Here is a 144,179-nt window from a genome sequence, read left to right as displayed (position 1 = left end):
AGCCAGACCTTAATGGAACTCAGGTCAAATGGATTTTGGGCTATTGGTGGGAGTAAACTAGTCGCCAGGTTAATACATAGATGTGTGAAATGTCGGAAGCTCAGACGACCAGTTGAGGAGCAACGAATGTCTGAACTCCCCAGAGAACGCTGTGAAGTCTCAGCTCCCTTCTTGTTCTGCGGTATGGATTGCTTCGGCCCATTTATCACCAAGCGAGGTCGCAAAGAGTGCAAAAGATATGGACTCATCTTCACTTGCCTGTCCTCTCGAGCAGTCCATCTTGAAATGCTTGAGGACATGTCCACGGACGCCTTCATTAACGCTTTAAGGTGTTTTATTAGCCTTAGAGGAGCTGTTTGCCAACTCCGCTGTGACCAGGGCACAAACTTTGTGGGGGCGAAGAATGAGTTCAAGGAAGCCCTCAAGCAATGTGACACAGAGGCACTGGAAGCCTTTCTGTCGGATAAACAGTGTGAGTTCATTCTCAATGCTCCTTCAGCGAGTCACACAGGCGGTGTGTGGGAGCGACAAATTCGGACCATCCGCAATGTGCTGAATGTTACGATCGCTCAGTGTCCTGGTAGACTAGATGATGCCTCCCTTAGAACGCTGTTCTATGAAGCTATGGCCATTGTAAACAGTCGCCCATTAAATGTTGAAGGAATCAATGATCCTATGGCACCAGAGCCCTTGACTCCAAACCACCTGATCCTGATGAAAGCTAAAGTCGCCTTGCCACCTCCCGGAAAGTTCGTAAAGGAAGATATGTACGCCGCAAAAAGATGGCGCAGAGTACAATATTTAACTGAACAGTTCTGGAGCCGGTGGAAGAAGGAATACCTCCTGAATATATCCATTAGGCAAAAGTGGCATGTACGGCGACGCAACTTGAAAGTGGACGACATAGTCATCATAAAGGAAGATACACTCCCCAGGAATCAGTGGCAACTAGGGCGAGTGGTTGAAACTACAGAAGGGTCAGATGGCTTAGTTCGTCGGGTAAAGGTACAAATTGGGGAGCGGAAAGTAACACAGAAACAGAACCCCCGATGTAAGCCCTCAATCATTGAAAGGCCCATCCAAAAGCTGGTGCTCCTCCTTGAAAACAATTAACGGTCTGTAGTACACTCAAGTACACTTACATCAGACATGTTGGTTTATTGATTTTATTCAAGGTGTCCCTATTTTGTTCTGTAGCTCCATGCTTAGGCAGTTATAGAACTCTAGAAATCATGTATGAGTAACGGTTTTGTTTTCCATGCTGAGTTCATTTATCATAACATGATTTGGTGGGAGTGTAAGTGGCCACTGGAGGCCGCTAGAGGTAGTATATTCTTAGTGAGGTAATTCATGTGACTGGGTTGGAGGCTGTGCACCCAGGAACCTGTATAACTAATAATTCGATTTGCACTTGCCTGACTTCTCTCATCTCCGAAGATCAGGGACATTTCAGAGACCTTCAAGCTAGCGGCTAATTCCGAAAAGCAGCAAATCTAAAATTTGCACCCTTGGTGAGCGGAGTAAGTTTTCACGGTGCTCACGCTGATTTGGACGAATAAAAATTACTGCACCCGTTTGAGACTCTCTGCCATTTATTAAGGAGCCAAGGGCTGCAACAGCCTGCGTCTTTAAATACGTTAAATTAAACATTATCTTTGCAATTTAAGCATTGTCATCATATAGACATCTTTGTTTTAGGGTTTTTGTTCTTTTCTTCACAGATGCATTTGCTTTGCTTAGAGGTAGTAGACATGTAGTTGAAAAGTTATAATTATTTTATTACTTATGATTACTACTCAGTTTGTATCATTATTAGAATGTCTGGACTATCGAAATAAAGTGTAATCAGGGATTTTTCTTTAAGCTGCAACATATTATGAAAAGCTTTAAAAAACTAAATTGGTTTGTCTCAAATGCATATAGTGGCATATATATTTACTGAGATATTAATAGAGCATCACTAGCCCTATTCTAGATCTCATGTCTCTAATTATATGACATTAAGGAAAAAGCTCCTCATGCTTAATATGGAGTTATGATGCATTTAACAGTGCCAGTTCATCCCTCCCTGCTGAGTTTAATTAAATGACCATTACAATAAATGAAGACAAATATGAGTCGACAGCCATGTCATTCTATCGAGGTGAGATTCCTGGGCTCCACAGGGATAACAGGAGAGCAAAAGGAGGCATGTGCCTGGAGAAAGGAAATAATGGCCTTCATTTATTCTGGTAAAACAGTGTTCTCAACCCTTAAAATAATATCTTGAAGTTTCCAAGAAAGGTCAGCCATTACGGTGAACAGAGGAGAACTGAAATCGCATTTTCAATGGGTTTGGGTCATAATTGGAAGGCATTCTTACTTTTTCAGTCAAAGTGAGTGCATGTCGTTACCATTTCCACTTTCTAGCCTTTTATACGTGCAGAAAATAAATTCAGAGGACCTATTACCACTTAAAGGTACTGTATAAAAGGGTTTTTTTTGTACAAAAGGATAAAAAATACCATGTTTGCATATATTTAGAAAGTTCACATACATTTCTCCAAAAAAACAATGCTAAAGCCAGATGTTTTACTTTTTAAATGTGTGTTCCGTGTCGGGTTGTCTGTTTTTGTCAACGCTATCTCATGACCAATTCGTACGAGTGAGTAAAAGGTAGCTAATTCATACGATTCGTCTAAACCCTGATATGTAGGTTTAGGGGCGGGGTCAGTTGTAGGTCATTCGCACTAATTCATACTGTACGAATTGGGCAACTCGTAAAAAGATTTAGCAAAATAAAATAGAAGCTAACGTTAACGGTTTCTAATGTTAGGCTAACGTTACGTTAGATATTTTAAAGATAACTTTCAAACATGTTGTGGACTTAACTTAGAACAGATGTAGATATCCTTGTTTAATTTATACGCGTTTAGTTGGTGTTGTGGTCTACCCCATCATTTAATCAAGAGCAGACACTTATCTCGGTTGAGATATGGCTTGGGAAAGGGTAAAAAAAAATACACCGTCGCCCAACCTCTCGGGAACCTAGAGTCGGAGTTGCATGTACACCGTTTGACCATTTTAAACTTAAAATGACAAGAAAAAATGAATGAAAACTGACTAACTGCAAAGCATTTCAATGGACGTGGAAGCGGAGAATGTCTGAGTGTATTGGGTTACCTGCGCACTGTGATTGGCTCATCACGTTTGAGGGCGTGGCTTAGCCATAGGTCAGTTGTGCTCACCCCTGTTGTGTGAGGAGGAAGGGACGGGGGAAACGACCAAGAGTGGATATCCATCAGCCGGAAACTGAAGTCTCCCCCCGGGGGCCGCCACTGGCTAGCAGACGTTCACCTGCTGTTAGCATCCCATTGACTCCCGTTCATTTAGTCGTCACTTTGACAGCGAATAACTTTACATCTGACTCCATTTGTCCATTATTTATTTCTAAAGAAACACGACAATGTATAAAAGGCTTCATTAGCTTGTATCTTACGTTATGGCCCCGCAGAAGCAGTTTTTGTAAAAATAGGCTAATAACACGCGACTGTCACACAGTAGAGAAATTACCGTATAGACAGGAGGAGAAGCTCATGACAATCAGGGGGACGTGGAGGCATTAAGTCAAGGGAGAAGCCCATAGAGAGTCATAAAGTGTCTCCTGCTGCTCATGGACAGCTCTACTCACGCTCTCCGGCTCTGTGAGATTCGGAAGGGAATGATTCAGATTCCTCTCGGCACAGCGACTAGAAGACTCCGCCGTCAAGCTCTGTTTGAGCCGGCACAGTCGTTCGGCCAGGAAGAGAGTGCTTCTTCTAGTTGACTTTTCTCTGTTGAAGTCTATAGGGTCACTGTGTCCATTTCTTTTACTGTCTATGGAAACAACCCCAACTGATAGCTGTCAATCCACCTTTAAATATGTGTTTGGCTGCAAGTTAAAAATAAGGAGATATGGAGAGAAAGAGTTGACATTAAGTGTTATTTTATAGGGTTTTTTTTTTTTTAGTAAACAATTATTAGTGTTTAATGCTGTTGTGTTTAACATTTATACAAGTTTTTGTTAAGTGTTTGTGGTTACCATTGTGCTGAGGAATGATCTTGAGGTTAATTTGTGAGTGTTATGAGTGCGTACATGTCAGTGTTAACTTATAAGCAGAGCTGAACTGTTGGCACAAGCCCAGCTCATCGCACAAGAGCCCTCAACCCTCTTTCAAGCACTGTGCTGATAGCAACATGCTGCAGACACATTTCTGGGGGACGTCATGTTATGGTATTTAAGATTTCTATTTTTAATTGATCTCGATTACAAGATGCCTACACGTTAACCTTTAAACTGTGGTTGTGCAATGCATAAAGTTTCAGGGAGAAACAGTTTCATTTGGAGGTGCATTCATACACAAACTCTACTGTACATTTATTCTTTAAAGGGTCACTCCCCCAGATGAATGTGTATTTAAAATAGGTCATTTATGTAGAAGAAATGTGAAATTATTTTTGAATTTGGAGCTTTCTAGTCTGAGAAAAGGCAGAAAAAATGTATTTTTGGCTTATGTGGATGAAACACAACAACTCCCAGAATGCACTTGCTTCACTGCCCTAGGAGGCCACGCCCACCGGTAACAGAGCGCAGTAGTTAAACAACAAGTCTAGGCTACTAGTGAGTCTCTGTGATTAGTCTGCCTGAAAATGTGTTTCAAGATCGCCCAAAATGTCCGGGATTGGGCTTTTGCGTTCTACAGTCCCCGTTCATCATGTTTACTGTGGCGAGCGGGACGAGTGAGGGCCGCGGGAGAACGGCGCGAGTCATGTTTACTGTGGTGAGCGGGACGAGTGAGGGCCGCGGGAGAACGGCGCAAGGCTGGTGGCGTGATTACCGATGAGCGACACCTGTGAGACGCACCGGTCTCGTATCTCTCACTGAGGAGCAGGAATTTTCTTTGCAATGTTAAAACGCACATCAACCGATCACTTGTTTAGCGTTCATGTAAACACTACATTCAGATTCACCAATCGAAATTGATTAAGTTAGATTAAAACAAAAGCTGTGCATGTAAACAATGAATGGCGACTGCAGCAAACAAAAGCTGAATCCCGGACATTGACGGCCTGACATGTCCAGGAAACGGTAGGGTAAAGGCCATTGCACACTGAGTACGAAATTTTCGTATGCGTATTTTCGTGTTCATCAGCCTAAAAATTCGTCACGCATAGAAACCTTGCACACCGAGTCCGTTGCGTATTTATTAAACGTTTGCGGGAAAAAACGCAAAAATACCAAATGGATTCGTCAAGCAGTGAGGGTGATTTTTGCCCTCTCTCTTATTGAAAAGAGAAGAAAGAGAAAATATTACGTCCATCCAATCCTGAAATTGCGCCGAGACAGAAGAGTTCCACCTTATCAAGGAGTTGCGAATTTATCCCGAGCGATTCAAAATTTACCTCAGAATGTCAGCGGGACAGTTTGATGCTTTGCTAGCGATTCTGGAGCCACATATTAAAAACAAGACCACCAATTTCCGTGAACCAATCGATTCTGAGCGGAGACTGGCAGTGTGTCTGGTATGGACCAGGTATGGACACACACACACAAACACACACCCGCGCGCGGCCCGGTGGAAGCGCTGGCACCGGTCTGGGATGACAGAACAGCTAGGCTGTTATTGTGTATATATTGTGCCCAAATAATACATTAGTTATCGAATAGGCTGCTCAATCACACCTTATTCGATCCTAAATTTCAATCTGATTGAAAGGGGAGACTTATTAATTTCATAATCCAATATAGAGAAGAGAACATAAACACTTGATCGAATTGAAAACCGAAACTGAAAGCACGGCGCATATGTGCAATGATGTGAGGACGAGCTCCCCCCGGCCCTGAATTGTCAAAAGACCTTTCAAATTGCTGGCTCTGGATGCGAAAAACGCAGAAAATAGAACCCGATCCGATTAATTTTATGACGGACGAAAGTTTCGGAGGCGGTGTGCAAGCGTGACTGACATTACGTGAGGTCGAATTTTTTTTTTAACGTGCGAAAATTTCGGATGCGAATTTCGGACTCAGTGTGCAATGGCCTTAACCCCTAAAGTTACTAATCAGTTTTCTCCACAGAACAAGAGCCTGCTAGCTTAGCTTCCAAAAAAGATGTCTGACACTATATGTAATCCCAATCCTCCATAATGCATCCGTCTGCGTATTCAGTTCCTTCATCCATATTTTCAAAAAGTTTCTGCGGTGAAATCAGACGCACTGGCACTGATCTGTGATTGGTCTGTTAGCGCATTAGGCCCAACCCTCTATGGGCGGGTTTGAAAGGGTGGAATCTAGAGCTTGTAGTCTTTACAGAAATCCCTCCTCTTACACTTCCTCTACAAAGACATAAAATTACGATTTTTGCATCATTGTAGGAGGAAAACGAGAGTGTTGCATGACCATTCAATAGCATAACTAGGCATTCTAACAATGGAAAGCTTAATGCAATGTGTGGACTGTCCCTTTAAGTATTGTAACGTCTTTATAAAGTCACCTTTGAAGGATTTAATACATGTTGGCCCCTCGTTAATGCAAAACATTTATCAGTATGGATGTGACAATGGCTACGATCAAATCTCACGTCAGCTTCCAGCCAATATTACATACTACTCTACGAATGTTTCATGAATCACACGTGAACCGTTAGATCATCGTTAGATGATTTCTGTGTTCGAATCTTGCTTTGTTTTTCTATGTTAGTTTGATAAATGAGGCCCACTGTGCATCATCCCTATCCTTTTGAGCAAACTCTAGTTTCAATAATGTGAATATGTGCTGGATGAAGCTTTATTACCCCCCCCCCCCAAAAAAATAAATAAATAAACAGACTGATGTGATTTCAGATAGACTAAAATGTTTACAGCTCAGCATTGAACTTGGATGACTGGTGGAAATATAGTGCATGAGTCATATGACTAATTAAAGTAAATATGGTCTCTTAGTTTGACAATAAATTAGCATCCACTGTCTTGCTTTGAAAATAACATCATTTGCTATTGGAATAACATGAGGCAGAGTAAATATTAGTTTTGGGGAAACTGTCCTTTTAATGAGTAAATGGGAAGTGAATACACAGCATATCTTTACAGCCAGGGGGTGTCTTTCGTAAGATTGACATGGATCAGATAGTGTGACTAAGCATGGGTTTGTTCTCTGGTAAATACAGCCCTATTTGGACTGGACTAGTTTTCCGTGAGAAGGATAGATGACCAACTGTTTTTATTTCTTTTACATCTCTGAGAAATCATCTCCGGATAAGTGTCACATATGCTCTCCATCTGCCCATCTTTAACAGTCCAGTTGTCTCGCCAGAAACTGCATTTCCCAGAATCCTCCCTGTCCTCACTGTTATATTTCCCTGGTAAAAAGGCAAACTTTTTGGCAAACTTTGCAAAGAATCCGCTATTAGAGAACAGATGTAGACTACAAAATAACATAAAATAATGGTTTAGTTTTGCTTTTATAAATTGAGCATGCATGATATTACAGATCATTTTCCTAAGTTGATTTGTGTTAATCCCATTCGTAATATGATTCAGCAGATTTTTTTGTTTGTTATCAATTTGTTTTGTGTTGTATAGTATGTGTCAAGTTTACAGATGCAGAAAAGTTCCTAGATATTATAAGTGTTTTATGTCATCACTGCTCATCATCGCCCTACACTACAAGATTATTTGTCAAATAAATGAACTTGAAATTTTAATTCACTTGTAGAGTGATACATTACCTCAGTACTTGGTTAAAGTTTCCTTCGCCAACTTTCTGGGGAAAATAACAGTCAGGGTTCAAATCTTGCTGGAATCCCATCTGACATTAACGGAAAATTAAATCAAGGAGAGTCTGATCCTGTAAATCACTTTATCATCATACAATAGCTCCACATTTTTCATTTTCTTTCTTGCTAACATTGTATTATTCAATATGTTAAAGTTGCCATGAAACAGAAGTTATGGTAGTCTTTTCTTCCCTATTGTGACGTATATCTGAGTCCAACTGCTTCCCGAACCAGAAATAATGAAGGGCAGGGGTCATGGGCCTTGATTTTGAGAAAGAAATACATGGACATCTTGGGTGACATGGAGGTGTCCGTAGAAATGTTGCATCCTCAAAGTCTAGTGTGGCTCGGCATTAGATGATATATAACCTTAAAGGATTCTCTCAGGTGCTTCATATATGTAGAACCTTAGGGGTTTTCCATCATGGGATCATTTTATTCATTTATCTTGAATTCATATCTTATTTTAATTACATTTTAGTCTTCATTACACACAGAAGACCATATTCATCCGCCCAGGCGAGCAACCACCAAGAAAAGTTGTTAACACCAATTCTCGCCCAGGACAACTGGAAGCCAGTGTTGTAGTCGAGACCACCTCACTCGAGTCCGAGTCGACACCGAGACCAGTCCGAGTCAAGACCGAGTCCATAGAGAGTCGAGTCCGAGACCAGAGACGGTCGAGTCCGAGTCGAGACCGAGACCAGTAAGGGGTGGATTACCTAATTTACTTTTATTTACTTCGAGAAATCCTTTTTTTTTATTTATTTTACTGAATTTACTTAGAGTTTAAAAAATATGATCAGTTTAGGGTAAAAAGGCCACATAGTAGGTGGTGTTAAAAGTAATTTTATTACAATTTGTCATGCGCAGTTGTGCACTGGAAAATCACCAATCACTGGGCGTGTCAATCAATTTAAAGAAATATTTTATTAACATACATTAATAATCATGAAAAATATTTTTAATTGAACTCGAGTGGACTCGGGAATAATTCCGAGTCCTAAAAAAAAAATGTTCGAGTACGAGTCAATTCCGAGTCCAATTGGACACGAGTCCATGACAAGACCAAGACCATTAAAATATGGTCTCGAGACCGAGTCCGAGACGAGTCCGAGTCTCGAGTACTACAACACTGCTGGAAGCTGCTTGGGATTTGACGCGCTATTCACGTCCGGTGTGAACGCGCAAAAGCAGAGTACAAATCAGCATGAAGTTTTAACATCTACTCTCGTGAAATGGAAATCATTTTAGGAATTAAATTTTATCCATAGAAAAAAAAAAACCTGTTAAACATAAGATTTATGCAGACATTTCGCCTTATATAGAGCCTTTTTGCCATAAAGCGTTTAATATTGAGTCGGGAACCCTTGGGGTTCTGTATTGAACCTTTGCTGTCCCCTTCAAATGCCTCATCATAACTGAAATGAAACTCCATTTCGAACACTGCAGTGGGTCATGCTAATAGCACTCCTCATGGGAAGTGTACTCGACTTGATTGATTTCAAGAGCATATTGCTAAGCTAATGATGCAGCATAAAAATACAGAAATGTTGCTGTTTTAATTAGTTACATTCTGGTATTGCCTTCTACGTAATCTTGGTGCTTGTTTACCCTTACTAAAAAGAAGTTTATTCAAGTGTGCCATTAGTGTACTTCTTTTAAACTAAAAATAAGAAAGTATACTTTCAGTTTATTTTTCCTGTACTTCTCAGAAATATACTTCAAATTACACTTAAGTGTACTTGACTTATACTGAGAGAAAAGCAAATATATTTGTCCTGTTCTTGTACTCAATCTTTTGATCCAGAAATACTTAAAAGTATAATTAAGTATTCAAAGTATACTTGTATAAGTATTACAGTAAAAAAAGTAAACTACTAGTATACCCATAAATTCACTTGCAGTACACATGAGATACATAATTATGAACTAGTTGTGCACTTACTGTTACACTTAAAGTGGGCCAATTTAGTCCCAAGCGGTATTAACATAGTTTATTTACAAGTTTACTACTAGTACATAGTGACATTAGTATACTTACTACATAAAGTATACTTAAAAATATACTTGAACATTACTTAAGCATACTACATAAAATGAACTTGAAATATACTTCTTTTTCGTAAGGGTATCATTTAACTTGTTACAGAAAGTTCTGCTATTGTTTTTTTTTTTAGTTTTTTTTTTTATATATATATTTTTTTTATTAGAATTCTACAGGTTTTAGTACTGGCCTAAAATATTTGACAGTGTAGACTATAATTCTTTGCTGTTGTTTTTGTTCAAGCTGCTATTCCTTTAGGAACATGTTGGCAGGGGACAGGTCAAGGGGAAAAGAAAGTCTATTTCATGCCTCATTATCCTACAGCATAAACGGCTGATGAACACTGAATATTGCTTTTACCATAAACGTGGAAATAATCGTACTGAGGAACAACTCTGTGTGACAGCCCTAAACCGACATCCACCACCAACAACCAACAACCAACTCAAACACACACACTGGGTTTTCATGTAAACTGGGGGCATAGACATAAAGGATTTTTATACTGTATAATGTATTATATCCCCTATATTCTAACACAACCCTCACACAAAACTTTCTGCATTTTTAGTTTTTAAAAAACAAACAAAACATAATTCTTTTTGATTTATAAGCTGTTTTCCTCATTGGGACAACATGAAGAAACTCAAAAAATGTCCTCAAGGATTTTAGATATGTAGATATTGCCATCTTTGTGGGGACATTTCCCCCGTAATGTAGACGAGTAGACCTGAATCAGACTGTTGACAGCAACAGAGAGACAAATTAGTCCTGCAAATATGTGTACATTCCAATGATGTATAATGCTTTCCATTAAAAATATGTTTATATACAATATGGTTAATGGCATTTGCCTCCCTCAGAAGGTTGGCACCTTTGCTCATGGGCATGGCATTAAGTAAATCTGAAAAGTAGGACGTGAATAAAGTAAATGCCAAATGGCATTAAGTAAATGCCATGCAGTCGCTTTGGATCCACAGCTAAATGACGTCCTGACATGCTAACAAAAGATTGTGTACATAAGAATGAGTAGTGTTTTCCCCTTAGGTCCACTTTTAATCTTAGTCAAACACCTCATAAATAATGTAGCTTTCTATGACCATATTCCAACCTCTCTTTGAATTAAAGTCAGCATGAAATCAAAAACGACCCTGTTTATTTTGCTAACGCATGTTAGTACTACCATTTAAATAAACGTAGCCATGTTAAAAATTAAACTAGTTTGTCTAGTAGTTATTCAGCTAGTAGTTATTCACGTCCTAATTTTCGGATTCATATTAGACCAAGCTATTTTATTTTTATTTATTTTTTTACCAACTTTTAAAAACTATAACCCTACGGAAGCCCTGAACCGCAATGTAAAAAAAAAGTAATAAATAAAAAATATCTAGCATTTCGAGATTAATCTAGACGACTTTAATCTCGAAACGTTTCGACTTTCATCTCGAAATGCTAGATTTTTTTTTTTACAATTTTTTTTAAGTCGAAACGTTTCGAGAGTACGAGAATGTCTTCGGTAGAAGTTTGCGTGTGTTCGCCATTGTTTCACTCTGAGCCAGTGTACAAGCACTGTTATGAATACACACACTTCTATGGAAGACTGTATTATCGTAATGTTTTGACTTTAATCTCGAAACGTTCTCGAAAATAAAAAAAATTTGGAAAAAAATCTAGCGATTAAAGTCGAAACGTTTATTTTTTTTTTTAAAAACAACAACAAAAAAAAACACGTGACAAGCCTAAGCAGTTTATGCAACCGACCACAGCTGTTGGTCTCATGAATAATTAATCTACTGTATGCATTTATCTGGTTTTATATCATTTCTTTTGTTTTTCTTTGAAATCTTAAAATGGATGAAATTAATTAACTTCTTGTCCTGTTTGTATCTCTTTCATTAGCTGTTTTTCTCAGAAGTCAGTCAGGATATGGTAGTAAAGTCGGTTGCAAAATCCATTTCAAGCCGATATTTTGCATTTTTGCATTTAACAGACGCCATGACGGGTTTTGCCTGTTTGAAAAATATAATCGATCCATCATCAAGTGTGTAAGAGAGCACCAATGACCAGCAGCCAATCAGTGCAAGAGGAAAGGTTTTGGGAAGTGGGAACAACAACAACAAAAAGAAAACATCTAACTGCTGCACATTTCATCTCCCCAAGCACACCCTTTTTTTCTCATGTTTTTCTATTCTGTGCAAAAAAACATCCGCAAGCCTTTCTTTCCTGTTGTCTGTTGGCGTGTTGTCAACTCTCAAGCTGCTGTTTGTGTGAGAATGTATTCGGAAACAGTCAGCGAGAGGAATGATTATAATTGACTATAACTGAATGCACCAAGTCTGTGATTAGCTGTGTACTATGATTAGCTGTGATTAGCTGTTACACCAACATGACTGATAACGAGAGATTGAGAGTCTGTATGTTTACATTGTCACGGTTCAGGGTGTATCAGCGGCTTCCCCTGTTGTCTGTGTGTATGTGTGTGTGTGGCAGCCCTTGGCTCTTGAAATCAACATTGCCTTAAAGGATTAGTTCACTTTTGAAAAAACTTTTGCTGATAAATTACTCACCCCCATGTCATCCAAGATGTCCATGTCTTTCTTTCCTCAGTCGAAAAGAAATTAAGGTTTTTGATGAAAACATTCCAGGATTTTTTTCCTTATAATGGACTTCAATGGGAACCAGGTCCAACCGAGGTCCAAACGACAGTTAATAACAGTTACAGATGCAGCTTCAAATGTCTTTGAACGACACCAGACGATGAATAAGGGTCTTATCATGCGAAACGATCGGTTATTTCAAAGCTTATTCCAAAAATGTAACTTTTCTAAGGACAAATGCTAGCCTTGTAATATATTGTGAGGCGCGTTTGCAACGTCACGTAATACGTAATTACGTTCAAAAGGTCACGGGCGACATAGCCGGAAGTACAGAATCAAAATCGTCCGACATAGTTGTTTTTCCTTTTAATTCCTTTTTTGTAAACGGCGTTTGAGTTAGTTTTCACGTTCAACCTATGCGTTCAACTTGTAAACACTCTGACTCTGTACTTCTGGCTACGTCGCCCGTGACCTTTTGAACGTAATTACGTAATACGTGACGTTGCAAACGCGCCTCACAGAATGGAGAAAGGCTAGCATTTGTCCTTAGAAAAGTTACATTTTTGGCGTCTAGGTGACACGGATAAATGTACGCATCAAAATGTGCTGGGAGATCTGTAGTTGCACTGGATGTGGAAGCGCGAAAAAGTTCCAGAAATGTACAAAAGTGCCCTGGCCTTGAATGACAAAGTAAGGAAAATAAGCCTAAACCAAAATTAAATAACCAAGACTTGGTTGGTATTTTTCTGTTTTGAGCATTTTACTTCAGACACCGGATTATCAAACTGCCAAAAGAACTGCTAGCTGGCTACTCAAAATAAACTAGCAATCTATTCAGTCAGCATATTTGCGTTTGATCTGTGTGGAAAAACTTGAAATATAATTGCTAGACCTACTTAGCTACCAACCCAGACAGCAAACTGACATTGAATCAACGTGGAAACGACGTCTCTCATGACATTGAAACAACGTTGATTTGCTCATCGAATTAACGTTGAACCAACGTCAGACGCGGCATTCTTCAAAGCTAAATGAAATCGAAAATTGGTTTGCTTTCATAACGTTGAAACAACGCGTTGATTTCAGGTTGATTTTCCGTTAGTTTTGAAAGAATGACGCATCTGACGTTGGTTCAACGTTAATTCGATGAGCAAAACAATGTCAGATCAACGTTGTTTCGATGTCATATTTCCACGTTGATTCAATGTCAGTTTGCTATCTGGGAAGCAACCTTTCCACAAGGGATATATTGATTTTATTTTTAGTATTTTATATTTAATGGAAATCAAATCAACCATTTATTTGAGTTAATCAGTACATGATTGATTAACAGTAATGTAAATTGCTAAATGCCCTAATACATGTTGATACTACAACAATGCAAATATGCTCTTAACCTTGCAGTTTTTCACATATCACGTAAGTCTCAATTTTTTCCATTTCTTGGCACAAAACTCTCCAGAAAGTGTCATTTAATGGTTTATTTTTCAAAGACTTTTAAATTTTGCCTTTAAAACAAGCCATTTATTAGAACGCAAGAAATGTTACTGACCCAGTCGTTTACTGTATTTGCTAGGCAAGTGTTAATTTTGGCCCTGCTTATAATCAGTAACTACTGAGTGTATAGAACAAATGTTCTGCAATTGAGAAATGAGTGGTGGTTCAATTCATAAAGAAAAGAAGGGCTCTGGAGCGTCACGACACACATTATTAAGCTTCTGGTAATGAGATGTGCATCAGTGGTGCATGCGAGACAGAATAATGATTGCAGGCGGCCACAGACTCTTATATTTCAAGATATGTATCTTCTTCTTATTAAAATACTCAGTGGAGCTTAAAGTGGCAGCGTGACCGAGCTTCCCCAAGATGTGAACAGTGTGTCTCTGTTGTCTCCTCCTGCCCCAGACACACACACACACACACAAACACACACAGGTTTACGCACCCTGATTCTGTCAACAGGGAGATAAAGCAGTGTACTTTGGGATGCACAATACGTGGGAGATACTAAACGAGCCGCTTTTAATTACTTAAATGTACCGCTTGCGGTCTGTTCTCAGGAGAAATGAACAAACAAGTTCCACTGTGACTCTTTAAAGTAAAGCTTGTACACACCAGTACATGTCTATACTATAGTGATAGTATACAATTACATGAATTGATCAGGGGGGGTTTTCCAAAAGCATTGTTAGCCAACTGTGTATACTGCAACATACTGTCACATGATTAAAAAATTACCGACTTTCTGTCGTTTTTGCAAATAAACTATAATAATGTTAAATACTTCAGTATAAATTATTACTCCAGCACATAGATTTTGTCACACGTGTGCTGTTCTCTGTTTTGTTTAGCTTCTGTGTTCCTGTTTTCCTTAGTTCCTTGTTAATCTCATTGGTTGTTAATTAGTTAACACTTGTTCTGTTTCAGGCAATTATCCTCCTTATCCTCTGTATTTAAGCTCTCAGTTAGTTTCATTGTCTGGTATCGTGTAGTTTTTTAGTTACTGTCAAAGCGTTAGTAAATGGGGCGGTCCTAACCAACGGAGTACTGTTGTCGCCTAGCAACCGTGACAGCTGCCGTTGATGAGTGACAGCAACGTTTGTACTGGACTTTTTTGAAAGTAATTTTAAACTGTCTGAAAACAAAAAAGGGTTCACAACCTGTCTAAAATGTCCATTTCTATATATTGTTCACCATTTCTGAATATTGTAAAGAGTATAAACTCTATATAATCGCATCTTAGTAAGATTTAAGTCAACATTTGAATGGCAAATTTTTCCATTTGTATCATTAGATATTTCAGTAAGTTGGAACCCAATACTTGTGTTAAAAAGTGTAATTCGTAATTTCTCTCTCAAAAAAACTCCTGTCGTCACTGGTGCGCAATGAACTCTGGGATAGGCAAGGCTGCGAAGGATCCATCTGTTGTATCCTTCATTTCACGGTAAACGAAGGAAGCATTTGGTGGAGCCTATACGAATTGGGACAGCCTTTGTCGTGCCGCAGTGAAATGTTGAAATAACACGTTTCAAACAACAGATTTTCAAGTAGGATATTCGGTCATTTGCTGGTTTAGTTTCTTAGTTTCTAGACTTGTAGTTTGCTTCTCATTACTTCCTGTTGTCTTTGTTCATGTTTCCCGCCATCATTAGAAATTAAAAAAAAAAAAGTATAATTTATGGTCACTACGAAATGTCATTTTTTTAACAGAGATGTTTGAAGAATCCAAATTCGAGGTTTAGTTGAACAAGTCCTTTAAAATGTTTTCCCAAATTCTTATGTCACTTGATCTAAGAGCCGATTAAAACAATGGGTTTCAAAATGGTTTGCAATATAATCTTGTTAGAATGCTTTTAAGCAGGACCCACGCTGATACTGATGCATGGTACTGTACGCCTTAGCTGTGGCATTACGACTAATGACTTCTCTCAGAATAAATCATGAGCTGGACTCATTCATTACTTTGCACTTGTTCAAGATTACTGTACTGAGAAAATGGATTCCGCTCTCTCAAATCATTGGGTCTCATTCACTAAACAGTGTAAGCATGCGTTTGTGTGTGATATTTGCGTATGGATGTTTTCACAATCTCCAATAACTTAAATAAAAATTGGTGTAGGATTTACTTCAAAACCATTTTAACTCCCAAATGGCTAGAGAGTTTCACATATGATTACAAATAAACTGCAAGTAACACAATGTCAGAAGACTAAAATTGTATTTTCTTCTGAAACCTAAAGTTTGAAGAATATTTTTACAGTGTACAGAGAATTTTCAAGAATTTTTGAAAAAAAAAAAACACAACGATCCCATACTAAAACAATACATTTTAAGATTTTTTACATATGTATTTCATCGTAATCTTAATTAATATTAAGTATTACAATTAATTAATATTACAATATTATTAGCTTAACAGAGTTATATTTTCAGTTTTCATATTTAGTTTGAATTATTTGTAATTTTTATTAAATTTAGTTTTTTATTAAATATTTCTATTCCAATTAATAATTGTTGTGCTTCAACCTATTTCAGTTTATTGCCAAGGCAAACATTCTAATTCGATTAGTTTAGGTTTTTATCTAATGGTTATATTTTATTCTGTTTCAGCTTCCTTTAAATTAACTGAAATGGGTTTTTTTTTATAGTTTTTTCTTAGTTAACGATAATAACCCAGTTAAAAACAACTTTTGAAATAAATGAGTCTCTGTTGTATATCAGTCCTTGGATGTTTTCTGTGTACACAGCAAGGCAGCTCACAATAGGTTAGAAAATACATATAGAAATATACATATACATATAAATACACTATAGAAAAACAGCTCCTGTCTTTTAAAAATAAAAACCTTGACATATAATCTCTTCAGACAATAGTTCCCGGTCCTGTTTGCACAGTTTGCTTTGAAGTGTTCTTGGCCTGTAAGTCTCACAAATGTTTGACATGCATGTGAGTGAGCAGGTGAGCCACGCCAGACTACTGCTCCATGCAATTTGAGCATGTTTTGATATATTATCAGCCATCATCTGGTTACAATCACACTCTCCTGCTGTAGTGTCACATGTGGTGAATGTTTCTTTTCAACAAGTGTCTTATAATTTACCTCCATCTGTGTGGCACACAAGTTCAAAATCAGAACTAAAAACTTCCCGTAAGTACATTGAAATTGCTCACTCTGTAGTTCTGCTGCTTTCCAGTGTTAGAAAAGCAAATTCATTGACATTTAGTTTTTTATGTTGTGAACAATGGCCATTCTGTTCTCTGAAACTTGGCCCGATCAGTCATGGCGAGAAGGAGGATATTAAAAGAGGAATACACCGCTGGCAAGATGGGTTTTTTATAAAACTTGAATGCAGTAGAAATAAAATTGGTGCTAGTGGTCTGGTCACTAGTCATGAAAAAGGAAAAAGGGCTATGTTCTCTTTTGCCAAAAACCTCAATGCACATAATTCACTTTTGATTTTGCCACTGTTACTCTGTTCATCCAACTGTGCATGTGTGGAAGAACAAACATTTGGATCTGTAGTTTAAAAAAAAGTTCAGGAGCTGTCAAAAGTCTGCCAGATGACACAAAATAACTTTTGCTAACAAATAAATGGGGATATCTGGGTTCAGGTAGCATGGAGAAAGAGTACACATTGTTCATTTACATATACTACCGACTCTGTAACAATACAAAACTGGTTAAAAATCAACAAACTTATCCTTTAATAAACCCTAGAAGAACCAACAAGTAAGAACCAACAAGAAGAACCAACCATCAGTATGTACGCTACCTCTGTAATGGTGCTGACATGGGGCAAATGAAGACTATGAACTTGACCATAAATAATGGCCTGGAACATGGGAACAGCTTAACGTTCTTCAATACATGACAAAGTTACATGGCAAACATAAGGGCTTAAATACAAGACTATGGGGATCACATGATAAAAACAACCAATGAACCGACAGTACTAATGAAACAAAGGTTGCAGTGAAAACAAGACACATACAAAGGAGCGAATTAGAACATCACATATTAAACAAGGGACCACATGACAAGATCACACAAGGGGATCAGGGAATCACATGACATGAAACAGGAAACATGACTATGACTAAATTTAAACAATAATTGGGGGTGGCAAAGGGTGGCCCAGATGTCCTAACAGAACACAAAAATTCCAGGAGGGAAGAGGAGTGGAAGCGGTCTAGGGGGAATGATGGAAGGCCAGGCCCATAAAGGGAAACTCGACCTGGATCATAACATGGTGAAGAACATGGGCCGTGAGTCAGAGACAGACTCAGAGACCAAGGCAGAGCTGGCAGTTTAGAGAGCAAGCAGGAATCATGGAAGCAGGAATCCATGGAAGAGTTGGCACAGCAGGTGCTCAGGCCGGAGCGGACAGAGCGGATGGCCACTATAGCATAGCAGGCAAAGCTGGAGACCAATACAGCTAAGCAGGCAGAGCAGAAGACCACCATGGCTGATCAGGAGACCACCATGGCTGAGCAGGCAGACCTGGAACAGAGAGCATAAAGAGTTTATTGATGGCCTTAAAGAGTAACTAAACACTTAACCAACTTTTTTTAGTTAATGATCTGTAAGAATGGATCTTTATTAATACCAGTCATTGATTCGAGTAACTTTTATGGCATTTGTTTATAAAGTGTTCTATTTCTACAATATATGGTGTAAAAACGTCTTAGTGCTGCCCTCTTCAGGTTGAACGGTGGCTACTGCAGTTGAATTTTCCTATTGGATGTTTGCGGTTGGACGTGACACAGCGGTTGTTGGTGACATAGGCAAGTTCAAGAGATGCGTTTCAGGTGCACGCCCCCCTCCGCTGGGTTCTGCCCACTTTTCCAGCATTTTTCAAATATTGCCAGTGGGTGGAGTCAGGCTCTGACCAGGGGTTTAGTTACCCTTTAATGACTGACAGGGAGCTTAGAGAGTCCAAAAGTGGCCTCCATGGGCATAACAGAGAGCACATAATCTTTACAGACAGCCTCCTTGGCTCGGATAGATCAGGCAAAAAGTTCCTAGATTACCTCCTTGGCTGGGATAGGGCAGACAGAGAGTTACTAGATGGCCTCCTTGGCTAGGATAGGGCAGGAAAAGAGTAACTAGATGGCCTCCTTGGCTAGGATAGGGCAGGAAAAGAGTAACTAGATGGCCTCCTTGGCTAGGATAGGGCAGGAAAAGAGTTCCCACATGGCCTCCTTGGCTGGGATAGGGCCGGCAGAGTGTAACTAGATGGCCTCCTTGGCTAGGATAGGGCAGGAAAAGAGTAACTAGATGGCCTCCTTGGCTAGGATAGGGCAGGAAAAGAGTTCCCACATGGCCTCCTTGGCTAGGATAGGGCAGGCAAAGAGTTCCGACATGACCTCCTTGTCTGGGATAGGGCAGACAGAGAGTTACTAGATTATTTCCTTGGCTGGAATAGGGCAAACAAAGAGTTACTAGGTGACCTCCTTGGCTGGGATTGGGCTGGCAAAGAATTCACAGATGACCTCCTTGCCTGGGATAGGGCAGACAGAGAGTTACTAGATTATCTCCTCGGCTGGAATAGGGCAAACAAAGAGTTACTAGGTGACCTCCTTGGCTGGGAAAGGGCAGACAAAGAGTTTCTAGGTGACCTCCTTGGCTGGGATAGGGCTGGCAAAGAGTTCCCAGATGACCTCTTTGGCTTGGATATGGCAGGTTGGAATTCCTAAATGGCCTCCCTGGCTGGGATAGGCAAGGCAAATAGTTCATAGATGGCCTCCTTGTAGGGCTGCACAATATATCAAATCAATATCGTTATCCCGATATCATGTTGCTCGATATACATATCAAAAGTCTTGCGATATTTATGCAATATTTTGTTGATGATGCGTCCGTCACCGTTGCATTTCCCCCGATTCATTTCCTGATTCTCCTTCTCCATAAACAACATGAAATCAAGGAGAGGTTTAACTTTTCATGCTACAGATTTCCCACAGTGGTCAGAAAGAACAGGGGAGACACTTTGTTTTTTCTCAAGAGTCGCTATTCGCTTCAAAGCTAATCGGCGTCACTCTCTCACTTCTCACTTGCTCTACTACCACACAGTCCCCCCACACACACACTTGCCGGCTGGCTCGACGCGCACAAGCATAAACATCAGGCCACCTGGCAACTTCATGCGTTTTCACTGATCGGATATCTGATTTATCAAAATACAATCTTCAATTCCCGCGCTATATGCAGATTTGCATATATATGCAGATATGCACTCAATGGAGCGCACGTACGTCATTGAAAGCAACAGTTATGGGCTGCATACGATCATCAGGTAAAATAAGATCGTTCTTTTACTTTTAATAAAATTACTTTTAAATTTTTTTTTTAACCCATTCTAAGTTTGTCAGCATTACGAAGGTCAAACAAATGAGTTGTGGAAATCACAGTGCCTCTTTGGCATAGCAGCAGATCATCCAGACCTCGTCTGCTTTTACGTGTATCCCGTGGTCAGAGATTATTTAAATGAGGAACATTATGACGTTCGTTGAACAGTAGTTTTTGAAAAGTGAACTTTGTTAAATAAAAAATCTCCCTTTGGAGAGGACTTTGAGCATTGTAACCTTACGGATCTTGTTAATGCTCAAACAGCAACATTACACTAAAGTTAAAAAGTGAAAAGCATAATAGGACCCCTTTAAGCGTTTTTAATGCATGATTAGCAGGCACAGAACCACTCAATGGGAAATATCTTTTGAGAGACGGTGGAAATAGTCGTACAAGTCTTAATTATGACTGGCATAAAAACTTTAGGGAGAAAAAATTCAATGAGAAATACCAACCCGATCTCACGACCAAGTCGTACGAATTCGACGAATGATTAAAAAGTGGCTAATTCGTAACAATTCATACGACCTCACTCGTACGAATTAATACGATTTTGCTAAATCGTACATATTTTACAAATTGGCCAATTCGTATGAATTCGTACGAATGACCTACCCCTTACCCCGCCCCTAAACCTAACCATCACGTGGGTTTAGACAAATCGTACGAATTAGTACGAGCGAGGTCGTACGAATTAGTACGAATTAGCCACTTTTTAATCATGCGTCGAATTCGTACGAATTGGTCGTGAGATAGTGTTGGAAATACAGACTTACCGTATATGACTCCATTAAACTTTATTCATGGCCAATGTAATTTGTGATAACAGATACAGGCCCATCCGAAGCTTGTTATAATTAAACAGTACATGTTGGCATGTAACAGGAAATGCAATATTGCTAAAGTGCTGTGAAACCTGAGTATAGATAGCAGATGTGTGGCGCTCAACTGTAACACTTACCTTCATCACGCCACTGATAGAGCCAATTACTTGTTCTCTTGTTACTCCTGCTTTCTGCCTGGGGGGCATTTCTGATAAGAGCCTATTGATATGTTTACTTATAGAGAGTGACTTGACTCAAAATTCAAATATACATGAGTTCATTTTTTGGTCAAAAAAAGGACACGAAAACCCAATAAAAGCATAAAAGTAGTCCATACAAATCTTGCAGCATTTCCAAATATTCCAAATCAAGTCATAAGCGAAGAACAGACCTAAATTTAAGTAGTTCACTGATAGTCTTCCCCTCTCAAAGGTCAGATAATGCAATGAAAAATGCAAAATTGTGCTACAGAATTTTTGGCCTGACTGTTATACAAATAAATTATGAACAGATGCATAAACAATGGAATATTAAATAATAACTGATCATGTTATAGTCCAATTTTTTTCTTGAGCTTTGTGTTGTTTTCTATCCTTTATTTATTTTATTTTATTTTATTTTTTGCATGTAAAATAAAACCTCCAGGTAAATTTGTCCAATAAATACTTTAACGAAGTTAAGTGTTTTGTTCTTCCCTTATTTTTAATATATATATAAAGTAAAACATTCCCCTCTTTATGGTTTAATCACTTTTTGGCCACCTCTAAATAGACTGAAAATTCTTTTTGTGTAAACTAACCTTTTTAAATTAATATTTAAAATTATTTTTGAAATTATGCATCATTTAGAAATGAACTAAATGAATCATGGAATTGTTAAAGAACTGGACACTTACAATTGAAATATCTTTAGATGTGAATGGAAAAAAAAACTTGGCTGTGTTTCCCAAAAAGTTTTGTGAGCCCAAGTTTGATGGGCTGTGATCAACTTACAGTAGCTCACAATACTTTTGAGAAACGCAGCCTTAATTGTTTTAAATGTGGCCTGTCATCCCTGTTCATTCATCTCCACTACTCTCCATTGTGTGGATTTGCTCTACCTTCAGCAGTTCACCGAGTTAAATGGATACAGACCATTTTACACAAAGACGAGAAAAAACAAAACCTTCCGTTGGTAAATGTGGCAGGTGAATGGTCTAATTAGGCAATGCGGCAGAAAGGAAGAGGGGGGAAAGTGAGAGTTACAGAAGCAGCCATAAATTACTGAAGAACAGAGAGTGGAGAAAGCCACATCTATGTGTTAAATGAGATTACATGTTGATTGAACAACATTCAACAACTGAATGCACTCCTGACAATTTCAGGTTGCGACAAGGGTTTATAATAGTTAACTAAAACATTAAATTTTAAATAAAAAAAATGTCAAATAAAAACATTAAAAAAATGTTAAATTATTCAACCCGATCTCACGACCAAGTCGTACGAATTCGACGAATGATTAAAAAGTGGCTAATTCGCAACAATTCATACGACCTCACTCGTACGAATTAATACGATTTTGCTAAATCGTACATATTTTACGAATTGGCCAATTCGTATGAATTCGTACGAATGACCTACCCCTTACCCCGCCCCTAAACCTAACCATCACGTGGGTTTAGACAAATCGTACGAATTAGTACGAGTGAGGTCGTACGAATTAGTACGAATTAGCCACTTTTTAATCATGCGTCGAATTCGTACGAATTGGTCGTGAGATAGTGTTGAATTATTTTATTTCAATAAACATTTTTAACTATGAAATAAAATAACTAGAACTAAAAGAAAACTTGACTAATTGACAAAAACACAACAAAATTACTAAAACTTTAACTAAAATGAATGGAAACCAAAAATGAAAAATATGAATAAACTCAATAGTATCTCAATAATACTAAAATAACACTGGATGTGGCATTAAATCAGTTATTAATGCAGTGATGTAAGAGTATATGTAACACTAATAATTATAAACAACTAATCATTTATTGAAAGGTATGAAACGGAAGTTGCAATAGCTTTTTCTTCTCTATCGTGACGTATATTAGAGGAAAACGGCTCTTGAATGAGAAAAAATGTAGGACGGGACTAGATTTTGTCCTCGGGATTTGATTGGATTGTAGGAAGTTGGGCGTCGCTAACTAAATAAAGGCAGATCTGAATGGTATTTTGCATTGAGTTGTGGAGGATGTTTGAGACACACGTCGTGAAGAGAACATGTCGTCTGAGGGGAGGATCACGTGTTTGATTAAAGATTACCAGTGCTTATGAATTAGCCAAAAATAATGATGCACTGATAAATCATTTATAATAAATAAAGAATTTTATGGTGAAAGAAATATTTCATGTGTTTCTTCATTTTTTTTTCTCTGATAAAAAAAGAAAAGTTCAAAATACACTGTCTGAGAAAAGTATAATCTCTCAGTAAAAGTGAAGCCAAAGAGAAGCAAAGACAACACTTTCAGTGTTTATTCATTCATGTCTTTAAATTTGTTGGCCACAGAACCCACGTACAGGCACAAATGCATAAACATTGTGAGAATAAGACCCCACTGCCACATCCGCTCCATCTTATTTGATTTCATGCGGAGCTCTCATGAAATAATCAAATGAGTGAGATATTGCTGCTGTGTCCTCAGGCTGTGTGTTCGACACACAACACTCATTTATTTCTATAAAAAGAGGGAGGGACAATAGAGATAATTCAGTGGTGAACTATGAGGACGTGCTCATTTTTCTGAAGATATTAAATCACACACAGTCGCTCACAGAAAGCATTCAGGCCCATTTACTGAATTACAGATCTGCAAGTGAAACGCCATGTTCTTCTCTGCGATGTTCCTGTTTCAAAGCAATAAAAAAAGCTCCAAAATTATTTTTATTTTTTATTTTCGGCTAGAGAAAAAAAATGTAATAACCAACAACTGAAAGACATTGTTGTCATGAGTGCCATTCATTTAATGTTTTGTAGCATCAAACTGCGGAAATTAAAATGTCTGCATTGGCTGGCTTTCCAAGCTGTTCGAGTCTGATTGCTCAAGGCTGTTTAAATGGACCGTTGAGATATAGCTAATGTGTTTGAGAGTCTTAAGAGATGGTGTTTGATTGTGTTATTACTCTCATTTCTTGTCTGCGGTGGTCTTGGAATGGGCAGAAAGCCATGAGGCAGGTGGTTTGACTGCTTTAAATTGGGCTATTTATCTTGGCTGCGTGGTGGCAAACGGATCGGCTCCTGCCTTACTGTTCATCTATCATCACGACTTCCCCCGGTGGAGGTCAAAACTGGAATTCTATTGACCCTTTGAGTTTTAAAGAGAGCAGGATTTTTTTTGGAAGTTAAGATGCACTATAGCATAGCGTATGTACATGCTTCCTGTCTTATGGAAAAGATTACATGAGAGTACATTTCAAGAAAGTTATTTATGTCAATTAAACACATTAAAGTGGTCATGGCATATGTTCATCGAGGTAAAACATTACTAAAGTTTTTTGCACACGTATATATATATGTGTGTGTTTGTGCAAAAGATTCAACCCTCATTCTGAGCCTCAGAAATGATCAGTTTTTTAAGGTGGGGCTCCTTTAAGGTAGCCTGGTTCAACCTAGTCTCGCGTAGCCAGACCTTCAGACTGACGGCTGAAGGTCTGGAATTCATAGCAGCTTTCTTTGGTCAAGGCCCGCCCATAAGGCCGTTAGACCGACATGTCAAACAACCAATTACAGTTCGTTTCGTTCAGCGTCATGTTTCGGGGCGTGGAAATGTACCCACAACAACAGACCGGTGTGCAACAAGTCAGTCAGCAGTCACCGGAGGCGCTAACAACGCTCCGTGTTATTAAATTCACCCACGAACTCGCTCATGTCCATCTTATGTCCGCTTTGTCACACGAATGTAAGTTACGTCCCCGCCCCAGTGCGCTCACGCCTACTAAATAAACGCCTCACCTCCGGCGCCGCGCACTCGCTACATTCCCTTTAGCCTTTAGCACATCTAGTGGATGCATAACGCAAACCCAGTCAAACGTTTGACTCTGCAGTATCTTATGTGCCTTATAATCCAGTGTGCGCGACCTATATATGAATACTGAATCGGCCAGCTGCGATGTCAGCGTCTGTTTCATGTTTGTCCACAAACGCAGCTGATATACCCTTCGCAATTAAGTACTTCACTTGATCTTCCATAATAGATTGGAGGGGACATACAACTACGTTTAGCTGATCTTGAGAAATGCTCATTGTCACTCACATAGGCCACTCATATAAACACAACAGTTTTTCTTCCGCAATCACACATCTGCGCTTTGTTTCCCGGCGGACCGAAAATAAACGCGACACTGACGCCCCCCCGGAAATCCGATAAAATTCAACCAATCAGATGACGACTTCGACATTCCTGAAGTGTTTCCAGTTAAGTGTACCATATGCATCAGACGTTTAGCCAACGTTCCGTGGGCGTGACGTCTGAGGCTGAGACTAGGTTCAACCAGACTCTAGTTCATTTCATTTCCACACAGAGTCTGGAACCGCTCCATTGAAAAACGTTTCCTTCCTTGTAGGCGGGTTCACTATTAAAGTTCAAATCTATTAGATCTGCCTAAAGTCACTCACGATCTGCCATAGCCAATCGCTAACGGGGTGTCGTGAGTGACGTATGTCACGCGCCGAAATGGCTGGAAACAACAAGTCCGAATGATCAGAGGATTATGTTTACAATAGGATTTCAGTCAAAGAGCGCCGCAGGTTTTGTTAATCTAGGAGCAATTATTAATTCGAAATGTATATTTGACACGAAGGACAGTGATATATTCATTCAACGGTGGAAGCTGTGTCTAATCATTACAAATACGCCGCTGTGGTCGTTTCTGATCTGCCGCAAATGCTGTAACGTTAGCTGCTACAGTGAATGATCAGTCTTGTCTATCTGCAGATGTGTAATAAACAACAATTTTTCATATTACGTCTTATTGTTTCTTAATTACCTTAATTATGGTCTTCAAAGTATGTGTTTGTACATTTTTATGTGGCATTTAGTTTTTTTTAGTAAGACAAATCAACCATTGACATCTAAAACTGAAAATCAAATATCTTCAAAGTATGGTTTTTCACATTTTTATTTATGACAATTATTTTTTTTTTAAATCACAACCAATTTGTATGATTTACAACATGTAAAACTGACACACCAACCTCCTGCACGAGTGCACAAAGGGGCTCAAAATGTGCTATTCATCACAAGAATCAGTAAATTTACAGTTGGGAATATGAGCGACTGACATGACTCCTGAGCGGATCTTCAACAATAGTTTAGCAGCCAGGACTCGGGGCTTCCGAACACCGCGAACACCAGGCTAAACCGTCCGTCCAAAATGTCACGGTCATCGTGCACGAACTGCCCAGCACAAACTTCCAACCTTTCTGCCTCCTTCACTTGGTCCTCCGTTGTGCAACAAGAGGTGAGACGATAACAATCCGGCTTTAAATTCTGTATATTCGGCAGTTTCTTTTCCAACAACGGACCGAATAGCTTTTCTCACGTCTTTCTCCGCTGCCATTACTGAATTGAAACTGACGCGCTTACATCAACGTCATCTTTCTCAGCCACTCCCTCTATTCGCTGATTGGTCCTACAAAAAAATTGGTTTCTGGAAACCTAAGGATATGGAGCGATCCCAGACGTAGTACTGAAGTAAAATGAAATTGAGCGGAAGTGCGTAGGAGGGCGCAGCCAGGCTACCTTAAGGCTAGTCAGTAAACTGACACTGTTATGATTGGCTTATGTTAAACAGTATCAACGCTCACTCGCTATTGGATGCGAGTGAGTGTTTTGAAAACATTATCCATATAAAACCATCATTTACAAACAAAGCATTATGAAATCATTTACTTGTGATGCAGCTGCTGTCAGTTTCAATAAAGTTGCTGCTTCATCTTCCAACCAAATTTTGTTGTTGTTGCAAACTCTCCATCACTGTGCCTCATTTACAAAACAATCTGTAGTCAAATGCTTCAAAAAAACATTTAATCCTCTGAAGCGATCCAGGACGCCGTTAAAATCAAACCATCCACTTGTTCCTGACACTGGGGTTCTTCTGAAATCTGTACTGAGACGAGCTGTTTAAACAGGACATGTCAAAGAAAACGTTCCTTTACGCTCCTATTTCCATATCTAGTCTTCCATTCGTCCTCTTGCTGGCAGACTCGAGTGTGTAGAGTAAAATAAACGGGCATGTGTATACTGTATCCAGTGTAGACAGCATCAGTGATTATAATGGGTTGTGTTTGCTTTGACAGACGACACGACGCTCAAATCCGCTGTAGGCACATGTCAGCAGTTAAACGACTGAACACAGTGGGCGGGGCCTATACTGCGACGATGTATATGACTATATATTGTAAAATGTAATCTATTCCTGTGAGCAAAGCTGAATTTTCAACATCATTACTCCAGTCTTCAGTGTCACATGATCCTTCAGAAATCACTCTAATATGATGATTTAATGTTCAAGAATTTTTTTCTTGTTATGATAAATTTTGGAAAACAGTTGTGCTGCTTCATTTCTGTGGAAACCGTGCTAATTTTTTTCCAGATTCTTTAATGAATAGAAAGTTCAAACGAGCAGCATTGATCTTAAATTTAAATATTTTGTAACATTATAAATGTCTTTACTGTCACTTTTGATTTAGTATTTGTTGAATAAATGTATTCATTTCTTTCTTTTTTTATATCTTACTGACCCCAAATCTTTGAATGACAGTGTATTTTGAAAAGTGGTAGAAATTTATTTTGAGTCATTAAAGTCACTTAGCCCTTCACTCTGATTCCCCAAATGTAAATTGCAGAATTCATCGAATGTAAATGATGCTGGAAATCACTAAAAATGACTAAAATTTTGGTCAGATTAATTTGATTGCAAAATGAACTATAGGCCTGTGACTGTTTTCAGTGAACATTAAGACTGTACATAAGATTTATAGTCATTTAAATGCAATGGATATGTATGTAACGCAGTTAGATGTTGTGGGAACAAGGAGGCGGGAACCGGCGAACATTTCAAGACTTTAATGGTGTAAAATAAATCAACAACAAAATGAAAGTAAAGACAGCAGCCCCTCACGGACGACTGCTGTCACATATAACAAAACAAAACATAAAATAAAATAGTCCTGGCCTGGTCCTGTCTTGATCTTCACTGTCGTCGCTCCTCCTTTTATGCTTCCTCTCCTCCGTGAGAGATACATAATCACTCGGTCATGCCACAATGTATATCCAATGCATTAAATTATTTGCCTTCAGTCTCTATCTAAAACGGTATGCTTTTTTAAAATGTATGTGATTAATTCAATATAATCATTTTAATTAATTAATCTGAATATTATGTAATTAATTTTCAAATAATTTTAATCCTGAGTTATTTAAAAGCTCAGCTCTTAAAGGATTTTAAAGCCCTCTCTTGCTCTCATATTCTTTTTCAAGAATTCTTCTTTTTTGATCAAGTTTATTTGTTTTCTGTTTTTGTGAGTCTGCATTTGAATTAAGGACACTATTGGACAGGAATGTTTTATTTGCTATACAACAATCTTAACAGCTATAAACATGAATTTTTCTGCCACATTATTAAGGTTGCACTTCAATGCAAAATAAACACTTCATATGAGACGGTGATGTGCTGCTCACTGCTCTGTCCTTCAGAGGTAGGGTGAAGAAATGATCACTTTCAAATGGAGTTTGCTTTCAGTATAAAATAACCTGTAATGTAATAACGTTCTGCAGGACTTTTACACTACTTCAGGGCTAAACCTTTGATGCTTCTATTTGACAGCCCTTTCCTTTTCTATGTTAGCTGTTTTCTCTGGATGCATCGCAGACACCCGAAAGGCCTTTTAGAGACAGTTCGTGAAAAATATGAAGCACCGAACCAAAAAGTTCTGCAAAGCTGATTCGTATTTATTGGCAGAAGTAAGAAAGTGTAAACTATGTGCTTCTGCGGCTCCCCCGATGGCGACACACTGCTTGCGCTGCAGGTTTGTTTCATTATGACATCTGTTAAAGAAAAAAATCCCTCAAACCGCTGCTCAACCAGGTTGAATTTGCCGGCAGACTTTGCCCGCAGGCTTGGCCTTTCTGTAGGTTCAGCGCTGGCAGTCCTAATGAGACACGAGGGACTCGACGCTTAGAACCAGGAACTTCTCCATCATGAGAGAGAAGGGCTGGAGACTTTCATACAGGATCTGATTGATGAACAGGACTAGATGACAATGCAGATGGAAAGTGCAATGTAAGAAGTCTAAATATGAACTCTAGTCAATCATCAATCAATTAAATGACTTAGACTTTTTTCTTAAAATCACTTTTACGCTTCACTTTTAAACCTTTTTTAGGGAAATCAGATGTTATTATAAAATGCGGTCATAGCCGTGTTTTATCATGAACCAATCAGAATCAAGGATTGGAACTAGCCGTTTTATAAATGAATATATAAACTGAGTAACAAAGTTAAGCTTCTAGAAGGCTGTGCTGGATTATGCATATGAAGAACCAATCATATTGTAGAAAAAGGGTTAATATGTAATGCCATGCTCCTATTCTATAAAAACTGTTTTGTTCTTTTTGCTGGTGGGATTCTCTCTGAAATTGGTCTGAGATCCTCCGGCTGGGATGAAAGCATTGGAAGGCATTGTCTGGAGTCTGTGTAGAGGAACATTAGACCTTATTCCCTAGTGAGAGTGTTCAAAAAGGAAGGAGACATGGTTTGACTCAGTGTTGTGAGACTCACAGGTGAGGTTAGATCCGGTCAGGTAACTATAATTCTTAGACATATATGCGGGCAGAGTATCTACACTTCAGAGATCAGAGAAGTCACCTGAGTATAATATTGCAGCTAAACTTAAGTCATTGATTGCAGGCAAACTTAAGTCATTGCAGGTAAACTTAAGTCATACAGGTAAATTTAAGTCATTGCAGGTAAACTTAAGTAATTGTAAGTAAACTTAAGTCATACAGGTAAACTTAAGTATTGCAGGTAAACTTAAGTCATTGCAGGTAAACTTAAGTCATTGCAGGGAAAATTAAGTCATTGCAGGGAAAATTAAGTCATTGCAGGTAAACTTAAGTAATTGTAAGTAAACTTAAGTCATACAGGTAAACTTAAGTAATTGCAGGTAAACTTAAGTCATTGCAGGTAAATTAAGTCATTGCAGGCAAACTTAAGTCATTGCAAGTAAAATTAAGTAATTGCAGGTAAACTTAAGTCATACAGGTAAACTTAAGTCATTGCAGGGAAAATTAAGTCATTGCAGGTAAACTTAAGTCATTGCAGGGAAAATTAAGTCATTGCAGGGAAAATTAAGTCATTGCAGGTAAACTTAAGTCATTGCAGGTAAACTTAAGTCATTGCAGGGAAAATTAAGTCATTGCAGGTAAACTTAAGTCATTGCAGGGAAAATTAAGTCATTGCAGGGAAAATTAAGTCATTGCAGGTAAATTTAAGTCATTGCAGGTAAACTTAAGTAATTGTAAGTAAACTTAAGTCATACAGGTAAACTTAAGTAATTGCAGGTAAACTTAAGTCATTGCAGGTAAATTAAGTCATTGCAGGCAAACTTAAGTCATTGTAGGTAAACTTAAGTCATTGCAAGTAAAATTAAGTCATTGCAGGTAAACTTGAGTCATACAGTTAAACTAAAGTCATTGCAGGTGAACTTAAGTCATACAGGTAAACTTAATTCATTGCAGGGAAAATTAAGTCATTGCAGGTAAACTTAAGTCATTGCAGGGAAAATTAAGTCATTGCAGGTAAAATTAAGTCATACAGGTAAACTTAAGTCATTGCAGGTAAACTTAAGTCATACAGGTAAATTTAATTCATACAGGTAATCTCCTCAGACATAGAACATATTCACACCAAATGATGGCTATTGTTTAGACATGCAGACAATATTCATACTAAATAATAACCAGTAGTACAAGTGAGTCAAAAGATTTTTCTGGTATTGTAAAAAAAAAAAGTAGCACATATTGCAAACTAGTTCCCAAAGCATTTTGCAGGCGTCTGTTGGAAGCACTATCTTTGTCTCTGGGCTGTTATTTGTCAAAAACACAAGTGCTGTCAGAGAAACTGTGCAGTGAGTTTGCTGCTAACTCTATTCCTTAGCGGATCTGAACACCCCTGTGACTGATGGAGTTCAGCCTGCTGGCAAATTCGGTTTCCTCTAAATTAGGCTCTGAGTGAAGCGGGTGCAGGACATTATAAAAGGCAGGGAAAAGGCAGAGGTGGCACTGGTCAACCAAAAATAATGCAAACAGGACTAGAAATCATAAGTTTGAGCATCTTCAATTAAAAAGAAACCCTCACACATTAGAGTGGAAGTCCTTTAGACATGTTTGAACGATGTACAACACCTGGAATAGGGTACTTGTGTAAGGTTATATTTTTGAGTAAGCTTCATGCTGATTTCGTTATTTTTGGAGCCTGATGTAAATATATGTGTGTGTAGTCATTTGCTGGGAAAAAAGAAGCAGTTCAGACGTTCTGGAAACATCGTGTTGAATATAGAAGAAACTGCAAACTGTTCAAAGGGCTTTAAACAATTCCAGACGATGAATATGGGTCTTATCAAGCGAAACGATCGCTCATTTAAAAAATAAATAAAAACGTAAAAAGTTTTATAAGCTCAAATGGTCACCTTGCTCTGTTCCGTGATGCACGTTTGTGACTCTCCTGTTCGAACTCGTTCATCAAAATGAACAAATCTTTTTTCGTGTCATTTTGTTCATTCAACGAACGAAATGAACAAGTTGACTCGGGAAAAGATTCGTTCATTTTGATGAACAAGTTCGAACAGGAGAGTCACAAACGTGCATTACGGAACAGAGCAAGGCGAGAATTTGAGCTTATAAAGCTAATTTCTATGAACTGCAAAAAAATGCTTTGTTTCCAGTTCAAATATCTAAACATTCTTAAATCAAGATGCAAAATTACATAAGATATTGTTTTTGCTTAAAACAAGCAAAATTATCTGTCATTTGGTTAGAAAAATATTTACCACATTGGCAGATTATTATTTTTTTTTAACTTAAATGCATCTTGATTAAAACATTTGTACATATTTAGTATTAGATATTTATTCAGCATCAGTACTCCAGTCTTCAGTGTCACATGATCCTTCAGAAATCATTCTAATATGTTGATTTGATGCTCGATTAATGTTGAAAACAGCTGTATTGCTTCATATTTTTGTGGATACATTGATACATCAAACAAAAGTCTTTTTTGATAAGTTGAGAAGAACAGCATTTGAAATAGTACAAAGTTGTAATAATAATAATAATAATAATAAAAAAATAATAATTAATATAATGTGTTCTTCCTAAATATGAAGTATTAATTTCAAAATAGTAGCATTCATTTATTTAATGAATGAAAAAATGAAACCCCAAACTTAAGTGCGCATCAAACTCATCACAGTTCTTCAGGCGGTTCTCGTGTAGTGTGCTTTATGCCGAGTTCAGACTGCATGATTTTAGCCACGATTTTGGCTCGCCGACAGGTTTTGAGAAATCGCCGACAAATGCCCGAAATCACAGGCAAATCGGCGCTCGTTCACGCGAGTGACAATCACGCAGTGTGAATGAACAAAGACGCGAACTGAGAGAATCACCGACGAGTCGCCGACGCCCGTGAGATATTTGGCATGCTAAATATCTGGACCTGTCGGCGATTCAAAATCCTGCTGTGTGAAAAGTGTTTTGACTGAAAACTACATCGGCGATCACCGGCAGCCAGTGAGAGAGCAAGATACAGAGCAGCAGGGAGTTCGGGGAGGAGTTATAGATCACATATCAACATGATATGGCATTGTTTCAACAAAAAAAGCTTCTTCTGGGTCTATTTGGACACAATAAATGGAAGAAAAATTAGTAGAAATTTGGCAGGAGCACTCGTGTCTGTTTCACCAGCTGTACCACAACCGGGTCGAAAAAAAAGTCTCACGTGAGAACTCCGGTCTTGCACGTGTGGTGTCGCGCGTTGTTTCCTTTTCATATCTCACGCGTGTTTGTTGTGAAATGTAGTTTGCGTGCAGCGTGCTAGACAGAGTCTGTCGGCGATTTTTCTAAAGTCATGCAGTGTGAAACCTTCTGTCGCCGATCCATCGTCCAGTGTGAACACAGCAGCGACTGAATGCTGGCCAAGATAGTCATGCAGTGTGAAAAGAGCAGCGACCTGACTACTTTGAAAATCGTGCAGTCTGAAAGAGCCATTACTCTTCACAGTCACCTTCAAACTATTGTAAGTCAAAGTTTATCCAGTTCAACGTTCCTTTTATAGATCAAATTACACAATTTACGTAATCCTCACATTTATATGCAACTGCTTTTATACAGGAAGATTGTGGTCAGATTAACCTTGTCCGCATATATTATGGTTGTTTTTATTGCATGTCGCAAAACCTTTTTTTTTGATTATTAACATCCATATATTCTATTTGTAGCTCTTAGTGAGAGCAACATGAAGGTTTGTAAATTTCAGAGCGTGAGCATTTAGATCAGGGCCTGAAGGTCTTCAAACTGCTTTAAAAATCGTCAATAAATAACATTTTCTGCAGAAAAATGTGAGTGCTGTTTGCCAGTACAAAACTCACAGCCACAGTGCTAGGGTGTTGCTATGGCATTCTGAGTGGTTTCTAGGGTGTTGCTATGGGGTTGTTAAGGTATTCTGAGTGGTTTCTAGGGTGTTGCTAAGGCATTCTGAGTGATTTCTAGGGTGTTGCTATGGGGTTTCTAAGGCTTTCTGAGTGGTTTCTAAGGTGTTGCTATGGGGTTGTTAAGGTATTCTGAGTGGTTTCTAGGGTGTTGCTAAGGCATTCTAAGTGGTTTCTAGGGTGTTGCTATGCAGATGCCAGATAAAGGTATGTCATGTTCATTCCACACAAAGCAAAACACCCTGATGACATGCAAAAGTATGTTCCCCCTGTCATTAGACATTGGCATCATGATGCGTTATTAAGCACCGTGAACTCAAAGTTTATTCAGGACGCTCTATAAATACATTTACTCGGCCACGTCTGGGAATGCAGTGTTTCCAGTCACTCGCTGGAACTCAGACACACCATTCCTAACATAGACAGTGAGGCAAATAACCGGTAACATGCTTTAAGAGTGCATGGAGTGATGTTCAAACTCCTTGTAATGAAGCATGATGGGTATTACACCGGTACAGCTGGCAAGATATGACGTCAACAAAATCCCAATTAAAAAGATACACAGGCCACTTTCTTCTCATATGCATTAGACTGTAGAACAAAACACTTTTATTTAAAACAAAAACGTTGTAATGTTTAGCATTTGCAGGCTATAAGAGCATGACCTGCTGATAAATTGGTCCGCTGGGTTCTGGGAAGTGCAGTACATCACATCCGCAAGTAGGCCACCTGATGAGAGAGGAGGAATAGACGAGGTTTAGCACCATACCATATAATACAGCATGCAAAAAGCATAGTACTACAGACTAAAATGTGCATTATAAATGACATACTGTATCTCTCAATGCAATGCACTCATCTAACCTTACAAGAGAAATGGAGCAAATATTAGCCATGTTTTTTTTTTATCCCTTTCTTAATTCATTATCTGAAACAACTGCACTAAATTTGATTAAAAATGTAAAATAGTTCCACTCACTGAAGTTTGCAATGCAATGCACACAAACATACAAAAGTCTGATGACAGTACAATTTTGTAATGTTTTTGAAATAAGGCTGTTTTGAACGGTAGTGTTTAAAGGAGTAGTTCACTTTAAAAAAACCTTTGCTGATAATTTACTCACCCCCATGTCATCCAAGATGTCCATGTCTTTCTTTCTTCAGTCGAAAAGAAATTAAGGTTTTTGATTGAAAACATTCCAGGATTTTCTCCATATAATGGACTTCAATGGGAACCAAACGGTTCAAGGTCCAAAAGACACTTTCAGTGCAAACTGTTCAAAGTGCTTTAAACGATTCCAGGCGATGAATAAGAGTCTTATCAAGCAAATCGATCACTCATTTAAAAAAAAAATTAACAAAGTTTAAGTTTTATAAGCTCAAATGCTCGCCTTGCTCTGTTCTGTGATGCACGTTCGTGACTCTCCTCTTCGAACTTGTTCATCAAAATGAACGAATCTTTTCCCAAGTCAACTTGTTCATTTCGTACGTTGAATGAACCAAATGACACGAAAAAAGATTTGTTCATTTTGATGAACGAGTTCGAACAGGAGAGTCACGAACATGCATCACAGAACAGAGCAAGGCGAGCATTTGTGCTTATAAAACATAAACTTTATTTATTTTTTTAAAATGAGCGAACGTTTCGCTTGATAAGACCCTTATTCATCGTCTGGAGTCGTTTAAAGCCCTTTGAACAGTTTGCAGTTTGCACTGAAACTCTCATTTGGACCTTGAACCGTTTGGTTCCCACTGAAGTCCATTATATGGAAAAAAATCCTGGAATGTTTTCATCAAAAACCTTAATTTCTTTTCGTCTGAAGAAAGAAAGACATGGACATCTTAGATGACATGGGGGTGAGTAAATTATCAGCAAAGGTTTTTTTTTTAAAGTGAACTACTCCTTTAAGCCAAAAAGTCCTCTATGACTTCTATGATTCATAAGCAGTGTGCATTAGACTGCAGATTTAATCACTTCAGAAACGACATGACAAAACCTGGGATCATTCATTTACATTAAAAATACGAAAACTAAATATTTGTCAAACAGAGAAGAGCAGCTTCAAGCCGGCCTTGAGTTCTGTGACGGACGATGTTGAACTCGTCCCTCGTGGCCATCAGTGCTTTACACCGCACATCATAAAACAGATAACAGACAACGGATCGACCACAATCACACACATTCGCAGTCAGTACAGAGTAACGACATTCATAATGCTACAAAACATTTATATTTCTAATAAATTCTGTTCTTTCTATTAAAAAAATAATCCTGAAAAATTTTTTTATTTAGTTTTCACAAAAATATGAAGCAGCACAACTGCACTGAGAATAATGAGAAATGTTTCTCGAGCAGCAAATCATCATATTAGAGTGATTTCTGAAGACTGGAGTAATGATGCTTTGTAGAAATTACATTTTAAATCGAAAACAGTTATTTTAAATGGTTTATAGCTTATAATATTTCACAATATTACTGTTTTTACTCAAATAAATGATACAAAAAAAACATTTACTAACCCCAAACTTATAGTTGGTTTAGTTTGAAATGAAATGACAAATTAATTTAAATTAAATGCAAATTATAACATAACTCTCTGGAGCTGAGATTCTGTCCGACATGGATTAACACTGGAAAACATCTCTTCATGCAAACTGGTTCCACTCAAAGAGCTTTTTTATCTATATAGGTCAGGTGTTTGTGTGTGAGTTGAAGGCGTTGAATGAACTGTACACAGCATTCCCAGCGGCACATATGCTTGACGATATCTGCCTGCCACTATCATCACAGCGCTACAAAAATTGGCAAGATGAGAGATAGTTTTCCACTTGATGGAGAAAGTTCAATGTCTCCAACAGCTACAGTAGAGAAAACATGAGGCTAGCCAGACAAACAAGTTGATTATCTGAATCCAGACTAAACCATGCCTACAAAAGTAATCCCACAAAGCAGCTTGTTTAATGTAACGCTAAGCTTTAAATCACTGGCTGACACTGAGTTTTGTATGTAGAGTCTTCCAAATTTCCACTTATTAGGTACCATTTCAGTTTGCTGCCTATACAGTCAACCCATTCTCACTCCCAACGTGTCAAAAATACCGTACAAAACCGATCATCGTCTCATTGCAAACATTCAGATATTGCCGTAGATGAAGCATTACGTCAGCTTGGATTGGCGTGTCTCATGAATGATTGTGCTAAAGTTTGGATTTATCTTCTGAATGAGATACAGTGGGGCCAAAAAGTATTTAGTCAGCCACTGATTGTGCAAGTTCTCCTACTTAGAATAATGAGAGAGATCTGTAATTTTCATCATAGGTACACTTCAACTATTAAAGACAAAATGAGAAGAAAAAAAATCCAGGAAATCACATTGTAGGATTTTTAAAGAATTTATTTGTAAATTATGGTGGAAAATAAGTATTTGGTCACCCACAAACCAGCAAGATTTCTGGCTCTCACAGGCCTTGTAACTTCTCCTTTAAGAAGCTCTTCTGTCCTCCACTCGTTACCTGTATTATTGGCACCTGTTTGAACCCGTTATCTGTATAAAAGACACCTGTCCACAGCCTCAAACAGTCACACTCCTAACTCAACCACGGCCAAGACCAAAGAGCTGTCGAAGGACACAGGGAAGAAAATTGTAGACCTGCACCAGGCTGGGAAGAGTGAATCTATAATAGGCAAGGAGCTTGGTGTGAAAAAAAATCAACTGTGGGAGCAATTGTAAAGAAAATGGAAGACATACAAGACCACAGTTAATCTCCCTCGATCTGGGGCTCCACGCAAGATCTCATCCCGTGGGCTCAAAATGATCATGAGAACGGTGAGCAAAAATCCCAGAACGACACGGAGGGACCTGATGAATGACCTGCAGAGAGCTGGGAGCAAAGTAACAAAGGCTACCATAAGTAACACACTACACCGAGAGGGACTCTAATATTGCAGTGTCCCCCTGCTTAAGCCAGTACATGTCCAGGCCCGTCTGAAGTCTGCCAGAGAGTATATGGATGATCCAGAAGAGGATTGGGAGAATTTCATGTGGTCAGATGAAACCAAAATAGAACTTTTTGGTAAAAACTCAACACGTCGTGTTTGGAGGAAGAATAATACAGAGTTGCATCCCAAGAACACCATACCTACTGTGAAGCATGGGGGAGGAAACATCATGCTTTGGGGCTGTTTTTCTGCAAAGGGGACAGGAAAACTGATCCGTGTTGAGGGAAGAGTGAACGGGGCCATAAATCGTGAGATTTTAAGCCAAAACCTCCTTCTATCAGTGAGAGCCTTGAAGATGAAACCTAGCTGGATCTTCCAGAATGACAATGATCCCAAACACACCGCCCGGGCAACGAAGGAGTGGCTCCGTAAAATGCATTTCAAGGTCAAGCAATTTTTTTGTCAATGGATATAGACACTTAAGGGTATCAAAGCGTCTTAATGGTGACGCTAAAGGTGCTTGAGCATGCTTCAGCTTTAGACGCTGTGAGTAGGTTTAGCCAAAAAGAAAACAAAAAAAAAACCACAATGTCCAAAACTTCACATGCCCCACATTATTACTCATTAAAAATTGTTAGCAGACCGTTCCCTCACACCTCAAGTGTTACAGATCCTTCAAAAACACCCCATTTCCCAGGAATTCCTGAACACTGATTGTAAAATTCTCTTTATCTTCTTTTGAAGTCTCTTTTGCTGAGGATAAAGATCTGCCTCAGCACCAGCACAATTAAAACTCTTCAAAGTGAGTTGGGGGGGAAAGACTGCCGAGACACGTTTTGTCTCCTTACTTTGGAGGAAATATGCTGAGGAAACAACAGTAACTAAGACAAGCCTTTCAGCCAGGATATATATCTGCTTAATTCCACTGCACGCCTGCCTCAAAGAGATGCCATATTTTGTTTTTATTCATTAGTATTCTTCTTTTCCACTGAAAAAAGGCATTTCAGCTTAAGCAATGCGGTTGGAGGTACTAATGTCAGCTTAGCCGAAGGTGGCCAATTAAAAATGACATCAACTGAGGTAATGGGTAAATAAACTTTAACTTATTAGCTGCAAAGAGTAAAGAAAAAAATATATGAACAGTCACATGTAGAAGGTAGTAAGGAGCCGTGCCATTGTCACTGAAACTAATTATTCTTCTGGATCTCCACTGTAAATCATCAGGTGCTCATGTCTACAAAGTTATTGTCTGAATGACGGGCACCCCAGGGAAATATAATCAAAGATGGCAGTAAAAATCAATCCGCATATCCTTTTGATCTTTCATTTAAAGAATTTGCAAAAATCTAACCTTTCTTTGAAGTAAAAGAATCAAAGTGTGTGTGTGGGGTGGGGATCACATTCTTGGTGGTTTTCCACTGCATGGTACGGCTCGGCTTGCTTTTCCACCGCAGTTTAGTATCGCTTCAAAATGGGATTATAGACTGATCGTTAAAGTTTCGCCGCCTCTACTGCCGTGACATCATTGTAAACGTGACACAAACAAACGCACAGCATAGGAGCAATGGAGCATATCGATGGAATAATGTTCATGATTGTCGATGTTTTTCCACTGCAAGACGAAGAAGTTTGTTTGTTCGGGTTTGGTGTCTCATGTCGCAAATCCAATGACGCTGGTAGTGACGATTCTCTCTGACCATTCAGTGATCGCTTTCACAGGAGTACAAATTCCCTTAATAATCCATCACAATGAGTGAAACCAAAGAATATAGTTCTAATGTGAATCAAAAGATTGTTGAGCTTCACAAAATAGAAAGTGGCTGTAAAGAGAAATAGCTAATGCATTGAGGATTCCCATTTCCACCATCACGGCAATTATTAAAAAGCACCAATCAACTAAAGATGTTATGAATCTGTTATGACGTGTGCCTATAGAGTGCCGAAGTTATGACGTCACTTTATAGGACAACTCGGAAGTTAGCGGCGCATGGGTTCCCTCGATCGACAAGCTATGCATTTTCCACATAGACTTTTGGAATGCCGCAAAAAATAAGATCTGTGTTCAACAAAAACTTTTGTCTATCAAGATAATCTTTACAAGTTAATCCAAAATGTATACATTTTGAAGTCTATATAAAGTTTAAAAATCCACAAGCAGACACAAAAAGTTTAAAAAAAACCAAAAGCAGGTTATAACTGTGTTTGTCATTGATCAAAACGTGAAAATATTTTGAGGCTTTGTTCACCACAGACCTTATTTCAGGCGATTTAGTAAAAACCCATTCAAAAATCCCATAGGCTTTAGAGCGAAGGAACCGGAAGTGCTAAAATGCTAAATCACTTCAGCGTTTGGCCAACAATGTGATATCATAACTTCGGCACTCTATATTGTCTTTGAGTCAAAGTTTGAGTGGCCAAAGATCACAGATGGAGAATTGCTGTGATTAGTTGGGTCTTGAGATCAGAAAGCCTAAAAAAAATTTCTAACAACCCCTACATCACGTTTGGGAGGGTTTGAAGAGAAATCCTTCTCGCTCATCCAAAAAGAAACTCCAGCATATTCAGTTGTGTCAGACATGACTGGAACTTCAAAAGGGACTGGAACCTATGGTCAGATGGAACTAAAAAAGGGCTTTTTGGCAGCAAACACACCAACTGTGTTTGGAGAAAACAAGGATGAAACGTACCCATGCCCACAGTTAAATATACAGCTGGATCTTTAATGTCATGGGCCTATTTTTTATATTTTATCTTGTTCAGACTAGATTCTAGCACGTATCAGCAGATATAAAATCAAAATCTGAATGATTTTAATGGGTCATCAATGATTCAAAAACAAAAATGTGTCACTGAGAAAGTGTAGCTTCTGCAATGACCGTCCCAGTCCCCTGTCCTGATGAGTGTGCTGAACTGGAGAGAAGGATCTGGAGAGGTTCAGTATGGAGGAATGATCTCTGATCTCTGGTCAGGTGTTGTCCAAACTCATCAGGCATTATAGGAGAAAACTCAGAGCTGCCATCTTGGCAAAAAGAGGTTCCAAAAAAGTATTTAAGAAAAGAGTGCCAATAATTATGGCCAATGCGTTTAGGAGAAAATCATTTATTTCATAATGTGATTTACCCCCACTTTTAGTTCTTTAACTTCAATAAAAGGTTAGATTTTTGCATGATAAACCATGCAGATTTATTTTTACAGCCATCTTTGATCATATGTACCAGGGATGCCAATAATTCTGTCCTGCTCTATTGTTAACACCCCAACCAAACGCTTAACTCGTGTACAGCTCACGTTCACCAGTAAAATGATGTTCGCTCCTATTCAAGCTGTTCATCTCGGTCCGAGATGCTAAGATTTCTTTACGTATAAACTGATTAGGTTGTTGGTGAATTTGGGGGACACACATGGAATATTTTTTGGTTTTGTACAATTCACCAAACTCACACTACAAAAGAATCTTGAAGAATATATTTTGTTCTAATGTCAGTAATCTATTATCTATATTTTGTTCTAATGTTAATGATCTATATGGAAATGAGAACATATGTATAACTAAATAAAACTTAAATACTTTCTAATTTCATTAAAGCAAAGAATGAAAAAGTGCTGTGACCGAGTATATCTTACTTCACTTCCTTTCAATATCTTTTCCTTTTGCTCTTTACTTTAATGTTTACAGTGCATTTACTATATGTATAAGGTTCACAAAGGTCATCTGGGTTGAGCGAGCGGGATCTGTAGAAGGTCGTTCTCTGCTCCTGAGGAAATATTACTGCTCTTCTCCGCTCACATTCTCTGCCTCAGACTAGTTTAGTAGGAAGAAGTGTGGAAGTCACATAAATTAACCACTGGAGTACCTCAGGGTTCGGTGTTTGGCCCTTTCCTTTTCTTGATATGCACTACATCAATGCAGTTTAACAATTAAACCAGAATTGCTTTACCCAAATCATTTAACAACAAATACACAACATCACTAAACTCTCTTTATAGAGTGCTGCTGGGATGATGTATTTTTGTAGGCCAAAACCCAGAAACAAGTTATTATAAGCACTTCCAGGTCCATCATCCTAAAATCAATGTTGTTGTTTTTTTTGTTTTTTTTTTAATGGGTGTTTGGTTAAATACCTGAAATAAGGTATGTGGTTAACACAAGTTCAAGATATTTTGCCTTCTTGTGATTTTTACTTGTCTTGAAAAAGGAAGCTGCTAACAAGCTGATAAATAGGACTACAGAGGTTGATGGACAAAAAAAAAAAAAAAATCACGCCGGACAGGACAGGTAAACTATATATATATATATATATATATATATATATATATATATATATATATGCAATAAAGAGCTGAAAGAGACTAAAGCTTTTCTCTCCAGAGAACCAGGGTTATGCAAACTCATAGCCTACAAAATACATAATCACCACAGAGCCCACAGTACATTGCTACGCTAGTCTGTACTTTTCTAGGCAATTTTGAGACTTTGTATTGTGTTTCTCATTACTGTCTGGATGAAAAGCTTTTTTGAGAGTCCTCTATTTGACGTCGCTTTGGATAAAAGCATCTGCTAAATGTAATGTAAAGAAGGAGTCAGAGATAATGAACTATAATGACTAAGCAGTCCAGTATGACTAAGTATGTGACCTGATATGAGTTCATGCAGCGCAGGAATGTTGGCAGCCTGGAGGTGCTGGACATCAGAAGCTTCTGGAGCTCCTCACATGTGCTCTGAGGGAGGGGGAGAGGGTGCACGCTAATGTCCTTCTCCCAGACATCCACAACACTACAACAAGAGAAAGAAAAACAGAAGATATGAGAGAGAGAGAGAGAATAATGCCACATGTCTCGTATCGCTTCTGCCAGAAAAAAAAGGCAAATGTGCGAGAACATTGGTTGAATCTGTGCTAAATGAAGCAAGAGTCCATTTACATGTACATTATTTTTTGGTAAATAAGTATACATTGGATTTCACTGGGAACCACAATTGAAAATGCTTTTATTTTGCATTCTTTTCTAGTTTAATACTTTAGTACTTATTATATTATCACCGGCAAAATCAGAGTAAAAATATCAATATTACTAATTTGCATACTAGTTTACATTTACTTAATTTAGTGCAGTGTTTATCAACCAATGCGTAGTGGCACAAAAGTTTGAGTGGGTCATGGAGTGTGTCAAAAATAATCAACACCAAACAATGTAATTGTAAATGTTATATTTTAATGCAGCTAAATTTTAATGCAACGACGTGCGTGAAAGCTGTTGACTCTTCTGTCAGACGCAGTTTAAGTAAAAAGTTCCTGAGAAAAACACGTTGTCTGACTTAGTATCTGCTGTCAGATGAGATGTTGTTTCCATTATAAATTTGCTTAAAACTTTTGCGATTTTTTTCTAAATATTGATAAAAAACTATTGCAAAATGACGGTGTTTCCATTAAGCGATGTTATGCGACTAAAACGTAATTATTTCCTCTCGCGATAATTGTTTTCATTGTTGTTTTGCAAAATATTCCTTTTTCGAATTGCCTGAAAAAACACCCTCATGCGAGCGTTTCCATTGTGCATATTTTCAATTCACAATTTCAATTTGCGCAATTTGATGGGGAAATGCGGCTAGTGTCATTATTCAAACGTTATTTTCATAATGAAATAAAGTTCTCACCTCAGAAAAACGTTCCTGTCCTGACGTTAAACTGTGCTCTGTGTATCACTTTCACTATATACAAATATATTTTTCTTTTCATGCATTTTATTATTTGATATATTTTTGATGACTGTAGTGGCTTAAACCAATAACCATAATACCAAAAACTAGTTTGGGACAACTATTTAATAGCCTTCCTTTATAATGTTATTCATCTGCGTTAGTGATATTCTTACAATTTATGTGTACTTAAAGAGGGACAGTACTTGTGTGTGTGTGTGTGTCAACTAATTTTAGCTTGGTTCAAATTCCTAAAAATGTTTTGAGAATCCTTGGTTTAGTGATCTAGAACAGTGATTCCTACTAGGGGTGCTATGTAAAAATCCTTCAAACGTTTTAAAAATGCTAAAATGTGTCCCTGTAAAGTCAAAATTAAGTATGTGTTCTGAGTTTGTCACACCACAGAAAATGTGTTATTAGCCACCTAATTTGAATGATAAAAAAAGTTGGCAAGTACATAAAATAAGCTATCAAAATCTTGAAAAAATGAGCAGTATTCTCTGCTCTCAAATGCTGGGGGCGTGTCCGCTGGCTGTGCTGAAACCACGCCCACTCGCGGGACAGCTGCTGACAGTGATATTAGGTGAAACTGCTTTCGGGATGGGAGGATGAAGGCTGAAGCAGGAGATCGTCGGTTCAGCCTGTTAGGCCCCGTCATCAAGTAGGGGCGTGTCCAGGAGCTCAGTGGCCTCAGTGCGTCATCAAGTAGGGGCGTGTCCAGGAGCTCAGTGGCCTCAGTGCTTCATCAAGTAGGGGCGTGTCCAGGAGCTCAGTGGCCTCAGTGCTTCATCAAGTAGGGGCGTGTCCAGGAGCTCTGGGGCTCCAGTGCGTCATCAAGTAGGGGCGTGTCCAGGAGCTCAGTGGCCTCAGTGCGTCATCAAGTAGGGGCGTGTCCAGGAGCTCAGTGGCCTCAGTGCGTCATCAAGTAGGGGCGTGTCCAGGAGCTCAGTGGCCTCAGTGCGTCATCAAGAAGGGACGTGTCCAGGAGCTCAGTGGCCTCAGTGCGTCATCAAGTAGGGGTGTGTCCAGGAGCTCTGGGGCTCCAGTGCGTCATCAAGTAGGGGTGTGTCCAGGAGCTCTGGGGCTCCAGTGCATCATCAAGTAGGGGCGTGTCCAGGAGCTCAGTGGCCTCAGTAAGTCATCAAGTAGGGACGTGTCCAAGAGCTCATGTGCTCCAGTGCGTCATCATGTAGGGGCGTGTCCAGGAGCTCAGTGGCCTCAGTGCGTCATCAAGTAGGGGCATGTCCAGGAGCTCATGTGCTCCAGTGCGTCATCAAGTAGGGGCGTGTCCAGGAGCTCAGTGGCCTCAGTGCGTCATCAAGTAGGGGCGTGTCCAGGAGCTCAGTGGCCTGAGTGCGTCATCAATTGGGGGCGTGTCCAGGAGCTCAGGGGCTCCAGTGCATCATCAAGTAGGGGCGACATTTCTAAGATTTATAATGGGTTTAGAATTTTTTTTTAGAATTGCCTTTACAGGGACTTTAACAATCGTCAATCTGTGCTGCTCTTGGTAGATTGCACTGGTCTTAATGGAAATGAGCTCTTTAATTTGCACATTGTCAGTAGATCACCAATATAACTTTTTAAAGGGATTGCAGCCCCGTTTAGTAAAACAGGCTCTTAGTTTTTAATTTTTCTTTGTCAAATGGCTCACAGCATGGGTCTGGTCCATTGAATCAGGCTGATGAAGACCGACCAATAAAAATAGGTTTTGCTCAGCTAGAAAGAAAATGAGAAGGAACATTAACTGAAGGCGAGAACAGAAACCGTTTCAACCTCAGCGCCCGCAGACACAGCTGGACTATAAATTATATTAATCAGACAGTTTGAATTTTTAATCATCTCACAGCAATCTGTCAATACGCAGCACTGAAGACAGCAGAGAAGCGGAGAGACTTATGTCCTGACACACATTATGGTGATGATCTATTCAGGACATTTCATTGACATTTACCCATCTGTGCTGTAGTTCCACAGAAAGCGCACACGCAGCTCTTAAAGTGGAACTGCTGGAGAAGCCCAGAGAGAGACGTGTCATGCAAAACTTCAACCAGGGAACCAAACATGCTTTTTGGTGGAAGTTGCTTAATTACACAACTGCGTTAATTGCATTTCATGTTACAAGAGGGTATTTAAGTATTTTTTGATATCTGATCATTTTGAATTAAAGACAGTGTACTGTGCAATGGGAAGTCTGAGCTAGGACTGTGCTTCAAAGTCAATAGGCGGCTTCGATTACAGATTTGCGCAAAACTTTTGCGATTTTTTCTAAAGATAGATAAAAAACTATTGCGAAATGACGGCGTTTCCATTAAACGATGACTAAAACGTAATTATTTCCTCTCGCGATAAGTCATTCCAAAAAATCATGGCAACGGACGTTGGTAGGTTTATATATATATCAGAGCCACCGCAATAGACATTATTATTAATGGAAGGAGACGTGTGTGTGTTATTCAAGCATTAATGGCAAGGAAAGACCCTTATACTGTGAACAGCACACATGAGGTGTTTCTCTGTGTTTCGCCCTCATTTCTGCTCCGAGGTCTTGATTGTGGCATTTCTTTGAGGTTTAAAATCCAGTATTCCTGTGATTATTTTTTCTTTTATGAATTTAATAAAGAACTTGTATCGTATTCTGTCCAAACACACCGTGCCTTCAAAGTCAGGCGAACTGTAAATGCGCAAAAACTGTTTCCATTGTCGTTTTGCGAAATATTCCTTTTTCGAATTGCCTGAAAAACCAACTCATGCGAGTGGAAAAACTTTTTTGCAATAAATGGGAGTTTTTGTGAAGTTTCTATTGTGCACATTTTCAAGTCACAATTTTAATTTGCACAATTTGAAGGGTAATGGCAACATGACATCATGACTTTACGTAAACACACATGGCACTTTCAAGTCAAGTGGCGTGTTATCTATACGCATTTTGAGCTATTCGCTTGTATGCGTGTATGTCTACGCTATTAAATGTTCGAGTGATTCCGCGTGTATGTACACGCCATTAAATGTCCGAGTGGAATGAAGCAAAACGCAGGTCTTCATTTTGCTAGGATGGTTTTCCTAGGATGATGGGGGAAGACTCATAAATGCTATTAACCGCAGTGACGGGTAGGTTTAGGGATGGGGTTGGGGTAGGTCATATATTTATATATACAGTAATGTAACGTTAAGTCGACGGCGTTCATAAACACATTGAAAAGCGATTATGCGTGTTGATAGCACGCCAAAAATGGAAATACAAATTGACGTGTCATACATACGCCATTTCATGAGATCAGTCTGGTAATGGAAACATGGCTAATGTTTCTTTCCTACTCTTGAACAGATATTGTTTTAATTTCTTCATGGCCTTGATGATTTCAGTCGTCTCATAAAATACCTGAAGGCAAGCAAACCTAAGTTTTCCCCTAGACAGCAGAATAGCATTTACACAAACCAACAGCTTGGATCATAATTCGTAGAGGTTTCAGGTCTTTCAAGGTTAGTTATAATAAATAAAAATAAAACGTTCCAAATGCGTTTAGCCTACTATAACTAAAACTGCAACATTTTCAACAGAAAAAAGTAGACCTGATTCCCTAACCAGATCATTAATATTTCTGTCAAAATGCCAGTTGATGTTTCTGATGGCACAATGTTTTCTCCTCTTTTCTTCATCAGTGCCATTTCAAATGTCAAGGCTGTCTTGTTGTTTGACATTTAACATCCTATAGAGAGCTTTAAATTTTCAGTTGGAATCGAACACAGACCAGCTAACAGACTTTCTGATGCACATACTTTCTTCCGTATTGTTATGAACAGATGAATGAAATGGATTTTCGAAAAAGATTATTAAATGGAGGCAGATCGTAATGCGAGTTTGCCTAAACGATCAGGGAAGTTCTGCATGCGACACCCGAGATAAGTGTGTAGTTTCACTGAAAGATCCAGTAATGAAATTGATTAAAAAGATCATAAAAAAGAAAGAAAGAAACTTCCTCATGACTTCACAATAAACATGCACTTAGAAAATATATGAATTTTCATTTCATGCCACTTTACGTTCCCAGGCTGATACAGCAAACAAACGAGCAACTAGTCACTGAATTTGCCAAAGTTTGCAAGTTTCATAGCATTGAATCTTTGACGAAAATTCAAGAGTTTAAAAAACTTAAAAGGTAAATGAAATATTTCACCAGTGTTTGTCAACCAGTAGAAATTCTGCTGTCCTGTTTATGCTTGCATCTATACATCTAACACAATTTTAAAAATCTTACACCATTTAGAAAACTTACTCTACAAACTGCCACAGACAATGAGTGGAGACGGCTCTTGATTAAAACGGGAGTCATTAGTGTTGTTGTGTATGTTTGAGTAGAGACTATGTGACTGAAGTTTGTGGTTGCTGTCCAATGTTTCAACTTGCTTCTCAAATTTATAATTCATCTGATGTCCTGCCACACGTATGTAATATATTAAAGGAGTCGTATGCAAGATTGTGGCCAAAACTGTTATCTATTACTGTAGAGCGGTGTACCCCCCACCTTCCCCTTTGACTCAAGTTTGCCAGATATGCTGCAGGATCCAGCAGGAATGTAGATTCCTACAAGAAGCTTCCAATGGCAAGTGACGAGTCCTACACAGTGAGTTTTTTTTCCGCTTAATTATTTATTTCGGACTTTGTCACGGCTTCATATCAAGTTTTTTTTGGTTTCGCTATGTTAGACTTTTTTTAATCCAATTCCGACACGTTTGTATCTGCAGCTGTGGTAACTAGAGAATAGCTGGCAACCCGAATGCCACAACACTACTGACTCCGTGATTGGTAGATCGGTGGAGGGTGGAGCATCAGAACAAAACATAACATGACAACATTAACATCAGTCGAGGGCTGCAACTTAACTTTGTAAATGACAATATCCAGGCCGGACTACTGTTGTCAGTGATATAAGTATTTGAAATGAACATGATTTCTAAATGTCTAGTGACATATCAGGGAAAATTTATGATTAATTGAAATTCATTTCTTGCATACAGCTCCTTTAATGAAACCAACTCTAAATAAGACAATCATATTAAATAAAGTACCATTCACTTGTAAAATATTTAATTTACTGAATTACCAAAAACACTGAAATATGGCATTATATACTGGAAAAAATCCATTGAAGTAAGCATTTGTGCATTTACTTATAGTGTGATCTGCCGCCGAAGCCAGCGAATTTGAATGCATGCAATATAAAAAACAAAGAGATGGATGTGAGAAAAAAGGGCAGATTTTAATAAACAATCATGTTACGAGCCCTTTTCCTTGTATCTGATCTGTCACTGTAATACTTCTGAGGTGTGACACATCACTATTTTTAATGACAACCCTTTGCAACTCTTGAGAACTTGTATGTAAAATATTTGAAAAACATATTGAAATTGTAATTGAAAAACATATTTTCAATTACATTGAAAAACATATTTTCAATTACATTGAAAAACATCTGACCTGTTCGGATTCAGTTCCACACACGCAAGTGACACACATCGGACTTGAAAAGATCAGATTCCATGTGGTTTGTGCCGGATTTGGGCCACATTTACCTGCTGTCTGAATGTACCGAAGTGAGCAGTTGAAATATGGACCAGACATTATGTGGACAGTCAAAAGTCTGCTTCCTAAGAGTTTCCTCTGATTAGCATAACGGCTCAGGGCCTGTATACGAGCTCCATGAATCATGTTTGATCCCAACACCTCTACACACTCAAACGCATCTGTAAGCGCCGGGTAGGAAAAGAGGCAGAGTTAATGTACACTAGGGAAAAAAAGGAGAGCGAGACGAGGTAAGGGTGTAAAGAGTCGTGACGACCTTCAGGTGTCAGAGAGACAATATAGTGCAGGACGCCCACCCACAATCCCTCTGTGATTCACTCGCTGACTCCAGCACATCTTTGGCTCCTCAAGCTCTTACAAAGGGAACATTTAACGTTTTGAAGAAGGATGAGAGCGTTTCTCTGCACTTGCGGATTTACAGTATATTTATGGCTACTGGCGGTCATATTTTCACATATTTTCAATTTTTACAGTGGCATTTCCTTCAATTTATTACTAATTGTTTTTAAATGATCAATTGGCTACTTTTACTGATATTTGAAATCACAATTAATAATGTTGGCAAAGGCAAAATGCAGCTTGTGTCTTTTTGCAGTGAAATATTTACTGATTTTTTTCATAACATATAATCCATCAGGCTCTCAATCATATTTATATTGTTTTATATGCTTTAAAATTACAGAGCTTCGATCATAAAACTAAGCATCTTACTAAGACAAATTATTGGGTGATAGAGTGACAGCTGATATTTATATGATTTTTATGCAATGTTGTAAGTACATGCTGTACTGCCACACAGATCTTATTGATTTACATTACGAGCATCATTTTATCTGTTTGGTTGTATAAATATCTGCATATTTTTGCTTAGTTGAATAAAACATGAATAAAATTGATGCGTTTTTTTCCTCAAGTACGAGCTCCATAAAGCCTCATGTATCAAATATGATACAAAAAAAATACATGAAAGAAACAAAACGTTTTGTCTAAAGTTTACATTTCATATCATTAGATTTTTCTCACATTTCAAGCTTTACAGGTTTAATCAGTATTTTGGATTCCCAATAAAAATATTTCTAAACATTTTCAATTGTGTATGATTCACAGACTGAATATATCAAGTCTATTTTCCTTAGCATTTAGCAGATGTACTTGTTTTAAGCATTATAAGTAACTAGTGATGTTTATATTGATGTCATGCTAATGCTGTTTACCAGGGTTTAAAAGTGCCCTTAACATTGGGTCTAAAAAAGATGCATTTTAATACAAGATCCTCCCAGACTTAACAGGGTGCATCTTTTTAAATTACTCAACAAAACACCATATGTCATTTGATCTACATCAGAGATGAGGAGGACTCTGATTAGATTTCCACATTAATATGAGGAGAAATGAACAGATGTCAGGGTGAACTGATGGCTTACTCTTTGAGTTTGCTGTCAGAGCAGAGGACGTAGAGCACTTTGACTGCTTGAACAGCCTGGCATGACTGATGTTCCCTGGGATGAACGTCACCTGTGGAGATGAAGCTTTCGCCAGGAAATGAGGCGACCAAAGTGTCCGTGTTCAGAAGCCACAGCTGATAATTAAAACAGAAAGTAATTACCTGAAGGTCGGATTTAAAGGGGACATATCATGTCAAAGCGTACTATGCAGACATACTGTGTTATGATGAGACATGTTGGGTACTGTATGTGTTTCTCTCTCTCTCTCTCTCTTACTCTGTCACTCCCGCAGGTTGCACCGGCCTGATTGAACGCGTCGGTAACGTGCCCTATGGTTGGTCAGGATGGAACTGCGCGTTCTTTAAAAAAGCAAGGAACGTGGAAGTCCAGGTGTACGACTTTATTTATGTTGTTTTCTCGGACCCTAGACCTGGGACATAACATAAATTGGGGGCTCGTCCGGGAACTGAACCCGGGACCTCTCGCACCCGAAGCGAGAATCATAGCCATAGACAATCTATCTCTCCAGATCCACGACTTTATTTAAGTTGTTTTCTCGGACCCTAGACCTGGTACCTAACATAAATTGGGGGCTCGTCCGGGATCTGAATCCGGGACCTCTCGCACCCGAAGCGAGAATCATTCCCCTAGACAATCTATCTCTCCAGATCCACGACTTTATTTATGTTGTTTTCTCGGACCCTAGACCTGGGACCTAACATAAATTGGGGGCTCGTCCGGGATCTGAATCCGGGACCTCTCGCACCCGAAGCGAGAATCATTCCCCTAGACAATCTATCTCTCCAGATCCACGACTTTATTTAAGTTGTTTTCTCGGACCCTAGACATGGGACCTAACATAAATTGGGGGCTCGTCCGGGATCTGAATCCGAGACCTCTTGCACCCGAAGCGAGAATCATTCCCCTAGACAATCTATCTCTTCAGATCCACGACTTTATTTAAGTTGTTTTCTCGGACCCTAGACCTGGGACCTAACATAAATTGGGGGCTCGTCCGGGATCTGAATCCGGGACCTCTCGCACCCGAAGCGAGAATCATTCCCCTAGACAATCTATCTCTTCAGATCCACGACTTTATTTAAGTTGTTTTCTCGGACCCTAGACCTGGGACCTAACATAAATTGGGGGCTCGTCCGGGATCTGAATCCGGGACCTCTCGCACCCGAAGCGAGAATCATTCCCCTAGACAATCTATCTCTCCAGATCCACGACTCTATTTAAGTTGTTTTCTCGGACCCTAGACATGGGACCTAACATAAATTGGGGGCTCGTCCGGGATCTGAATCCGGGACCTCTCGCACCTGAAGCGAGAAACATACCTCTAGGCAATCTATCTCTCCAGATCCAGATTCCTTCCTTTTTTTAAAGGATGCACAGTTCCATCCCGACCAACCATAGGGCACGTTACCGACACTTTCATTTAGGCCGGTGCAACCAGCGGGAGTGACAGAGTAAGAGAGAGATTGGAATGTTGTTTATTGCATGTCTTTGAAACTGTTGTTGTGGGAAAGAGAATTAAGTCCTTGTTGACTTTTATTTCATTGTGCTATCATTGACACTGTGGTTATTGTGGCAAAGAGCATTAAGTCCGTGTTGACTTTTATTTCATTGCGCTATCATTGAAATTGTTGTTATTGGTGGAAAGAGAGTTACCTTCGTGTAGTGACTTTTATAAATACTGTGTTATTTATTTTTCTCCCTTTATTCCCCTTGATTTTTTTCCATTCATTTTGTAAAGTTTTCTGTTTTTGTTGCAAGAAACCCTTAATACCATTGTAAGTTGACTTTAGAGAGAAATATTTACACATGGACGAAATTGAACACTTTGTACATAGTGTGTTAACTTCCATACCAAAATCACAGCCGTGCTATCTGGCGTTTGGATGGAAAAGCGAAATATACTCTGTGCAGATGACAGCTCGACCAGCCTTGACGCTAAGGTTTGCTCCAAGAATCGCTGCCTGTAAACAAAATAAAAAAAAAAAAAACTAAATAAACATGATCTACACGGCAAAAAAATTAATAAATCCAATAAACTCACTAACCTTAATGAATCTGACTTGGGCTCTAAACTTAGCCGTGTTATATCACACCCTCCATCTTCACCTGGCTTTACTAATATTTCAGTTATGTAAAACTTCAGCACCTCTGAAACACAAAGAACAGTGAAATATATCAAACACAGAATATTACACATTATCAGCAGCTAAAGACGTAAGATTAGAAGAGGTTACCTCTCATAGAACATCTGCACCTTCAAAATTACATAGCGACAACTAGAGTTTTCTTGCCATTAAGAACAAAGTTAAAGTATAATCCTGAGCTATTGTTTTCCAGGCCAAATGTACACTCACCTAAAGGATTATTAGGAACAACATACTAATACTGTGTATTCTAGAGATTTGTGGGATGCACATCCAGGGCACGAAGCTTCCGTTCCACCACATCCCAAAGATGCTCTATGGGCTCTATGCACGGCGTTATTTCCGGTGAAGGATTAAGGATGCTCGATAACTTCCGCCGATCATAGAGTCCAATGCAATACCGAGAATTTATATTGAATTTTATACTCCATGGTTATACTAATGAAACGTTAGTCACAAAAACAGATAAAACAGACACCCCTCGTTGTGTTTATGCTTCTTTTTAAAATTATATTAAATAAACATAACTATATATAAAATTACATCTAAACGTATGTACGTTTCGTTTCAAAGACGGGAGGACAGTAAATATTGAAGACTCTGCCATAATCCCGTTTTCCTCGGTTTTCCTCCGCTTTAATCTCCACAACCGGAAATGGACGAGCATCCTTACGTCAAATGCGGAACTTATGCATGCATATAGCCCATTGGGTTGAGATCTGGTGACTGTGGGGGCCATTTTAGTACAGTCAACTCATTGTCATGTTCAAGAAACCAATTTGAAATGATTCGAGCTTTGTGACATGGTGCATTATCCTGCTGGAAGTAGCCATCAGAGGATGGGGATATGGTGGCCACAAAGGGATGGAATTAAACGATGCCCAATTGGCACTAAGGGGCCTAAAGTGTGCCAAGAAAACATCCCCCACACCATTACACCACCACCACCAGCCTGCACAGTGGTAACAAGGCATGATGGATCCATGTTCTCATTCTGTTTACGCCAAATTCTGACTCTACCATCTGAATGTCTCAACAGAAATCGAGACTCATCAGACCAGGCAACATTTTTCCAGTCTTCAACTGTCCAATTTTGGTGAGCTCTTGCAAAATGTAGCCTCTTTTTCCTATTTGTAGTGGAGATGAGTGGTACCCGGTGGGGTCTTCTGCTGTTGTAGCCCACCCACCTCAAGGTTGTGTGTGTTGTGGCTTCACAAATACTTTGCTGCATACCTCGGTTGTAACAAGTGGTTATTTAACTTTTTGAATCGTCAAAATTTCAGAGATCATAAAAATAATCCATTTGAATTGAGCGGTTTAGTCCATGTATTATGTTATGGTCCTGTTTTATGTAAAAATCTGAGCTATCCCCCTTTTTTTCTGGGGGGGGGGGGGTTTCGAGTTCATTGAACTATCCTCTTAAAATAGTAGCAATAAAACCAATCAACAAAAAACAAAAAAACATACAATCACTAAAAATAGACCTTTACAATCTGACTATTTTTGCTTCAAAAGCACAGCACTTTTATAAATAACCAAGAGTCTGAAGACATTTCAAAGAATCTTAGAGTGTCTCAGACTGGTGTTGCTAACAGAAGAAATGAATGGCCCATATACATCAGGGGTTAGATATGACATCATGTGGTTATAAATATAAAAAAACACTGGTTTTATTCATTTGCAGTCATGCAAAATGCACAAATGGTGTGTTAGCACTGCTTTGCGTTGCATATACCTGCAGAGAGTTCCTCGCCCAGGACTGCAGAGCAGCTCGTGCAGGACAGCATCACACGCTTACTGACACGTTTCTGCTGCCGGACACACACACACACACACACACACACACACACACACACACACACACACACACACACACACACACACACACACACACACACACACACACGTGTTAGGGTTATGTTCATAAACTGTATTATATGGCACTGATTATATGGTAGGGCTGTCATGATTAATCGCATCCAAAATAAAAGTTTGTGTTTACATAATATATGTGTGTGCACTGTGTATAATTATTTTGAATATATATACTGTATATATATATATATATATATGTAAATAAATATAAATATACACACATGCATGTATATTTAAGAAAAAAAATATTTATATAAAGAATATTTATATTTATATATAATATAAATGATATATAAATCTATAAACAGTATATACATGAAAATATTTCTTAAATATATACAAGCATGTGTGTATTTATATATATAAAATAATTATACACAGTGCACACACATATATTATGCAAACACAAACTTTTATTTTAGATACGACTTATCGTGATTAATCGTTTGACAGCCCTATTATATGGTTATACATATTGCAGGTTCAGTCAGTTCACTCAGCGGCCATATTCATATTCATATTCATAACACCCCGAGCTGTAAACAGCAGCAATTTCCAACCAAGCAACTGTAAGTGCTCTGTACATAAAACCTTTCAATTTCCAGCTTCAGGATTATGAAAGGTCTGTCAAAATGTGTAATATATATATATATATAAAAGTTCTGATGGTGTTTACTGGATTCGTCATTTTCAATCATTTAACTATTATTAAAGTTATAGTTAAAAATGATCAAATCAATATTTGTCCTTAATTGACAGAAAATATAAACTACTGTTCAAACTGGGGATAGGTAAAGAAATAATTTAAACAAAATTATAAATTTTCCTCAGCAGGGATACGTTATATTCAAAAGTCACAGTAAAGATATTCATAGTGTTATAAAAGATTTCTATTCCACATTTTTTAAAATGTTCTATTCATGAATTAATCCTGAAAATAAATATCACCGTTTTCAACAGAAAAATGAAGCAGCACCACCGTTTTCAACATTGATAATAGTTTTTGAGCCGCAAATCGGCATATTAGAGTGATTTCTGAAGGATCATGTGACACTGAAGACTGGAGTAATGATGGTGAAAATTCAACTTTGATCACAGGAATAAATTACATTTTATAATATATCACAATAGAAAATATTACAATATTACAATTTTTATTGTATTTTTAATCAAATAAAAGCAGCCTTGGTGAGAAACAGCTTATCATATCAGTATCGGCCGATATACGTTCGTTTTTTAATGTTATTGGTCCGATAAGAGGATTTGGCTGATCTCTTAAAACCAAAAAATAATGGATTATTTCAGCTGAGACAGTTTGATGCGCACTGTTTGCTATGATGCTTTTGAATTGCTTGAAATATGATGCAATTTATGGTTGGAAAGCAAAATTAATTTTAACACGTACACTGGTTCAAACTAGGCTACTGGACTTTGTTGGATTCATGTTGAAGTGTTTGGGACGAGGCTTTTAATGGTGAGGCTTTAGTTTTTGTAATCAAAGTCTCAAAAATTTAACTCAACTGTAGTGCAAGTTTATCAATAACTTCAAACCAACATTTTTTGGTAATAAAATAACTAGCCTCACTTGTTTTAGGCTAAATCTGCAACTTTGGTATCAGGGCTAGAGAATTGCAGAAAATAAAAGAGCTCATGAAATATTTGTTTTGACCTTTTCAATAAGCATTTGTTTAAAATGTGTTTCATACCCCTATTTACACAAATTACATGACAACTGCCAGAAATTCTTCAGCTTGTTTCTAAACTTTGTGCCTCAACTGTATACTGAAAATATCTATTAAAAACAAAAAGCGGAACAAAACCCATTATTATATGAGAAAACAATAAGAAAACAGACTGTGTTCTGAAGTCATTTAGGATTGAAAAAGTGTGCCTGTAACTCCTCGGCATGGCCACGGGCTACACACAGATTGAGGCTGGGGAAGAGAATCAATCCCTCGTAAAGACATGATGGGCTCTTCTCCACAGCCCGGTCGACCCTAATGTTCCTGAGAGTGGATTTCCTCTCCGCCTCTTCAGCCTTTATTGTGATGAAAGAAAACCATCTGCCTCCCCTGTCAACCCTGAGGCTGTGAGAACCGAGTTACAACCGAGCACTACTTACGGTCTTTGAGTGAGCTCAGCTTTTAGAAGAAAGCTTCACCATTTCAGCTCGGAGAAATCACACTTTTAGCACCGTGTTGTGTTAGTAAGAGTGCTAAAGAAGTTCATTTTTAATGCCCTATTATGTTATTTTAAAGGTTCTCCTAATTATGGTTTGGAGGTCTCCTACAATGGGTTTACATACATCCAAGGTCAAAAAACATATTTACATATATCATTTACTCCTAATAATCATTGCAGCATCATCTAAATTTTATCTCTGGATCTTCCTCAGCACTTGATATACAGTGATACGAACCGTACAATGGCGTTGGTTTTCCCGTATCCATAGAAGCACGATTCCTCATCCTTTGAAAGTGCATCAAAGTGGATTTACTTTTGCAGCGCAGAAAACATATTCTCGATATATCAACAACACAAACCAAACTCTTCCTGTCTCAACTACAACTACCATGTTTGAGGGCGGGGCAATGTAGATGCTGTTCACCGACAGCCAATGAAGAACATGCTGGCATTATGCAAATTTGTAACAAACCTATGTATGTTTGGGCAGGAAGAAAGACTGGAATTACTGACGACTTGTTTTTCAGTAATTCAGTCATTTGATTTCAGAATCATTTTTACTTTTGGGAAACAACAACTCCAATTGATATTAAGAACATATCAGAATGTAAGGCATAATAGGGGCACATTAATCATAAGTACCTTTACCTCTGCAGAGGCTTTCTGAGATGAGTTTCCTTCCCGTGTGAGGGTCTGTTCACAGCTGGTGTCCTGTGCCAACAGAATAAACGTGTCACCAAGCAGACAGTCTCCATCTCGTGGGAGCAGCTTTCTGTTTGCGAAGGGATCGGGGTGGCAGCACCAGTCGTCCACTAATGCATTCCAGTTTCCATTGGGCAAGGGAAGAACTCGCCCAAAAGCCCTTTCAGAATAAGAAGATAGTCTTACTTTCAACACTTTGAAATAATGTGTCTGGTTGAACTTCGAGTAAATCAATCAAGTAACACCAGAGGCAATAAAAAAGAAACACTCCTAACCGGTCTTGAAGCACTGTGGACCCACAAGACTGGCACTGGAAGGAATACGTCACTTTGACCCGCAGTCGTCCAATTACACTTTGAGGAGCTTCTGGAGTAAGAAACACAAAATAATTGTCACAAATAAAAGTCACAATTGTGACTTTATAACACGCAATTGAGACTTTATATTAATCAATTCTGACATTATATCTTGCAATTCTGACTTTTTATCTCGCAATTCTGACTTTATATCTCACAATTCTGACTTTATAACACGCATTTGCGACTTTATATCACACAATTCTGACTTTATATCTCGCAATTCTGAGAAATAAAGTCAGAAATGCAAGATGTAATAAAAAAAGTCAAAATTGTGAGATAAAACGTCGCAATTACCTTTTTTATTTCTCATTCTGTGGTGGAAATGTGGTCTGTGGTATTGACTTCCATATTATGGAGAGGAAAAAAATACTTTAGAAGTCAATGGGGTCCATCAACTGTTTGGTTACAAACATTCTTCAAAATATCTTTTTTTGTGTGTTCAGCGGAAGAAAGAAATTCATACAGGTTTGAAACAACTTGAGGGTGAGTAAATGATGACAGAATTTCTCTTTTTGGGTGAGCTATCCCTTTAAATTGATTTTAAACTTATAATTAATGACTGCTCAAAAACAGTCCGTTTATAGTGAGCTTAAACTCAAATAGGATACAACATTTGAACACACATTTTGTTAGTCATGAAACATTTTTAAGTTAGCTTCCCATACTAAACCAGTTTTTTAGACTTGTTCAGAAATCCCTTTTAGGTCAAAACTCCTGAATGTTTGAGGGGTAAATTGGGTTGTTCTGAGTCAGCTGACTCCAAGTAGTTCTGACATCAAGTTGAGCAGGTCACATCACTGGAGTTTCCTTTGTTCTTGCCTAACCTCGGTTAATCTGCTGTGTGTGTGTGTGTGTGTGTGTGTGCAGCTCACACGCTTCTTACTCAAATTCCTCAAGGAAATCCAATCAAAATCAATCAGAGAATCAAATGAGACTCGCTCTTTAAAGACTCCCTGACCTCTAGATGCTGGCCAGGGTTTGGTGAGAAAGTGCTCATGGGTAATAATCTGAAAGAGCCACGACATTGACCAATAATCGCTTTTACCAAAATCTTTACCGCTATTAAAGCATTTTACCATAAACCATTATCATCAACCGATAATGATCTTCACGATAATCAGAATGATAATTAGGATGATTCTTACATGCTTTATTCATTACCTGATCAAAGATTTACTTAAAAAACACCTTAGTGACAGTGCACTAAACATTTTATTTTTTACACGCTTTCAGACACTCTTTCATTTATTGATTTAGAGGGTGTTTTGTATATAAGGAGGGAGTGAAATTTCAGAAATGACAGTAATTAAAGTCCCCTTGTGGTGAAAATCCAGCTTTTAATGTTATTTAAGTGTCTATGTGGTGTTTTTAATATTCTTTAAGTCAAACCATGTGCAAATTCATAAGTCGACAGCAATGCTGAGTATTTTCTGCTTAAAACTGCAGTGAACTAAAGACGGTCTCAAAAACACGATTTGAAATCGCTAGTGTTTCTGACGTCACAAACGACCTTGTAACCAATCAGATCAACGTGTGATCGTCAACCAGTGGATCTCTGAGCTGAGTGAGTGAGTGGAGGCGGGGCTCATTAGCATATTCATAGAACCGAGTATACTAAATGAGGCAAGTGTGTCGAGTTACAATCAAGACATTTTAAGGCATAGAAAAAAAATATTAAATATGTCATTTTGGTGATCAAAGATGAGTTTTAAGTGAAAATTATTGACTACAGGGGGACTTTAGTTTGTTCAGTGCTGTAATAATTGTCAAAAACAGAAATGAAACAAATAAATGTCAGTTTGTTTATTGGGCACATTAACATGTATCGGTTATAAAAACCCTCAGTATCATTGGGTCTCTAGAAGGAGCTGATGGTGTACCTGACTCCTGCTCCACCCGTAGACGCAGTCTGAAGTGAGATCCACGTTCACAGGATCCTGGGCTTCTCTGGAGTGACGTCTCCACTAGACTCACTCCAGGTGTTAGCTTCACCTGATAGGACCCGTCCGCTGTCTGGATGTTCAGGAGGGAATCATGTCGGGACTCGACTTTCACATCTGCACCCTCCCTGGCAATGTCACCGCTGTGAGGGCAAAGACAAGACAGTGGTGAAACATTTGCGACAATAACAACTAGATTTCAACTGCGTTTTCCTGTGTAGTTGCTAATTTAAGTTTGACACAAAAAGTAGTAATATAACATTGTTACAACTTCTTTGTCAAGAATACCTCAACAAAGTTGCATTCACTTATTTCCATTGTGGTCTCTATTTTTTTAATGAAACATTTTAATGACATGCACAAAAATAACTATCACAAAAAAAAAAAAACGTATATTCAAATGTCCCAGTTGAAAGAGTTGAAAAGTTTCTTTCATATTCTGATCTCTAGATATGGTGGTGTCAGGTTAAGCCGATAGATTTTATTGTTGCCTGTTTTATAGTCCGCCATTAGCCAGCAGCACCTCTCGACAACAGGACACACAATTCAGGTGTATTCACGTCTGGAGGAAACTGTAGTGGGACTGAGGACGAGTTACTGGCTGAATCTAACACAAATAACATTTCTGGAGGTTTTTATCATGCGTCTTTCATTTCTGGAATGATAGCGAGTCACATTTCCTCCAAACCGACTCATGTAATTATATCAGATTCAGATTCTTACATTATTCTTACTAGGGATGCACCGATATGAAAATTTTGGCCGATACCGATAATTCTTTATATTTGAAAGCCGATAACCGATATATCGGCCGATAAACTTAAATCCAAATTTTTATCTAGTTTTGAGAGCCTGATTACAAAAACAAAAGTCTCACAATTAAATCCATGTCCCAAGCGCACAATTATAATGATGTTCTCATTATAGTGTTGTACAGCCGATATGACTCTGGTTGTCCCGAACCAGATTTTCATTTTTTGAAGAGATTTCAATCATATTTCAAGAAATTCAAAAACATAAACAGTTCTCAACAAGTGTCTCAGCTGAAGGGAATAATACATTATTTATCAGCTTTAATATATCGGCCACATTTTCTTACCAGGCTGATAACGATAACATTAAAAATGAACATTTATCGGCCGATACCGATATGCTGGCCGATATATCGTGCATCCCTAATTCTTACATCATCTTGACACTATAGAGCTGGAAAGTGGAGACTGTAAGTCAAAGAGAATTTCCAAATCTAAAATAACGATTTCCTCTCAATGCTTGAGTCAAGCTCTACAAGAATTCACCGGTTTTACAGTTTAACTGTAAAAAAAAAGTAAAAAGAAAATAAGAACTAAACCATTTTTTCCTAGGCCGTCTGATGATATTCTGGTGATTGACCAAACTTTCCACAGATCATCTGAAAACGAAAACCCTCATGGCAAAAATGTACGTGTCACCCATCTTGACTAATTGACCAGCAACATCTGTTACATACAAAACATGTCGTTCTGATGATGCACGGCATTGTTGCATCAAAATCTCCTCATGCAACTAGAAAGCTGACAGTTTTTCTATGGTCATAACAGTTAGATAAAAAAAAAAATACATTTAGTTACATTTAGTGCGTTTGTGTGTGTGTGCTCTTATCCCCGCCTTTCAAATCATCGGTTGTATTGTCAAATTGAATACGTTTTAAAGGTGTTAAATATATTCAAAATACTTGTCAAAGAAAATGACACAGAATAGTGAATTAGTGATTAAACTTATTTTAACAAAATAAAAGGGTTGAGTTTGTTATCTTTTCTGGTCTGTTAGGGAGATGGTCCTCACTGCGGAACATGAAATCCATGGGGAGGAGTCGGATCCAGATCCAACTCCTCCCACCGTACATAAACCTAAACCAACCAACTCCGCCCCCTAATCCCTAAACCCAACCCTAATCCTACCCATCTCCACCCCTTGGATCGTGATCCGACTCCTCCCAGTGGATCTCATGCTCTGCATTGAGGTGCTACTGCTGTTAGGAGCATCACACACACACACACACACAGTTACTGTGACCAATACTGCCATCTAGTGTTAAATAACTGTACTACAGAGAGTTTGACAGTAGTGTCACTAGGCCTGTCAGAAATAATGCACTGTACAGCATTTCTTATTACATGAATAGTATTCTCTTGTATTTTAACGTGGTCCACCATAACTTGCATTCTAAAAATATACAAACTAAAGAGAAAATATTCAAACTGCTGAATAACAGGTGTTCTGACAATATGCTGCCCATCAGGTTTTGTTACCATTACCAGCCGTATATTCGCATGGTTTAGGGTTTGCATCAGACGAACGGAACTGGAAACACATTCCGATGACAACCTGATATTTTATTTCTTTAAGTTATGCTACATTTTTAAATCTCTTCCTTCTTTATTCTTTATTAAGTGAATTTAAGTAAGTAAGAGGTCTCTGCTTAAACTGTATTTGTCTCTCTCTCTCTCTCTCTCTCTCTCTCTCTCTCTCACTCACTCACTCACTCACTCACACACACACACACACACACACACACACACACACACACACACACACACCAGCTTGTTTTGTGCCCCACGAAGCATGTCACCTATGTCAAGTACTGTTTTGACTTCTTCTTGCTCCTTCACTCAGATCCAGTGATGAATCACTGACTAGTTCAGTACACGAGCATCCGTACAGAAAAATAGAAGCACACTTTACCTAATGAACAAAGTGCCACTTTGCAGCTTTCGTCTGAGCTCAAGAAAGACGAGGTCTTGTTTTGCAGTCTCTTCCATTTATATTCTTTAACAGAAACGATGAATCCCACGCGGTACACAAAAACAACGTGACAACATATCTCCGCGACACACCCGTGACGTCAGGAAATAAATAACTTCAAATTAAAAGTGCCTGGTAAGCGGTTTTCCTACAGACTCTTTAAAAAAAGACTTTACGCTAAAAAAAAAATCTACGTAAATAAAATGTTGTTATGAACAATATAAGATTTATATTAAAATAAAAAATGACTTAGGACCGCCCGCTGACCTGTATGTGATATAATATGTTAGTACCGGTATTTAAAATGCCCCTTTGGTATTTATTAGAAGGGCAGATAACTGATTGTGCCCAAACACACTAGAACGAGAGTGAATACGATTGTAAACGTATTAAGTTAGTTAAAGTCGTTCAGTCAACTTAGCTCACACAATTAAAACGGTAAACAGATCAACTTATATTTAAAATACATGCTTAAATTATTTAAAATAAAGAGAGTGATTAGAATTTCAGAATACAAAAAAGTATATCTCTTCTCTAAAAAAAAAAACTAAAAAAAAAAACATCTGGAATATTTTGATCTGGCAGTAGGACTTTTGTGGCAGTGCAAACATGCGGAATGCGCATGCGCACTGTCAGCGCGCGGACTTAGAGACGTGACGTCAAACAGTGTGCGATCAGTGGTGGCGGGAGATTTTCCAGTGTTTTTCTGTCGCTCTAGTTCGTATTCGGAAGAAAAACATTAGCAAGTAAAATGTGGAACCAAGGTATGTGGCGAATTAATGATTTGTTTGGGACAATACCCAGCTTGATTACCCGCTAATCCGAGGTCCGAAAGCTCAGTTAAACAGTGAAAGTGTGATGTGACTTAGTCATGTTGTCGTCAGGGACTTCATGTCTGTTGGTCGAAATACTGTGAGGATGCTGTCTTCACCCATGCACCAGTCTTGATGGAATATATAAGATATATAATGATATATACGTTTATTTCTGCAGGTAAATATGGTGAGGCCAGTATGGTGGGAGGATACACACAGTCTCCAGGAGGATTTGGATCCCCAGCTGCTTCTCAGGGAGGAGACAAGAAAGGGGTTAGTCTGACTCAACCAGCCAATAATGTGTGTGGGATGTGCAAATATAACTTGTATACAGCATTTTTATCTTATATATATATATATATATATATATATATATATATATATATATATATATATATATATATATATATATACAATACATATATACACTTTACAACAATGTTCCATTTGTTAACTTCAGCTCACAACATTAGTTAACAAGAAATAACAAGAAAAGGTACTTCTAAATCATTTATTAATCTTAGATAAAGCTCATTTCTGCATTTTCCAGTATTAAAATCAGAAGTTTATATGTTCAATCATAATATTTGATGGACCTGGGATAACAATAGCTGTTGAATTTTCATCATTTAACGTTATCAAAGATTAATAAACACTGTAACACTCATATATATATATATATATATATGATAAAAATTATATGAAAATATATACATTCATATTCAATTCAACTCAAAAATTTCTTTATTGGCATGATTGTAGATAATACAATATTGCCCAACCTTGGAATGTAGAATAATTATAAAGACATCAAAATAATTATTAAATATTATAACATAACTTTAATTTAAATGTACAAATTAAATAAATTGTACAAATTTACAGTGTAACAAATTAAAATATGCGTGAACATTTGATACCACAATGTTTAACATATTTACACACACACATTACTGAGGGTCACTGTGGTGGACCTTAGAGAAACACACTGGCACACACACACACACACACAGACACACGCACACACGCGTGTATCTGGCGGCCAGTGCTGCGGTCTGTTACTCTCCTAATATGATCTTTATCTATTCTACTTCAGCCATTATTAAGTATATGATATTTAAAAATAAGAAATTAAATGTTGTCTAAAAAAACCTATGTAGGAATAAAGTCATTAACTTTATGACGTTAAAATCCCCAGTTTCATTACTGAAATGTGAATTTTGTTTTTAATAAAAATCATTTTTAAGGGAAAACTATTTATTGCATTGTGTCATTCGATTTACTTCAAAATTAAAGGCTTTCAGACTCATCAAAACTATCTTTTATCAGATGTATTATTTCCAGTCTTGTCTCTTGAGAAAATAGACCAAATATAATTGAAGACGCCATCTCTTTCTCAGAAGCGTCTACCAGTTTTGGTCACTGGAATGAGAAAGTTAATGATTGAAATGAAATGTGTGTTGTGCAGAGATCCCGAGCGCAGCAGATCGTTCCCTGCACGGTGTCTCAGCTGATGTCTGCAGTGCAGGCGGAGGACGTCTTTAAAGTGGGAGGGGTGGAGATCGCACAGGTGAGTCTGATGCCTCTAACACCAGCTCAAAAAATCTGTAAAGGTAGGGACACACCAAACCGACGCCAAAGAACTAGTGTTGGGGAAAATCTGTGCTTGAACACAACAAAATGACTACAACTGACTGTCTGCACCTGCTTGTGATGAAACTTTATCTGTGAGCGCGCACATAAAACGTGAGTTGTCTCGCTCTTGGATGGTTTAAAGGGGAACTTGGCAACTCTAGCCATTTCTTTGCTGATTTTCATGTTTTCTCATCCTACAGCCGCTGGGTGTATATTTCACAACACAAAAAAACTCACTTGCGGCGGGTTGTACTTGCACTGTATTAAGTTGAAATAGTTGCCAAGTTCCCAATTAAAGTCATATTGAAATGCTCAGGGATCAATAAGAGGAATTTTGAAATGTAATTTTCGATTTCGATTCCCAACCCTACTTATTTCACCCAAAAAATATGGACATAAATTAAGCTTAAATTATTTTAAAGGTTTTTCTGTGTACTATTGTATAGAGCATCACAGTCCCGCCCACAGCCGGTGCCGGATGTAAAAATTCAATACAATTTCTCCATTGACAGTTGGGATATAAGCCATTAAAACGTAACCATACGTGGTAGACTTAAAACCAGCTACGGCTGTACTAAGTGATTGTATATGCTTATATAAATGCCAAAAGTTGATGGGGCACTAACCTTGTTTTAAGATGAATGCCTTTTATTTGTGATGTATTGGATAAGTACTTCATTACCCACAATCCTGAACAATCCCACAGTGATGCATCTGATTGGTGGAAGTCGTGTCACGTGTCTGAAACCCCGCGAAGGCACGTGAAGACATAAGATCGTGTAATGACGTAGGGCTAAGTTCATTGGTCGCACCTCAGAGATGGCCCCGCGCCATTGGATGTTCAGTTGCCACAGCTTAGCTAATGAGCGAGCCAGATGCTCAATGTTTTAGCATGTGCATAAGCTTCAGTAAATCGAGGAAAAGGAGTTTCCCTGCACGTTCACTATATAAAATTCACTGGAGGAAAAAGTTCACATGGCAATCATCAGATTTGGAAGTCACTCAAAGGCTCTTTCACGGTGGCTTCAGTCGACTTCACTGAGGCGTGGTGGTTTATGGGAGGAGTAGTTCCTTTGCTCGGAAATGAAAATATGTACACAGGCTTGTACCCTGGAGTTTTTTTTTTTGATTTTCTCTTCGTTTTTTCACTCGAAATGATATGTTGTATGCTTATGAGTTCAGCTGTAGCTGGTTATACTCAGACATGCTCTAATACTCTTTAGATATGGATTTTACAAAATGTCAATGGGAGAAATGAATGGGAAATTTACTTCTCGGGCTGTGGGCGGGACTGTGATGCTCTATAGCTTCTGTTTAGAAAAATAGTTCAATTTAAATTCAATGTACAGTCGACATAGAAACAAGGTTATTAATAAATCTTATAGTAATAAAGTAGTCCTCTAAGGTCATTTTCACTACATTCAGTGGCGCCTGTTACGGAATTACGGACTCGGGCTGCAAAATTATTCAACATTAAACCGCAATTTGACAAAGGCTGCAATTTTTTTTATTATTATGTCAGTGCTTCACTTGTCAGTGAAGCACTGCTCTGTGATCACTAGTAAATGCTGCTCCATCTGAAAGCCAGGGCCAAATTACCCCGATACCATCAAATATAAAAAAAAAAATCTTGTCATTCTGTACCAAATTTCGATACCTAAGGGGTTAATCTCATTAATGTCAGTGAGCCAATCAGTATCAAGGAAAAACAGTAGTTTACGCCCATAAAACATCTTTCAAAAGTGTAAATGTACTGTATGTGATTGTTCTTTGTACCTCCTGAGGGCGATCTACATACTGATGTATGAGAGAACCACTCCTCTAAACAACTACCCTTAAATACCACAATGCTGCGGTGTGTGTGTGTGTGTGTGTGTGTGTGTGTGAGAGAGAGAAAAAAGAAAGAGACCAGTTGCTTTTAACAGAACAGAAAAGATAAGAACAAACACACCTCTTTTATTTAATTAAATTCATTTTTAATCTGTATAATTTTCATTGACAAGTTGTTGTTTTTTTGCAAAAATGTTTAAAAGAAATAGACCGCCAACATGAGATGATTTTTAACACATTTAAAATGTATTCAGTTTGACATTACAATGTTTTATTCTGTGATTTTTAAGGGCAGAAAAAAGAGCACACACACACAAATCCATCTTAAAGGTAGATTTATTTCTAAAACAGGTATGATGTTCAGTGCTATAAATGAGGAGCCAGCACTGCACTGCTGCAGGCTAGGGGCATACAAAGAGTTTATTATCAGGAACTAAAACCACTACATTTGGCAATGAGTAAATACACTAACTTAGAGTGTTAAAATAAAGTTATAAATGTGGTAAATCATGTTAATCCCAAAAACAAGATTGAATATCTCTCTGTGTGTAAGTGTGTTGAACATTATCATGGCTACAACAACATGCAACATGGCTAATACACTCATTCATCCATCAATACGTTTTGTCTGACACTTTCTAGGTAACTATTGTTGGTGTTATCAGAAGCACTGATAAATCCACGATCAACATCCAGTATAAGGTGGACGACATGACTGCGGCTCCCATGGACGTCAAGCAGTGGATCGACACAGAGGTACCCGTTCAGATGCCTTCGAGCGCTGTAACCTTATTGAAATGTGATTTCCAGGCCACAGAAATTAGTAAATAAAGTCTGGAAGTTTATATAGCATGTCACACTGTTATACGAGTTACAAATTGTCCGTCTCTATCCACAAGTATCCTACGCCCCATGAGGCCTTGCGTCAAAAGTGGGCGCGACTTCCGGTTGGAAGTAAACAAAGCGCGATTTGACATGCTTGACACTCGTTCATTCAACAGTTGACATCGTTCAAGTTATAGCGATCCAAACTAGCTAACGATGCGGGAACACAACCTCAACGAAATTAAAAAAGGGTGAAATAACAGTACCTTTACCCTCCGCAGTAGTTGATTGGGAGTATTATAATAACATTATTAATAATCAATACTCATCAAGGCATGGTGACAGACAGTTGTGTGAGCTGACAAACAATTAAAATAAAAAATACACACTTAGTCATTGTGCTTTGGAGTTTATTCAAAATTATAAATGAATGTGCAACTTGAATACATTAACTGGCACATTTGGTATTCTGTCAACTCAGGCTTTGATAGGGCCCTTTAATTTCCGCGATCACGGAATCGCAGAATTGGCCAATTAACGCGGAATCTAGTATTTTCGCTGAATTTTACATATTTGGAATGAAATTCGTTTTTTGTGTGGGAGAAGAACGTATGTCTGGGGAAAATGCAGAGAGCTCTGCTTTCGTCGGCGGAGAAGTTAAGAAACTCGTCGCGCACACACAAAGTCCCTTCCGTGCACGTCTGTCTGAGGTGCCAGACCGAGTGTGTGTGTCCGAGTCGAGAGCGCACAAGAGAGACGAGACAGCACGCTCAACAGTATGCGCGAGAGAGACCGAGTGTGTCCGAGAGAGACTGTGTCCGAAAGAGCGCGCGAGAGAGACTGAGTGTGTCCGAGAGAGCGCTCGACAGTGCGAGAGACAGAAGCTGCATCCCAATGTGCATACTATGCCCGAAATAGTATTGACAGTTACTAATGTCACGTAAGCTACTATTTAGGATGGATATATGCACATTACGACGCAGCTAGAGTGTGACTTTTATTTTATAAACTAATATAATTTATTTTACAGGACAGTTTAAAGCTCATAACCATATTTTGTTGTTACTTGAAGTACTTAGAGTGCAGTGTTATGTTGCATCATGCAGTATTTGTCATTTTAAGAGTAAATGCCTATTTTATTTGTGTACATTTTAATCATTAACATTAAAAGCAACTAAAAAAAGCAATTAAAAGCTCTTTTTACAACTAAAATAACAGTAAAGGGTAAAAAAAAAAAAAAAAACTGAATTCCCAAAAATGAAAACGGAAAAAACGGAATTTGGGGAAAAATAAAACGGATTTTATAGGGCCCTACTTTGATCCTGAGTTTAGGTGTAACATCAGTAGCGAACAGCCAATCACATGCTGATAGAGTTTATAGAATATTAAGAATTTAAACAAATGTACACAGGAAGATTCGTCGTCTTTTGGGAGGTGATTGAAACTACAGTCGTTGGCAGGATCACTCTGATTTCGTTTTCAGCTTATGTTCAAAACAATCACGTTTAAGCCACTGAATTAGTTTAGTCCGGTTATAGACGAATCCGACGAGCGTTCTGTGTAGGCTGCCATCTTGTGGCGACGCCATTACTGAGCTGTTACACAGGCATATAGACATGCACCGGTATGTAAACAAACCTCGGTGATAACGTGAACTCACCCTCGATGACAGCTACAGCCAGGCAGAATGACTTGTTGGTTTGATCTGTGACTGCAGTGGCCTCAAGTCACAGATGAAGGTACAAACGATCTTACAGATTAACGTTATTTATGAAAATAGCTTGGCAAGCTAGCTAGGCTAACGTTTGCTAACGAGGAAACTATAAAAAGATCTGTCCATTTGGCAACAATAAATAAATAAATGAATGAAATCAAATAAACAAATTCATGTTTTTCATTTGTGTCCATTATTTATCTCATTTTCACATTGCAACAGGCAAGGGTAAGGTAACGTTACAGCTAGAAAGTATACATAATATCGACCAATTAGTGTTTTTAAACCATGGGAAGAGGTCAATATAACAGCAGGAAAACAATTATGTCACATAACGTTACATTTAGCTCAGGAAAGCCATTTAATGACCATAGCATGTTAATTGAATAGAACAAATAGCAAGAGAGGAGATTTTGCTCATCACTATATCACATATTTATTATATTTTTTTTACTTATGTCATTAAATAATTGTTATTATACGCGAATGTCTGCGTCTTGTACTCGCCCAGGAAATCTGTAAACCGTACGGCACCAGACAGGGGCAGTCGACCCGGGGTATTCACAATGTTTTCTCTTCAAAATTTAAATTTTACTGCCACCATTGAAACAATTTATACCGGAAACCGTTTACCCACTCGACATTATACAAGGGGTAACGTTGTAACATTAGTGACAGTCGTAAATCGCGGGCTGTTTATTCCAGTGGACGCAAGTTGCAACTAAAACAATAGGAGGCAATGGCGCAACGCTACCCAGCAACAGCTCAGTAATGGCGCCCCGCTTACTTCCGGTAGTTTCGCCGGATTCGTCTATACATACAACCGCGAACAGCACATGTTGTCCCTGAGCTCCGTAACGACATCTCTCATAAAGATTTGCGTCTTTAAATAGTAAAATAATTCTCTGAAAAACAGCTAGCCTCTTTGCTAACTAACACACAAAATACCATTGGAATGCTACTTCCGCCGCCTCACCGGAAGTTTCACCCACTTTATTTTTTACAAGAGCGCCCCTCAGAAACTTGTGGATAGAAATATTTTTAAAGTGTGAAATGAAACCCCCTGTTTTAGCTCTGGTTGTTCATACCTCAGATTTGATAAAGACTCGAGAAGACATGATGAGGTATGCATCCATACATGGTGCTGGTTCATGTGTAAAGCACAAGATATGAAATATGTCCTTAATAACTTGACACATGTGAACTATGATCTGTGCTGTGAGTTTTGTTAAACATCGCAGTTTTCTTTGCATGAACCGCTCTCTTGACTTGTTAAATATTAAATATCGATAGTCATATTTTCTATGTTGGTAATTTGGTAGTCAAATCCAGCTCTGACCGCATCATAGGTGAAATGCAAATATATAAAGCTTTATTGCAGACACAGATCCATATAACACATCATACAATACTAAAGTGAAATACATAAATTAAAATTCCATATTAGCCTATAGGATATACAAGCTATTGCAATTGCAAAAACACTCTTCTGTTATTATACTGATGAAACATACTCTTACAACACATACGCCTGAAGGAAAACACCACAAAGCTGAACAGATAATCTCTTTCATAATACAGCACAGTGATTGAATTAAGAGAGTTCATCCTGACAAATAATGCAGAGAAAAGCTCAGAAACCACTCTAAATGAACTCTTATACCTATAATTGTGTGACTTTCGTGGTTTAACGTCCCTTTTTAAACCTGAAGAATGAAATGGTTGGGGAAAAAATAAATAAAATAACCTCTTCCCCCTTAATAATAAGCATAATGAGTGCTATCATCATGTTCAGTGACGTACAACCTGTACATATGTGTTAACGTCTTTTTTTTTAAAGTGTTTCATGACCCTTTAAAAGTTAAAGTAATCACAAATGGGTGGAAAAGTCAAAAAGTGAACTTGCTACATGTATTTGTTCCTCAATCTCTCTAGGACATGGGTGTGGATAACTCTGTGATTCCTCCAAACACTTATGTCAAAGTCTCCGGCAACCTCCGCTCTTTTCAGGTCAGAACTGAATGTACATGTGCATTATAGTGCTTTTACATATGAAAGTGTGGACGGAGTTGTCAACAAGTGTCAAACTGAATCTTCTGGGTGTCGTTACAGAATAACAGGTCTTTGGTTGCGTTCAGCGTGCGAGTGCTGGAGGACATGAATGAAGTGACTTCACATATGCTGGAGGTGGTGAACGCTCATATGATGCTGAGCAAACCACAGAACATGGTGAGACTAACAAGTCCGAGCTCACCCTACACTTCTGCTTTTCACTCGCACACTATGACTATGTTTAACATGCAACCAAATTATACGTTAGTTATCAAATTGACGGCTCAATCAGACGGAAAAGCCTTTATGTCCCAATTGACCCAAATCAAATTTTGATGGGATTTTAAAGGGGGGGTTGACTGCCTTTTCACTTTTTTCATTTTAAATAGTGTGTAATGTTGCTGTTGGTGCATGAACAGTATCTGCAAAGTTGCAGCGCTGAAAGTTCAGTGTAAGCAGAGAGGTGTGTATAACTGCTTAGTCAACATTAACAGTAGCTGCTGTACGGTTTTCATACTGTTGCTCTCCTTCTGGTCACTTCTGAACTTGACACAACTGATTCTGAACGTCTCTTGTGACGGGTTGCCAGATATCACAAAAAGAGCAGAACAAGCCCCTTAAAAACGAAGTATAATAAGCAGAAATGGCAAAAAAAATGTACCGAGGAACACATTTAAACATAATAGTATTGCTAATATTATCCTACCAAATTAAAAGGAAGTTACTAAATTATTATGAATAGAATAGTTCAAAATAAAACATTTTAGATATTATAAACTGATTGATAAGGTAAAGCAATAACATGAGGTAAAGCAATAACATGAGATTGAAAAATTATTCAGCAACACTTTATTTAAAGTTTAATTGCACTTATGAGTTGTATTTAATATCAGTCAGTTGGGGGAAGTTCTTCTAAAAGTTGATGTGTTTTTTTCACTATCAAAATAGTTTGCCAAATAAATTATTTGCCAAATAAAAGCCAAACAAGAAGAACTTTTCATTTCTGAAGTATTGTGGTTTATTTAGTATACAAAGCCCTTTCTGATGATTTTTGGTAGATTTTATAGCTTTTTGATGATTTTATAGCGGTCGCGACCATAGACTATAAAATAGATTGCGACACAGTCAGTGATGAAACGCCAGAAACAACACCAGGTGACTTATGTCATCATGGATGAAAAGTAAGAAAGGAGATGTGAGTTTGTTGATTCAGGAAATTAGCTAAATATTAAATGTAGAACATTCTGTGTATCTTACAAAAAAAAAAAAAAAACATTCTGTGGAGGGCTACCATGAAAATAAGTCCACTTGACAAGTGCTGTCAACGTCAACACATGCGATTTATTATTATTATTTTTTTTTTGGTCTGGCTTTAATGTTTTAAAACATGGCAATTAACGCAGCGTCCATACGTTCTTTCATATGTTTCGTCATGTCATCCTTTAGCTAGGATTATGATCACGCTCTTATTCACACAAATGCTTTAAACCATTTCTGTGCGACAAGACAAAAGAGAACACGCTTTCAGTGAATGTCCTCCTGACACACACACACACGACGCTCAGAAAGACGCGCGCCGTTTAGGAGTGGGGAAAAAAATCGATTCTCGATGCATCGCGATGCGGACGTGGACGATCCTGAATCGATTCACAAATGTCAAAAAATCGATTTCAAAAAAAATTTTTTTTACATGTATTTATAATAACGTAATATTGACGGAACGCGAAAGACGGAACTCTGAAGCGCGGAAGTGCAGTGGCCGGACCGTCTGTGGCGTGCACATAACAGAGATGAGATGGAACGCGAGATCCAAACTTTCCTTGTTAGGTTAAAAGCTGACGTGTGGAAATATTTTGGCTTCTGAAGTTGAAGGGGGAAAGGAGCTGGACAAGAGCCGCACTAGTTGTACGCTTTGTGGAATAAAACCAACGACGGAAACACGACAAATATGATAAGCCATATGACACCTTTCCAGCCAGAGGAGGAAAAACACTCGGCTGCACCAGTCGTTATATTATTTATTTACTACAAGTATGCTCCTAGTTCAAGCACACATTTATTTTCCTGGTCGTTCTTTGTAATGTTAATAAAATATATTGTGCATTAATTCTTTATGGGTCATTAATTTGTACTTTTAAAGCAAATTATTTATAGTCACACACAAAAGATTCAGATAATCGATTTGTAACATTATAAATGTCTTGTACTTTAACTTTTGATCAACTTAATTTATCCTTGATGAATAAAAGTATAGATTTCTTTTTTCTTTTGCCCAAAAAATTTAAAGTCCCCCAAACTTGCTTCAAATATTTTCAATTGAAGGAAATCACAAAATACATTTTAATGCAGTCAATTAATAGAACCAGGTGCATTTGCATTATAATGCAACAAAATTGCTTTTGAAAATTTTTTTAAAGATAATGAGTTGCCTAAGTAGTAGACAACAAGCATGTTTGCATGTCCTCACTAACCATCATTATATTTTCAATGAATATCAAATAAATAAAAAGTGCAATTAATACCAAAATGTTGCTGCTGCTAATATAATCATATGTTGATCTATTATTTTCGTTTACTGTTGTGAAATGGAAAATCAATAATCGGTAATCGAGAATCGTTAATAATCGAAAATTGACTGTAATCGAATCGGGACTTCAATAATCGTAATCGAATCGAATCGGGAAATCAGACAGATTAACCACCCCTAGCGCCGTTATCAATTTCTCTTTTGCGTTTGAACACACACATGTATGCCAGAATGTCCATTTTGTCGAGTATCCTCTCAAGAACAGTCTTAAATGAGTTAAAAAAAATCTTAAATGGAAGTAAATAGTCGTGAGAGAATGAGACGCGTGAGTTCCTGTCAGCAGCGGCAGATCTTAAAGCGACAGGAGCCATTAATTCTTTCTGTCAGTAAAGTTAACCTAAAGAACAGAGGGAACAGAAAATTACTGACTGCACTTGATTAAAGAATGCTTGTAGCTTTGATAAGGATTAATCTATATTTCATTTATAATTTATGCAGTGCATACTGTTTGTGTAATTGAAAGCCTTATTCAATTTCTGTATGGTACAGTTTATAACCCCATAATAAATGTATATGACATTTATTGTGGGGTTAATGAGGATTGTCTAATGAAGTATTATGAAGTTTTATCGTTTTTGAAGCCTAACGTTTGACATTTTTGGGAAAATCATTAACATTGAGATGTCAATAGCTATAATATTAGTGATACTGGCTTTCATTCATAAAAAATTGCCAAGTTCAGGCTCAGGAATTTTTTCACTTTAACCCCTGCATCTATATGTCTATATATCTATATATGAAGAGTTCAGATGCAAAAGCCTCTAAATGCCATTTGAAATTTTCTTCTTTAATGATGATTTTTATCAAGCTTGTATATTTAAGTTTAGTAATTTCACTTAAATAACAATTAATAGGTAATTATCATTGCCATTTAAGTGAAATCACTGAACTTAAATATACAAACTTGATAAAAATGATCATTCTAGAAGAAAATTTCAAATGGCATTTAGAGGCTTTTGGATCTGAACTCTTCATATATAGATATATATAGATAAACAGGGTTTCCGCGGGGTCTTAAAAAGTCTAAAATTCTGAACTTTAAATTTAAGGCCTTAAAAAGTGTTAAAAACGGCTAGATTTTCATCTGAGGTCTTAAACTTGATTTAGTCCGGTCTTAAAAAGATTTTACCCTCGTTCATTTGCCAAAACTCTTGCCGCAGAAAGTTATTGCAAAGTAGCAAAACAGTATTGAGTCGTACCCTACAAAGCGGAGCTCTAGTGCAGGGACGGGTTCAAACACGCCGCTCGCGCGCTAGCAGAGCTCAGGGCTTGATGCGAGGTAGCTCGCCAAGAGACCGTTCATACACCAGGCTTGCGCGCTCAAGTTCATTCAAATATAGGTGCGTCGCACCCACACAGCGACATTGAAAAAATCTCATCATTTCAGATTCAGAATGCCTCAAACGAACTGAAGAACCAACCAATCAGCCCCTTCCGTTACAACATTGAAAGCTCAGTCAACATGAAGGATCGCGGTGCACCCAAACACTACCGGTGTTTTTCTCTTTTCCGTGAATAAATCTTGTAGCAAAGCTACAGCAAGCAAGACGCAACAGGGAAAATCGGCCCAAATTTTACTATTAATAATAAAAGATAAGGGGATGTGAATGTCAGTAATTTATCATTTTTTGACTCAATCTTTTTATAAAAGATCATTTAAAGGCTGAAATATGTGAGGTTTATATAAAACTATTTTTGTGAAGACTTTATTTTAACTAGAGAACCTGTTGCAAGACACTCTTTTAAAATCTGGCCATCATTTTTAATGGTATTTTAATGTTTATGTAAACAAAAAGTGCATATTGATGCTAATTTTATTAGCTGGGTTTAGACATACATTTGGCAAATTGATTTTCATAATAATCATGAAATTAAATGTTCATGCCATTTCATCTCTGGGTATGATCAACTATAATTGTGTTTTTACAGTATAAAATGCAAAGTACAAATTTCAGCTACACATACATATAGTATAAAATCATTTTTTCAGAATATTTTCTTATTTAAATTTTTGGTAATGCGTCGTGTAGGTCTTAAATTTCAATGTTTATGGTCTTAAAATGTCTTAAAAAGGTCTTAAATTTGACTTACTGAAACCTGCAGAAACCCTGATATAGATAGACATACATACATGCATATATATTTCGATCAATTCATATTGTATTGACAGTATGGTTTTTTTTCTAACTGCGGTTGAAAAGCCAGAAATTCCCTTGGTATAGCGGTAAACCACTTTAAATTCCCCACAACGTGCACACATGTGCGGTTCAATTCTTTTTTTAAATTTTTTGTGGTGACGAGCTCAGACCCGCGGTAGGCGTCACGTGTAATGCGTTAACCGTCCCTGTCCTAGAACACACACACTCTACTGTACACACACTTTGTTGTTTTTATTTTTTTGGTATCAGCATTTTTATGAGTGCAGAATCAGGTCCTGTGACGGAGATTAAGATGCTCACTGGAACATTCTCAAATCATTTATAATAAACACACTGGAACTGACAGACATAATATAACACAGAATTAGGGCCCTATGAAATCAATTTATTGTTTCCCTAATTCTGTGTTTTCAGTTTCAGTCTAATCAGAAGAATTCCTAAAATCTTTGCAGTTTAATAATTTAAATTAATAATTAAAATTGTACCAATATGGGCCCTAAGAAACATTTAAATTAGTTTTAATAAATTGTCTAAATTTTTCTGAATTGTGTTTTATTAGTTAAAACAAATGATTCTCTGTTGTAATCAAATGAATTCATAATATTTTAAGTGTAATTAATATTTAATAAAATTTTCATATCTAATCAAATTACTTTTTAACAAATTAGATTTTTGGTTTGAAATATAGTTTTCGTCACGCTTTTAGATTAGGGTCCAATTATCACTATTAACTAAGACTTTTTCCTCGGTAAGCTCCTAATTACTGTTTATTAGTAGTCAGTTAGGTATTGTGTGGTCTAAGGGATGCAGAATATGCCATTAATATCTTCTTCATAAGTACTAATAAACAGCGAATATCCTACTAATATGCATGCTAATAAGCAAGTTAATTGTAAGAGTTTGACCCTAAACTGAAGTGTTACCTTCATTGGTTTTTTTTTTTTTTGCACTCATGTTTACTATTTAAATTAAAACATGGTTAAAAAATGGTCTGCTGTTTCATAAAAAAAAATAAAAAATACTTTGTGAAGTACATTCAAATGTACTATAATAATATCTGTTACAATTTCTTAAACCAACTTTTATTTTGGTGGGTTTTAGTGAAGGCATTTGAGTTTGTCTTTCTAATGATAGTTTTCTCAATTGAAATGGTGTAATGCCACTGAAGTGACCCCCAGAGCAGCTCTGGAGATGAAGTTCAGTTCCTCAAATACGAGGCGGCAGACGTTAAACTGCACGAGCACCACGCGTGCTTGAGTATGTGTAGTAGACCAAACTCTATGAGCAGACCAAACATAATGTTCTCAGACACACTAGTCTGTATTGTGATTTGATTAATTGTGCAGTCATACTTTAGACTTGCATGTTATACAGTAAGTTCTGTCTTTATGACCGGATATGATCAACCTGGCCAATGTGTCTCACTATGTCATTAATGGTTTTGTTTAAATTGTGTTTAATAATAGATGCTCTTTCTTCATAGGGAGGGGGCGGAGCGATGAACACGTTGCCCGTGTCTCATACTAGCATGGCTAGCATAGGGTCTGCAGGAAGCTATTCGGGTGCTAATATGCTAGTCAATGGTTTGAGTGCCAACCAGAACCAGGTGAGTCAAAATGCCTCATTGTGCAAGAGTTGCATTACATAATGTATTTGAAACAATAACATGTATTAAATAGTTATCTAGAGGTCATGTTTTACGTCAGACTTTGTCTTTTTCTTCCACATAAGATAATTTGATCAAAGTTAGTTTTTTATTTATTTTTCCTTTTAGAAGGCAATACATACAGGTATATACAAGCCACAGAAATAGAGTTGAGATATTTATATATGTACATATGTGCGCACACTCATACACATATACATACATTTGCATAAATACCTATAGATAAGCATATATAATGAAGCATGTGATTGGTATAACACATTTTTATATAGGGCTGGGTAATAAATATCGATAAATATTCGATATTAATCAATTCTTATCTTTACGAACCGATATCGATTCTTAAATCTCAAGAATCGATTAGTCATCGTGTTTCATTAAAATGAATGGGACATTGTATCGCGGCTGCACGCATCCAAAAAATCGCAATAATCTTTGTCCTTTGTTACTATTGATATGAAACAAAGTCTCAATTTTCAAATTACGGGCATTTTCTTTAGAAATTCAAAAACATAAATAGCGTTTTGGCACTGTGGCGTGAGATCGCTCTGGAGAAGTAGCAGCGCTGATCTCTCTTCCGGGTTAATAATACCAGTCACAGCGCGAAATAAACATGAATGAGCATCTGAAAGTGTGTTAAAGTATAGAGTACAACTTATCGAAATCCGTATCATGTCACATTGATTCGCTCAATCAGCGTTTCAACCGTGGAAAGACGTCAGTTAAACAGCTTGTAATCAATGTCATCGTCGTATTTACCGCCTCGTTAGTCAGCTAGAAAAAAATACACCACCATATTATATATGCATTATAATCTTAATGTTTTTTAATATTTAATGCATATTTGAATAAATCTGGCAAGTTTTTTTTTGACAGCCACCATTTAAATGTTTAGATTTCATATAATCTTCTTATTGTGAAAATAAATAAAAGTGTAATTTAAGTGTTTGTATAGCTACAAAACAGTTAATTATTACCTTCATATTAGGCTAATGAAGCCTAGTAGGCTACAACTAGACTCCCACAGTTTACAGCATTAGTTAAGAGATTTAATTTCCTTTAGAAAAATTGCCATTTATTGCAACTGATGTCCAAAAATATTGAATCGAATCGAATTGCAAGCTTGTGAATCGAAATCGAATCGAATTGTGAAATTTGTGTCAATACCCAGCCCTATATTTATATACAGCTCTGCTGTTCTTTTTCATTGTCTGTGCCGTTCTGACTGTTTCATCATGAGTTTAGAGTTGTGTTTTCCTGATGTTGGGTTGTGGTCTTTGTGCAGGTTTTGGGCCTGATCAAGAGTTGTCATGAACCTCAAGGCATCAGCATGCAGGACCTCAAGCAGAAGCTGAATAGCATGAGCGTCAATGTTATCAGGTACAAACTTCTCCTTCTGAGATGAGCGTCTATAAAGAAAGAGCTTTTGTAGGGGACCTTGATCCAAAAGAAAAGATTGTACCCTTCTCTTCCTCTTTTATTAGTTTCTGTTTCTCTTCTCTTAACCCGAATGAGCTCTGAGAATAACACGTCCTTAAATTTCTCTGAAAGGCCTTCCTCTTTTATCATAGGAAGCTTTTTTTTTTTTTTTTTTTCTCATGAACTTGCTCTATTTTCACAAGACTTGAGACTCGGTAGTTTGTGTCCTAATCTGTTCTTGGATAGAAATGTTTTTTCTGGATTTGTCTTTAACAAAGTTATCATAGTATTTTATGATCATAGTGATGATTTGTTGAGATACATTCCCAGATTTTCCGATGAGAAGAGCAGCACAATTTAAGCTTCACAGTTATAAATCAGTCCTGTGAAAGCAACTGTTTAGCGGATAAACCGAAGAGATGTTTTAAATGTTATCATTGTGATAAGATGGTGCAAGATAAGGTGCTACATACAAATAAGATTTATTCAGTTAAAGACTCCTGTAGTCAATCATTTTATCCCTTAAAACTCATCCTTGATCATCCTGCCTTAAAATAGCTTGAATGTAACTACAGTTCACCCTTGCCTCATTTAGTATACGTGGTTCTATGAATATGCAAATGAGCCCCGCCTCCACTCACTAGCAGCAGCTCATGCGCCGTTTACACGAAGGGAAGACACAGATATCTGGCCTCTCATTTACACGAAATATTAGTTTCTCTAAATACTGTGTAAATGTGGCCTCAGAGATCCACTTGTTGTTGATCTGATTCAACGTGAATTAAAAATTAAACTAAAGAGAGACTATAAATTTAAGACGATGACGATCTAGACTTGAGTCCTTTTTTTTAGTTGCTGTTTTGTAATATTGAAAATGTGGAAACTATATATATATATTAGCGAATGTTTAATACTTTATAAGAGGTTTATCACATGCTGTTAACTAATTCTGAGACTTACTAAATGAATGTTATTAATTATCACATGTGCTGAGTTTGTTTGTGGTACTCTCCTTGAGGAAGGGATGTGCCGAAATGCGATTTTATAAAATAATATAATTGGAGGAACAGCCCATTTATTGGCAAGATCAAAAATAAGCAATAAGTCTTTTCACTGCATCAGATGTGTGTTCACACCCTGAAGGCGTCTCACCGCTATTAAAAGAACTGACAACAAAAAGCACTTTAGCACAGATCATCAAACCACATAATCTAAAAATGGCAAAGCTGAGTTTGAACGTTGCTACAAGATAAAACACATCAAGATAACAGTAGATAATGCTGTGCAATAATTTAATTATAATCATAATTTTTAATCATAATAACATTCATATTAGGAAAATAAATTATTCATTTTTAGTCGGAAACGAGAGTTACAACAGTTTGATCATTAAGAGTTCATTATACTATAAAAATACCCTGTAGGTTAAAGGGATACTCCACCGTTGAGATGCTCCCAAGCGCTTGCTGTGGTATTCCGCCATACAGTATAGTTATCCACTTTACATCCGTCCTAGGTCGAGTTACACTGCTCGAGTAACTGTATTTAAATAGGGAAAACGTGGAGGTGTTTGGTCGCTTCTCTGCTTGGCCCATATTGAATAAACTGGGCTAGTTAAAGGATTAGTTCACTTTTGAAGAAACTTTTGCTGATAATTTACTCACCCCATGTCATCCAAGATGTCCACGTCTTTCTTTCTTCAGTCGAAAAGAAATTTAGGTTTTTGATGAAAACATTCCAGGATTTTTCTCCATATAATGGACTTCAATAGGAACCAGACGGTTCAAGGTCCAAAAAACAGTTAATAACAGTTTCAGATGCAGCTTCAAATGTCTTTAAACGACACCAGACGATGAATTCGTCTTATTATGCGAAACGATCGGTTATTTCAAAACTTATTCCAAAAATGTAACTTTTCTAAGGACAAATGCTAGCCTTGCTATATTCTCTGAGGCGCGTTTGTAACGTCACGTAATACGCAATTACGTTCAAAAGGTCACGGGCGACGTAGCCGGAAGTACAGAATCAAAATCGTCCGACATCGTTGTTTTTCCTTTTAATTCCTTTTTTTGTAAACGGCGTTTGAGTTAGTTTGTACGTTCAACCTATGCGTTCAACTTGTAAACACTGACTCTGTACTTTCGGCCCTGTCGCCCATGACCTTTTGAACGTAATTACGTAATACGTGACGTTGCAAACGCGCCTCACAGAATAGAGCAAGGCTAGCATTTGTCCTTAGAAAAATTACATTTTTGGAATAAGTTTTGAAAAAACCGCTCGTTTCGCATGATAAGACCCTTATTCATCGCCTGGTGTCGTTTAAAGACATTTGAAGCTGCATCTGAAACTGTTATTAACTGTCTTTTGATACTTGAACCATCCGGTTCCCATTAAAGTCCATTATATGGAGAAAAATCCCGGAATGTTTTCATCAAAAACCTTAATTTCTTTTCGACTGAGGAAAGAAAGACATGGACATCTTGGATGACATGGGGGTGAGTAAATTATCAGCAAAAGTTTTTTCAAAAGTGAACTAATCCTTTAAGTGCGATCAAAGGCAGAGGTATGCATCAACTCGTCTTAGTTAAGGGAATAACATAAGCCGCGTTTCCACCGCAATTACCAGGAACTATTTGTCCCAGGAACTTTTTTCATAGGAACTTTTTTTGCCCCAAGAAGGGCGGGATACGGAGCCCCCCTAGTCCCACTTTGGCAAAAAAAAATTAATTATAACTATCTCGTTGCCTCAAGATACTAACTCGTGGCCTCAAGGTACTAACTCGTGGCTAGGGATGGGTACCGAAACCCGGTATTAAACGGGCCCCGGTGCTGAATTTTGAAAGACCGCTGTATCGATAAGCTCGGACGTTACCGGTTCTGCTGTCGGTACTGGAGAAATCAAGTAAATACACGTAGGTTACAATTTTTTCCTATAAAGACGTTATCTTGAACATGTTTATCTCGCCAGCCATTTCTATAAATAAACTATGTTTTAATTTGTTTAAACCATTTGTCTGTGATGCAAATTTGCAATTCGCAGTTCAGAAGAGAGAGAGAGCGATCTCTCACGCAGAGCCACAGCGCGCACAAAACGACAGCGCTTGCTTAATGAGTGACAATGAGGACAGAACTAAACATTCAAACGAGGTTACACCTTAGATCTGGGATATTATTCTAATTTTGTTTTAGATTTTGGCTTCCAAAGATTATAAGCAGATATTTGAGATACACCCGTTAAAAACGAGACGCATGATCTGTCCAGCGCAACTTCCTTCACTTCACAGCGCTGTCAGTTCTTCCTAAACCCAAACGTACCGTCAGAATCAGCACGATCGGCGTTTGTTGCAAAATGCTGTCTCTACTGTTGCTAGATCATAAAATGCCTATTAAAAACACAAAAACCTGCGCAAGAGACGCTGTTCACAAGGCGGTGCGCGCTCCGAAACGGACTACAACGAGACAAGAAGAGTATAGCCTACTTTGGGCTTTGTCTTCCTAAACTATCAAATATACATAATGTCAAAATGACCAGCTCTGAGATTCACTTAAACACAATTATGTCTTAAATGGACGTAAATAATAGGGAGAAAATGATGGTGCTTCAGTTACCGATTAGATTTGCTCTCGGGTCTTAAAGGGGCAGCAGTCTAATAGCCTAAACCTGCTGACGATTCAGCCATTAATGCAAATCAAACAACAAAAGGCAGAGAAAATCACTCACAGCTCTTGAATGAGTAACTTTAGATTTAATAAGCATTAATCTATCTATGAGAAACTATAGAGTGCTATTTTACATTTGATTACTAAATTGGATTTATTTTCAGACAGAAAATATTACCTAAAAAGTAATGTTAGTAGACCTTCTGGAAATTAAAGCACTGTGTATATAATTTGTATCTTTGATTAATTGTATTTTTGTGTCCTATCTTTTGTATATAAAACAATAAAACCCTGCACACTGCTGCATAACAAATAGATTTTTTTTCTTCGTTTTGTTAAAGCATTACTTTTTTACATTTTTTTTTTTTTACATTTCAAAATATAAAGTTAATTATGTTCTTAATTCTTAAAAAAAAAAAAAAAAAAAAAACCAAAAAGAACCGATAAGAATACCGTTAAACTACCGGATCGATGAGCGGTATCGGTAAGAGTAGTAATACCGATAAAACCTTAACGATACCCATCCCTACTCGTGGCCTCAAGATACTAACTCTATCCTGAGGCCACGAGATAGTTATAATTAATTTGTTTTGCCAAAGTGGGACTAGGGGGGCTCCGTAGCGGGAAGATTAGTGATGTTGAACTGCGTACGACTGCTCTTCCCAGCCTGCGCGTTTGTTGTTCGTTTGTGTGTGACTGGCTGCAGGCTCAATTCTACGTCACTGGCCCTCGAGCTAATCTCTGCATTTATTCATGAGAAAGATATAGTTCATTTACGGACCGGAGAAATTTCAAGTTTTTATGGACATATTTCATAAGTCATGAAATTTCTCCAGACTTGTTTCTGTTTGCCATAGCGCTACTGTGCTGTAATACGGTGTCTAGCTGTCATGGGCAACATGGCGCGGGTGCCTCTGACGTGCGACCAATGAGCTTGCCCTACGTCATTACACGTCAGAACCTGACAAGGGGGCGTAGTCTTACTCAAATACAAATACTTTTCCCCCCTAAAGCGTTGGAGTCATATACTGATGAAATAGACTGCTCTAGGTAAAGATAGTAGCAGATATAGCATTACCTTAAATGGCCCTGAGTGCTTTTGGTATGAACCGCTCCACTGTTTTGATGCGCTGCTTACTTTAAACTTTAAAATGGTGCTTCAGTCTGGTTGGATTTTTTTTTTTTTCAGTCCAATTATTGAATGCCCATTTTTTTTTTAATGAATTATTTACTTAAGATCATTAATAGCATTAAAAATGAACTACAGTCAGTAATATTAAAAAATATATTTTTTGCTATGCCAAAATTGAAACCGAGAACCGTGACATTTGACAGGTATTGGCACCGACTACTAAAATTCAGTGCCATGCCACAACCCTAGCGCTTTTATATACCATGTATAGAAGTAGGCTTTTTCAGACACAGGTTGTTCATTTGTGAACTTAACTCATTTCCCACCAAATGCTTCACAGCTCACAATATGCAAACACTTGTCAACAACACTTTTTTTTTTTGTAACACTGAACCAAGAAAAAGCCATCTTAAAAAAACACAACCCAAGCCGATATTCAAAGTGAATCTATTCCTTATTCACAACTGAAAACATGAGATAAATGAAGTCTCTTATCTGTCTTACAGGCAAATCGTGGACTTTCTCAGCAACGAGGGACACATTTTCTCCACCATTGATGAAGACCACTTCAGATCAACCGACAATGAAGCCTAATCACCTTTCTGTCATCTTACCAGACCTCAATAAGCCCATTTCATATCTATGTAGTTTAAGGAAAACAATCAAAAAATATATATAACCATATATTTGTTCTTTATGGTATTTTTTTTATCAAAAACATACACATTTACAAGCTTAATTCTGTTCTTTACATTTCATCATATGCTAAAGAATAAACAGTACAAACGGCATTGCCTAATTTACATTAAAGTGTATATTTGTTAAAGCTTGCATTGGCACAACTTTGGGTATTTAGATCCATAGAAAAGTACGTCATATCCATGGCTGGTACTTTGTTTGATTTCTTTGAGTTTTTTACACTTCTTGTTATGAAGACACAGTAGCTGTATTCATTTAACATGAATACAAAGTGTCCTTGTTCTAATAGAAAAGGCTTTCATGGGGATTGTTTAATGCGTCCTCGATAGACTCGTAGTCGTGGTCAGAGTCAGACAGTCTCTTTGCTTTTTTTTTTTTGGTGGAAGGAAAGAAAAGAACAGATTAAAATCTACACATTTTAGTTTTCTGATTGCTGTTCAAAGATAGTTCATGAAAGTATTAAAAATCTAAATGTAAAGACAAACCAACCTGTATTTCGTGCGTTTGTGGGACCGGTCACGTACATATTGGGCATGCTGACGCTCTCTGCGTTTGATATGCTTTTCCTAGGCAAGATTGGAGGGGGCTGGTCTGGGTTCTGGGGAGTTGCACAGGGAAAAGAGAGTCAAGTTTATAAGCCACTGAGTCAGCTTAGCAAAAACAGGAAAAGAGGAACACAATGCAATATCTTCCTGTTCAGTATGCTTAAGCACATGGTTACCGTACCAGACGTTATAAGGGCTGATTTATGTTTTTACCTTCTTAAGCCTAGTTCACACTATTTTAAAACTGTGAGGTTCACACTACATGACTTGCTCTCTGTTCAAGTTGTTGAGCTGTTCACACAACGCAACGTGATTGTTCTGCAACATATTTTTCTGGGCTTGGCGACGCATCTGCGAGCATCTTTGATGCGTTTTTGGCTCTTTCAACAGATTGGCGAGCTTTCATCGCCCGCTAACCCCCTGTGGTTTGCACGTGATAATACCCTGACCTGTCGGCGAGCTCAACGATTGCAAATCGGGCTTAAAATCATGTAGTGTGAACTAGGCTTTAGGAGAAAAATTAATAGTTCACCCAAAAATGAAAACTCAATCATAATTTTTTTTTTCTCACCTTCATATTGTACCAAACATGCATTTTTTTTACTGTCATTATGACATGCTACCTACAATGAAAATGAGGAAACTATCTCCAATGACATAAGAGCACCATAAAAGTGGTCAACAGAGTTCGTGCAATGCCTTATCTGAACTTTGTCTCTGTTGTTGAATTAATCAATGACGAGCCAGTCGCTTGCTTCGTTCCTGAATTAATGATTTCCTTTCCTTTTTTTTCCTTTAAAAAAAGTGTATGTTCCCCCCCCCCTATCATTTAATATTTTCTAATTCAAATTTTATTTAAAACACTTTCATTAATCAATGCATTTGTAGTCGCTGTGAAAATACGCCCTTTGCCCTCTGAGCTGCAATAAAGTCTGTGTAAATATACATCTGAATGCCACTTCAAATGCAGCTTTTTGCAGTGACAAGATGATTGTCTTGATACTGATTTCAATTGACTCATGCCATGTGCCCTTAAAAGGTAAAAACGAATATCAGCCCCGAAATAAAAAATTATATATATATATTTCTGTCACTGACAAAATGTAATTATTAGTTGCTTCATTACGTGATTCTCAATTCTACCAATGAATTATGAATTCACAACATAATTGTCTGTGGACATGTCTGGAAAAAGTAACGAATACCTAAAGTTTATAAAAAAACAACAACATATAATCAGGTTTAATTATTGATTTTGAAAGTGAAAAGGGTTTTGAGACCAATCGAACACTGACAAAATGTATGCTGCTTTGTCATTTTTGGAGTTTGACAGCATCCATTCCCAAACACTCTTATTGTAAAGCAAAGAGCACGCTAATAATTCAGCAGAACTTTGGTTTCACAAGCCAAATTTCCGTCCACTTGTCAATCGCATTATCTGAAGTTCGGTAAAAAAAAACTCATGCGAATAAAGCTGGTGAAAGTGTGTTTCCATCCAATGGCTTTAAAGCGAATAAAAAGCTGTGTAATGACGTTGATTTGAGACATTTGAACGTGTTTCCATTCATTTTCGCACTGAATCGCACGACATTCAAGCAAACATTTGCGAACAAAGTTTTGCTTGACAAAATGGATCACGCTATAATAATGTTTCCATCAGTATTTATCACATAAGCCATATATCGATCAAAATTAAATCCGATGAGACCGAACGCATTTCATTTCAGTCGATATTCATTAAATTCAATTGAATTTGACTGTTTCCATAATGCGTTTTTCATTCAATATCACTTAATTCGGATAACATGTGGATGGAAACATAAGCTAGAGAAAAAGCCATGGATTTTGGACAAATATGATCACATTTTTGGAGATGGTTCTCTCTGCAGAACATAAAATCCACGGGGAGGAGCCGGATCCAGATCCAACTCCTCCCACCTTACACACACCTAAACCAAACTAACTATTACAATATTACAGCATTTCCCAAATTCCCCTTCTTGGTAGTTTATGATGAGAAATGGAAAAATCGTTAGCTCACATACTTCAAGTTATGGTCATGGTCAAGCTCCACGGGGAGGAGTCGGATCAAGATCCAATAGGGTTTCTCAAAGTCCTGGAGGGCCGCTGTCCTGCAGAGTTTAGCTCCAACCCTGATCAAACACACCTGAGCAACCTAATCAGGGTCTTCAGGATCACAAGAAAGTCACAGGTAAGTGTGTTTGATCAGGGTTGGAGCTAAACTCTGCAGGACAGCGGCCCTCCAGGACCAAGGCCCTGTTTACACGAGAACGCTCGCGGGTGAAAACGTAAAAATATTTTATCGGATGTGCCTTTTGTTTAAACGGCAACGGCGTTTTTAAGGCTCAAAAACGCTAAAAAGTGAAACCACCCTCCAGAGTGGAAATCTTAAAAACGCTCCACCGCCGCGTTCCCGTGTAAACGGTAAAAACGCAAAAGTCTGCTTGACGGTGAAGGGTGTACGCAGGCGCGTGGACTTGGTGTTGTTGTAGTATGCACTCCTAGCCACCTGAAATGCATACTACATTGAATTTCACACACTTTTGCGCCACCATTTGCACGCGGATGTCCCACACAAAACGCTCGTCTAAACGCAAAATAAAAAAAGATGACGCAACGCCACTTTTGCGTTTTCTCTTCAGAATCGTTTCCGTGTAAACATAGCCCAAGTTTGAGAAACCCTGCCCTAAACCTACCCAACTCCGCCCCCTGATCCCTAATCCCTAAACCCAACCCTAATCCTACCCATCTCCACCCCTTTGATCTTGATCCGACTCCTCCCCGTGGATCTCATGTACTGCATTTTTGGGTGAATACTCTTCTTGTTAGCTTGACCATGACCATAACTGGAAGTATGTGAGCTATTGATTTTTCCATTTCTCACCATAAACATTAACCAAGAAGGGGAATTTTGGGAAATGCTGTAATAGATAATCCTGAGTATGTAACAAAACCATTACAGTTTGATTCCTACATGTCTATTTTAGTTGGGTGAATAAAAGTGCGTGCTTACATCATCTGGCGGAGGTGGTGCAGGGACCCGTTTACCCTTTGTCTGATAAAGCGAGAGGTCGTCCAGTTGTTCGGTCACATTTATCTTTACTTTTGGTAATTTTTTTTCAGACTTGGGGGGTTTCTTTGGAGCTTTTGAATTGGATGGTTTCCGCTTTGGTGGACGAGGAGGGGGCTCCTCAATTTTGCTGATGCATTTGTGATATTCATAGTAGAATTTCTCTGTCACCTCAGTGACCGTCTCTATATGAAGGTCTGGGGGTTCATCGCTGGACCACGGCAGATGATCAGAGGTGAAACAGACAGACATTTTTAACCAACTTACTGGCAACTCAAAACACCAGTCTGGTTTATTGGATAAGCTTGCCAATACTATGGTCTCTGTGAAAGTCTCCTCAAGCTTAAGTGCTGTTAACCCCATCAGGGGATCTTTTTCTAGGTCTTTATCCCGAGTCACCACTTTGACATCCAGAGGAAAAGTGCTGCTCATTAAATCGGTTAGCTTATACTTCTTGTTGTCTGAAAGCTTTTCCACAAAGTGACCTGCCATAAACAGTGGCAGAGAGAGTTCCTCACTGTCGTCTTCCTCATCATCTTCATCATCCTCGTCATCCACTTCCATAGTACGTTTACAAATTAGACTTTCTACTTTCTGAGCAGCTCCAGATATATCCATGGGCCTATCCAACCTTAACACTTCCAGCTGCTCGCCAACGCTGAGCGCAGGAATTGCCTCTTCCTCTTCCGCCTCGACGTACCTAGTCACACTAACTTTCAAACCTGGAGACTGAGAGGATCCCAAGTATAGCTCGTACACTGATCCGAATTCCCGGGCCCTTCTTCTCATTCGTCCACCATACCTCTCTGAGATGAAGTAGTACTGTTTTCCCTTCTTTCCCTTTGGAGTCGAGGCTAATATATATGTTGTGTGGCCACACCCATGCAACACGAGTTGCCTTCCACTTTGCAGTTCTTTGAACCAGCTGCTATTAAAAAACGGATCGCCTTCTGGGCCATCAAGGATCTCTGCCATAGTGGGGAAGGACTGCTTTGGCTGACTTGCAACTTCAGTCAGTGATAGCGGAGTTATGAACACTAAATCCTGGAACTGTTCTGTCACGTCCTGGACATCCACCTCCAGGCTGGACGGGAACTTGACCACGTTCTTCCTCACTAAAGGTAAAAATCATTAACAAACATTAATTCCAGGAGCATTGTCATGTCATGTATCAAGCCTGTATGACAGGGGTTCCCAAATCTGCTCCTGGAGGGCTAATCTCTCAGAGTTGAGATCCAGCTTGCCCAAACTCACATGCCTACGTGTTTTAACTAGGATTGGAGCTAAACATCATAGCACAGTGGCCCTTCAGGAGGATTGGACACCCCTCCTCTGACAGGTGTACTCCCTTCCACTCAACACACCAGCCTAGTTTTCAGGTAAAGCCAAAGTCCTAGAGTAGCTGGCTCTAATGCCTGGTTCATATTACACGATTTTAGCCTGATTTTGGCATGATCTGTTTGACGTAGTCGTGGGAATTCGTAAACGACAACGGGATGCAAGATTCATTCGTATCATCTTGTACAGTGTGTCATAGTGGACGACAACCTACGTCGCGTCTGCGATGCTAATCGACATCACGATAAAAAGACTAGCATGTTTAATTTTCTTTAACGGTCGTCCACAACGGTTCCGTCACATGTATGAGGTTGACCAATAGGAGCACAGAAGCTTTTCCGTACACAACTTTCAAAAATGGTGAAATGAAAGAGAGACAATGATGCTAACGTTAAAACTAAAAGTAAAAATAAATAAGAAAACAATATTTTACCTCAAGTTCTCTTTGGAGGATTGACAGCCCAACATGACATGATGACTTTTGCGTAAACATACATGCCACTTTCGAGTCAAGTGGCGTGTTATCTCTACGCATTTTGAGATATCCGCGTGTATGTCTACGCCATTAACGTCCGAGTGATTCCGCGTGTATGTACACGCCGTCAAATGTCCGCGCGAAACGAAGCAAAATGTAGATCTTCATCTGGGGAGTGATCTAGGATTGTAAGGGAACAGTGATGAATGCTATTAACCCCAGTGACGGGTAGGTTTAGGGACGGGGTTGAGGACGGTAAGTCATATATTTATATATACAGTAATAACATTAAGTCAACGGCGTTCATAAACACGCTGAAAAGCGATTATGCGTCTTGATAGCACGCAAAAATGGAAATACGAATTGGCGTGTCATACACACGCTACTTCATGAGATCAGTCTGAACAGCCCATACTGTCCTCTTCGAGCAGGGTTCTCAAGTCTCACGCAATGGCCGTGAGACACACACAATTCAACCAGTTCACACACTCACACGCCACACTGTGTATTTCTCACCCTGAATAGGCAATGCCGAGCAATCCAGGAACGTGTCCATTGTCGGGTTTTCTTTCTGAACACAGGACAGCCTATACAACACTCACCGCTTCATCCATTGTTTGTTTACGTTCGTTTCCCGAAGTCACTCGAAACTCACTCGTTTCGCCTTCTCGATGACATCACGCGCACCGTTAAAGACGGCATGCGATAACTGGTCAGGAAGCAACGCGTAGTCTGACATGTGTCTTGTCCACGACACGACAAGATTTTAGGAGTCAAAATCGTGTAATCTGAACCAGGCATAATGTGTTGATTGACTTCTCATTAGGGGCTTTCACACCGGAGTAACCTTTTCATATTTCCTAAAACTATTAGCTGAAGTACCAGGATTTTGACACGTTCACACCGCAGGAACTAGGAATGATTTTAGTTTTAAGAACTCCTTTTGGAAGAACTAATTTAGCTGCTACTTCCAACATGACATCATGACTTTTGCGTAAACATAAGCTGCTTTCCGATTTCCGGGATTTTTGCAGTTACTAGAACCTAACGTTCCTATAACCCCTTTTTTCCCGTGTTCCGACCGAACTAAATTGGGGATTTTTTAGTTCCTCAGACCGTAGTTCCTATAACTCTTTCAGTACCTAGTCTAAAGCGAGGACTTTTTTAGTTCCCTTTCCCTAAGTCTACGTTGATTGGTTCAACTTATAAGTCACGCCCACTGTCAACACGGAACTTATAGCGCGCTGTCTGCCATACGCTGTGCGTTTTAGCAAACGCCACCGTTCGTACTCCGTTATTAAGGTCCTGGCAAGGCAGAACAGGAACATTGCAATAGCCTCCTCCATGCTGGTTTGTTGTTGTTGTATGTGGCCGCGCTACGTCTAGTGATGACGCTATAAAGACTGTCGCCGTGCTTGCGTCACTCCCTTACCCCTCCTACCAGTTCCTATTGCCACTTGGCCAGCGTGAACGCAAGCAGCAAAACCAAGTTTGGGGGAGAGTAGTTCTTAGAACTGTTTAGAAGTGGACAGTTCCTATAACTAAGTTCCTGTAACTATACACGCCCATTTCAAATCAAGTGGCGTGGTATCTATACGCATTTTCAGCTATTCGTGTGTGTATGTTTACGCCGTTAAATGTCCGAGCGAAACGAAGCAAAATGTAGACTTACATATGGGGAGTGATATTTTTTTTCCTAGGATGGTAGGGGAACACTCATAAATGCTATTAACCCCAGTGACGGGTAGGTTTAGGGACGGGGTTGAGGTAAGTCATATATTTATATATAAAGTAATAACGTTAAGTCAACGGCGTAGATAAACATGCTGAAAAGCGATTATGCTTGTTGATAGCACGCCAAAAATGGCAATACGAATTGGCGTGTCATACATGAGATCAGTCTGCCTACTTCAGAGTCGGGTCTAAACCAGCACTATAGGAACTACCAGTGACGTTAGTGTATGCTGAGTTGCTGAACGCACGTGAAAGACAAGCAACCGCTATTTTAAAAAATGCTGTTTAAACAGATAGCCTATATATAGTGGGGAGAGGCGTTTTCCCACTTACAAAGCATGTAGAAGTTTGTAATTTTTATCATAGGTACTCTTCAACTGTGAGTGACAGAATCTAAAACAAAAATCCAGAAAATCAGATTCTATGATTCCTAAGTAATGAATTTGCCTTTTATAAATAAATGAGTCTATATAATATTTCAGAAGAGGAAGTTACTGCAATCTGCCTGGATTCATTTGTGAGAAAATCAAGCCGAGAGATCTGATAAAAAGTCAAGTGTCTCACAATCATAATAACAGACAGATATGCATTTGTATGCAATAGATTTGGTATTTGTTTGAAGGTTACATGCAATTTGTAGGATGGTTTGTATTTGTGAAATATCATACAGCCTCATTTATTTATATTTGCAAAACACAATGCATATGTGTTACATCGATGCATTTTTGCTCAAATTTACCTTCGTACTTGCACATTGCTTTCTGTTTGTTTGCGAGTAGAGTTTTCCTTAGCAAAACAGATCGAGTTTGTTTGCAAAATGCTGGATTTGTTTTTTTTAATTATGGCACAATATTAACTCCATATTAGTACACGAGGAACCATCCCAGTGTCTAGTTCATAGAACTAGCCGGTGCAAAAGCCCCTATTGGTGTTGGGCTATTTACAAACCTCTCTTAGAACTGGCCAATGCTTCCACTAACATGCCAATCAGTGATGTACAGGAATTGACTACATGCATGCAGTGTTCGTGCTCATTAGACTTTATGAGTGCTTAAATTTTGAGTACATGTATTAGCCTCGAAAATAATTTTATGAAATCGCAAGATGCTTTTGATTCAACGTTGAAAGATATAACTTAATTAATTGCAACTAATTTTCAGTCCAGACTGCTTCATTGATTATAATCAAAGGGAGGAAAGGGGAAGGGAAGGGGATGCAAGACCTATTCATATTTACTTGAATGGGGCAATATCAAAATCTCAGAAATTGCTTGCCAAATCCACATTTAAAGAACATATTGCAAAATCAGCAGCAACAACAAAGAAAAATCTGACATGCTTATCCTCAATCAGCAAGTTAGTCCAGCCAATGCACATGTGCAGTCCCAATAGCCCATGGGAACCAGAGCTTCTTAAAAGATTGGCTCTTTTTTTAATAAGATTTTAATAAGAATTTGTGCACGCTGAATTTTCTCCCATTTATATTCATGAGTGAATTATCTTGCTAGTGTTTTAACCCAAATTTGGGTCAAAAATGTCATTTAAATTTTTAACCCAACTTTCACTTTTTAACTGTATATTTTTTTATTGCATTTTTAACCCAACATTTGGGTTTGTCCATATTTCACCCAAATTTGGGTTGAGCATTTTTTAGAGTGTATAGTGCTTGTTTTAATGCATTGAATCTGGTTTGTGTAGTTAATTTTGCTTAATTCTTGCTAGATTGAGTTGCAGCTCTTTAGAAACCGTTTAGTGCAGATTTCCAGTCTGAGACACTTGCACTTCCTTATTTGAGACCAGAAGGTTTTGTGGGTCAATTTTTTTCAGGCCCACAACTACCTTTCCCGTATTGGGAGGATGTATGCTAAAGTTTTGTATGCTAAAACCTGAAAATTAGTAAATATTTTGCCACTTCCGCTTTTATTGCCCTGAAGTCAATGAGCTTTTGGTTAAATGCTGGTAAACACAAGTTGAGGATGTTCTCACATTTTATTCTATAAAATGTATCGGTAATACTTCCTCAGCTTTCACAGACAGGGCTTAGATTAAGCCAGTAGTAGACCTTAGTTAAATTAGGACATTCAAGTATCTTTTATAAATGTGATTTAGAGGAAGAAGAAAAAAAAACAATGATATTTTAAGATATCTCAGTGCAAGTTGCTTTCAGTTAAAACAGCTCAGACATGCATTTAGCTCAACCCTTGTCTGTGAAATAAGGCCCTTTTAATTTTTTAATTATTTAAAGGTTTTATTTGTCTTGAGAAATGCAGTTTCTATCAAGTGTCTAAATGGGACTACAGAAGTTATCAGGAACATTAAATCCATCATAATTGGACATTATAACGTAGTTGAAACGGCATTTATCATAACATGAATTTTGTTGGAATCGTAATCGGGTGTTAAAGACAGAACCTATTAAAAGCAATTTGAACCAATGGGATGACTTACAGTACAGTCCTAACATGACATGGGTCAAGTTGCATTAAGGGGGCTTTTGCGCTGGCAGTTTAGTTCGGAACGGGGCACGATTCGCATGAAAAATCGCTAACGTGAACGCCGTCATGGGACCCGGGTGCGCACTGGGGTACCGAACCCGAGACTTCCTGGAGGAGGTGGTCTGAGTTTGGTTGCTTCCGAACCGTGCCGCGGTCCACGTGAATGTGAAAGCAACTCGGATTCGGGTGCTCTGTTGTTCAGGAGGTAAAGTATCCTGCGCATGCGTTTTAGCTTATTGTGATGTATTCAGGTAAATAAAACACTTGTAAGGGATGATCGTGTTGATGAGTGTGAAACCAGACCAACGCGGGGGCGCCAGGAACAAACGCACTCGGGCTCAGACCGCAGCAAACGAGCTCAGTGTAAAAGCCACCTAAGACTGTCTTAACTAGTTTGACCAACTACAGGTAGCCAAGCCAAGGGGTAATCAGTTTTACTTTTCTATTTCAAAGTAGACCCAGAACCTTTTTATGTAGCGGATTTAAAGTTAGGACCAGTCTTGAGGGGAAAACAAATAAGGTGGCTAATTTCTAAGACTATTCTAAGCAGTTTATTCAACCGTCTTATGATTTTATGATGGGTACGCCATTTGTCACTACACCGGCCTACAAAAATATGTCAAAACTGCAGCACTGTGTTTTGGACAGTTACAAATCTGGCTTTGGGACCAGCAGCACCATGTCAGAGGGAAAAGGACTTGGCAAAGATTTCTAAGGTAAAGTAACACTGTTGTACTTACTATGCATAATGGCGCTAATTTCATACACCGGGCTGAAAACCATCAGGGCTCCACAGTTCTTCATATTTGTGCTGCGGAAGCGGCGACAGCTCAGCCTGACTGATGACATGATTTCCTGTAGAGTGAAACCACGGTCACTTTCGTACTCATAAAACTCTCCTTTGAGGGATAGAGGAAGGAGTATCTCTGCAGACGCCTTGTTCTGCCCCACCACATGACACCGTGCAAGTCTTTCTCCATTGTCAGCGTCCTCCACTGTAACCAGGGTCAACTTTGTTCCTGTGGGGACCGTGAAGTTGTCGATAGTCAACTCCTCTCTGCTTGTGAAGATGAAGGAGCCGCAGGCGTCCACTCCAACAGGACACAGACCCACAATTTCCTCGATTGCATTGTACGGGAGTTCCTCAGCGACGAGTCTGAACTGGCCTAGAGAGATTCAGGGTGGGAAAATCAATCAACTTAGCCCTAGCTTTTGGTTTAGAAATGAATTGCCTAAAGGACAACAGCCACCTTGAGCTTAAGTTGAAGAACTAGCATTATGACTTGTTCATAGAGAGACAAGTGTGGCTATCTGTAGGTTGGAGTAATTGGCGTGCCGAAAGGTCTTACAATTGACCTATTGGTAAGCCCCTCCCCTCGAACGTGGATATGAGCCAATCACAGTTGAGTATCAGTTGCATGGGGAACTCGGACATCTTTAGGTTTCAGCGCCATTGGGAAACATTGGAAAATGCAAAGATATCACCGGTTTGATGGTGTTTATGCTACAAAAATGGTAAAACGATGTGCCTGAGATGGGTAAACCCGAACAAGGTATCCTAAACCCAAACAAGACCGAGCCAAATGTCTACTTTGGACTACGTGTATTAATCCAGTGATGTGGGTGCATTAACCTGGATCCCTATGAATTCAACCCCATTAATGAAGACAAAAACGGTCATTTTCTGGTTGTCATATTTTCATTGAGTTACAATCAATGTTAGTGAGGCCATGCTAACGCACAAACCTAAATAGCTAACTGTTCTCAAGTCATGTACAGACTGGTCTACAATTCAGTGCTTCTATATATTAAACTGGGTAAATTCAAATGAATTTAGGCCACGTTTACACAAAGCTGGGTATTTAGCAAAATTAATATTTTCCCCCTCTCCGTTTTTTCGTTCACACACCCGTCGAGCGCCATCATAACTATGCCAAACCTATTGGTGGCAGTGTAGGGGTTAAGGATAAAGCCATGCAAGCCAATCAGAATCCTCAGAATCGACAAGAGAGTACCTAAAACGCCGTTTCTCCCAGTTCACACGACAACACATAACCGGCGTTTTCAGAAATAATCAAGTTTTTAGAAATAATCGTTTTCTGTGATAAAAACGGGGTTTTGGCGTAAACGAGAGGGCGAAACGCAGAGAAATATCTGCATTTTCCCATTGTGTAAACGGGGCCTTAATTTTACGCTGTGGTATGAACAGTGTTGATCCTGGATGTTGTCATCTACAGTACGACCATAACATAAGGTAACTCCCGTTTGCATTGTGATCAGTAAACCCTTGCTTAGTAGTAGTTCACATTTAAAAAAAACTTTTGCTGATAATTTACTCACCCCCATGTCATTCAAGATGTCCATGTCTTTCTTTCTTCAGACGAAAAGGAATTAAGGTTTTTGATGAAAACATTCCAGGATTTTTCTCCATATAATGGACTTTAATGGGAACCAAACGGTTCAAGGTCCAAATGACAGTTCGAACTCGTTCGTCAAAATGAACAAATCTTTTTTTCAAGATATTTCATTCGTTCAATCAACCAAATGACTGGAAAAGCGATTTCAGAGTCACGAACGCCCATCACAGAACAGAGCAAGGCAAGCATTTGAGCTTATAAAACTTAAACTTTTGTATTTATTTTTTAAATAGATAAGTCCCTTATTCATCGTCTGGTGTCGTTTAAAGCCCTTTGAAGCTGCACTGAAACTCTCATTTGGACCTTGATCCGTTTGGTTCCCATTGAAGTCCATTATATGGAGAAAAATCAGAAAGAAAGACATTGACACATTCGATAACATGGGGTTGAGTAAATTATCAGCAAAAGTTTTTTTTTTTTTTTTTTTTTAAAGTGAACTATCCCTCCATGGCCAATTGGTCAATTGCTTGAGAAATTTCCAGTATAGGTTTAGTTTCTGTTGTTCGGCACATTACCCATTACTCCGACCTGCAGCTATCCCCGTCACGATGAATCCTGTCTCAGTTTATCTCTAATCGTTTGGGTTGTTATTCACATATGCTAATGTAACCATATGTTGAATAATACAGATAGTTATTTAAATCAACTCTAGTTTGTGTGTATGGATGAGTTTTTAGAGACTAACCTGAATAGTCAGTAGGTAATTCATATGTAGCTCCAGTGTCAATCTCCTCACACGATACAGACAGGAGCTGTAAACCAATGATCTTCACCAAATCTCCAGTAGATAAACACACTTCACTTCCCGAAAGCTCATATACGGACCCTGAAAATAACACATCATCATGTCCTATTTGCATATCTGCGTTCATTTTTAAAAGTTTATTTCCGACAACATTTAATCCCATTAAAACAAAGTCAGACATAGGGAGTCATTTTTTAGTACATTGAAAGTAAATTCCTTATGTGGTATTGATTAAATTTTATTTTTGAAGGCCTATTTCATTTTTAATGGTGTACTTCACTCAAATATGCATTGTGGTTATTTAAAACAGTGCATTTCAACTTTTGCAACCCAAAAATCTGTTGCAGCAGGTGAAAACAAACTATTCAAATCAAACGATTCAGTGTAGTTTAGTGAAATAAACAGCTGATCATCTTTTAAAAGTGAAAAGAAAACACTCATTTCTTGTTGTTGATGTCAAAGGCGTCTAATCAATCTCAATATCTTAGTGCAACTATATCTGTCACTTTAGAAGATGCCAAGCTGGACAGGTCGTGAGACGTGCCCTCATTCTCAAAACCAAGATTTTAATTTTAATACATTTCGGTTTGGGGAATTTAAGGATATTTTTATTTTTGAATAACAAACTAACTTTGGTTTCACCATTTGGTTTCACCACAAAAAGCTGACAACCACTGATTTAATGCATGATTTATGCAGTCATGAGCAATCTTTCACTTTTTATTTGAGTTCCCCCTTTATATAAACAATCGTTGCAGGCTATTGTTTTTTGTTTTTTTGTTTTTTTTGATGCAGACAATACTAAACCAGATCCGGTCATAGATTCACTAGTGAAGTCGCACAGCATAAACCACGTTGATGAGGGGAAAAAAAGGTGCATGTCCTGTTTGTGGTCGAAAGCTAAACATACTGTGAGAGTGAACATAAATGTATTATGTTCACACATAAAAATGTCAAATCACTTCTGTTTAACTAATTAATATTTTAATGAACAATTACAATGCAAAACACATTTATGGACATGGACTGTAGGATTTTAGTTGTTTGTTTTTTCCCCTTTGAAAAATTGTCATCCAGAATATGCTGAGAGAATAAAAGCATGAAACATACCCTGGAAATAAACCCCAGAGCAGACCTGGAGGACCCGGGGCAGAGACTGCTGATCCAGACAGTTGATGAAGACTCGTAAGGACTGGAGGTCTCCCATCTCTCACGGCGGACAGTCACACACACACTGCGCTGATCTGCTATTTTCACACATTATAGACAAGAGAGGAAGTCTCAAAAGTGACTCACCCAGAAACCACAATCACCATAGTGAACTGCGCACAGACTTTTATTTGAATATGTTTAGTTAATGTTTTATTTAAATATTCGATTTAGTGTAGCCTATGTACTGTACTTTAATATTTTGTTTCAACATATAACTGCATAACATTAAATCTTTATGCGGTTTCACTTGTGTGACCACAACTGTCTATTGTCTACACAACTGGCAACTATCTCCCGGACAAATCCTTTTATGGCAGAGGCTTAGCTCATGAATATTAATTAAGTAATGCTGCTTTTTATTGGTTAACCTCCCTAAAAGGGTGTTCCCACACTATGTAAATACATACACATAAGGGGAGTTATTTGACAGGGTCCCTACGCAGTGTTCACTGCTCCCTACTCCCTGAACACGGTTTATCATTTGAAGTGGACTTCACTGACTTCCTGTGAAGTGATCTATCAATGTTCCCTTATTCCCTATGCCGTTTGCAGTGCCCTTCGAACTGAACATGTTTGTTCCCTTCGAATTGGAATCTCACTTATATACCCTGTGAAGTCCACTTCCGGTCGAATGGAACGCACCTAGCCTATAGCTTCAAAATCGACCACTCCATGCACGTCAGTGCGTCCGCCATCTTGCAACGGTCAGCATGCGAATCAAAAAATGCCACAACACTGCACAGTTTCTGGTTGAAGATTCTGGATTCTCCAAAGAAATGGGATAACCTTTTACATTGATTTGTTTTTTTGTACATATTAACTCAATGTTACTGTTTTTCATACTGTGGTAACTTAATGTTGTGTTAGCTGACTTCTTCGTCTTGTTGATTTTTGTTAGTTTTCTATATTCATGTGCTGAAGTTTATTACAGATATTGATTTGTTTAACTAGTAGCAACAGCCTCTGGTGGAACGGCAACGGCAACGTCATTCTGGCGTTCTATTGCGCATGCGCGACATTACCTGTTACTTCTTGACGTTCTACTGTAACCGTCTACTACGGGAGAACAGCTGATTTGCCGTAGTCGTTACTACGTGACAGATTAAGACAGTTAATGTTATGTTTTAGGTTATGTGGCATTGAAATCGTTTCTGTATATCATTAAGTGCTAAAATCAACCCTTCTCTTTCTTTTTAAAACCACTTTCTTTTTGTATTTTGTCTGATGATTAAATTATTCCCTATGCCGTCCTCTTTACTGTTGCTTAGTGATTTTTCTCTTCAACGGCTGAGACTCGTCACTAGTTCACTGGGACTCATCTCTTCACCACACCGGTGTTTTGACCGTTGCAATATGGCGGACGGTTAACGATTACAGTGCTTAATGAGGATTCTATGTTTGTATATCTATGGTTCACACCACAGAGGGGTTCGCGCACTTACTCACGTATGCCTTTGAGCCAATCAGTTACGACTACTGAGAGAAATACGCGTTACGTCGTTAATATTCATGAGCCGGAAGACGTGCCGTTTTAGCAGCTTACCCAGGATGCTCGGCGTGTCGATAGCATTGAAGAATGTGTGACAATGGCAACAAATACTACAGAGATGAATCCAAATTTCGACTGTCCGTCATGGTAATAAATAAAAACAAACAAATACACTGCAGTCTATGCTAAGTTTAGTGCATGAAAAAGGTGTATTCTTACCCAGCATTAAAACAATAATCTTACACCGAACTGTTAGCTCTCTTGCTCTTTTAGCAGACACACCGTCACACTAATGGAACTGAAACTTGTTTTACAAAGAACATTATTTGTGTAGAAGAGTATAATTCATGTTCATTGATCAAACTATGGAACATCCCAGAAGCTAAATGCTTTATTTCTGATCATAATCTGCACAGTGGATGATTTGTGGGATGAGTTCATGAGTTTCTCCTTCCAGGGCAGGGAAGCCTCCAGCAGGGCTGCATTTGGACGTCGTGAAAGGAGACAAACTTGTTGAGGTATTGCAATGATTTTTAAAAATATTGGTTAATAACTTAAGTAGACTTGGTAATGAGAACTTAACCATCACATATTTTGTAAATTGTTCTGAGTACTCCACCTTGTGTGGTTGCAAACCTGTATTCTGTTACATGGAAGACAAAAGTGAAAATAATTTTCACAAAATTTAATTTTTCAAAATTCTTGATGCAAGTCTTTTCCATGCAAAGTGTAAAGTGACCACACCTCCAAAAAGGACCAATGTTAGCTATATATACAGTATATAATATATATACAGTACTGTTCAAAAGTCTTAGTCATGTTAAAATGGTTTTAAGCCAGTTATTTTCTGTAGTATGTCAGTAGGAAATATCAGTTTACATTTCCAAATATTCCTTTTGCTCTTAATTGTAATAATCCAGTGAGATTTTTGAAGAACTGAGACGCTTGAAGAAACTTTACTGCAAATCTTCCTGAAAAACTATGCGTAAGTGTACCTGGACAAAAGCTATTTTAAATTATTTAAAATTATTATTTTAATTATTATTTAAAAGTATCCATTATTTTAGAGGCATCCTTTCTTTACAGTGTTTTTACTAAACTTTCCACAGCACTGTAAGTTAGCTTTGCAGGTCGATTTATTTAAACGTCTTGGAAACATTGCGGCAGTTCATCCGTTTTTTTCTGTAAAGTGATATTTCCTTCTGACATACTACAGCAAATTATAGAAATAACTGGCTTAAAACTATTTTTGGAAGGGTGGAAATATTAATGTGCCTAAGACTACTGCGTATAGGCTATATATAAATGGCTAATGGGCCATATTACATGTATATAACCATAACAGAATAGCATGCGTTGTATTTATTTATCTGGGTAAACCTATCTTTTTTATATATATATAAAAATAAAATAAAAAATTAAATGACCGTTTGTCCAACATGCCACAGCGATGCACCAGATACTGACCTGACCGCCTGCAGCTCAGTTGAGTTTTATTCTTCCCACACTGATGCGTGCATTATGGTGGCCTTCAGGTCCAAAAGCGGTGCTAGAGAAACAAGACCCTGAGATTTAAGCTCTGAGAGAGGAGTCACTCCTCAGGTGTTATAACTCCAGGGCACATCATGATGACATGCTATGTGTACTGGGTCGTTTGACAAAATACTGTGATGCTATCTGGACACTGAATATATTGCAGCAGGATAGTGGTTTATATACAGTGCCACAGGTGAATATGGTAACATTGTTAACCAATAGAAATCACCATACTTCCCCAGTTGATTAATCACAGTACATTAAGACTTACATTTTGTACAAGTTTCCTGAAATATGAGGTGGCATCTTTACCTACATTTACAGCACTGAAATCAGGACACAAAGCCAGGTTGAAAAATTCATTCAATATTGGTGACATTAAAGGATTTTACTAGGCCTGCGATTAATCGCATCCAAAATAAAAGTTTGTGTTTACATAACATATGTGGGTGCACTGTGTATAATTATTATTATATTATATATATATATATATATATATATATATAAATACACACACATGCTTGTATATATTTAAGAAATATTTTCATGTATATACTGTATATACAGTAGATTAATATATAATTTATATGATATGTAAATATAAATATTTTATATATAAATACAAAGTATTTTTCTTAAATATACATGTTTGTGTATTTATATATATATATATATATATATATATATACAAAATAATTATACACAGTGCACCCACATATATTATGTAAACACAAACTTTTATTTTGGAAGCGATTAATTGTGATTAATCGCATCCAAAATAAAAGTTTATGTTTATGATATATACACAAAATAATTATACACAGTGCACCCACATATATTATGTAAACACAAACTTTTATTTTGGAAGCGATTAATCGTGATTAATCGCATCCAAAATAAAAGTTTGTGTTTATGATGTGTATATATATATATATATATATATATATATATATATATATATATATATATATATATATATATACACACACAAAATAATTATACACAGTGCACCCACATATATTATGTAAACACAAACTTTTATTTTGGATGTGATTAATCACGATTAATCGTTTGACAGCCCTATTTTTTACAGAGGGGATTTTGGATATCTCTCTTCATCATGCCATACATATGAAAATACCGTCAACTGGATGGAAAAACTCTAGTTTTATAGGAACAAAACTACAATTTGTTGCTGAAGTGCAGATTTATTTGTCGGTGCGGGTGACAAAAAGTCATTTTGAGAGAACCATCCCTAAAGATGTGTATTATCATTTAAATATCTACAAATATAAAGTATAATAAAATAAACACTTGGATGTTTTTTCAACTGGTCTGAAATATGATTATGTTATTGGTAAATTTAACCCAAAATTGCTTGACCAAAACAATGGTCTTGCCTTAATTTCTGGTATTCAAAATCAAATTTTAAGTTGCAGGATTTTGAGAAACAAAGCAACATTATGAAATATTTCGGATTCTGCACCATTTCTGTTGCAAATCAATAAAATAAATGCATTTTCACTAGGCTTATTTCCATCATTTTTCATTATATATATATCAGTTTTTTTACTTTTCTTGGACTTGGACACAATCCAAAAGAGACGGTTATTAAATGGTGAATTCATTTCTACAGTCCTATTTTAAATACGGTCATTCTGCCCAATTGTGTCTGATTGTTTGTAGTTTTGAGCTCAAAATATAAGTTTGTGAACAGGCGACTGAAGCGCTCTCTCTGCAGAAACTGATCATTGATGAGAAGAAGTATTATTTGTTCGGGAGGAACCCAGACGTCTGTGACTTCACCATCGACCATCAGTCGTGCTCTCGCGTGCACGCGGCCCTCGTCTACCACCGCCATTTGAAACGGGTGTTTCTCATCGACCTCAACAGCAGTAAGTGCATCTCTAGACCAATGAGAAACATTTCTCAGGCTACATTTCTAAACAAGCATGTATGTTGATGTCATTTAGCACATGGTACGTTCCTGGGACACATTCGCCTGGAGCCCCACAAGCCCCAGCAGGTTCCCATCGACTCAACGATGTCGTTTGGTGCATCCACGCGCGTCTACACCATTCGGGAGAAACCTCAGAGTCAGCCGGGCTCTGGCGTCGGCGAAAGTAAAACTGGGGACGACGAGGAGCTGAAGGGACTTCTGGGACTTCCAGAGGAAGAAACTGAACTGGAGGTACGTAGAAGTTTATTCCTCTTATTCTATATATGATACACTCATAACTGAATAACACAAGAATGGGAATTCTGTAGTGAAAGACTATCACGTGTCCAGATTTTTTTTTTTTTCAGAAGACGCTACCAATAGCTGTATGTGTGTATATTCATCCCTAAAATGCTCAAATTTTTTACAGCAGAAGCAAATGCTATCATTTTGGCTGACGTGTATATACACATATACACACACACACACACACACATATATATATATGCTGGGAGGATACACCCATCTTCTGATTCGATGCCAATACGATATGTATTGCAATTTTTTTTTTTAAGAACAAGTATTGCGATTCGATATTGCAATATACAGTATTTCAATTTTTTGTATGATTTAAATTTAGTCTGTAAATGGTGATGATCACATATACAAAAACAAATCATCACATTTTTCTGAGTTTTATTTCAGAAGCATCATTCTCTTGAATAAATGATTCAATAACAGATACTTTTGTTTAACAGTCACTTGTCGCCACTCGGTGGCGAAACAATGTAATCGATAAAGGCGTTATTTTAAGCACCAAGTTTCTATCAAAAGCTGATTTTGATCGCTATCGTAGTTCATATTTGAACTTTAAAACGTTTATCTGATCATTTTAACTATTCCATCACAGAAATAATGATATTATGAGGTTGAAAAGAGTGTTTGTGAAGCTGTTTCATGACAAGCGGGTCAGCGGCTCACATATAGTGAAAAGATTCAGTGAGTCCAGTGTGTGTGGGGCAAGGCAGGAAACCTCTGAGTCTGACACGGCATCAAGAAATGCCTCGTAAATCTCTGTTGCGCAAGGAGAAAGCCGTACATCAGTTCTGTGCGGAGATGCCGGCGAGTTCTCTGGCCCGAGCTCATCTCGGATGGTCTAGAAGACAGTGGAAGTGTGTGCTGTGGTCAGATGAGTCAGTTCTCAGTCCCAAAGACAAAAGGGGTTTTCTTCAGTTCAGCGACATGAGTAAAGCAAACATCTGTCCTAGTATTGGGGCGGCATCAGTGCAAGCGGTATGGGTGACTTGCATTTGTGTGAGGGTACCACTTACATGGAGGTATATATTTGGAATATTTGGTATATATTTGGTATATATCTTTCCTGGGAAGCAAGACAATGCCCGCCCTCATTCTGCACATGCTAAAACTGAGTGCTTTCTAGACACTTGCCTGCAGTCCAGATCTGTCTCTTATTGGAAAGGAGTATTTAATATACTAGTGAAAATTCACAAATATTTTGCTGTTTTTGCAATGAATGGATGTTGCAGTGAATGAACTGTAAATACAATTTTTTATGAATTTTGCATCTTTTGGCAGAACCTGACCGAGTTCAACACCGCTCATAACAAGCGCATCTCCACCCTCACCATAGAAGAGGGAAACCTGGATATTCAGAGGCCCAAGAGGAAGAGGAAGAGCTCCAGAGTGACCTTCAACGAAGAGGATGAGGTCATTAACCCAGGTAGAGTGAACCTGAGCCTCAATCCACTACTGAGCCACTTAGGACTTAATGCTTAAGTAAAGGATATTATTAGAAAAATAATGCACACCCGAGGTGGTAATGTGGTTACACTTCGGGTGTGTAGTATTTTTCTAATAATTCAACAGTTATTGCTCTTATGTTACCACACCTCGAAACATTGTTCAGATGATGTATTTCTAGACGTTTGTCAACTTTGGGTCATTAAAACGCTCTTGTATGTAGGACTAATTCCTTACGCATCTAATTCCAAGCCTCCGTTGCTATATTCAAAATGTCATTTTAGATCTAGTAACAGAGGTTTGAGCCACTAGGTACGTTTACATGGACACCTTTTGGTTTAGTCGGAATGAAATCAATCCAATCAACTATTTATTGCATATTACTACATAAACACCATGACGTAAACGCTGGCACAATTTATCAACAGCAATAAGCTATCACTTTGCTTAAATGCATGGTATTCATTTATTGTGAACTGCAAACAGTTGAACGCTCTACAGTGACGTGTGCAGCGCTCATATTTATTGAAGGGCACCTATTATGCCCGCTTTTACAAGATGTAATATTGATCTCTGGTGTCCCCAGAATGTATTTGTGAAGTTTCAGCTCAAAATACCCCACAGTTAATTTATTATAACCATTTGAAAATGTCATTTTGGGGCCTGTTTAAAAATTAGCTGTTTTGGTGTATACCACCTTAAATGCAAATGAGCTGCATATCCCCGCCCTGCCTTTGGATGAGGGCGTCACTTGATACCTATGGCAGTCGGTACTGAGAGAGTGAGAGAAACCGCTGTTTTGAATGTCATTCAGCCGTACATGTTTGAATCGGAATATATAAATAGTCTCTGATCAGACCCAGATGACGAAGAGACTCCGGCAGAATAAACACAAATGAGAATGGACCAGTACGTCTCGGTATGGTTATTTGATGCATTTATGTACTTATGGAGTTGTAATCGCATCCCCTTTGCAATTATGGATGTGCAACACACACAGACACACACAAACACTAACGTTGGCGCAATTTTTTTAAACTACAAACACATACTGTGATAAAGTTTGCTACGTACAAGCGAAATTACATTTATGCGAGGGACGGGGACCTGTGGCGTCATGTTTACTTGTCATACCGGTGCTTCTGTGGCAAATGTGAGAAGATGGCTAACATACAGAACAACGACATATATGCAGTTTTTAATACAATTTCTTAAATATAAATAAATATAACGTTATATATTTATAAACGTGTGGTTACACACTATACAAACAAGGTTTAAATTATATACACAGACATCCTACGACGACAACAAATTTAGACGGATTTGTTTTTGAATTGGCTGACATCGACTGAAATTACTATTTGCTCAAAAAACATAAAATACACTTACTGTTACTGAAGGTGACGGTGGATCGCAAACAGTAGACGACGATCCACACTTGAGGATTAACTTTTAAGCAAGAACTACTTTTAATTGACCCTCGTTCACAAAACAGTCAGTCAGAAAATGATTCGCTCAATCATAAACTTATTTACAAAGGAAAGGTGCCACTAAAACTTCCTAAATACAATACATCCACTGTGTTTTCAGTGGCTCTGATGTCAGAAATAAGTGAAAACTACTATGTTATTATTACATCCCATCCCACGACAGAACACTTATGATTCTAGGAGACATTACCGGCTGTCGTTGAAACAACGGAGGATGGTGTACAGATCACAGAGGGCGGGGTCTAGGCTACAACAACACTGTCAATCAAACCCCTTGCTCACTTTCTACGTCACAAAGCTCTGAATCTCAGAACAGCTCGTTCTGACACAGTGAATATGATTTATTGAGATTGAAAAAAAAAACACTGGGTGGATTTATCATTGTAGGGTGGTTTTGCTCACACACTGCCAACACACATTTATGTTCAAACACCATGTAAAAGTGAATTTTCCATAATAGGTGCCCTTTAAATGAAATCATCTCCTGTTGAGGTTGAGTAAATGCCTTCATCCGTGTTGCGACTACTTTCAATCCATCCACAAATTTAAGATCTCTTAAAGTATGTCTTTTCTCATACTACTTATGGATTTTAAATGTGATAAAACTGAACTCAAGACCTGCGGGTTTCCGAAGTGCCCCTGTTTTTTTTTTTTTTTTTTTGCTGGACAGGAAAGTCATCACAAAAATGACTCGAATATTGGTTTGTTTGTCTTGGGTTATAGTATCACCCTTTTTTTAACCGTGTTTGTGTTCACTCTTTTAGAGGACATCGACCCCTCTGTTGGGCGTTTCAGAAACATGGTCTCAACAGCTGTCGTTCCTATTAAGGTAACGTATTCAAATCTCGACGTCAGCCAAATGCGAAAAGGGAGTGTGATTTACATGAACGTCTATGTCGGTTTACTCAACAGAGGAAGAAAACGGGCGGAAGTAACGCGCTGGGAGTGGAGGAAAGCGTAACGCGACACATGCACGCGTTCCCCTTGCAAGGTGGACTCTACAGAGACCTCCCTCCTGCCAGTCACGAAGCTCCATCCACAGGAGCTCCCAGCGGAGCCGCCATCCTGGGAGGACTGCCGTTACCCCTGCCGAACCCTGCCCCGGACGTAGACCTGGCCCACGAGGCCCCGCCACCCCCGCTCAAGCTCAACCCCAACCCCACGCCTATAACCGGCCCGTACGTGTCCGAGCTGCTCAACGAACCCCGCAAGAAGAAGTACGCTAAAGAAGCCTGGCCTGGCAAGAAGCCCACCCCGTCTCTGCTTATTTAGGTATGCCTCTTCTGTCTTCTACCGGACTACAATGCGAGACGTTCATATGGACAGTTTTCAAGGAATGATTTTCCCAAAAAATGAACATTTGACTTGCACGTCATTCCGGATTGGTATCGCATTCTGTACCTGATGACAGAAGGTCTTCATTTGCTCAATTCACTTCGATTTCAAAATAGGTGCATTTCACTCTGTCCCTCACAGTAGATAATCTGATCTTGGCCTTATAAATCATAAAACGGCTGTTTGGATATTGTGCTTTAGGACTTTTGTGCTTCACAGACAAACAACAACAACAACAGGGTTCGTAGTGACATGTGGGCGAGTAAATGACAGTTTGCATTTTTGGTTGAACTTAAAAAGCCAATATAAGGAAACAAAAGTACATCACTTGACCCAAATAGCAAAATGTGATATAATTAGCTTGAGACTCACGAGGGTTTATCTTTTATAGTCTACTCTCTTTTTTTTATATTACTATTTATGTAAAATGTTTACAAGCACAGGCTTTTTTATGTACTCGTTTTGGAACCGTTGGCCGTTTGGCCGAAACACTTCCATTAGCATCATTAATTCAGATGAGATAGATCTTCCACAAACATGGACTACGCTTTAAAACTGGTGAAAATCGGCATTACTGTAACACTTTTCCTCTTGTCAAGATTCCTTGACCTTCCTCAGCTGTATTATTCCCTTTAAAGGAGTAGTTCACTTTTAAAATAACTTTTGCTGATAATTTACTCACCGCCATGTCATCCAAGATGTCCATGTCTTTCTTTCTTCAGTCGAAAAGAAATTAAGGTTTTTGATGAAAACATTCCTGCATTTATCTCCATATAATGGACTTCAATGGGGTCCAAAAGAGAGTTTCAGTGCAGCTTCACATGGCTTTAAACGATTCCAGACGATTAATAAGGGTCTTATCAAGCAAAACGGTCATTTCAAAAATAAGTTTTATAAGCACAAATGGTCGCCTTGCTCTGTTCTGTGATGCGCGTTCGTGACTCTCCTGTTCGAACTCGTTCTTCAAAATGAACAAATCTTTTCCCGAGTCAATTCGTTCATTTTGTTTGTTGAATGAACCAAGTGACACAAAAAAAGATTCGTTCATTTTGATAAACGAGTTCGAACAGGAGAGTCACGAACGTGCATCACAGAACAGAGCAAGGCGACCATTTGAGCTTATAAAACTTTAACTTTGTTATCTATTTATTAAATGAGCGATCGTTTCGCTTGATTAAGACTCTTATTCATCGTATGGAATCGTTTAAAGCCCTTTGCACTGTTTGCACTGTTTGAACCGTTTGGTTCCCATTGAAGTCCATTATATGGAGAAAAATCCTGGAATGTTTTCATCAAAAACCTTAATTTCTTTTCGACTGAAGAAACAAAGACGTGGACATCTTGGATGACATGGGGTCGAGTAAATTATCAGCAAAAGTTATTTTTTAAAAGTGAACTACACCTTTAAAATACGAGCAGAGTGAAGTGTTTAGATGATGGTAATGTTGTTCATCCCTCCCGTTTCCATCCAGACTGTCTTCACCGTTGAATAAGAAAAAAAAAGAAAAAAGATGTTTTATACTCTTATGTTCTGTTTGGTACATTTGTTTGTACATATCACTCACAATAAAACCTTGTGTATTTTTTATATATTTAAACTTTGTAATTACCAATTTCAGACTCTTCTTTTATGGTGGTGGTTGTATTTTTGCTAATAGAGATGCATTCTGGGAAGCATACTATCAGAATACCTAGCAATCCATTAGTCCAGGTAGAGGCATGACGGGTGCTGAAGAACACAAACAAACATTGCATTTAAAGCATAATTAATATACAATTCTGGAAGCGTTTTTCACCAGGAATTTGGAAATTAAAGTTAAAATAAGTTACACTGACTTGATCTGAAAGCTGTGTGTGTTATATTTCTATGTAGACAGAATGAGTGGGGTTTTATGACGTTTTTGTGATGCATCAGTGATTGTTCCACTTCTGCTTTATACTTCTGCTCTCCACTAATGAAACAACGAGGATTATTAGAAAGCCAAATTTATTTATATTTATTTCAACCGCACCAGACACACCAGATGATGTTTTAGTGGAAAATTTTTAGAGTAATGATAATAAATACGTCTTGAGCATCAAATCAGCATATTAGAAGGATTTCTGAAGGATCATGTGACTGTTGACTAAGTAATGATACTGAAAATTCAGCTTTAATCACCACTGTAAATAAAAAAGTTCTCTCAACTTACATTTTTTAGTTATCTTTTTGCTTTGACTCAGTTAAGTTTTATTTACTCAACAAGTTAACATAGTGAAAATAGTTGACCCAACAACTTATTATTTTTAAGTAAAACTTGCAAAGTTTAGTTGAAAGATGATAACTTACATTTTCAAGTTATCTGTACTAAAATGTATGTTCATTAAAATTAATTTGACATTTTCTCTCAACTTGCACATTCGACCAAGCAAATCAATAAATGTTAAGAACAAACTCAGTTAACATATTCAAAATAATACAATGGTATTGCAATTGCATGAAGTTTAAAGATGCATGGAAAGTGTATTCATGAGGACAAAACACATTTTTTTCACATTTTTAAAATCTCAAAATCTTTTTTCGAGTCATGACTCGTCCTAGATAAGACCCTTATTCGTCATCTGGAATCGTTTAAAGCCCTTTGAAGCTGCACTGAAACTCTCATTTGGACCTTGAACCGTTTGGTTCCCATTGAAGTCCATTATATGGAGAAAATCCTGGAATATTTTCATCAAAAACCTTAATTTCTTTTCGACTGAAGAAAGAAAGACGTGGACATCTTGGATGATATGAGGGTGAGTAAATTATCAGCAAAAGCTTTTTTAAAAGTGAACTACTCCTTTAACCCGCAACATTGAATACGTTGCAGCGCCGCATCAAGTGGACTCAACTGGAAAACACAACTACATCATCGCATCAAGGCTGCCCGACACACACTTCTGCTCAACAGCTGCCTCTCTGCCTACATCGAAGCTGTAAGTTTAACTGCGTTATAATTTTTCTGCTGAGAAATGTCATTGTCATGTAGCTTTTACAGTTGTGTGCGTTTCAAGAGAGTGTGACCGCTTCTCATATGATGAAATGTAATTTCATTGGAAGAACATGCAAATTGTTATTTTTTTATCTTATTGTTTGTCATAATTGTTTTCTTGGTCACATGTCTTTCTGGGTTTTGGTCCATTTGTTGTTGTAGGCTGTAAGGACTTTTACCATAACTTAAATAATTTGGCGAAATGATAGGGAACTGACAGACCTGGAACTACATCTTAAAATGGCCAATCAGAATCAAGCACTCAACATTCCTGCGTTATAATAATGGTGTTCAAAAATAACAAGAACAATATACAACTGTGTGAAATAGCTTGTCTTTCAGGCTCAGCCTGCACTGAAATCTGTGGCCACAAGAATTAGTTTTCCTGCTCTATAGACAAATACCCTAAAAGGTATCTTTAATTTTTGTTTTCAGGCATGACACAGTAACCTGTCATAGCAACAGGTCTGTAAACCCAAATCTGATCAGAAGCAGGCTTATTTAATGTAAATAGGATGAGATTGCATCTTTTTTAAGTGGAGGTGATACTTAAAGTGTGGCTACTTTCTTACTTGCTTGGTCGCTGCTCTGCTTGGCCCATATTGAATGAACTGGGCTAGTTAAGTGCGATCAAAGGCCCCGTTCACACCGCCAGTCTTAATGCTCAATTCTGATTGTTTTTGGTTCGGCTGTTCACATTACCTTTTAAAATGTGGCCTATATCTGATTCCAACATGTTTCAATCTAACCCGTATGCGCAAAAGAACAATAACGATGACATCATACGCAGCACACTGTTGCACTAATGTTGGTGTGGTTATGGAGGAAGTAAGCATTTACGCTTTTATTTCTGAATGTCTGCGTAATGGAAGTCGTAAAATTAATGAGCAGGTGCTGAGGAGGAGGAGAACGACGAGAAAGAAAGCAGAATTGGCTATTTTGGCCTTTTTCGTGTTAATGGCTGCAAATTCAATACAGAGGTCTGTGTGGATGCGTAGACGAAGCCGGGAGTGGTGGGAGTTGTCGGCACATGATTGTGTCAAATGTCAATGTAGATCGACGTCAGAGTCGCATTAAATCCGCCTTGGTTGTTCACACTGCGGACACATTGGAAAAAATCAGATCTGATTCTGATTCAGGACTACATATGTATGTGGTCTAAATCTGAATTAAAAAAATCAGATCAGTCTGACCTGGTTACTTGACCCCCCCCCCCCCCCCCCCAAAAAAAAATTTGTGATTTGGATTTGGGCCACTTTTGTCTGCAGTGTGAACGGGGCCATAGAGACAAAACTGCGAATTCAAGTCACTTTTATTTATATGGAGCTTTCTACACAGATTGTTTCAAAGTGGCTTTACTGTGATAATAATCCAACAAAGGTCGTTTTGGATGTACAGCAGATCTAGAAGAAAGTCATTGTCTGGCTCAAGGTTTTTAATGGATTAATTTCCGTTGTAAAAATCGTTAGTTATTAACTTGGGGAGCGCTTACACGACACTGTTTTAACTGAAAACCTTTAAAGCGTACAGGTGTTCATTTACACGACAGTTTCGAAGTAAATAAGTTTCGAAGTGCACGTTATTGAAAGCGATACCGCTATCATCTCCATGTAAACTTCAAAAACGTGAATCTTTGAAAACAGTGACGGCATGCACATTCGTATTACGTGCTGATAACTTTTGTTAATAATTTACTCACCCCCATGTCATCCAAGATGTCCATGTCGTTCGTTCTTCAGTCAAAAACGATTCAACGAACGAAATGACTCGAAAAAAGATTTGATCGTTTTGATGAACGAGTTCGAACAGGAGAGTCACGAACGCTCATCACAGAACTGAGCAAGGCGACTATTTGACCTTATAAAACGTAACATTTTTTATTTATTTTTGAAATGAGCGATCATTTCGCTAGATAAGACCATTATTCATCGTCTGGTGTCGTTTAAAGCCCTTTGAACAGTTTGCACTGAAACTGTCTTTTGGACCTTGAACCGTTTGGTTCCCATTGAAGTCCATTATATGGAGAAAATCCTGGAATGTTTTCATCAAAAACCTTAATTTCTTTTCGACTGAAGAAAGAAAGACATGGATATCTTGGATGACATGGGGGTGAGTAAATTATCAGCAAAAGTTTTTTTTTTAAAGTGAACTACTCCTTTAGGTCATTGTCGTTCTTCTCAACACGTCAAACAGGCTCAATGTACACACATCTTTTCATGAATCATTTTCCACTGATTTGATCTTGATGTGAATGCCATTGAGGGATCTGAGCACGACTTGAGGGATCATCTTCGGGGTGTGTTTGGGGTCTTTAATGAGGCGATATTTCTTCAAGGTCAGCGCCACTGCTACTTTCATCTCGTTCATGGCGAAGTTCTGTCCAATGCAGTTTCTGTAATCAGATATACATCAGAAGCTTTATTAGTATTTTAATAAACGCCATCTTTTTCTATCTGAAGCACATGCATTAGTTCTGAAATGTATAAATTCACACCAATTTCACAAACACTATTTTGGATATAGTAGCAAAATCTACTGCAATTCATTGTAATTCACTGAAATCATTGCAATTCACGTAATATGAAATAATATGAAACAGAAACCTGAGATTAGTTATCTAAACATTAGGTGTCTAACATACTTATTGAAGAAATAAATTCCACCATTGAACAAACATTTTGTGTCAGTGCCAAGAATTCCAGTGTAAGCATCATTGTAAAAATAAAATAAAAAATAAAATAAAATAAAACACACACACTTTAGCATACATTTAAAATGAGAACTTATTAGGGTAATAACAGATAATTGAAATGTAATGTTCAGACACGTCGGGCCAGATTTACTAACAGCTTGTGCCAGCGCAAACGCTCTTTTGGAGTTAACAACACAAGTAAGACGAGCAGTGAAGAGTTGGCGATGAAAAGAAGTGCTTTTATTTTTGTGGCTGATTTTACCAGTAACGCATTACAAACAATATGAGTTATGTAATCAGATTACTTTTTCATGTAACTAGTAAAGCAACACATTACTTTTAAATTCAGATTCATTTTTCAATGCGTAACACAGGTTGCTTTGTTTTCCCGTTCATTGACTGACAGCTCGAGAGGAATGGGGAGTAAGTGTATTGTAGTTCTAGACTGAGCATTTACAAAACCAGATTCAGTATTCCTCAATGTGAATAAAAAGAGAGAAATGCAAACTTTGAATATTATGCAAACTTATAATAATTAAACAAATGAATATAAATATACATTATGTATTTAATATAACTTTATTAATCATTGTCTTTGATGCAGACCTTTGATCCAATTCAAGCATAATAATAAGTAAAAATGACGTTACATTTAAAGGTGCCATATGTAATAATTGAGGTAAAAATATTCAAAAAATGAGCTACACACATCAAAACAATGAGAAGAAATAAGTGCATTGATGTCATTAAAAAACTGACAAGTTATAGTGCTGCCGAAATATAAACCTAAATTAGCATGCTAAATTACTAGCCCCGGCCCGGCAGGTATCGTAATACCAGTTTCGGCCATGGGAGGCGGTATGCGGCCGGGCAACATTACCACCAGCCAAACTGCAATTGATGAGTTCTCGCGCGGCTTGTGTGTGTACTTGAACCTGATGTCAGTCGTGTGGAAATACAGCCCACTACTACATTTCAGTTCAGGGATGAGTTCAATAAATGATTGGTCGATATTTTGCATGAGGAATACATTTTGGTAAGTTGTAGCATACTGTATCTTTCAACAGTGTTCGGGTTCTTTTTCCATTAGCTAGTAGAGACGAACGGTTCATGTGCGCTAGGGATCTGTCGTGTAACATGTACAAGTGCCAAAACGGTATTTATTGTTTGAATTGCGTAATAAACTTGACAGAATCTGAGAGCTTAACTAACCTGCTTGCTAACTGTCAATTGTGTGTGTCTCACGGTGAATTCGTGAGAGCTGGCAGCTCTGAATGGCGCTAACGTTAGCTTGATCAACATCAGCGAATGCTGTCTGTCAAATTATTTCGAACTAACAATAAAAGTGTAATATGAACAAAACGAATACCGTAAACTTGAAATAATAGCCCGGGCTTTATTTTCCCATATCGTTGAAATGCACCAGTTGTGCGCTACATTCCCATTTCAATATGATAATTTTTTAGTCGGGAACATAGCAACAACTTTTATTCACTGATAATCTTGCCAATTACCTGCGCTGAGATTCAAAACTTGTTTAAATATATAAAATGGAAAACATATATATGCATATAACCCCTCCAGTTAAAATGCAAGCTTAAACGGTTGTAATTCAAGATTTTTTTGTAATAAAGACCTAAGTTTGGTCTTCTTTTAAAGGAAACACTCAGCAGATTATTGGAAGTTATGGGAGTTTAAATTTCAGGTAAATCAAATATACTGTACTATATATTTTTTTATTTTATATAAAATATATATTTTTCAAGATATATTTTACTATAAAATCAAAGTCATATCTAACACAAATTTGAAGTTGATATCACAAAAATTTAAGGTTCCCATGAGATTTTGTTTAGCAGTGGTACAAAAAATAGCCACCGGGTGACATACATTCTATTGAACTTAGTTGTATACATTCTGCCTTAACAAATGAATACATTTCTCTCCAAATTTCAATTCTGTCACAAAATTTGGAACCTTGAGACTTAGAACTTTCTGAAAATATGTGTTTTGTCAAGATTAGAAAAGGTTTTGATTATAAATTGTGAAATATAATGATGTCCAAAAGGGGAGGAGACTGATAAAATAATTTACAGTACCGTTGCTATGGTTATTTCAAAACGGTTTTCACAGTATGAATTCTGAGTTTGTAAGCTTTCAAATGATGCCTAGTTTATGATAACTACTAAAATATGTGATAAAATAAAAAAGACAAAAAGACAATATTATATTTTAGAGGATTATATATATATATATATATATATATATATAATACTTTTTAGAGGATAATATTATATTTTTTATTGAAAAATACTAGATTATATGTTTTATTATGAAATTTTTGGTCAGAACTCCTGTTATGATACAGATTTTTTTTAGGCGCACACTTGTCGAAAATTTACTCTTCCTACATAATTTGTAGCAAGAAACAGCAGTCAAATAAATATTTAGGAGTCTTAGACCTTTAAACATATATAGTTTTTCATAATTAGTTTACGGGACGGTGACAGTTTAAAGGCTGCAGCAGAGGAACGTTTTTTAGTCAATAATGACTTTAATTTCAGTTTGTTCGTCTACAATATGATAGAGCTGCACGATTACTTGTGTATATAATGCATATGATCACAGAAGAACTGGGATTAAAGTTTAAAGTTTAGACATATACACTGATGTCTATGGTTGGAAGCGAACTTTATGCTTCAAATAAAGATTGTATTGATTACATCATTACACCAGAAGGATGACTGTTAAAACAATTGAATTATTCATTCATGATTTGTTCAACCAATAATGAAACAAGTGAAGTCTTTATGCACAAATCATTGAAACATTCAGTCAAACCGAAATATTTTTTAAATAGACTACAGCATTTCACATTTTGTCTGATCTTCTAGTGAATTCCATGTTATTTGGGTTTTCTATTGAGAATCTTGATCTCTATTTTAAACAAATAAATCAATTTATCCAGAATTGTGCAGCTCTAGTTTACGAGTTCAGAAACCTTGAAATATAGTATTGTGACATGGCAAATATAGGCTACTTGTATAGTAATTTTATGTTTGTGTTTGTTAACTGTCATTGAACAGAATCTCATTGCTATATGTTGTCACGCGGGTTGAAATGAGGTCAGTGAACCAAACGTCAGCTCTATTCTGTGCGAGTGATATGTGAGTGAATGACCCACTTGCTAAACCGCTCATGTCTCTTCAACACTCGCTGTCTTACAAACCTGGGTCCGGCAGAGAAGGGCACAAAAGCATGAGGGGACCGCTTAGCAGTGTTCTCCGGCAGAAATCTCAATGGATCAAATACCTGTGGACAACATAACATTTTAAAAACATGTACAGAATTATATACAGACTTTAAAAACACATGAAATGTACTTGTTTTGTTCTCTTATTTTTATATTTTCTTTTGATGAAGTAAATATTACAAACATAAAAATTATGGGGCTAAAATGTGGTTGTGTTCTGATTGTGGGTATTTTGATTATATTAAAGTGGGGTCCAATAGTATGAGACCAAAATCTAAAAATCCTATCATTGATCATGTGTCTTTGTACACATCAGGTTTTCTTCATGTAGCTCCAGTTCTGCTTTCATTAAAGTCCCCCTGTAGTAGGGCTGTCAAACGATTAATCACATCCAAAATAAAAGTTTGTGTTTACATTATAATATATGTGGGTGCACTGTATATAATTATTTTGTTATGTATTTATATATATATAAATACACACACATACATATATATTTAAAAATATTAATAGAATATATATAATAAATATATAGAAAAAAATATTATTTATACATAAAATATTTATATATAATATAAATTATATATAAATCTATACACAGTATATACATGAAAATATTTCTTAAATATATACAAGCATGTGTGTGTATTTATACATATAAAATAATTATACACAGTGCACCCACATTAATTATGTAAACACAAACTTTTATTTTGCATGCGATTAATCGCGATTAATCGTTTGACAGCCCTACCCTGTAGTCAATAATTTTATCCCTTAAAACTTATCTTTGATCACCAACATGACATATTTACGTTTTTTCCTTGAAAAATGTCTTCGAGGATGTTTACATGACACTGTTTAGACGTAACCGTTTATGTGTTTTGACCGTTCGTTTACACGTGAAAGTGTCAAAGTGCAAGTTTTTGAAAATGGTCTCCGTCTAAACAACAAAAATGCAAATCTCTGAAGACGATGAGGTCATGCGCATTACGTGTTCAGTCTATAGTGTTTCATAGCCATCTAATGGCCTGGCAGCAGAATACACGGTCTTATTCGTATCCGTGTGAATGAGGATCGTTTTGACAATGGTGTCGTCTGTACGTTGAAAACTCTCAGATTTAAGCATATCGTTGTCGTGTGAGCGTACCCTTAAAGTGGCTTGAATATAACTCTACACCCTTGCCTCATTTAGTATACGCGGTGCTATCAATATGCAAATGATCCCCGCCTTCACTCACTCACAGCAGCTCAGAGATCCACTCGTTGATGATCACACGTTGATCAGGGGTGCGTTTCCCGAAAGCATTGTTACCCAACTATGGTCGCAAGTTCTGTCGTTATCAGCAGTTCAATGAGTCGGTGTATCCCGAAACCATCGTTCCAACGAACATTCGCAAACAGTTTCTAGATTGCATGACATGTGGACTTAATAAATCCTTATCTTGAGTGAAATAACCAAGCTGACATTCATTACAACCTGTGTCTTTTATTTAGAATACATACAAAAGTAATTTACGTCTTTTAGTTTGTCAAGAGATTTAAAGGGGTGATGAACTGAGAAATCAATTTTTCCTTGAGCTTTTGACATCTCATGCCTGGTTCAGATTACACCATTTTTTTTTTTGTCTGTTACGATAGTCACTGTGTCAGATTACACGATTTTGACTCCTAAAATCTTGTTGTGTCGTGGACAAGACATATGTCAGTCTACACATTGCTTCCTGACCCGTCTTTAACAGCGCGCATGATATCTCAAGAAGGCGAAACTAGCGAGTGACTTCCGGAAAGTAACGTAAACAAACAATGGATGAAGCGGTGAGTGTTGTATTGGCTGTCCTGTGTTCAGAAAAAAGTAAAAAAGAAAGAAAACCTGACAATGGACACGTTCCTGGATTGCTCAAAGAGGACAGTATGGGTTGTCAATCCTCCAAAGAGAACTTGAGGTAAAATATTGTTTTCTTATATATTTTTACTTTTAGTTTTAACGTTAGCACCATTGTCTCTCTTTCGTTTCGCCATTTTTGTAAGTTGTGTACGGAAAAGCTTCTGTGCTCCTATTGGTCAACCTCATACATGTGACGGAACCGTCGTGGACGACCGTTAAAGAAAATTAAACATGCTAGTCTTTTTATCGTGATGTCGTGAAGCATCGCAGGCGCGACGTAGGTTGTCGCCCACTATGAGATACTATACAAGATGATACGATCAAATCTTGCATCCCGACACCCGTTGTCGTTTACGAATCCCCACGACACCCTACATCAAATGGATCGTGCCTATTATTGATCTGGAAATAAAGTGAAATAACTGAGAAAAATTTGAAATATTCCTCATGTCTGTAAATTATATCAAAACATATAGCATCAATTCGATCTCAAACTTACAGTTTCATTAAAATAAGTTATTACTCCACCACGTGCGTGATGTCATAAACCAACGTGGTCGAACGACCACTTTGTGACAATATGTTTTCGGTTTCGGGAAACGGTCGTGACTAGCTAGTTGAGTTCTTCAACGATGTATCGTACTATGGTAGTGAAGCATCGAGTTACGTCGTTGTACGGAAAACGCAACCCTGATTGGTTACAAGGTAGTTTGTGACGTCAGAAACACCAGAGATTTCAAGCCGTGTTTTTGAGACTGTCTTTGGTTCAGAAAATACTCAGCAATGCTGTCGACTTATAAATTTGCACATGGTTTGTTTTAAAGCATATTAAAAACACCACATATGTCCATACAACATTAAAAAAAAGATTTTCACCACAGGGGGACTTTAAAGCAAAAGACAGGCACACTCAACAAATCAGATTATGCTGGTAAAATCATTTGCATTGAAAAATGTATTTAAAAGTAAAAATGCAAATAGAGTACTTCACAATTCGTCTCAAGCACTTGGACCCCATTTCATTTTTCACTCAATATGTTATGTTTTTGTCACAGTGTCTAGTTTGTCATGTGCTTGTCTATTGTTTGGCCCCTCCCATCTAATTATTGGTTAATTTGTCCCACCTGTCCTCCTCGTTACCCTCCTTTGTTTGCCTTCCTATTTAGTCTACCTGTGTTTGCTGTCCTGTGCTTGTTCGTTGTTAATGTTATGGGTGTAATGTCGTGTGCCTGCCATGTCATGTTCTTGGATTTAGTTTTTAAGGCCTGGATTTCTTTTGTTTGGTTTGTTTGATTTATGTTTCACTTAATTAAAACTTCACTTCGACTCCGCACTCGAGTCCTCACTCCATTCTACACAACCCGCCCATGATAGTTTTGTAGTGAGCAATGCATATTTCAGAAGTAAAGAAAGCACTCATACATGTGGATTCTCCCACACTGTGTCATTCATGTGGATCCCATAAATGCTAACTCCAATGGTACAACCTATGGAAGAGTAAAACAGTGGTTTAAGGCATGCAGTTATGTGTTTAGCCAGTTTTGTGATGAGCTGATAATGTTCAGTGTCATGCTGCATATACCAAGTAACTGAACAAGCAGCTAAAGTAATGTTTGAACAGAGCTTCTCTGAGTTAGAGGTCATTGTGTCTGTGTACAAGTGAACTAGGTTTACAACTTCATACCTACTGGTGGGCAAAACAAGCCATGTCAGTGTCCTTGTTACATATCTTACATGTACGTAACATAGTAATAAACTTAATTATGCATAATTACACGCAACTAATCCTAAACCACATCCTAATCCTAGCCTAACCCTATAGTAAGTACATGTAGTTACTCATTTAATATTACTCAGTACTTAAATATATAATTACATTGTAACAACGACTCCTTAAAATAAATCACCCTTAAATATACCAATACCACCTAGTATTTTGCAATACAAGAAGTAATGTACCAAACTCTTTTTATGGACACAAGTACACAGTTAAAGACACCTAATATAAAGTAAAACCAAATATCTTCTTGCAATAAAACTGGGTGGTGTCCAAGTGACTGGCATGCTTTAAAATGACAAAAACGTACCACAAAATGCCATAAAAGTACTATAAAAGTAGTATACGACTTGTGCACTTGCCTTCTTTAGTCTTCTGATAGCCATTGTGTGAGGAACAGACTGAAACATTGGCCATTATTCATTAAAAATCACAGTACTTGCACACTCCCAGAAAAAATGAGAGGTGCTAAAGACATTGCCTTTCGTGTGCAATGTGAACGTACCAGGTTTAGATCTGTGGATGTGAATGACATTTGTATTATGAATAATCTAGGAGAGCTGTTATGGCTTTAAAAAACTTGGAATCTGGCACACAAGTCATATGGACTACTATGAAGATACTTTTATGCTATTTGGAGTTTGACAGTCACTGGCTGATCAGAATTACCTTCAGGTACAGTCCGTCCGTCAAAGAAAGTCATGGGTTTAGTCAACTTTCGGGATATTCCCGGCACAGGAGGGCAAAGCCGCAGAGATTCTTTAATACACATTGTGGTATGAGGAATTTTATTGAGGTCTTCCCTGAAACAGAAGGAGAGAGACACAGTCTCAGAGAAACAGTTGGTGTATAAGGCATTTCCAATTAAAGTAAGTCATAATGAGGAAATGCATTGAGTGGATTTGCAATGAAAATAGCATATTCTCCTGCTGAATAGGGAGGAGGAGAGGGAGGCGGGGTGTTGCTCATTTAGGTTCATAAAAAAGAAAAGACATTGTATTCCTGTATAGACTTCATGCATGTTTCTTGTACTTGATAAATAAAAGCTATAAAAAAAGAAAAAAGAAGTTATTTCTCCGTCGTGATGATGTCATAAACCAACGTGGTTGAACGACCACTTTGTGACAATATGGTTTCGGGAAACAGTCGTGACTAGCTAGTTGATTTCTTCAACGATGAATTGTACTATGCTAGTGAAACATCGAGTTACGGCGTTGTACGCGAAACACACCCCTGGATCCTACTCTACCTACACTTGACTCAACTGTCCAACACAATGTGACATGATTCGAGTGATAACAGTATGACAGTACCACTCCAGCGTGTCTTTTCCATCCAGAGCTTGTAAGATCTCCACCCTGCATTTCTCCTGGTGCTCAGGGTTACATGCCAGGTTGTAGAAGAGCCAAGATATTCCACTGGCTGTAGTGTCATGGCCTTCAAACATGAACGTGTCCACTTCAGCCCTGATATCCTCATCTGACAAACCTTGTTGATACTCGTCCTGAGACAGACACACAAAATTACAATCCGTGAAATTAAAATTAATACAACGGTATGCATTAGGTAACAACATATCAGCTATGAAGGATTTTCTTTAAGTCAGAATATAAGAGTTGTGTAGGTGTTTGGGAATATCATACTCGTGCAGACAGAAGAATATCCAAAAAGTCCAAATATCGTTGGTTTTTAACAATGCCCTGTTCCTTCTCAATCTTCAAGACTTCCTTCCTCTTTCTGATAACTTCCGCTAAAAAAAATAAAATAAATTGAAAATACATTAGAGTTTTGCTTGTTAAAATCCTACACTTCCTTTCAAAAGTTTAAGGCTGCATTTATTTGATAAAAAATACAGTAATACAGAAATAATTGTACTATTTAAAATAACTGTTTTTAATTAGAATATATTTGCATTTTCAGCATCATTACTCCAGCTTTTAGTGTCACATAATCCTTCAGAAATCATTCTAATATGGTGATTTGCTGCTTAAAAAAACATTTCTGATTATTATCAATGTTAAAAACAGATTTTTTTCAGAATTATTTGACAACAGAAAGAACATCTCTGTTACGTATGTAACCCTCGTTCCCTGAGTAGGGAACGGAGACGTTACGTCGGAAGACGGAGTCTTCAAGTCTGTCTGTCATCTTCAAGTATTAAAAAAAGAGCCAATGGCAAAGAAATGCCATGGGTCTGCGGAATTTGCATAGCGTATCTCCGCCCCACCACGTGGGTTTAAAAGTAGGATGCGGACGCAAACACAGCTATGTCTTCGCTGAGGAGCAGAGACTGAACTCAGGCGTCTACCCAGTGGTACAGCGGAAGTGGCAGGGAGACATAATGTCTCTGTTCCCTGCTCAGGGAATGATGGTTACCGAAGCGTTCCCTTTCGTAGTCACTCCGAGTTACGTCGGATGACGGAGAATGGGAGTCCCCCGTGTAATCACGCCACCTTCACAGCTGTCTTCCAGTGCCCTGCGAAAGTCTGATCCCCTGTCGTGAAATTGGCGGGGACGAAGAGTCCTACTTAGCACAGGAATACCAAGGTACACTGGGGAGCATATCTCAGAGGAAAATACAGGGGTTGGACAAAAAAACTGAAACACCTGGTTTTACTACACAATAATTTGTTAGAATGGTGAGGGCCTCATTTTGCATCCAAATACAGCACCAATTGACAGATAGAAGTCCTTCACAGTGACCAGAGGGATTATGAGCCGTTCCTCTTCCAGAACAGTGTCCAGGTCACTCTATGATGCTGGTGGACTCGCTCCTCCAAAACACCTCAATAATATTCAGATCTGGTGACTGTCAGACCATGGGAGATGTTCACCGTCACTTTCATCTTCATCAAACCCTTCTGTCACAAGTCTTGCTGTGTGTTGGTGCATGATCATACTGATACACGGTTTGAGCATCAGGTGCTCATGATCCTCCAGAAGGGTTTGGTAGTCCTCGGCAGTGTCGTGTCCATCAAATACAATCAGGATTGTCATGATATTGGAGCTCAAACCATCACTGATCCACCCGTGCTTCACTCTGAAGATTGGCCGCCATGCATATAGATGTGAAACCTCCAACATTGGCCAGTGTTTCAGTTTCATTGTCCAACCCCTGTATGCCGCAGTATGTCTACCCGAAGGGAGGACTTAAGAATACACATATGGCCCATAGAGACTTGATATGGAGGAAGACTGGAGTAACCAACCCGTAGGGTGGCTAGAATTTTAACTCCAGGGGTGGCAAGGTGGCTTGCCGAGGGAAGACATGCTCAGAGAGGCTTACAGTGGGAAATACACATGTGGGGGTTACTAGAAGGAACCATGCAGGACTGAGGCGTCTGAGCCAGGAGCTGGTTGGCAGCAGAAGGCCGCAGGGTCAGACAAAAAAGCCACAGTCCAATTCTGGGCGGTCGAGAACTGTTGGGCAGAGTCCTCGACCACGCCGCCGAAGAGGCCAGCCTGGGATATGGGGAAGTTGAGGAAACTGGTTCACTCAGCCTCGCGCACATCAACCAGGCTAAGCCAGAAATGTCTGACCACGCATGTGGACATCACCTGACTCAGGGAGCGTGCGGTCACCTTTGTCGCTCATAGAGTAAGGTCGGCAGCTCAAGGATGAGCCCTGAATCAGCCCTACCCTCGTGCATGTCACTGAACACCCAGAGGATGGCAATAACACACAGTGAGGTGGCAGCCTGCCCCGCAGCTCTATAGGTCCCCGCCACCGGAGTAGACAAGAACCTACGACATTGGAGGGGTGCTTAGGGGGTCGTCACACCAGGTGGAGGTGCTGTAGGGACACAGAAGTGTTGCCACAGTACACTCCACAGGGGGGAACCCCAGTGTACCCGAGGCTGCGGCCTCTACGAGGGCAGAGAAGGCGGAAGAGACTGCTGAGCAGCCGCAAAAAGTCAAAGGAGACTTCCACGATCTCATGGCCTCTTCATGCACATCCGGGTAGAAAGGATTTGGGTTTGCCACCCCCAAAAACCAATCATCAGCCTTAAGTGCTCGGGACATGGCAGAAGTTTCCACACAAACCGGTACTCGTGGCAGCCCGGGAAAGAATAGCTGTGAACTCTGGATCAAACTCTATGTTATGCTAGGACAGCAGCACAGACGAGCCATCACCAGAGGACTCTAGCTCACCTTGTGATGCGGCGATAAACATGATTTCATCAGCTGGGGGACCGAATGAGAACGCGGGCCCGCGGGCGGGCCGGCGAACTCACTCGGGACCACATGGGTTGCAACGTGAAAGACGGGGTGTGGACCAAGGAATTTTCGTCGGTTTAGTTCCAGACCTGACATCTTAGGTCACCCTGGCCACCAGCCGAAGTATTACCTCACATGGAGAAAAATAGATCGGGGTGTGGATGAGGGGACTCTCACTCTATTGAGCTCATTGAGTCTCGACCGTTACATTGCGATGGTTATGTTCCCACTAAGAGAACGTGACACACCCACGAGCACTGTCTGAGCCCAAAGCCCAAACACGTCAACAGCGCTCGCGCCCATCAGCTGAATCTATCACAATACCGCACTCAGAAATACACGGGCAGATCGTCTTTAGAAAGACGCGTCTTTAAAAAGAAATGCCGCGTGCACGTTCTTTTAGTGAGAGGAAAAAACTCTGCGGATGTTGAAGCGACCAGGGAGAGACACACAGACTGGGAGACCACTGCTCAGATCCCAGGCAATGTGAAACTCCCTGGATACCGCCGTCACACCAACACCGGAGATTTCGCTCATCTCGAAGAGATGTAGTCACTGAAAATACTCAGGATTTGGCTTGCGGAGTGAAGAGATTCTCTTGGCTCCGAAGCGAAAACATAGCTGCGTTTGCGTCCACATCCTCCTTAAACCCATGTGGTCTGCGGGCAAATTCCGCAGACCCATGGCATTTCTTTGCCATTGGCTCATTTTTTTAATATTCGAAGATGACAGGCTTTCTAAGCGAAACCCCCATTCTCCGTCATCCGACGTAACTCGGAGTGACTAAAGCTCGACTTAACTCGGAGTAAAGGGAACAGCGTTTATTTGAAATAGAATCTTTTATAACATTATAAATGTCTTTTGTGTCACTTTTGATCAATGTAATGCATCCATGCAGCTTAAATGTATTAATTTCTCTGTATTAAAAAAAAGAAACAGCATTTGTTTGAACAGTAAGGCCCCGATATACTTAGTTTACGAAATCACAGATCAAACAGGTGAAGTTTGAACTTCTTTTTACCACAAAGCGAAGAACGAAAAAGATCTTCGCTTTGAGTATATCGAGGCCTGCAGTGTATATTTTAGTTTTTACTAAGATATATAGCAGGTATGGATAAAATAATAGCCCATGAGCAGGCCAAGATATAATCTTTCACAAAATAAGGAATTGCAAAATGAGTGTGACTGTTTTCAAACAGGTTTCTCAACCAAGCTAACAAGAACAATCAATCAACAATTATGAAAACGTTATTTCTGAATGTTCTCTGAATAGTTAAAATGTCCAACATTATGGCAATGCTACTTTTGAATGTTTTCTGAACAAGTAGTAACATTTAAAAATATGTTAGATGAACATCCAACTAAAACGACAACATGTTCCATGAACAATATATAATGTTTTTCTACTAATGTTGTGAGAACATTATTAATTCAATTCACTTTTTTATTGTGCATTATAAATATATTTTTTGTAACTTTTGATCAATGTAATGCATCCTTGCAGCTTAAAAATATTAATTTCTTAAAAAAAAAAAAAAAACACCATTTGTTTGAATGGTATAAGGCCCCAATATACTTAGTATATGAAATCACAGATCAAACAGGTAAAGTTTGAACTGCTTTTTGCCTCAAAGCAAAGAACTAAAAAAACTTCGCTGTGAGTATATCGGGGCCTGTAGTGTATATTTTGGTTTTTACTAAGATATATATGGATATGGATAAAATACTAGCCCATGAGCAGGCCCAGATATAATCTTTCACAACATCTGCACAATTCTGTTTGTTTCAAACAGGTTTCCTGAACTGGTGTCTCAGTCTTTCATTAGTCAGCCAAACAGATGTACTGGCAAGACTGCTCAAATCCACAAGCAAGAGTCTTGAAGGAAGGGTGTAGCACTAAATGTTGAGCCCCCTATAGTCCATTTGGGTCAGTGAGAAAATGCTCTTTTTTTTTCTTTCTTTCTTTTTTTAGACAGTAATACAAAGCCATATTATAACATTTCCAGAGCCTCATCAAATTCAGAGGAATACAATTAATCGAATTGTTTTCAGATTAAAATGTAAATATTACATTACATATGCTGTGGGGTTCCCGTGGGCCTGCTCAAGTTGGACACAACTGTGGCTTGTCAAGGTAACAACACCTGTATAATTGTGTGCTATGCCAGCGGCCTTCCTGAATTTGTATCCATGTGGACTGAGATGAAATATGGCCTTGTAGTGGTACGGAAAAACTCTGAACCTGAGGTTCACCAGGTGGCAGAGGTCAAACACTGCCTGGGTGTATGGGTTGGTTCCACTGTAATGAGATCAGGGAGATTTTAGGATACGTAATGGATACACACACGGACGAGGTAAAAGAGCATTTACTCACCTGTCAGTCTGACAGTTGCTGTTACAGCTGAACGCACATTTCATGATGCTGTCCAGGGTCATGAGACTTACATGCTTAAACACTTCAAATGACTCTTCTGATTTGGCATAACCTTCCCACTTATCCTAAAAGAACAGAAAAAATCATTTAAAGTGCACAAATGACAATAAGGAATTACAAAACTAATGACTGTTTTCAAACTGGTTTCTCAACCTAGCTAACAAAAATACTGTCCAAGAACCATAAAGTTATGAAAACGTTATTTCGGAATGTTTAAAAAATTATGGCAATGCTACTTTTGAAGTAGTAACATTTAAAAATACGTTAGATGAACATCCAACTAAAACGTTGAAGGACAACAAATGATTTTTTTGTGCTAATGTTGTGAGAACATTATTAATTCAATTCACTTTTATTATTGTGCTTTTCACAATACGTACCGTTTCAAAGAAGCTTTACAGAAAATGCAAGTCTACATTACAATTTAGAGTGATCTGTTATCAGAGGTGACTGTCTAAGTTATGGATTTCAGAAATGTACATATACAAATCACGCAGTTATCCAACAATGTATTAATTTAATAAGGCAGAAATACTGAGATTATGAAGTAAAAAAATCAACTTGTGAACTTTAAACACACATTCAAGTAACATTACATTAACTGTAATTTAATTACTTTTCCCTTGAAAATGTTAAGTAAGGGATTACTCTTCATTTATCTGTAATTTAATTACAGTTACTTCTGATGTAATTGAGGTAAATACTGTGTATGGATCAATCCGATCTCACAGCGATTCCTATGCATTTCATGAGGTGTCTAAATTGTACGACCGCACTTGTACAAATTCGTATGAATTATTGTAAAATATGTGTGAAAAAAGTGTGATCAGACATAAAACAATAGTGGGTTTAACATCAAAATGTATTGTCTGATGTTAAAAAGTATGTTTTTATAATGTAACCTCCACAACCTTGGTCTGTTTAAGGATAATTCATGCAATTTTATAGTATTTATGTGAAAGAATTAAAACAGATTCATGTCTATCCTTGTATTATTCAGCTGGTTGAGATTGATATGGGATTTTGAAAGTAATTAAATTAATTAAATACTTTTTAGAGAGAGTAATTAGTACAGTAATCTAATTAGACTGTTGAAGAGGTAATTAGTAACTAGTAATTAATTACTTTTTTTAGAGTAACTTACCCAACACTGCTCAAAGAACATTTATTCTTAAGTTTAAGATAACCTTACCAGGGTCCGGTTCCCCAAAACGTTCTTATCTCGAAGTAGTTCTTAACCTACAATATTCCTTAATTTTTTCTCTTAACCTTATGGCACGATTCCCAACACGTTCGTACGCTAAGTATATCTTCTGTAAGTCACACTTTCGTAAGGTTGGTCTGGACCATTCGTAAGCTCTCTTTTAGCGTTGTTTGAGCTCTGACAACACGCTAGTGGCCGCCACTGTGCAGTAGTCTTTACAAATCAGCGCAGTAAGTCAAACTACTATGTTGACAATGTTGAGGCTCAACAATGATTTTATGTTATGGACATTTTAAGACTAATAATAAAATGTGTTTGCAATGGATACAAGCCTATTTATGAAGTTGACTTTATTTGGTATCAAAACTAATATGGTGGTAATTAGCCTATTTCGTAATGTCACTAAAGCTTTAAATAGGCAATCACTTTTGATACTTGAAATCTGGCATCAATTTGGCTCTAAATGGCTAAGATCTATAAATGGGTAAGCATGGTGGTGTCCAGTAAGCAACCAAATATGGCGATCCAACATGTCCTTGTATTGAATCAAAGAAGGCGCCGACCGCGGAGCCGTTTAGTCCATGTAAATTTTTTTATTCTGCAAAACTTAAGCTCTTTTGACACCTTCACCTGGGACAGCACCTTTGTAACGTCGAACGTAAGAGGCAGCGTCTTAAGATGCTTACTAAGGGACACTTCGGAGAACACACTTAGGAACATAAACAACTTTGGCAGCAAAAATAGCCTTTTCAGCACTCACTTTTCACTGCGTGTCTTTAGTAAATCCTAAAAGTATTTTTTTTTTAACAGCAAAAGAGTGTTTGTGCTGGAGCTGTTAGTAAATCTGGCCCAAAGTATTTTAGCATAGAAAAATACACACTAAACAAGTGCCTTAAACGTACAAGCATGACTTCAGTTGAATCAGAAATAAGTTTCACATAAGGCTTCAAAACATCATAATGGAAACCAGGAGTGAGGAGTCGTCTGTGCCGAAACCATTTCTCTCCGGCAGACACAAGCAAGCCATCGCCTGAGGAGACAGTGAAGAGTTACGTGATAACAGGGTGATGTGTAGATTTCATTGTTCTGTTCCAAACCCAGAGACAAAATGTGAAAAATAATCTGTTTTAATAAACTGCCCTACAGATGTCACAGTATAAAAAAATTCATTATAAAGTTTGTCTTCGTTTGCCATGGGGACAACATTGTCAAGTGCTTTATACGAAAAATGTAGTTTTTAGATATAATTTTGTCACATTTGACAATAAGCACGAACATATTATTTGTGTAAATTTAAGATACATAAAATGGTTAAAATACTAAAATAAATGATTAATGGGTAACATTTTATAATAACTGCACGCTATTAATCATTAGTTAAGCATGAGTAAACAGTTAATTGATAATTTATAAAGCATTAATAGACATTAATAAGCAGCTTATAAATACAGCTATATTTTCATACTTTGAAAATATCGAACCCAGGTTCATATTTGTATTTTTATACTTTGTTATTAATATTTTCTATCTGAAGTCTAGCATTATTTACAAACCAGTTATTTAAGAGTTGTCAGTCATTCATAAGATCACTTAGAAAATGTAAGTAAATGTAGTAAATACAAGTAGTTATAAAGCATTTAGTGGTGGTCAGCTAACTATTTTGTGAGCTAATCTAAATTGAGGACTATTCATGCTTTGTAAAGCATTTATAAAAGAGAGTTAAAGGCACATCAATCTTCTAAACAGTGAAATGTAACAAACACAACGCAGTGATACAGAACATAGAAATATTTATCAGCCTTTAATTCTCCTTTATAAATGCTTCACACACATAGTCAACTGACCACTACTAAATGCTTTATAACTATACCCGAATAATTAACCCTGAATAACAGCATAAACACATGTTAATAAAGCATTTATTAACACACTAAGTAACCATGTCTGAATGATAAGATGTATGGATGTTTAAATAGTTTATTAATCGTTTATTTACATATTCTAAGTAATCTTATGAACCACTGAAAACTCTTAAATAACTGGTTTATAAAAAATGCAATTCTTCATTTAGAAATGATAAATTGATTATTCATAAATGATGAAAATACAATTATTAAACAAATTATAGATATGCTTTTATATCAAGAAGAAAGCATGTATAGCTGTATTTATAAACTGCTTGTTAATGTCTATTAATGCTTTATGAATGATGAATTAACTGTTTACTCATGCTTAAATAATGATTATTAACGTGTAGTTAATATAAAGTGTTACCGTTTAATGAGACTGCAATTTTATTCTAAATAAAACAGTGTCTATTTACATTTCAGCCTTGTTGGCGAGGCTATTTACACTACTGTAACTCCATCCACCATTGTCTGATTAAACCAGACAAAAATACAAAAGACATCCCTTTGATAGCAGGATTGGGTGGCATTGGCTTTTGACTTGAGTTTAAATCGCCTTTTTCTGAACTCTCTCTTCTCCCTTGGCTTTTCCCATCGCATATCAGCTCCAAAAGGTGTTTATTTGTAATAAAATATATATATATATATATATATATATTCAAAAAGTGGCGCTAAAGAGTCAAATGGGTATTTAATAGTGGGATTAAAGTGTTTAACAGGTAGGGTTAGGGGTAGCTTTAGGGACAGTAATGTCCTAATAAGTCTGTTTATGATTGATTTTAATAAATATAATCCAATATACTGAATATGTTGTTATCGCTACTGTTTTATAATACACTAACGAGCAAATAGCAGGTCTATCTGACACTATATGCACTAAATATAAATAGCATCTCGCAACTATTTACACTTAGTGCAAAGAAAATACTATTTTCACTTATATAATAAAATGTCACGTATGTCACAGAATGAATGGTAACTTGAGATGGTGAAAATTACATTTGTTTATGACAGAAAAACTGACAAAAACAGAACGTATTTAGACAACAAAGTAAACTAGAAAAATCCAAAGGCGTACCTATTGAACAATATAAGATCTATTGTGAAACCTTACCTAGCCAAGGGATGAAAAACCTATATGCAAAGTCATCTTTGGGTTCTGTCAAAAAAGCAATATAAAGTCATTTTAAAAATGCTTGTTTTGGTTATTTATTAAAACTGAATGTATCATTATACAGTGAATCAAAGACCAGCACCTGTTGTGGTGAGAAGGGTCTTCACGTATGATGGGTGGTGGATGTTCAAAATGGACAGTGACGGGCCAAACCACAGCGGAAAAGCAAATGGATACTGTTTACCCCAGCTCATGATCTTTTCCAAATCATGTCCATCCTGCTTAAACTATAAAAATAAAAAAATAAAAAAAAAACTGCTATTAACATTACTTTCTAGAGGTATTAATCTCACATGAATTCTTCCAATTCCTACTGAAGAATGTGAGTGCAATGCAAGGCTCTTCTGTTTTTTGCTTTACAATAATGTAATTGTTTAGTTGCAGTGAATCGACAAGGTCTCAGGCATGAGGTTAATGTCCTCGCAAGATAAGGAGGTCAAATGCAGAGGACGTATCATATATTTTGTAATATTCATGAATTTGAAAAAAAAAAAACCAAAAAAAACAACAAAAAAAACATGTTGTTATTGATTAGCTAAGAACTACCTTATTTGACTAAGCACTATAGGCTACTTTCTTACTAAATCGTTAGAGTTTCTTATAACGTTAAGTAGGTTAGAGTGTTAATTTTGCGATCTTGTTCCTGTGTATTTATTAACAACGAAACAGTATTGTAAAGTGTTCCCAAGATTTCATATCTTAGAAAAACGTTAGAGCATATTTTGGGTAACTTAGTTGATGAGTTATTCATGCATTTCTGTAGCCTAACGTTAGTTGTTTAGCTACCTCACTGACGTGTCCGAAGAGCCAGTGTGCAGGTGGTCCTGGAAAAGACTCCATAGTTCGCACTCCCCTCCTCCTCATTAATAGTAGTTTAACAACTATCACCAAACACAGAAGCAGTGCGAGTGTAAAGACATGATTCACTGAGAGAGCTTCCAAATTCAACGGGAGAATCCAGTAGAGCGGCATGACTCGAGCTGGGCTGTCAGACAGTCTCCTCTGGCTCTTCGTCGTCATTGATTGATGTGGGAAAGAGGAAGTGATGAGGAGAGAGGGACGGGCTTTCTGCTCCTGGATATAACAAACAACCTTTATATAACAAATTAACAATTTCATCAGGTTTTCTGAAAGCTAGTTGTTGTGGATACACTGTGAAAAAAAGTCAGGGAACCAAAACACACAAACATGTAGACCAAAAAAAGGTGTGTGTTAGTGTTGTAACAAGTAAATGGTTCATGATCTGAAAAAGTGAAAAGGCCGTGAAAAACACACTTTTACAGTTTGAGGTCAAAAATGTGCGCATAAACGGATGGGAAGAGAATTTTATCTAGTGGAATGTTTTGGTACTGCGCCCAAACAAAATCTCACTGAAACTCATGTTTTAAGATATCATGCTCAAATTTGGAACACAGCTTGTTTACATTTTATCAGTTTTTCAGAATATACATATTTCGTATACAAATAGTATTTTTGTGCAATTTTCACAATAATAAAATTACACTTCTAGAATCTTTTTTTTCCAGTTTATTGCAATTTATTGCCAAGTTTTGTTTTTAAAAGAGACCAAACTGAAGTCTGTGCTCCAAAGCAATCAAGATTTATGACAGTTTAAGTTGGAAATTTGATTTCATATCTATATGCTCAAAATGTGATTAATAATAATAAATAAAAAACATAACTAGTCCATAAATGTAATTTAGTTACAAAAAAATCCCCTAAAAATGCAAAATATGACATAAAAATGGAACTAAAATATAGTACATTCATTTCATTTTATTTGCAAAAAGCACCAGAGGGTTTAGCCATTAACGATTATTATATAACGCTTTTAGTGTATACGGTAAAGTGTTATCAGAATGAACTGGCAGGTTGTTTACTTCATTCACTGCACAAAAGATAATGATACAAAGTTTAACAGCGGTGCAAAGAGTAATAGGATATTATAAAAAAAGGCCACTAGGCATCTATGGAGTGGTTTCAGTATAGGTTAAAAAAATCATGCATGAAAACACAGGTTTTATACACAAATATGGGTGTACCTTAACATCTCATTTTGTGGTCTATAAGAGAAAGTCATGTTTTAAACAGCACTTGAATGTGTAATTAACATGTTAAAAGAATATTTAAAAAAAAATTGTACTTGCAGATAATATAATATTAATTGTGCCCTCTTTTAATATTTAGCATTTTGTGCTATAACAACTATATCAGTTCATTTATTTCCTGAAATAACACATTGACTGATGCATCATCATCGAACACATGCTAAACTTTAAAGTAAATTTCAAGTCATTATGTTTTAACAATCTTTTGTCAAGCTTTAAATATGGCACTTATTTTGATGCGTTGACTAACATACTAAAGCACATTTAAAGTAAGTACTTGATTATAATTTTACTTCATTGACATTATTTAAAATGATGTTAATTTTACATTTAAAGTTTTAAATGTACAACATTGCAACTTCATCAAATGCGTTCTTACAAATATGAGTACTATACCATCACATGTATTTTCTGCTTTGCTTGAGTTCTTGTCCCTGTCTTTTAGTTTGACCTAGTATCCTTTTTTTATCACTTTTCCCGCCACTTGATTGCCATTCCTTGTGTATTTAAGCCCTCAGTTTCTTCAGTCCTTTGTCTTGCATAGATGCTGATATTGTTATGCCAGGTGTGTTACTCATTAAAAAATAAAAAAAAATTGCTTTCATTTCCTTTCTTTTGGATTATATACACAGCAAGTGTGACACGTTTGAACAGAAATGACATTAAAGCATATTTTAGTTTACCATACATGCTTGTCAGTGCATTCGGCAGTACACTTTACCCAAAAACAATACAATTAATTATGATTATAATTATATTTCCGTAATTATTACTCTTTTTAAAAGTGCTTCTATAAAAGACAGATTTAAAATTCTTTATTCAGCCTTCAAATAGACATTTCCCCTCCATCTTGTCTGTCCACTGCTCACTGTCTTCATTTCTTGCTCTCTGTTAAGAAAAAAGAGTGTGAGCTTTCACACGAAAGCAATTCAGAAACCTCCAACATGGCAGATAATTCAGCAGAAGCATCCACTCACATGATGTAGCAACACTGAAGTTATCCTCTCGTCTCTCCTTCCAGCTGATGATTTTCTGGATGTTCTGGCGTTCAGGATTCTCTATGATCGTGTGATACGTCTGCATCATGCCGAGTGCACGGGCACTGCTCACACACACCTGAGCCTTCTGCAGCCTGGGCACTGATGCCAGGTTACATGCAATCTCATATGCACGTTCAAAATGTACACAAGCTTCATCATATTGTTTCTACGTACACAAATAAGCACACAGACACACACTTGTTATAAGAATACTAAGATCTCGGCACATTAAAAACACACAAAGGCCCTGACTGTACATCTGTCTAGAATCTAGATAGACAGCTCACTAGGTTTTAGAGCAGTGTTTATGACTTGTTAAGTCATATGTAGATTTAAGCAATTGCAAAGCTAGTTGAAGTTATCAAGCCTTACTCTAGAGTTGAGGATGTTTCCGAGGCACATGTAGGCTTTCTCCAGGTTTCGGTCCTGTTTGCTGTTTAGAGAAATCTCAGCAAACTTCTCTAAATATTCTGTTGCTTCTGTCAGGTTGCCTTCACTGGAACATACAAACACACTTAAGCCATAGAAGCAAAACGGGGCTGATTAGTCATTGTAGATTTCTAGATATACACATTCATGGCGCAGTGGATAAGACACATGCCTTTGGTGTGAGAGACCCGGGTTCGAAACCACTGTGAGACACCAATGTGTCCCTGAGCAAGACACTTAACCCCTAGTTGCTCCAAAGGCGCGCGACCTCTGACATATATAGCATTTGTAAGTCGCTTTGGATAAAAGTGTCAGCTAAATGTAAAATGTAAATGTCCACAAGCAAGAACATACAGCAATTATTAGGGTCCAAGTACCATTAACTGTTTTTAATTGACTAAATACCAGTGAATAACAAGTCAATCTATTAAAACCAAAGTATTTACATTCACCATGCAGTTGCATGCAGGTGCCACTGCCATCTTCTGGCTAAAGAAGGAGGGATTGAAAGTAGAAGTTAGAATGAGAAAGTGCCTACCCTGTTGACTGCATATAATGAATGGTCCTTATATAAATACTAGGAGTCAAAAGCATAGGCAGGCACTTTCTCATTCTAAACCAATCCCTGTTTATGTCTCTCCTGCTAAAGCAATCTATTGTGCAGATTGACTGCATGCTCACCTTAAGAGTACTAAATCCTACCAGGTTAGATCAGCACAGTTTAGCTCCATACCTAATCAAACACACCTAAACAAATCTAACCAAACTTCAGGATTGTTAGAAAATTACAGGAAGATGTGTTTGATTAGGGATGGAACGAACCTCTACGGGACCAAAGTTTCCCATTGCCTGCACTAGTTTTTTTTTTTTTTTTTTTCACAAACTTTTTTTAACTTTTTCAAGTTTTTGTGCTGTTGGTTGTTTGTAGGTGTTCCTATACTGATCGATGCATAATGGGTTGTGGAACTGGCCATAGCTTTTGTCAAAAATTAGATATGTTGCTGGTAAAAAAATAATGTCTAATTTATTTTTGACTGTAAATCAGTTTTCTTGTATACAAAAAAATTACAGTTTTCATAGAACATTGATATGCCTTATGTGCAGTGTATCAATATGAAGCAGGGTTATGCCTTGGGCAGACTAACCCTAATTAGTACCCCTCTCTGTTCCTATAGGCGAAAAAAGTGCCAAAAATGTATATGTGAATTTCAGCATTCATGAATATTACACCATTTTAACACTAATACTTGTTACTCTTACTGAAACAATCGTTGTCACAGAATATCTGTTAAAAATGAGTTGATAGTTTGAACGTTCTTGCTCACTTTTATTTATTTTAAAGATCGGAGGTGAATTGTTTAGTATGGCTATAAAAGACACAAAATTGTATTAAAACTGACACAGATGGTTTTAACATTAAACGAAGCACATAAATAGTAGTCTACCCGAGGTTATCACACTTTCTGTTCTCTGTGACATCCAAGAAATAGAAATCGCTTCTAAAATATAATCGTCGCGTGTTGCCGGACAAAAAGTCCTCGTTAGGACACGTCGTACGGCCGCATTTTCATTACATGGTTCAAATGACACAATTCAGATTTTTCTCCTCCCAGTGGCACAGATAAGCACATGGTTTCAGGCCTCATGTGGAAATATATGATATGAATCTGACATGTGCAATGGCGTCTGGCATGTAAGCTCGGATATTCCTCTGTCAATGTGCGTCGTTGAAAAAGCGACTGTGGCGAAAAACACAATTAGTCTGGTAGGAAAGTCTCAACTCAATGTTTTGCTGACCTTTAAAAAAAGCTGGTTTTATCATTTTATTTATATCCATTGTAAATCACACCATTTTTACTTCCTTTTCGGCCTAAGCTTTTCCAGGTCAGTGCATCTACCTTGGGTTGTTTCGCTAAATGTATAGTGTAAATGCAGATATCAGAGTTGAGTCACTTTTAAAAGAAGATGTAAGCTGGTTAGTCAACTAATCAGAATTGGGCATCAAGACCTGCAGTGAAAAAGAGGCCTGGTTATGATATATAATTACAAAAGTCCACATATCTAATTGTCTGCTCTATCACATTCCTCATTTAGGAAGTTTCACATTATACCATTTACATTTATGCATTCGACTTTTATCCACAGCAAATTTAATCCCGTTCTATGTATACAGTACTTGCATTGTGTATACGACTACATATGAACGTGTGTGCATTACCTCTCCAGAGATTTGGCAATGGCTTCATATGCTCTTCCCAGGCTGTCTGTGTTTTCAAGTGTTGTGGAGATCTCAATATACACGCTAAAAAGCTGACACAAGCAACAAAAACCTCAAAGATCAAATCATTCAGAATGAAGGAACAGAGTTTGTGAGTGCTGTAGTCTACACGGACCTCTTTAGCAGTCTTCTGGTCTCCTGCGCTCTGATAGGCCAGGCCCAGTCGATAGGCTGCCTCTCCTTCTTGTCCTCGGTCTCCCGCTAGAAGTCAGCAGGAGTCGAAACAAAGGGTGTGAGTGAGTAAACTGTGCTTTAAGGGACATGTGCTTTTATTTCAGGAGGTCGTCATTCTAATTTAATAAAGAAACGCTAATTAAGAACATTCAGAAGGAGTGAAGTGGGTGTGCATACACTCTTTAGCCATCTCATAGGCCTTATTGAACATCTTAATGGCGTCTGCATAGTGTTGGTCCTGAAGCAGTGTCTGTGCCAGCAGTGTATACACCCTCTGGAGCTCGTCACATGAGCGTGAGTGATGCATGCGCCCGCTGGTGTCCTGCCATGGCCGGCCCATGCTCAGGTGGTAAACGGCCTCATAACGCTCTCGTGCCGGCTCAAGCTGACCTGCAACGCACATGCACAGCATTGCTACAATTAATCAGTGAAGCATTTGAGAATCGTCAGTCATTTTTATATACCTAGCTCTTTTTCTTCTGTTCGGGGGAATTTTACAAAAAGGGTAATTTTTCTCTCCACAATCAAAAGTAAGACATAAGAAATTATATTTAGTCTACCTTAGGATTGTTTGCAGTGTGACTTGTAATACTATGTATTTTGACCTCCCCCCCCCCAAAATATATATATATATATATATATATATATATATATATATATTACTGTTTGTCAAGACAAACCTTAAATGTTGGCTTTGAAAAAACAAAACAAAAAACAAACAAAAAACCTTGCTTAAAGGATTTTATTTCTTATAGACAGACAGACAGACAGATAGATAGATAGATAGATAGATAGATAGATAGATAGATAGATAGATAGATAGATAGATATGTCATGTAAATGAACAGCCAGAACGCATTAAAGGTGCCATATGTAATAATTGACATAAAAATATACAGAAAATGAGCTACACGCATCAAAAGAATGAGAAGAAATAAGTGCAATGATGTCATTAAAAAACTGACAAGTTATAGTGCTGCTGAGATATTAAACTGAATTAGCATGCTAAATTACTAGCCCCGGCCCGGCAGGTGTCGTAATACCAGTTTCGGCCATGGGAGGCGGTATGCGGGCGGGCAACATTGACATCAGCCAAACTGCAGTGCACGAGTAACTCGTGCGGCTTGTGTGTGTGTGTACTTGAACCTGATGTCAGTTGTGTGGAAATACAGCCCACTACTACATTTCAGTTCAGTGAAGAGTTCAAAAAATGATTGGTCGATATTATGCATGAGGAATATATTCTGGTAAGTTGTAGCATACTGTATCTTTCAACAGTGTTTGTGTTCTTTTTCCATTAGCTAGTAGAGATGATCGGTTCACGTGCGCTAGGGATCTGTCGTGTAACATGTACAAGCGCCAAAACGGTATTTATTGTTTGAATTGCGTAAAAAATTTGACAGAATCTGAGATCTTAACTAACCTGCTTGCTAAGTGTCAATAGCGTGTGTCTCACAGTGAATTCGTGAGAGTTGTCAGCTCTGAATGGCGCTAGCTTGGTTAACATCAGCCAATGCTGTCTGTCAAATTAATTCAAACTAACAATAAAAGTGTAATATGAACAAAACAAAAACCGTAAACTTAAAATAATAGCCCAGGGTTTTATCTTTCCATATCGTCGAAATGCACCGCTTGTGTTTTATACAGGCGTCGATGTGACGGTCTTCATCATTTAGTGTTGAGATGTTGTCCATTGAGTCTCTGATCTCTAAAAATCTCCAAATGCTCCACGTGAAACTGCGGTCTTCCAACCTTTTACTATCTTATCAAATGATTTGAATAAAAAATTTGTGAGAAAAGAGAGCAAAAAAGCGCTCGATTGTGTTGTTTGAAGACGTGAGAGTGCACGTGAGCGCGGCCGCGGCACAACTCATTTTCTGGAGGTATACTGCCCCCATCTGGTATGGAAAATGGAATATGTTTTGAATTTTAGTTCCAGATGGCACCTTTAAAGGTACAATATGCAAGATTGTTTTGCCACCAGGGGTCGCTAACCTCTTACAATCACAAAGGCGTATATTGATGACATATGTTCTGCATTAAGCGGAATTATGGATCTTGTCGTCAAGCTGATGGATCTTTTAAGGATGAGTGAATACATTGATGTTTTTAACATGACTGTAGTATGAAGCAGGGCGCGATTGCTAGACGTATACCAGCGCCACACGCAACACAAGGAATAAGGACATTTAATTCTACCGAACTACACGCTGAATTACTCACACAGGTCAGTTTATTAGAGGAATTAAACTTGAGGTAACGCAGCGCTGCTTCGCTTGCTCTAACAGTTTCACTATCACACTAAACGGCATTTGAGTGTGTTGAATGTTAGTTAGGTTGTTTGTTGGCTGTATGAGACTAAGCTAGATTGACATTAGAGAATAACATACAGATCATATTCTAACTTTTCATCATGTTGAACTATATAACATTTATTAGTTTTATATACATTGATTTGCTCACCTGTTTGCTCAAGTAACATGCAACACTCGCGTTTCTGTCAAGTCGAAGTTAGTCGCGGACGTGGAGCTCTTGGCATCCCGAAAGACATTGATCTTTGTTTTAGTCCTCTTTTTGTCTCAAAGTCTGCTTGCCATGGTCCATAATGTTTTGAATAAAACCCTGCTAGGGACGCTCACGCTGTTAAGCACCCATAACGGACATAACCGACCCAGTTGTCCACGTCTGTCGCCATGGTTACTATTGCAGTACGAGGTCAAACCTGGCAGAAACCAGGGGTAACGCGGTCGTCATATGACGTCATTGACTGGCGACTCCTCACCCCTGCTCACACGCCCCGTTTCCTTGGTTTAAAAAATTGCAATTTTCTCACGATTTACAAATATTTGGAAACATTTGGGATATTGTAAGTAATCAACTAAACAAAATATATAACATTGGCCTGGTGGTTTTTGGATATTTTACTGCAAAAATCCTGCATATTGTACCTTTAAAAGTTTTCTGTTTTCAGTCAAAAATGGTGTCATGTAAACGCCCACTAAATTAACAAGTAATGATTTTTACATGATTTTTTAAGAAATGAATCACCACTGAACTTCTAGATCTGCTGTACAGCCAAAACAAGCTTTGTTGCATTCTTTTCCTGTTATTACTGTAAAGCTGCTTTGAAACAATCTGTACTGTAAAAAGCGCTATATAAATAAAGGTGACTTGACTGCCATATATTGAAGTGTTACCCTTCTCTAAATACACTTGGCCCAAGTGTAAGTTGGCCTCAGCCTCTCTTTTGCCACAGTCCATTTTGAATTTGCGAGCTGAATGGAGGGCCAGCTGAGAGAAATGACGTTTCAACCATTCGTCCTCCGGCTCAGTGAAAAAGCTGGCCAAAAACAAGTGGTCCTCATACACCTCTGCATACTGTCCTAGAGCAGGAAAGACAGGGATGCAGAAAATTTGATATAATATCCATCTTTTTAGGAGAAGAGAGCCAATGAACATTTACTGATTATATATACAGTATATATATATATATATATAAGCATGCTCAAGAAGATATCTATTATGATATTTTAGCAAAAGTAGCAATTGTTAGAAACTGTTTAGTTGTTGTAACTACTGTTTTAAAGTTAAGAAAAGAAGATTGAGTAAACTCTAGCTGTCATCAGATAATCTTTTTTAGAATAGGCCTATATAAAGTAGACCTAAACCTGATTGAATAAGCCTTTAATGTCATTTATTACCTCTAAATCAAATGCATCACATCAAATTATGCATCACATTGTACAATAACTGAATTAAAGTGACTGAACAATCAAATCACATAATCAAAGAAACAGGCTACATCTCAAAATGTTGACAATAAATACAAATTCAGAATGACCACTCAAATATTTTTGCATGTAATGTTTGCAAAGAAGTTTTCAATAATGTGCATTGCTATTTAATTACCGGCTCTTTCTGCGGTCTCAGCCCGGGTGAGGTGGTGTTGTATTGTCTGTAGTTTGTGTGGATGTTCCTCCGCTTCCTTCCAGCGCTGCAGAAGCGCAAACAGCTCCGCGAACGAGCGGTGAAAACCCTCGCTCAGCATCGCCACACACACATTCTGATGCAAAGGCTTCCTGAATCTTAAGAGATACGGCAAACGTGAAATCATGAATGATCACTTTTTAACCTCCTGCCTGAACTGATGAAATAAGAATAACTTAAATTTTGATGATCTAATATCGATTTACAATTTTATTTTTTATGTGGCAGAAATGTGCTTCTAAAACACACATGACTTCTTATAAATAATGTAAATAAATATCTTTTAAACTCCAGATAATCATTTTTTACACGTTTTTTTAAAGACATAAAGTTTTAACTGTACTTTCTGGAATAATTATCATGGATCCACCTTGCATTTATTTTGCCATTGTACTTTTGTCTGTTATACTGTGGTGTAACAGAACTTTATTAATGAATATATTCAGTGTTGAAGACCAGTCTCTCTCTTATAGTAAAATCATGTACTCTTTGGTTTCACAGTTTATCCTGAAGAAGATGAAAAATGCTTTTAAAATTAAATAATTTTATATTTTATATTGATAAATGCAAATTTTATATTGATAAATGCAAGCTTATCAATCAGAAACCCAATTTTATAAGTTTGTTGACTGAAGTAAGGCTGTATGTAAACAGTATTAGAGACTATCTGAATAAGAAAGCTGGACTTTAAAAATCTGTGAGCTTTACAAAATATTTAATATTTTTATAGGCTACCTGAATGCACCTTTATTCTGATATTTATGTTATTATATCATGGCACCCTTTTCTTTTTCTTTTCTTTTTTATATTGCTTTTTATATAAGAAGAAGAAGAAGAAAAAGCATGTCTTCTTACAGCGCAATCTCGTTCTCAGTGATCTGTGTTTTCTCTTCAGCAGGATCAACGGGATTCTCTTTTATCCATTCCCGGGAGGACCTAAACTTAATAAAAACAGTCGGAATCTCGTTGGAAGTCAAAACGTGTCAAGTCAGTGAAGTTTCTGAGACAATAATCATAGTTTACTTGGATGTTGGTGTGTTCCTGTGTTTATGTGGATTATGAATGTCTGGGAGGATGGGAGTCCTCGAGCCGCGAGCCACTGCTGAAGACATGCTGCGGGTTACTATTACACATGCGAAAACCTGGTGAAAACAATTTAGAATTACTTACACTGCGCTAATGGCAGATAACAACAATTTGTGACAACAAATAATGTTAATTTAAAACAGACATGAGTAAATTCACTTAGAAAAGTTAGCTGCGATTTACCTGTTTGTCAGATTTGTGACTTCAGTAACTTGTTAACAGAAAGGAGTGCCGTTGCCATGGCGACCAAACTGACTACTTCCGCTCAACTGTCTGTTTATCATTTTTATTTTCATTTTTATTAATTTACGACTTAAGTATAATTAGAACAATCTATTGACTTGCACGGATTTTGTACGTTGTATGTCAAGAAACCACAATTTAACGTTACTTTAAAATCCCCTGACATTGATTTCCATATGAATCCTGAAAATAATGATTTATTCTTCTTATTATAATTATATAATATACACTTAAATTTCTCTAAACTTTATCACAGTAGGCTACATCTACTATTCTTAACCTGAAAGGATACTTAATGTAGCTATTAGAAAGATGATTGATGTGAAATAAGATGCAGAATTTAGATTTCCCTTTAACGTTTTCTGAAAAAATAAATAAATAAATAAATAAATAAATAAATAAATAAAATAAAATACTATTCTTAACCTGTACAAACAAACTTTCCTTAAGTTATTCTTATGCATATCACTACCAGAGTTTGTCACATTTACAAAAATATATTCTAGCCAATTTTCAACATTTTATTCACAGTTCTAGAAACATATTTGACGCAACTTTGTTAAATTGCTGCACCCTCTCTGTGATGAATTACATCCGGGACTTTTACTCGCTGAGCGCGACGACGAAAGGCTTACAGACGCCATTTTCTTTGATTCGCGATACAAGGCATTCATGAAGGAAAATGCATGCATTACGCGTTTTAAAGCGTTTATATATTCATTGTATAACGTCTTATTGTTTTATAACAATGTGTATGTGCTGTGCATGGCTAAACCGCTCTCAGGGGGGCACCTCCGTCGACGCCCGATGCAGCGATTCGTTTGCTTTTTAACAGGGAAACGGCGAAAGTAAGTGTTTTATCTAATTAACAATATATTGATTTATAGCGATATTTAAATGCTTTGTGCGCTTAAACGAGCCGAATATTTTCTCTAAGGCGACTATCGATTCGTCTTTGACTCAA

General features: G+C 37.8%; 6 protein-coding genes and 1 non-coding gene across 10 annotated transcripts; 3 read left to right on the top strand and 4 right to left on the bottom strand.

Moving 5' to 3' along the window:
• Nucleotides 1-34,144: 34,144 nt before the first annotated feature.
• ube3d (ubiquitin protein ligase E3D) lies at nt 34,145-62,625 on the bottom strand. 4 transcript variants are annotated; one of them, XM_039651356.2, is made up of 10 exons: nt 62,456-62,625; nt 59,672-59,874; nt 57,708-57,798; nt 57,373-57,592; nt 54,407-54,482; nt 52,573-52,675; nt 52,380-52,488; nt 50,486-50,640; nt 42,421-42,559; nt 34,145-34,575 (listed from the first exon to the last, which is right to left on the bottom strand). In XM_039651356.2, exons 1-10 carry the CDS (start codon nt 62,530-62,532, stop codon nt 34,555-34,557), a joined length of 1,194 nt encoding a protein of 397 aa, XP_039507290.2. In that variant the 5' UTR covers nt 62,533-62,625; the 3' UTR covers nt 34,145-34,554. The 4 variants fall into 4 exon arrangements, with proteins under 4 accessions (XP_039507290.2, XP_039507291.2, XP_039507292.2 ...); XM_039651357.2 differs by having other exon boundaries at nt 54,407-54,479; XM_039651358.2 differs by having other exon boundaries at nt 57,379-57,592.
• A 511-nt stretch (nt 62,626-63,136) lies between these two features.
• rpa2 (replication protein A2) lies at nt 63,137-85,192 on the top strand. The gene is made up of 9 exons (XM_039651335.2): nt 63,137-63,279; nt 63,509-63,603; nt 64,799-64,900; nt 67,438-67,551; nt 71,270-71,344; nt 71,447-71,563; nt 77,616-77,738; nt 79,084-79,178; nt 84,516-85,192. Exons 1-9 carry the CDS (start codon nt 63,267-63,269, stop codon nt 84,601-84,603), a joined length of 822 nt encoding a protein of 273 aa, XP_039507269.2. The 5' UTR covers nt 63,137-63,266; the 3' UTR covers nt 84,604-85,192.
• On the bottom strand, nt 84,071-99,029 carry themis2 (thymocyte selection associated family member 2). The gene is made up of 6 exons (XM_039651304.2): nt 98,658-99,029; nt 97,488-97,628; nt 95,126-95,551; nt 88,288-89,459; nt 85,198-85,306; nt 84,071-85,073 (listed from the first exon to the last, which is right to left on the bottom strand). Exons 1-6 carry the CDS (start codon nt 98,752-98,754, stop codon nt 84,991-84,993), a joined length of 2,028 nt encoding a protein of 675 aa, XP_039507238.2. The 5' UTR covers nt 98,755-99,029; the 3' UTR covers nt 84,071-84,990.
• Nucleotides 99,030-100,272: 1,243 nt separating this feature from the next.
• ppp1r8b (protein phosphatase 1, regulatory subunit 8b) lies at nt 100,273-108,865 on the top strand. Its single transcript, XM_039651332.2, has 7 exons — nt 100,273-100,395; nt 100,706-100,766; nt 103,526-103,679; nt 103,758-103,975; nt 105,320-105,464; nt 107,742-107,806; nt 107,890-108,865. Exons 1-7 carry the CDS (start codon nt 100,346-100,348, stop codon nt 108,247-108,249), a joined length of 1,053 nt encoding a protein of 350 aa, XP_039507266.2. The 5' UTR covers nt 100,273-100,345; the 3' UTR covers nt 108,250-108,865.
• LOC120462717 (small Cajal body-specific RNA 1) lies at nt 101,699-101,874 on the top strand. The gene has a single exon (XR_005618401.1).
• Nucleotides 108,866-113,436: 4,571 nt separating the features above from the next.
• Nucleotides 113,437-132,920, bottom strand: cyp4t8 (cytochrome P450, family 4, subfamily T, polypeptide 8). The gene is made up of 12 exons (XM_039651325.2): nt 132,657-132,920; nt 131,953-132,097; nt 131,811-131,855; nt 129,692-129,819; nt 127,526-127,650; nt 127,296-127,450; nt 122,577-122,683; nt 122,247-122,437; nt 121,603-121,736; nt 120,579-120,643; nt 117,245-117,327; nt 113,437-113,715 (listed from the first exon to the last, which is right to left on the bottom strand). Exons 1-12 carry the CDS (start codon nt 132,888-132,890, stop codon nt 113,538-113,540), a joined length of 1,590 nt encoding a protein of 529 aa, XP_039507259.2. The 5' UTR covers nt 132,891-132,920; the 3' UTR covers nt 113,437-113,537.
• Nucleotides 132,921-134,623: 1,703 nt separating this feature from the next.
• ttc29 (tetratricopeptide repeat domain 29) lies at nt 134,624-143,215 on the bottom strand. The gene is made up of 11 exons (XM_039651235.2): nt 143,156-143,215; nt 142,910-143,028; nt 142,742-142,822; nt 141,809-141,984; nt 141,097-141,282; nt 138,077-138,289; nt 137,841-137,926; nt 137,666-137,757; nt 135,391-135,514; nt 134,956-135,184; nt 134,624-134,866 (listed from the first exon to the last, which is right to left on the bottom strand). Coding segments are annotated over exons 2-11 (1,278 nt in total). The 5' UTR covers nt 142,999-143,028; nt 143,156-143,215; the 3' UTR covers nt 134,624-134,864.
• Nucleotides 143,216-144,179: the final 964 nt, after the last annotated feature.

This window comes from Pimephales promelas, chromosome 12 (assembly GCF_988280905.1).
Source record: "Pimephales promelas chromosome 12, fPimPro1.hap1.1, whole genome shotgun sequence".
Lineage (NCBI taxonomy): Eukaryota > Metazoa > Chordata > Actinopteri > Cypriniformes > Leuciscidae > Pimephales > Pimephales promelas.
This window is presented reverse-complemented; position numbering and strand designations above follow the sequence as displayed.

Coding starts and splice junctions, on each gene's coding strand:
- ube3d (XM_039651356.2), bottom strand. CDS start 62,532: ATGGAAGAGACTGCAAAACAAGACCTCGTCTTTCTTGAGCTCAGACGA. Junction 52,489..52,572: donor CCCAAGTCAGATTCATTAAG/GTTAGTGAGTTT, acceptor TTTTGTTTACAG/GCAGCGATTCTTGGAGCAAA. Junction 42,560..50,485: donor TCTGACAGCAAACTCAAAGA/GTAAGCCATCAG, acceptor CTCTTGTTGTAG/TGTTGTGGATGTCTGGGAGA.
- rpa2 (XM_039651335.2), top strand. Junction 77,739..79,083: donor TGAGTGCCAACCAGAACCAG/GTGAGTCAAAAT, acceptor GTCTTTGTGCAG/GTTTTGGGCCTGATCAAGAG. Junction 79,179..84,515: donor ATGAGCGTCAATGTTATCAG/GTACAAACTTCT, acceptor TCTGTCTTACAG/GCAAATCGTGGACTTTCTCA.
- themis2 (XM_039651304.2), bottom strand. CDS start 98,754: ATGGGAGACCTCCAGTCCTTACGAGTCTTCATCAACTGTCTGGATCAG. Junction 95,552..97,487: donor ATTACCTACTGACTATTCAG/GTTAGTCTCTAA, acceptor GAATCTCTCTAG/GCCAGTTCAGACTCGTCGCT. Junction 85,307..88,287: donor CACCACCTCCGCCAGATGAT/GTAAGCACGCAC, acceptor GCAACTCCCCAG/AACCCAGACCAGCCCCCTCC.
- ppp1r8b (XM_039651332.2), top strand. CDS start 100,346: ATGGCAACAAATACTACAGAGATGAATCCAAATTTCGACTGTCCGTCA. Junction 100,767..103,525: donor AAGGAGACAAACTTGTTGAG/GTATTGCAATGA, acceptor CTCTCTCTGCAG/AAACTGATCATTGATGAGAA. Junction 103,976..105,319: donor AGGAAGAAACTGAACTGGAG/GTACGTAGAAGT, acceptor ATCTTTTGGCAG/AACCTGACCGAGTTCAACAC.
- cyp4t8 (XM_039651325.2), bottom strand. CDS start 132,890: ATGACGACGAAGAGCCAGAGGAGACTGTCTGACAGCCCAGCTCGAGTC. Junction 121,737..122,246: donor GGAAAAGACACGCTGGAGTG/GTACTGTCATAC, acceptor CTTCTGTTTCAG/GGAAGACCTCAATAAAATTC. Junction 117,328..120,578: donor CAGTGTGGGAGAATCCACAT/GTATGAGTGCTT, acceptor TGTTGTCCACAG/GTATTTGATCCATTGAGATT.
- ttc29 (XM_039651235.2), bottom strand. CDS start 142,998: ATGTCTTCAGCAGTGGCTCGCGGCTCGAGGACTCCCATCCTCCCAGAC. Junction 138,290..141,096: donor CCAAGTGTATTTAGAGAAGG/GTAACACTTCAA, acceptor TGTGCGTTGCAG/GTCAGCTTGAGCCGGCACGA. Junction 137,927..138,076: donor CTATGAGATGGCTAAAGAGT/GTATGCACACCC, acceptor GCTGACTTCTAG/CGGGAGACCGAGGACAAGAA.